General features: G+C 41.9%; 8 protein-coding genes and 1 non-coding gene across 17 annotated transcripts; 3 read left to right on the forward strand and 6 right to left on the reverse strand.

Moving 5' to 3' along the window:
- Window positions 1-1,835: 1,835 nt before the first annotated feature.
- LOC130207504 (RING finger protein 122-like) lies at window positions 1,836-18,676 on the reverse strand. 5 transcript variants are annotated; one of them, XM_056436152.1, is made up of 7 exons: window positions 9,550-9,989; window positions 9,145-9,466; window positions 6,627-6,783; window positions 5,405-5,447; window positions 5,241-5,282; window positions 4,097-4,179; window positions 1,836-3,544 (listed from the first exon to the last, which is right to left on the reverse strand). In XM_056436152.1, the coding sequence occupies exons 2-7, from the start codon at window positions 9,167-9,169 to the stop codon at window positions 3,424-3,426; spliced, it is 471 nt and encodes a 156-aa protein (XP_056292127.1). In that variant the 5' UTR covers window positions 9,170-9,466; window positions 9,550-9,989; the 3' UTR covers window positions 1,836-3,423. The 5 variants fall into 5 exon arrangements, with proteins under 5 accessions (XP_056292127.1, XP_056292126.1, XP_056292130.1 ...); XM_056436151.1 differs by lacking the exons at window positions 9,145-9,466; window positions 9,550-9,989 and adding an exon at window positions 18,563-18,676; XM_056436155.1 differs by lacking the exon at window positions 9,145-9,466 and having other exon boundaries at window positions 6,627-6,757.
- xpo1b (exportin 1 (CRM1 homolog, yeast) b) lies at window positions 18,303-45,392 on the forward strand. Of its 2 annotated transcripts, none has more exons than XM_056436122.1 (25): window positions 18,303-18,620; window positions 20,252-20,383; window positions 20,665-20,766; window positions 24,496-24,568; window positions 26,190-26,251; window positions 30,817-30,861; window positions 31,200-31,381; window positions 32,106-32,154; window positions 32,273-32,392; window positions 33,562-33,690; window positions 33,781-33,939; window positions 34,062-34,259; window positions 35,744-35,882; window positions 36,001-36,182; window positions 36,778-36,934; window positions 37,035-37,198; window positions 37,407-37,541; window positions 37,631-37,814; window positions 39,154-39,260; window positions 40,196-40,390; window positions 40,737-40,905; window positions 41,094-41,228; window positions 41,868-42,027; window positions 42,115-42,211; window positions 43,980-45,392. In XM_056436122.1, the coding sequence occupies exons 2-25, from the start codon at window positions 20,258-20,260 to the stop codon at window positions 44,124-44,126; spliced, it is 3,216 nt and encodes a 1,071-aa protein (XP_056292097.1). In that variant the 5' UTR covers window positions 18,303-18,620; window positions 20,252-20,257; the 3' UTR covers window positions 44,127-45,392. The 2 variants fall into 2 exon arrangements, with proteins under 2 accessions (XP_056292097.1, XP_056292098.1); XM_056436123.1 differs by having other exon boundaries at window positions 18,337-18,355.
- A 1,143-nt stretch (window positions 45,393-46,535) lies between these two features.
- On the reverse strand, window positions 46,536-58,681 carry sanbr (SANT and BTB domain regulator of CSR). 4 transcript variants are annotated; one of them, XM_056436126.1, is made up of 21 exons: window positions 57,947-58,674; window positions 57,024-57,176; window positions 56,691-56,862; window positions 56,232-56,310; window positions 55,290-55,528; window positions 55,021-55,079; window positions 54,469-54,629; window positions 53,495-53,581; window positions 53,295-53,405; window positions 53,040-53,163; window positions 52,790-52,942; window positions 51,721-51,863; window positions 51,525-51,621; window positions 51,376-51,408; window positions 50,475-50,574; window positions 50,119-50,204; window positions 49,405-49,433; window positions 49,173-49,246; window positions 48,387-48,475; window positions 48,153-48,232; window positions 46,536-46,957 (listed from the first exon to the last, which is right to left on the reverse strand). In XM_056436126.1, the coding sequence occupies exons 2-21, from the start codon at window positions 57,171-57,173 to the stop codon at window positions 46,921-46,923; spliced, it is 2,103 nt and encodes a 700-aa protein (XP_056292101.1). In that variant the 5' UTR covers window positions 57,174-57,176; window positions 57,947-58,674; the 3' UTR covers window positions 46,536-46,920. The 4 variants fall into 4 exon arrangements, with proteins under 4 accessions (XP_056292101.1, XP_056292100.1, XP_056292102.1 ...); XM_056436125.1 differs by having other exon boundaries at window positions 56,232-56,334; XM_056436127.1 differs by lacking the exons at window positions 46,536-46,957; window positions 48,153-48,232 and having other exon boundaries at window positions 48,408-48,494; window positions 56,232-56,334; window positions 57,947-58,678.
- An 829-nt stretch (window positions 58,682-59,510) lies between these two features.
- Window positions 59,511-63,239, reverse strand: pex13 (peroxisomal biogenesis factor 13). Its single transcript, XM_056436138.1, has 4 exons — window positions 63,110-63,239; window positions 61,537-62,276; window positions 60,916-61,038; window positions 59,511-60,491 (listed from the first exon to the last, which is right to left on the reverse strand). Exons 1-4 carry the CDS (start codon window positions 63,181-63,183, stop codon window positions 60,142-60,144), a joined length of 1,287 nt encoding a protein of 428 aa, XP_056292113.1. The 5' UTR covers window positions 63,184-63,239; the 3' UTR covers window positions 59,511-60,141.
- A 6,520-nt stretch (window positions 63,240-69,759) lies between these two features.
- On the reverse strand, window positions 69,760-82,627 carry rel (v-rel avian reticuloendotheliosis viral oncogene homolog). Its single transcript, XM_056436129.1, has 9 exons — window positions 81,126-82,627; window positions 80,858-81,006; window positions 79,565-79,656; window positions 75,051-75,191; window positions 73,008-73,112; window positions 72,591-72,809; window positions 72,390-72,455; window positions 72,199-72,273; window positions 69,760-72,067 (listed from the first exon to the last, which is right to left on the reverse strand). The coding sequence occupies exons 1-9, from the start codon at window positions 81,363-81,365 to the stop codon at window positions 71,157-71,159; spliced, it is 1,998 nt and encodes a 665-aa protein (XP_056292104.1). The 5' UTR covers window positions 81,366-82,627; the 3' UTR covers window positions 69,760-71,156.
- Window positions 82,628-84,268: 1,641 nt separating this feature from the next.
- On the reverse strand, window positions 84,269-102,564 carry papolg (poly(A) polymerase gamma). The gene is made up of 24 exons (XM_056436124.1): window positions 102,230-102,564; window positions 101,347-101,505; window positions 100,876-100,942; window positions 100,674-100,755; window positions 95,766-95,875; window positions 95,153-95,206; window positions 94,586-94,697; window positions 94,358-94,447; window positions 93,652-93,790; window positions 93,455-93,527; window positions 91,940-92,060; window positions 91,682-91,766; window positions 90,539-90,592; window positions 90,324-90,443; window positions 89,662-89,771; window positions 89,021-89,142; window positions 88,747-88,904; window positions 88,470-88,594; window positions 88,031-88,224; window positions 87,854-87,934; window positions 87,701-87,760; window positions 87,013-87,116; window positions 86,817-86,920; window positions 84,269-86,527 (listed from the first exon to the last, which is right to left on the reverse strand). The coding sequence occupies exons 1-24, from the start codon at window positions 102,244-102,246 to the stop codon at window positions 86,352-86,354; spliced, it is 2,517 nt and encodes an 838-aa protein (XP_056292099.1). The 5' UTR covers window positions 102,247-102,564; the 3' UTR covers window positions 84,269-86,351.
- Window positions 102,565-104,598: 2,034 nt separating this feature from the next.
- haao (3-hydroxyanthranilate 3,4-dioxygenase) lies at window positions 104,599-108,430 on the forward strand. The gene is made up of 10 exons (XM_056436149.1): window positions 104,599-104,770; window positions 104,931-105,009; window positions 105,397-105,480; window positions 105,621-105,727; window positions 106,400-106,489; window positions 106,572-106,615; window positions 106,717-106,862; window positions 107,886-107,954; window positions 108,049-108,131; window positions 108,233-108,430. The coding sequence occupies exons 1-10, from the start codon at window positions 104,685-104,687 to the stop codon at window positions 108,303-108,305; spliced, it is 861 nt and encodes a 286-aa protein (XP_056292124.1). The 5' UTR covers window positions 104,599-104,684; the 3' UTR covers window positions 108,306-108,430.
- Window positions 108,431-112,010: 3,580 nt separating this feature from the next.
- LOC130207506 (transmembrane protein 229B-like) lies at window positions 112,011-115,171 on the reverse strand. Its single transcript, XM_056436157.1, has 2 exons — window positions 114,013-115,171; window positions 112,011-112,612 (listed from the first exon to the last, which is right to left on the reverse strand). Exons 1-2 carry the CDS (start codon window positions 114,062-114,064, stop codon window positions 112,143-112,145), a joined length of 522 nt encoding a protein of 173 aa, XP_056292132.1. The 5' UTR covers window positions 114,065-115,171; the 3' UTR covers window positions 112,011-112,142.
- Window positions 115,172-120,978: 5,807 nt separating this feature from the next.
- Window positions 120,979-121,072, forward strand: trnai-uau (transfer RNA isoleucine (anticodon UAU)). Its single transcript has 2 exons — window positions 120,979-121,016; window positions 121,037-121,072. It is a non-coding gene; the product is annotated as a tRNA-Ile (tRNA).
- Window positions 121,073-142,933: the final 21,861 nt, after the last annotated feature.

Below are 142,933 nucleotides of genomic sequence, written 5' to 3' on the forward strand. Positions count from 1 at the left end.
AAAGAAAATGTATCAAAGCATTTCCATCTGTTAGCATTCAACACAGCCATAATAATGTGGACAACACTTTTTTCTAAATAAAATGTAATGTATATATATATATATATATATATATATATATATATATACATACATACATAGGCCTATATATATTTCTAACAAGTTTTGAACAACCAAAAAAAGTAATCCAACCAAATATAAGGATTTTGAATTTCAGCGCTAAACCCTCTTTCTTTCTGTGGTAACAATACAGGAAGAGTCCAGTGAATATGGTGTTAAATGTTGCAGTGACATGCCCACCAGAGTAAGGACATCCCCTACCCCAGCGACATGTCTAAGCAGCACAGACATTCCTTTCAGACACAATTTACATCCTGTTGCTTATGTGAGATGGGGAAACCCACCACCATCTCTGGCTTTATTGCAGATTTTATGCTTCAGCTTCTGAAATCTATCCTCCTTGTTATAGCACGTCATAGAGTCCAAAAAGTACAGTTGCTGCTGCGTTTATTGGGCATGGAAACTGCAGTTTGTCATGGCTGCAATAAAATATGTGTGTTATACTGCAAGTGCTTTGAGTTGATATGGCTGAGCTGGCCTATTGTTTTAAGACACTGACAGTATATCCTTCATGTTTAAGGGTAATTTTTTTCCTCCATTTACATCTGATAGATGGATAGTGTTTTCATTTTAAACAGACTTACGCCCTAATATTAGTCGTGTGAAACCACCTCCACCTAATGTGTTTGAATGCATTGTGATGGAGAGGCAGGAATAATAGAGACTCTTCAAATGACAACTTTACAAACTATTTTTATTTTATTGTGAACCCCCCAGGTGGCTAATGTGTAATTTGTGACATTGGGCTACGTAAATCAAATCTACTCAACGTGCAATTCTGAGAGGTTTGGTGATAGTTGTTTGCAGTGATGGTTCAGTTTATGTGCAGTAATGCTCACTTATATCTTGGAATCCTTGTGGTTAAATATTTACTTTTCAAGAGATTTCTTATAGCAAGGTCTTTGTGCGGACTGCTTTCTATTTGCCAACGAATGTCTGTGGGAATAGAGAAGTCCCCACCTTTATAGTGTTGTGTGTTGGGCATAGTGAACCGAGTTTCCACATCTTAATTGTCTCGGCAAGTCTTGAAGTTAGTCAATCTCAATAATGGAAGATCAGCACCTTCAACAAACCTTTCATGCCTTTGCAAATACCCCCCCATGTCCTGGATGAGGATTGGCAGGGGATTTCCAGACATCTACTCCCCACATAATAGCTTTGTGTCGTGTGTGTGTGGTGTATATTTTCTGCAATCATGTGCATCTCTGTACCTGCATGTTAACTTTGTGATTACTTCTTGTGGTGACAACATGAAGAACTCCACAGTAGATTGACTAAACTAAACGTTCTCCGCACTACATTTTGTTGTTCTTTTGCACATGGAACTTTGGGGAAACCCCTTTGAGAATTAAGTTGAATAAATTGAGAATTAACTACTGGTTTAAATTAAGTGGCGAAGACACTCCGCGGTTGATCGTCTTGTATGGGATTACTGGGAATTTACAAGAAAGGGAGAATAAATCCACCTCATGAAACATGTCATGTGGTGATCTCTGGTCTTTGACGAGATGACTTGGTTGCGGAGTCTCAAGTATTCTTCTGCTTTCCCTCAGAACCTCTCCTAAATATATCATCAGGAATAATTTATTGTCACAAATTGGTCCAGGGATCCAGTCTATGGTAAAAAATTATTTATACTTCCGTCATATATACACACACAGGAAGTAATATCAACCAAAACCAACTAAAACAAAGGTAGGGTACCAACAGCAAAATAGCATGACCTTTAAATGTATATATTATAACAACAGCTTACAAATAAACATCATTAAGTGTTGACATATAGCAAAACTAGTAAAAAAGACTTGGATCCAAATGACCATATCAAAACACTGGTTACATATACATATACATATATATATTTTCTAACTTCAGAAATTGAAAAGCATTTTACAATTTACACAGTACTCATAAAAGTATATTACACGTTACATACAGAGAGGAATGGTGTGTATGGTGCACCTCACTCGGACAGAAAACCAGCTCAAACATACTCTTCATATCAGTGTGTCTACTATATCACTACAGTACAGAGTTCACCTGTCCCACTGGCAACAATGACATCCAGCTATTTGATAAATGACGGTCAAAGTGGTTTAGCATCACTGACACACTATACCGTTTTTACTGAGAGCAAGGTATGATAGAAAACAGTTCCTCAGAAATAACTTTAAAATCATGTATGTAGTACATATTTACTTGAGGGTAGTTTTTACCAGATACCATTTGACGCGACTGTCTTGCCATTTAGGGCTTTGGTACAATCCATCGGCATGGCAATGGAGCTGAGTGTTTGGGAGACAATGACAGACTACAATCAAAATACACTCGGCACCAATTCTTGTTAGTTTATAATTTTCCTATCTTGTTAAAAGTAAAATCTCTTCAGTGGGGTTACAGCAGTGACACTTCACATGCCGAGGGGTCCAGCGCCAAAGCTGTTCTGTCCGACCCCACAGGCCCTCAAATCAGGAATGTGATGCCACAATGTTGATGTGAAACCCTCAAGACGCTGTTGTCTTGATTGCACATATGGTGCTGTAATTTTTCGAACGAAATCAAACTTCAATGGGTGAAGTTAGCCACAGTTGAGAAGTGTAGGATATACGTCTCACTGTTGGCAGTTAAATGTAAAGCTAGTGTTCTTTTTTTGTGTTATTTGTTAACATTCTCATTGCACCCCAACAGCAATCTGTAAATCAAATGCTCTGACAAAGTATTATGAGTATAAGGACTACCCAAGTGTTTTTATGGCTAACACTGTTGGCAACACTGGGCTGGACTTTTCGGTTGGATCTTTTTTTGATGAAATCTAGCTTACTCGTGCTCGTTCCTGCAATGATAACTATCCACGCATTAAGTGGAGCCACACACTTCAGGGCTATAAGCCACAATTCTTCTGTCATTAGTTCCTACATAACAGATTTATATTGAGGAGTAAACTGGTATTACATGCACGCATGAATCCCCCATCATTATGTGCCAATGCTAACAGGTGTAATCTGTCATCTATCAGCAGCTCTAAGGCACTTAGCTTTAGCATCCGGCTCTGTGCTGAAAATAGCAGTATCTAGGCTGGCTAGTTTGCCATAATCTACCGACCCCCTATTTAATTGACCAGGTATCGGCTCATTGGCTCTGCACTTACGGTTTAACTCAGACAATCATATAATTTCTACTTCTAGAGTAGCCCTGTCTGAATGAATATCTGCATTACTAAAACTACAAACTGTTGAGGTGAGACAGAGTCTATATTGGCAGGTGTCCACTGACAGTTGAGCAGAAGGTATTGCTGTTCCCATCTCAGACCTCCAGGAGACTCTGAGGCTGCTCAGATGCTGGAGGCGGGTCAGGCTGGAGGCGGCAAATGGACTTGTTACACATGGGGCAGACGCTGCGGATCTCCAACCATTTCAGCAGACACCTGAGAAACGTGGATGGATGAGAGAGACATTACCACGTGTTGTCATTTCAAAGTAGGGCAAAGTCCGTAAAGTTACACAGGGATTCCTGGAATCTTCAGCGGTCAAGATGAGAAAAAGGAGTTTAAACGGCTTAATTGAGAGCCGTAAAACAGGACTGGCCAGACTTGACAGATTTGATGTTAAAATAATAGTTCATGCTGTCTTATTATGTTCCTTTGGATGTGTTCTACACCACAACCTAAGAGATACTTGTCTGAAAATGCAGTTGTGTTTTTTGTAACGTGAGGACGATATGGAGCATGGACATTTGTAGACACAACGACTGCTCCGAAAGTGCTATTCCACTCATTGTTTCAATGTCGTTTGTCTTCCGTCTTGAGCAAAATGTATCAGTAAATACTTTTTGCTGCACGGGTTTATGTACAGCCAACAACAAATGCTTCAAGTATTGTCTTATTTATTTGACTGTAACTTTGCACAATCACAAATATAGTCAGCTTTTCCACTCTCATTGAAATTTGATAATCACCAAGCACGGTTGTAGGACTTACTTCTTGTGAAAAGCATGGGAGCACGAGCACACACCGAGCTCATCCCTGCTGCGAAACTCCTCTAAGCACACCGCACATGTTTGCTGAACAGGGGGGGGAAAAAAATTTAACAATTTAAAAATTGACGCGTGAACCATGTTCAGTTTATACAGAGTATCCTGATTATAAAGCATTCTGCAGCTAATAATGTGAATGTTTTTACCTAAATAATCACGACTGCACTGGTATAATATTATTTATCCTATAACCCTTTATTCATTTTAATATTGAACAGTATGTACTACAAAATAAAGTTTTTGGCTTTGGCATGCAAGATCTAACACACTAAACACCAAACTAGCCTTCGAGCTTACAATTCCCAGCTTGCTCCGAGCTGTGAAGAGCACTTATTTATTTTGTGTGAATTTGTCTGACGACACCACCCTCTAATATTAGGGTAATATGCTATAGATTTAAAAACCTGACAACATAATCATTTTGATTTGGGCCGTTTTCTTTTTCCTGTTCAAATCATTATTAGCACAGGATGCTAACAGGAAGTAAACTTGGACTGTAGCTGTTGCCCTGGGAACAAAATGGAAATGAAAATGGCCACGTTTTACACAGGACTGCAACATTAGCAGACAATGTAGCTCAAAACAGCAATAAATGTGTTGCTAAATAAAAGCATGTTTTACACATTCATTCCATCCTATTATTATTATTATTATTAGTATGCCACTAAACAGTTGGCATTGAGCTCAATGACTCCCACATTCTCTGTATTCATTTTACGTCAACAGGCAATGGAAAAGGTCTACGCCCAGATTTCTCACTTTTACAAAAACCTGGCCACCGTTATTATGTAGTATGTAATTGGGACATATCTTAGTAAACATCCAGAAGAATTGTCAGGTGATTGCAACAGTGTACAATGGATTAGTTAGCGACTGGCCAAACAAACAGAACCTCCTTTAAAAATAGCCTGAATTAAGATTTTCCAGCTAATTACAGACAATATCGCTCATTACAGCAGTACGTTTGTTGCTGAAAATTGCAGCAGTAGCTTAATTTAGCTACATTTTAAACCCTTTGGTTTTCCACATTCATTCCGTTCCATTAGCATTGAGCTCATGGACTCCTAATTATTCTGTATTCAACTTACGCCAATTAGACTCAGCTTCTTCCCCGTTCCTTTCAAAACAACCTGTTGGGGAGAATTGAGTTGTTATTGAGTTGTTCACCAGAGAGAAAAAAAGCTGATGAAAATACTTTGAATTCCAATTTGACACTAGTAAAACTGGATACACAGCATTCAGAATATATTACCTCGTTGTAACCGTACTGTTCTCTTGCAACTTGTCGCCTGAGTCTGTGAAGCAGAAAAAGAAAATAACTTCTACAAATTGTATCATGTTTCTGGTGGTCCATATCTATCTTAGTCAAGACATGTCTTATCATGCCATACGAATCAGTTGAGATACTGCTTCAAGCAACCCTGGAATTCAGACAATGACAAATTCAAGTCACAGCCTGTGCACCTCGAACATTTCTCTTTATAGAGGAATTCTGATGGGAAATGATGTTTTATTAAAGTGATCATACGTTTTTGAAAGCACAAATGTGTCACCATTATTTTAGACTCAGCAAACAATTAAAAAAATGCATTTGAGATGTCCACCATTTTCATGTTTGAAACCTTATTGTAAGTGACTGATTTTACAGGTGGCTTCTGGCTTTGCCAATAATCAAATAAATTACACCCACTTATCACAACCGTCTTTGAAATGTTTTTTGTCATATCTCTCTGACAACCACAATAATCTTTAAAGCCTAACCTCCTTAGCAAAAGTAAATATTTTAGCAGGTTGTTCTAGAAATCCTGGACAGCATCACACTGACCGACATAATTCCAACCTGTCTGTAATTGCCTTAAGCAGTTTTCTCTTGAACCTTCGTCATTGCCAAATAACAGACAACCAGCCATGTAACACAATGAGAGGCCTCTGCATTCAAGTATTGAAACCCAGTCTATAACAAGTATAAAAATACAGGATGTCACTAATTGAAGTAGTTGAGGCACCAAATAATAGTGAATGCGTAGTTTTCAAATCTGAGTTTAAAACGTTTAAACTTAAACTCAGTGCATGGGCTTTGTAAAAAGCTAAAACAGGCAGACATTGCAAAATTGTGCTTTCTGTTCATTGCCTATATGCTCCGACTTAAAAGATTACATTGCCTAAATGTATGATAGAAATCTATAAGTCTTATATTAAGATGGAACAAACAGAACAGACAGACATGCTAAAACATTTGTTTTTCGAGGTTAGTTTCGAGGTTAAAACCAAGATAATTGTGTAGAATGTTGTCATAATCTAGTGTGTATACTAGAATGTGCAATATACATGCAATTGTATTAGAAATATGCGAAAGCCACATTCTACATTTCTGCTCGTTTGACAGACTGTTGACTGTTAATCCAGAATGACGACTGTGACTGTGTGAATTCTGTTCCGGTAGCTCTAACCCAGCCACGTCTGTTATATCGTACCTGAACATGTAGCAGCAGAAGATGAGGGTGAGCATGAGGATGAAGAGGCCGATGCCCAGGATGATGATGTAGATGTTGAGCGGCAGGTGGAAGAGCTCCTCAGATGTCATCTTGCAGTAGCGGTCGGAGTTCTGCAATCCAAGGTCACAAAGACACCCTAAGAGGACGGGACAGGCGAAGAAATGGATGGAAACAGAAGAATATTAACTTGTATTAACACATATGCGTTAGGGTTACACCAGCACCAGTACAGTAGCACAGCATTCAAAGAGGATTTTCATAATGACAAAATGCAATATTTCCTCAGATTTGTAGTCTCGTTAGGGTGAAACTCCTCTCGAAGTGTACTTCAAAGTGAGCATTCTGAACTATCCACTGAATATATACCATTCCAGTTGAAATAGTTATGCATACTTGAAGCACCCCTTCCTTGTAAAGTCTTAGAAATTTCGACAATAAATAAAATTACTTATCAAACTGCATCATATCCATATTATCAACATAAAATATTGGGTTGGCATGAATGAGAGTCCAAACCAACTCAACACAAAGAACAAGGCACTCACTCACAAACGTGTTGATCATAATGCAAATACACATTCATGTTTTCAGATGCATTTTGACCTAACCACTGACCCACATTCGCCCACACGTGGCATTCAAAGACTGGCTGTTCATCACTTTGAATTATTTTTGCATAAATGGCATGGAGTATTTTTTGACAACTTTTGGTTTTCAAGGGGCCCAGCCCTGAAAGCCCACTCTGTTTGTGGGGAACAACTTACTGCACAAACCAACAAGGTGGTCGTCTACAACTTTGACGCTTCATATTGGCCTTTCAACTAAATTTATAAGGTTAGAATTAAGTTTAGGTGTTGCTCTGATCAGTGGAGTGGGGTAGTTTTGACGTTTATGTTTAAAAGCCATAACTGTTCGCTGACCTTGCAGCTAAACTAGCTACCGTATATCTCACATCTGCATATTTTATAAAAAATTAAAAAATAATTTAATTTAATTTGTAATAGTTTATTTATAGATGTTTAAGAATAAGCAGCATATAATCATGCCACATGTTGCTACTGACTTTTTTACCCCGACAAAAACATAACTGATATGGGTTTGTCTGTTTCAGAGTCTATATAGTAAATGGAAACTCAATAGTTTCTTTGAATACTGGTGTAATTCTGAAATGCGATATTAGTCAGATGTTAGTAGCCTTTTGTAGCACCATAGCCAGACAAGAGGCGGATGTAGTTGTTGTGACATATCTCATTGGTTGGAGGACTTTTGGCAGTTGCCATCCTATATTTAAAATGTTGGTTGGTTGTACATGTACAGTGGGGGGATTTTAGGGGGCGTTCAACAGGAGATCTGGGGGAAGAAGGAAGCAGCGGAAACACCTTGCAGTTACTAGGTCTACATATTTAGTAACAACGAATCTCCACGAAATAAGTCGTAGTTACCTGCATATAACTCAAGTTACATTTACCTCCAGCTAGCGGTAGCTAGTGACACAGCCTGAGTGTCACCCACCTAACAGTTACCAGGGGTTGGTTCTCCCATCTGTTTCAGAAACAACTTGCAACTAAGCCAGCAGTGAATACCAACCAATATATATTACATTGATTGTCAACAAGGTAACCAAGTCACATTAGGAAATGCTAGCAGGTAGTGTAGCTAGAGCTAGCCAGCTAGTCTAGCTTGTTACGTAGCCTGGGCTGAACGAGTCTCGCACAGAAGTGTTGGGTGTGTCGTCGAAGAGGCAGTAGGAACAAAGGTCCTTCCTCACAGACGAGCTGGTCATCTTCCTCGTGGTACTAGTACCAGGGCTAATTAGTCGCCGATGACATACTCCCCCGCTTCTTGAAAAGTGGAGGAAGCGAGCAGGCTGAAATAGTAACAAGATAAATACTTTGCTTAGAGCGGGGCTCTCAAGTGTCACGCATTGAGCGTGAGACTCACGCATTTCGGTCTTAAGTCACGCACTCCCGCCACACATCGTATTTCTCACGCTGAAAAAAGGGGAGCCACTTATCAGCCAATCAAAAAAAAGAAATGGGCTACACAATAGCCAATCAGAAAAAAACCCGTATCTGGATAAGATTTAATCCAGCAACCAATGAAAATAAAGCATCCTGGAATTGCGCGCGACTGATGAAAATATTCGAAAATTTCGTTCTGCGGGGGGGGGGGGGGGGGGGGTGCTGATGGAAATGTCATTCTTGCCTGTCTTCAAAACTTGAGAGAGCCCTGTTAGAGTGACATCGTAGCCAGAGGGTGACACTCGTTTTCACAGAGTGCTGTGTTTGTCCTCAAGGTGGCTGAGTGAAAAAGAGAGCACATCGACAGGTGTGGAGGTTTTTTATATGGCTTATATGCTACCCCCTGATCAGGCAATGAGTGCAAAGATGTCTCCGGAGCCTTGATGGGGTGAACTAACAGCAACGCCTGTTAGCTTAAACTAGTTACCACTAAGCTAAGTTTGAGTTTACGGGGAAAAAAACTCCAGTACACTTACCGTTACACCATTGGACAGGATGCATCAAATATGCAAATTTTCGGTTGACAGACCCAGGACATCTTTGGGGTCTTGACTTCTCCGTTATCACAAAGTCTGGGCTCCATAAAAGCTCAAGCTATGACCTGTGTGTCCATTACGTTAATAGGTCCAGACTAACAAAATCCTGATGTTAAGAGCAGATGTGCAGTGAGTTAAATCCTTTTGGTCTGGACTAAGCAGATCTGAGAAGACATTACCAAGATAACCAGCGGCTCATTCCAACCGCAGTCCAGTGGTGATTTGCCGCTAAAGGACAAAGACTAAAGCCTTGGAAATGTGTCTTTTGAGAGAGAAAACACACATCAATGTCACTGGCAGTATGGAAATACACTCCAACTACCATCTAGTGCTCTGGATATGTACCTTTAGCCGAACGCAGTCCCTGCTTTTCTTGTTTTGACTCTCCTTCAAAACATTGTCACGAGGCTTTCCCTCCCTTCTTTTCTCCCCTCCTTTCCTTTCCTCTCTGTCATCTCCTTTTTAGAGCTCCACGTCGCTTCCCCTCTTCTCCTGCTGTGAAAACCTGCCGCGGACAATTATTGAGAGACAAAAGGAAAAGACATGAATGGGTTTTTCCCGGCAGCACGGCCAGCCAACCAGGCAGACGGCCTCAGTGTCCCTGTGGAAAGCAACGTCTCATCTCGTCCACTGCCTCCGTGCTCTGAACAAAGAACACTGGTAGGTATATGACACAGGAAGACACTGCTGCTAATGTGAATTCAGATATTCTCCTCTCCTGTGTTCTCTTCTTCTCACATTCACTCCCCTCCTTTCTACTTCCTCGTCTCCCTTCACCACTTCTCGTCTACAGTTTGTAAACAGATCCCTGCTCATGTGATTCGCTGTCTGCATCATAGCTCTGCTTTCACCGCCCCCGTGCTTCCTTCCACCAGACAACCCCCTCCCCTTCCCAGCCCTCTATTTCCTTTGCAGCTGCATGCTATTATTGAAGTAGCTTCCGAGCAGATGGCAGACAGGCAGATGTGGAAACAGGCCGTGGTGAGTGGCTGCGATATGATAGTCATAATGTAGCTGGATTGATTACAGAAACATAATCAGATTTTTTTTTAATTGGCTCATGCCAACTCCAGTTCATACAAACACACCTGAACGGATTTGGATGGGGAACTATACACTTCCATCAAGGCAGTACCATAACCTGGGAAAAGTACCCCTGGGCCCCAGACAAGTACTTCCAACTACGGTATCTGTAGTGATGTCCAGAATGTCAATTACCATGACATGGACTCAGAGGTTTGACTTTACTGAGTTTTGAATTGGGCGCGACAAATGGTCTAGTAGTAATCAACCAATTAATAGCTTTAGGTCATAGCTGCCAGTGTCCAGATTAAAGAGAGACATCATCGTGACAGCAACCATTGAAAACACAAACTGAGTATGGGTATCCTCGAAAAAGCCTTCAAATTTATTTTTCATACATTTGATGTTTATTGTCTACAACAACCAATTACTTGAGACACTACCATAGACTGTATATAAGAAGTGGACGTAGTCATCACGACAGCCTTTGTAAAGCATCGGATTTGAATTAAAGTAATTTCACAAAATGTGTCATCATTTATATTGTCACCCCACATTCAACCTCTCTTTACATGTGTTGTTTTGCAATATTGCTTTGCTGACAATAGAATCAAACCTCATTTTAAAAATATGTACTTCCCTTGGACCTAAATACTGTATTTACCCCAGCATACAAGAGGCGCACAATTTGTATTTAATTTTGTTTACTACATATACATTCACAGTAATTTGTGGTCTCCATAAAAAGCAAACTGTTTTGTTTATCTGTCTCTCACAAGTCTCCTAACCTGGTGCGAGTCCAATATTAAATCAATGCAGTGCCCTTCTTTAACTGGGTGAATAAATAATATTCTCTTTCAGGTGATTTGGAAGTAATGCAATCTGAAACATGCCATGATTTCAGTCAAACCTTACTTGGCTATAGGCATTCAGTCAGTAATGTGAAGATAAATAAGTCAAAAACAGATGAAATGGCTAGTAAATAAAGTAGGTAAACAAGAGAGTAACATGACACGGGTAGCCAGCGATGGATGTATCGTGGCTGTGAATAAAGGAATCATTAGTCTGGTGAGAAATGAAAGGAAAACATGGACAAAACAAGAAGCGCTCAGCTGATTTCCTGTAGATTGTTTCCTTTGTTCCCGCCCTTATAATGAGCAGTTCCTGGAGAGGAGAGTCGAGTCTTACATTTTCTGTTGTCTCACTGTGTTTGTTATTTGCTGCCTCCTTATTTTAAATGCTCTCACCTGACAGAATAAGCTGTGCCGAAGGCGTAAACACTCCAGAGTTCAAATAAGGCACGACACACACACACACACATGCACACACGTGTTGTGAACGTGACCTGAGATCATCGGCCAAGTGGGGTTAACCGTTAATGCAACTAGTGAGTTTTTGTTTTTAAATATTTGTAGAACTAAAACTATAACCTGGTACATTTTCGCTAAAGATAATGAAGTGCACAAAGAAACCCAAAAAGGAAAACATTTTAAAAGCTCTGAAAAATAATAAAAGCATAAAAGGAAGTTTTAGGAGCTAAATCGCTTTCCTGTCACATTACGTTCTTAACTATGTGATGTGAAATAAAAATGGAAACGTGGTAGCAGGGAAAGCTGCTCAGACGAAAAGTGAATTGACTTCCATTCAACTGGAAGTTAGCAAGAACAGAAAAGTGAGACCCCAGAATGAAGTCCCAACCAACTGTGTATGGTTGCAAAGCAATGTAATGAGTGCATAAGGTGAAGCTTACTTCAGAGTGAACAAAGGTCCATCTAGTGGCTGGTGTACTGTTATGCAGCACATGGCGGACTGAAGCACCAGGAAGTGGTGTTTTGTTTCCCACAATCCTTCTTATTGGACCAGAAAATTGAAACTCACTAACTCCACTTACACAAAATAATTCAATGTGTTTTACAGAAACAAGATTGTGCATCATGAGAAAGTCAATTACTGCTATATTTAATACTTAATCCATGACAACCAAGAGTTTAGATCAGGAACCGGGAGCAGAGTTGTAGTCTTACACCCTTCTCTGCTCTTCCATTGGAGCAGTTACCCACCAACAACTCAAGAGTAGAGACTGTGTCCATGGCCACTTTAATTAAATAAATCCAAAGTAAACAGAAGAAGAGTCATACAAAATAACCTCATACAGATTAACACCACTATTTCAGCAGTGCAACACAACAGGAACATTAAATGTTGACTCCTAAATATTAGAGCTCTGTTATCTAAAGCTGTATTAGTAAATGATTTAATATCAGACAATCGCATTGATTTATTTTGTCTTACTGAAACTCGGCTGAGTCATAAAGAATGTCAGCCTAAATGAATCAACTCCTCCAAGTCATCTTTCAGACCACGACCTCATAACTTTTGAGTTTATACTACTATAAACAATATATATATGTTTTTATTTTTTATACAATATATATACAATTATATGCGTATATGATTATTTTTATTTTGAATTGTGCGGATATAAATAAATAAATAAATAATATATATTTATATACACACAAACCCTGAAAAAGTAGGGCTGTCATATTTTGTTTGACTGTAAAAAATAATTTACAGTGAATAATTGGAGTAAACTCATGAGCAAGAACAGCTGATGTGGTGACGTCATCAAATTAGCTGCTGTTCCAATCGCAGAAAGACCGTCCTCCGGTTCTTCGGAATCTGGACTCCGAAGACCAGACTCCAAAAGAACACAAGTCTGTCTGTACTCGGTGTACTTTGAATTGAGAAACGGCTATTGTCACTGTATATAACCCCTTAGAAGGTTTATTGTTTTGTGTTGATTGCCTTCTTTTGTATCTGCTTTATTGGTTTTGTTGTATGCCTTTTTATATTGTATTGTTTTAATGATGTTGTATATGTTTTAATCTAATTCCTCTTAGAGCTAAATCGGACTTTTATTTTGAAATGTTAAAAGGAAGCGCACCTTTATTTTATGTTAAAATTCAAATTTGACGGTACGGCTAACTATTACGGACGGATGCGCATTTCATATAAAGTTGTAATAGTTTTAATGGTCCCGTATGAGGCTAATGCTATTACGGTGGTGACAAGGAGGTATTGATGAAAGATTTTTGGTTCAATTGTATTCGCTGAAAGAAAGAAAATAAAGAAGTTCACCAGCTGTAGGCCTAAGTCTCACGCCGATTCATAAACGTGAAGTCACATGGACTCTGGGGAGGAAGCAGAGTTAATAATGTGCAATCGAGAGATGAAAATGTATCCATAAGTAAAGAAGAGGATACAGGTGCTTAGTGCATCCTAAAACGTCCCCCAGTAGCCTATAAACCGATAGCAGCATACCTAGAGGCTGGACCAGGCAAACCTGATTTAGCCCTAACTATAAGCACTATTAAAAAGGAAAGTCTTCAGTCTACTCTTAAATGAGTTGACTGTGTCTGCCTCGCGGACTGAAAAGTAGAAGCTGGTTCCATGAAAGAGGAGCTTGATAACTGAATGTGTATTAATATTAGTTTCCGCTGTTGTTGATGCAGGTGCAGCTGACACTTTACCCCCTCCCATCAGTGTATGAATGGGTGTGAATGGGTGACTGATGTAATGTAGTGCCATTTCATTTACAACCAGATTAACAGCCTACATTAGCTTCTTTTGTTGTGGTTAATATGTGTGCAGTTCCTTACGAAGTAAAACCAGATACAATAAGTTATTTTCACCAAAGTGGGAGATATTGTTGGTGTCAGAAATTCCTGAATTATCACACCAGATCCCCACCCTGATGCTGAATTGTTTGCAATTACATGTGTAATATAACTATATATACATATATATATATGTATATATACACACATATATATACACAAATATATATGTATGTATATAACATATATATATATATATATCTAATCTAAATAATTATAACTAGAGTGTACAGCGTTAGTCAAAAGTTTCTACACTAGGTGTCTAACTGACAATGTTGTAGCTGAATTTATAGAAGCGATTCCTCATGCATTTGATTCAATACCACGTCTCAATATAACAGAGGACTCCTGGTCTAACTTTAGTCCGTCCCAGATTGATCATCTTGTTGACAGTGCCACAGGCTCACTGAGAATGACACTGGACTCGATAGCCCCTCTGAAGAAGAAGACAGTGAGGCAGAGGAGGTTTGCTCCCTGGTATAACCCTCAGACCCGCAAACTAAAGCAAACATCACAACAGTTGAAAGCATATGGCGTTCAACTAATCTGGAATCCCGCTTAGTTTGGCGAGATAGTCTTAAAACATAAGAAGGCCCTCCATAATGAATAATGTATGTCATATGCATTGCATTTGTTGAATGTATGTTCATTATGTACAGACCACATCTATTACTTCTGTCCATCTGGGGAGAGGGATCCTCCTCTGTTGCTCTCCTGAAGGTTTTTTCACTTTTGTTCTCCCATTTAAAAGTTTTTTGTGGAGTTTTTCCTGATCCGATGTGATGTCTTGGGACAGGGATGTCGTATGTGCACAGATTGTAGAGCCGTCTGAGGTATTTTGTAATTTGTGATTTTAGGCTATACAAAATAAATGTCATTGAACTGAGCTCTGTATCTGAATAACTACAAGGCCACTCAGAGGACACAGACCTTCGCCAATGTCAAATATCATAATAGGTTCACGCATGTATTTTGTGTTTCTTCAAGAACATCTATTCATGCTGTAATTTTCAATTCACAGTAAGTTTACAAAAACAACTTTATTTTTCTCTGACTTTCTGTGTAAACACCTATATACCAGTCTGAAACAAACAAAAAAGGTGAACGATAGTGCACCGTTTTATAGTTTACAGTAAATCATTCAGCAGACCGCTGTAGTTATTCCTATTAAATATAGTTTTAAAGGGATTGGAGAGCTAGCACCTGTGTTTACCTGTTCAACTGTATTTTTTAATAAATATGACAATAAACATGAACGTGATCTGAACTGACCCCCTTGAGACAGCACTAAAACACGTAACAGTCCATGTTTGCTACACAGGTGACTCAGATGTGAGAATGAAGGAAGAAACAAGTAGCAAGGTCAAACAGATTACAGGATTTAAAAACACAAATTTAATACACTTTTGTCGATCCCTGTCAGGAAATTCTTCTCAGCATTTGACCCATCCTTCGTTATTAAGGAGCAGTGGGCTGCAGTGAAGCGCCGGGGGAGCAACTGGGGTTCAGTGTCTCAAGGACATTTCAACAAGCAACTATGGGGAGAGCGGGGATCGAACCGGGTACATTGTGGTTACAGGACGACCACTCATAAGCTACACACAGTATTATATAACTCCAGAGTTTATTGGTGAAATATTGAATTCAAACCCTGAAATACAATCTAGGTCCAGCTTTTTGTGGACCAGATTTAGCAACATATCCAATAGAAGCCCTCAAACTATGTGCCTAAATTTGGTGAAGAAGGCTCACTTTATAATAGATCTAAATAAATGTTTATCAATGTATTCACTCATTTGATTCTATTTAAGGAGAACAATATGATCGCTGTTTTAATCATTTACTAATTAATTCTAGATTGTTAATTTACAAAGTGCATAACTGCGATTAGTTTTTAATTCTAAAATGAAGTTCTTTGATTTGCCTTGCGCACATTTCTCCAGCAGAGGGCGCTGTAGGATCACATGTCAAGTGTGTGTAAAATAAAACACAACAGAAGATGGCGCTGTTATCTGCTTATATGTCCTGAATGCAAGCACGGACTGGGGTAGCAGCCGTATCATTCTTCGTATATTCTTTTCTTAAATTTACAGAAACGATATCCTGCACTGGATACCATCAAGCAGTAGCTCGGCAGGTTTAGGAGACCTCAAACACAACTGACGTGTTCACTCTTGTCCAATCCTCTGCACAAGTTTCCTGATAGTTTTTCTTCATTTTTCGTGTCTCCTACTCTACTGTCGAAATGTGCAAAGGGGTTGAACGTTGGGGCTCCTGGGGGTAAGTTAGCCGGCACAACAAATGACAACGTTTTCATTTTATTTTGTATTTTGCAGCCCATTGCTACATGGGCGGTCAACCCTCCTAGTGCGGTGCGACGATATGTAAATAAGGCCTGCCGTGCCTTGCTTAGCCAGACAGAACAAGATTTAACCAGCCTGCGCCCGACTCCGCTTCGTCCTACCTCCAAACCTCACACGTGTGTGTGGAACAATTAATTCCAGCAGCGCGCCAAGGGAGCAGCTCTGGTGTGTTGACCGAGAGGGCGCTAGAGGGCCGACCGACTCACGCTGGATCTCTGAATGAAATCATGTTGGATTGTCATAGTTGCTCCAACTATTTTTTATCGGATGTGAACATTATGGAGCACGGTCTACTTAAAAAAAAAAAAAAAAAAAATACTACAACTACCACTCTAAAAACAGAGCTGGCGTTTTTTTTTGGTGGTCCTATGAAACAAAACTGTGACTTTATCTCACAGGGCTTGGAAGTTGAAATCATGACACTGACCAACTCTGCACTCCCTAAAAAAAGGTGGGATGACTCGTTTGTGTCTCAACAGCTACTGAACTTTCCCTCCTGTCAAGGGTATGAAGGGTGAATGTCACACACAGATAATATAGGCTTTGAAATATTGTTTATTAATAACAAATTAAAAGGGGCTTCAGATGTAGGCCACGTGTCTGTGTAGTGCAAGACGACCCTCGACAGGGTGCTATAAGATAGGTGAGATAACGGATCACTTTTTCTTCAATAAAAACATATAATATAAAGATTGTAGGTGATGTTTGTCTCACAAGGCCACGATGATGCATCACCACCATCATCATCATCCACTTTTCTTTAAGGGCGTGCATTGAGGGCATAATATGATAATGCACTTGTTATAATGATAAATGGGCAACTGTGAAGCAAAGCCGATAAAAGGTTATATTACATTCGCGCACATCCACGAAACGAATGCATTTAAAACATTAATGAAAATAAAAAGAGCTAAATTAAATTCCCCCCCAAATTCAAACGTGCACTTCAAAACGAGATGACTTAGCACAAACTGCACTAACTGCAAAGCACCATCGCTACTTTCATAAACGTAAATGGTGTGCGCCTGTTTCCGTGGGTTCGCAGAGACATAAAGACACGATAGGTATACAGTGTTGCTGGGTAAAGACTCAAACGCCCTTCGGAAAAAAAGAAAAGCCTCCCCTGAATGACTTTACAGGCTTGTGTACTGTCTCCACTACACACCAAATCCAGTATTTTTCCATCAAGTAGCGCGCTGGACCACGTGACTATAAAGGAGAGGGGAAAAAATGCTGTCATGTTCGCATCCTACATTTGACGGCGGCGCGCGCCGTATATGGTTCTCAATTAGCGACATTTATCCGGCGCCAGTACACTTCTCCTCCTCTGCTTTACTGACAACGTTGATTTATCAAGTCCACCGCTGCACTTTAGTATCGTTGCCCAGTCGGGAAACACATTTCTCCACGGGGTCGCTTTTTCTAACCCAGTGCGTTCATGATAGTGTAACCACGCCCACTCGTGGCTGGTGGAAAATTACCAGCTTACAAGCAACAGGCAAATGAATGGTACTTGCGGTTTTTTGTCACAGCTTTCAACCTAACAGTGTACCTGCACAAGACCCATTCGCTTTCGACATATGTTACATTTAAAAGTGGTCGAGCCTTCACAGAGTCCTAAGTTAATTGTTGTTAAAGATTCATGAAATGGCAATAAATGGCAACTCGTACGTATAGTAATGCTATGTGGCGTTTTACTTGAATGGAGGTAATGATAATAAACAGCGGCCGCTGTTATTCTCATAAACGCAGTCATGTACAAGTCCATTCTGCATCGGAGTCTGCCCTCTTTTTCTTTTCGGGCGGAGTAGTCGCGTGGGCGCTTAAGCGAATTGAAATAAACTGGCAGGTCCGTCGCCCAATGGGACGCCGACTAGGAAGTCTCGGCCAATGCAGCAGCCAATCACAGCGCGGTGTGGGCGTCACCCCAGTCCAAACTTTACGCGGCGCCATCGGCTGAAAACTAAACCGAGATGGAATCTCCCAGTCTGAACCGGTTTCAACCGGTTGCGAGTTAGTTGCTTGAGACAGAAGAGGAGGCGCAGGCACAAATCTCTACACCGCCTCGCTGGAAAATTATTAAGAGTAACGAATTCATTCGTGAATCAAGGTTTACTTTGTTTCGTAACATGTTTCGGAGTAACATATTGCTGGGTTCGCCGCGATAGTAGTTTTGGAAACCACACCAGTGGTCCTTACCAGCCAGACATCACTAACTGCTGAAGCTGGAGATAGTCAACGCTGCAGAAATAGGAATTATTTTCTTATCAACAGTGATACTGAAGTACTCACTAGATCTTGTAGCTTCGTTGGTAAACGCCACACTTTCAGTCAGAGCCTTGGACCTTAGGTAGGTAACTGGGGTGAAGTGGAAAAAACCTGCCATGCCGTGATTAACCGTCTTGGCTTTTGCCTGTACAATGAATAAAATGCGTTTTGTTTTTCGTATGAAGTTATGCTGTATTATAGTTTAACGTAGTAGGTCATAATATGCTCCCGAGGAGACGTGCTAATTCAGAATGTAATAAGCATCAGCGGGGATAGCCGAATAGCCACCGACTGCCCCGCTAGCTAGCATTCTACGTTACGACTTCATAAGGATTAGCTAACGTCGGCTGCACGGAAAGTGGCGTAACTTAACCCAACCGAAGGCACAACGAGCCGAGGCTGCCTCTCTTTACGTTACGCCCGACACCGCAGATGTAACGCCGTACGATTTAAGACTGCCTCTCCCACCACAGCAGCACCACTGATGTGAGCGGATGTCAAGTCGATGTCTTTAGGTTGTTGGCACTTAGCACTAGCCGGTGTTAACTTTGGCTCTGCGTGATGTAAAGCGTCCGAAAAACGGAACTGTCGGGACAAACCGCTGCCAGGTCCTCCCGGAGTGTAGCCGCGACACGAAGCGCCAACCTTCCTTGGCCGTGTTGTTGCATGTGGCCGGGTGGTAACATTAACGTATGGACGCCCTCCGTCTCTGGCACCCTTGGTGGGAGTGGTTGTAAGTCAGCGGCGAATGGACCACATGTTAACTGTTTTGTGCGACACACTGCTAGCGGCTAGCTCGAGATATAGCGTAAATGCTAACGCTAGCGATCCGTGTGGAGTGCGCCAGTGCGTTGTTTACGTCGTGGCTGCGGCATGGACAAATGCTCGTAACAGTGAACATAGTTTCGAGCAGCATTTGTCATTTATTATTGGTGGCCACATGATCTGCTGCTTGTGTTTTGGAGGAGTGAACTCCCGTCACTTACAGATGTAAACAACGTGACGTCGCCCCAGTATATCCGGCACGTGGCTCGGTTAACCTTCTTCATATGGTCGGAAAAAGAGGCGCATGATTGCCTGCGTTTCAGTCGGTTATTAATCTGTTTGTTAAACCTTGTCCTAAGAATTTCAGTGCCCAGTCTGACCCTGTGTCATTCTGTGCATCTGACAATAAAAGACTTGTAACTAAACCAACGTGGACATGTAATTGACTTGGGCTTTTAAGCATGGTTTGATCAATCGATTGTAAATCAATATTACCCATTTTTTTGCCAACCGATGTGCTGTCCGTCTCATCAAACCCCCTCCCATCACTAGCGTTAATTAAATTAAGTTTACCTGTTGTTTACATTCATATGGTAACAGATTATTTATTACCAGTCACTGGATGAAATTATTATGTTGTCTTATCTGTCCGAGTCCCTACTTTGTCCATAAGTCTATACTCTGTGGGTAGACCAGAGCACTATATCCCAAAGATGTTTGCAAAATTGCAGCTTTTTGAAACTCAGTTAACAGACTGACTGACAACAATGTTCTTCCCTTTGCATACTATTGAGCAGTGACAGACTTGCCATACCGCAATCATAACTTCTTAACTGGAAAGCCCCAGGAGGTCCAGGGGGATGTTTTTATATGCACAGTTCATGACTTTGCCTGTTGAATGTTTTCTGTGTGTATTCATGACCCCTCCCTCTGCTGTCCTTGTTGCAGAGCTCTATGCCAGCAATTATGACAATGTTAGCGGACCATGCAGCACAGCAGCTGCTGGACTTCAACCAGAAACTGGATATCAACCTGCTGGATAATGTGGTGAACTGTCTATATCACGGGGTGGGACCACAGGTATGTAGTAAAGCATTTTCAAGTGCTTTATAATCCATCTGATACAAAATCTACTGCTTTGTCTCAAATGTAGAATCATGCCTGGAATAAAAAAATAAGTGTTTGATTAAAAAAAAATAAAAAGCAGCGGCTATTCAGTGATGCTTCAACTTTAAACACATGGCATGTTACATGTTCCTCTCCTGTTCTCTTCTCATGATGGCTGCAGCACAGACAAGTCTAGAAACTACTGTTGCCCATTTGTGTTGCATCTTAAGTTTTGTTCAACATTTGTATTGCAGCAAAGAATGGCACAAGAAGTGTTGACACACTTAAAAGAGCACCCCGATGCCTGGACGAGAGTGGACACCATCCTCGAGTTTTCCCAGAACATGAACACCAAAGTAAGCAAACTACAGTAAAGAAAGCATTGGTGGACAAACACTTACCTGTGCTTTGAGGAAGTGTAGGCTATCACAAATACATTTTGTAATATAAGTCAAACAAAAACATTAAAACACTAGGTCACAGTGGTTTGCTGACATGCTTTTGAATTATATAAAAATCTGCTTTTTAAAGCAGTTTTATGCGCCGCGAGTGCACATAAGTGCACATGCCTGCAGCAGAGGTCAAAAAAGTATTCCTGGCTCTGTTGGCACCGTGCCCTAGCTCTTGAGCCATGCAGGACCTCTTGTCCTTCTGATAAACGGAATGCTGTTCTGAACCTACTAGATGATCAATTGACTTTCCCATCAACTCCTGGTAATAAAACAATACAAAATAAGCCTTTTAATATTCTGCCCAATAGAATAGGAATGAGACCCATCGTTTTCAATCATACCATCTATTCCAATCAACGATGTTTATTTGAGTACCAGTTGAGTTTGTTAAAATGGTGCAGGAGTAATGCCTGGTCTGTATTTCATTGCCCCATCAAGGAATACAAATACAGAAGTAAAATTCTTGATTATTCGTCAAGAAACGTTGCAAAAAACAGACTTGCATGCATTCAAAAATACTTTTGTAAAATTTGTATGGCACATGGTTTGCATGAAACTAAATTCAGAACAAGTCCAACCCATTTCTTAAACGGCTGGAGCTTCCAAATGTTACTCTAAAATAGGAAATGAGCCCGCTTACTAGCTAGATATAAGGGCACATCTGCATGAACAGGGGGTCTTCTGTTTGTGCATGCTGTTACTGTAACGCCTCAGATCAGGTTTATCAGTTCGAACTACATCTGCATGCTATAACATTTAGTTTGAGTGAACTCTTACTTCCAGCACGTCACCAAGATCAGCGACACCCTTTTTACTCCCACAGTACAACAAAAAAACTGGTGCTGTGCCCACACAGCATGGGCTCTGTTCAGCTGTGGCGATCCCAATACATAGTATGTCAAATCTAATATCCCAACAAAAGAATACCAGGATGTCCAACTGCATCCGGCCTATTTACACGCTATGCAAATCAACACGCTTTCCTGGCTATTCCAATCTTTTGTACAGCGGATATATGAGCAAGAGGTTCAAAGTTCAAAGGTGCAATTTATGTCCCTTGAGTGCACACTGCATGCAACGGTACGTAATGAAAGCAAAAAGTATGTGATATGGAATGCAGCCCACATGTCTTGCTGCTTAAAACGTTCACACAGATATAAACCAGATCCAGTGTTGTCAGTTCATATATTCACTTTAATAAAAGAAAAAAGTAATGATATCAAATAGATTAACACCCCTGGCTCCTCATCTGTTATTTGAAGAACTCCGATTCATTTTGTTCCTCACAATGTGTCTACAAATAAGTGCACACTCCCATGCACGGATACAGCTGATCAAGCAAACTGCCTGTGAATAGTGAACCCAGTGATTCAATACTTCAGGGATTCACAATTGTATTTACAAAAAATAATTTGACTATTCTATTGAAAACAATTACGGCCAATCCATAAATGTAATGTTCATGATGGGAAATTAATCAATGCACAGATTGAAGTGCAATGCATCTGCAGCTTCCTCAAAGTACACATCGTGACATTTGCTTCTCTTTTTTTTCTTAATTTTTTGCTTGCCTGTCAGAGTGCTTTTAACACTTGATGTTCATTTCTAATGTCTAATTAAATGTGTCATTTACCTAGAAATTGGGGCATTAGAAGAAAAGAGGAAACAAGATAAACACCTCTTGAATTCTTCATTTATTTTGTTTCTTTAGTTTTTTTTAAAGTGCTTAATTTTGAAGCACATTTGAATATCTGCCTTTTCTTAGTGCAGTAGTAGTGACAATATTTTCGCAAATTCTTTGTAATACTTTTCCTGAATTCAAGCTGTGACTATTTGATATTAATCCCAATGTTCCATTATGTTTATGGCTTGTAATAGGAAGAAAAGGGGTGTGTCATCCTGTGCGTCATGACACAGCTAGGCTTTGACGGCAGGCCTCCACAAGGTCTACCCTTTTTTGAATTCCCTTTGACTGAATTCTGTTCATCCGTTTCTATTGCATCTGTTTCATTGGACAGAGGGAGGGTGCAGGCTGCAGTCAATAGGCTCCATTGTAGAGAGAGACACACACATATCTGTTGACTGCTTAATTTCACCTGTAGGGATCACGGCTCTGTTGCTGCCCCACCCTTTTGCGCATATTTACAGTGCATCCTCTTCCTCTTCAACCCCTCTGTTCAGCCGAGACTCTTTTGACTAAATGTGCTTTCGCTCGTCTTTAAAAGAAAAAGAAATGGTCGCAAAAGCTTTCAGTGCAGTTCGCTGTTGGTAATTTGTCCCTTGCATCTTGTGGTGGTGTTGTGCTAAGTGTGGCAGTTAAAGATGAAACAACTGTCAACGGTGCACAGTCACAGCGCTTGTAAGGAGATTTCACCTTTAATCTTCCAGCATCCATTCGTCTTTAGCACGTTGTGTTTATCCCGCTTTAAAACATCCTGTTCTATATACCATTTATTCTTTTTTAATTTGGGAATCATTGTGACTGTTGAAATGATGATCCCTACAGTTGAAACAGTCAGTTGAAGTAACACTAGTTCAAAAACGTGTAAATAAAATGTATTTTATTTTTTTCCTCATGCTTTACAGTTTACAATTAAGTAGAAATGAATACAGGGCACACATAACCTGTGGTTGGTCTTGCTTTATGACACACCAGTTAAAGGGATCTGATTTAGGCATGCCTTAGACTTTAACCATAATCTATATTTTATTGTTGGGAAAATTGACTTGCTCGTGTGGTTTAGGGTTGGGTATCGACGAGATTTTCTTGGTTCGGATTCTGTTTGTCAATTCCAAGTGTTCGTTTTTGGTAACCAAGTAACGAAATTGTGAAGGGAAAAAAAGGCTACAATAGAAAATGTAATCTGTCATAAAAAACAGGGTATTTTGATTTTAAAAATGTAGGAAGAAAAAATTTGATGAATAGTTCGATAATATTATCCAAGTTGTATTGTTGGATTTATGAAATACTTTTATTTAGGCTATAATCAAAGGTAAATTGTCATAAACAAAGTGGAATTTTTTATTTTTAAAAATACTTTAAAAAAGCATTTCAGGAATCAGCAATGTGATGAATATTTGTATAATGTAATTTCTGTTTGATACTTTATTTGATTGTATTTGTCCACAGAAGTGTTAGTTAACTGGGGAGTTACTACAAATGGAGACGTTGAAAATGCTGCGTTTTAAGTGGGCGTTCATACCAACTTCTTTGTATAAAACAAATAACTAATCTGCAAGGAATGTGTGCTTCAAAGTGGCAATTGTTGATTCCCAACCCTACGTAGGGTCTGTATCGTCGGTAAAAGAGCACTTAAAACAGACCATGTCATGTCTCCCAGACCGAAAGACCTTGGAGCAATCAAAGCCCAAGCTGGTTAACGGATTGTTGCATTTTTTTCTGCTGTCTGGTGATGCTGGGAGAAACAGCAGGACTTCTGCACTTTTCCAGCTTAATGCTGCTTGTAGACCTAAAACAAAAGTGGAAATCGGCATGAAAAATGTGGTTTGGCACAGTTAAATTTAGAGTGCAAGTTATTACAGGCTGGTCCACTTCATACTGTTATAATGTAATAATAATGTCTTGTCATAATAGAGTTATCCTAATCCTTCTCCTCTCTTTGAATGTTCCAGTACTATGCGCTTCAGATTCTGGAAACTGTTATCAAAACAAGATGGAAGATTCTCCCCAGGAATCAGTGTGAAGGTAAGTGTGTGCGGTACAATTCACAAAATATCTTCAACTTCGTCGGTGCCTTTTGTACTTCTGTGACGTGTGGTTGCCAAGTTGAGGAGTGTTCCCCCGCTAAGCATGCTGGGTTTTTTCTGCTCGACTGGCCCTGCACCGGCCGCCAAGAGCCAGGTTGGATTCTGCACCATAGCAGTTGCTTTAGAGGGGAACCGATGACAAAAAGAAAAGAAAAAACACTGGGCTTTAAAGCTTTGTGAAATGTGAAGGGCCATCTTTAAAGACTTAGTTGAAGATATGGCTTTGCTTGCTTACGTGGCTTTAAAAATATCTTTTATGTCTTTGAAATTACTCTGATTGTTTATCTCTAGAAAGATAAGACATTCCCAGTGTTTTTATATTTTTATCAGCACATTCTTTTTATTATTCCTTTTAGAGAAAGAGGGACCGCTTTTAATGGACACAGATTAATCCCTTCCACAATGTCTTTTATTTAAACTACTCCTAGGGGCTACTAATGTCAGGAATTAAATCTGAAGTCTTTGGAAACATTCTAGATTTTCATTCAGATTTATCGTGAACGGGAAGTAGTTTACCAGATGAACTCTACTTTTAAGAAATGTTCAGACTTTAAAGGCAGGGTTGACCATCTTTAGATTGTATTAGCTAGATTTCTAATAATACGAGAAAAAAACAGCCCAGTGTTGCCAACCCTTTTCCAATCAAAGTAGCTAGCAGCACTAGCTCCAAAACAAGGCTAATTGTCGCAAGAAAGTCTCAGGAACACTGACAGACAGTCCCCTTAAGGCCTCTCTCTCTCTGAAGCCATTCTCCCAAAATTATCATCATGAAGGTAAATGACAAACATGGCTATTGCTAGCACTTGCAGCTGTGAAGCCAGCAGCTTGTGGAAGACTCCGGTGACGAGTAATCAGCCCATCCAATCAATATATTCGGAAATGATTGGACAGGCTACCAAAAAAGAAAATTTGCAAACAGTGGGATGAAAATTGTCTTTTTTAAATTTTTGGTTGGAGCAAAAAGCAATGACTATGCTGCAATTTTATTAAATTATTTGTAAATCAGTTGATTCTGCCTCCCGCCATTCTTCTATAATTTTGCTCAAAATTATTCTTATTTTTCTATTGACCTAAGACTTCCCTACTTCTGACCATAGATGCCTGAATTTTGTTCAAGTGGCAAACCAAGTGCAGGGGCGACCGGCAAGTATGTCTTTCCCCCCCACCCTTGTGTCCGAGTATTGCCTTGTTTTTCGGCTCTGCCAACCACACAGCACAACATTTCTTTGGAGGCAAAGACAAAGTCTAGTAAGAAATGCAGGGGAGCTGAAAACTTCTTTTTTAAAGATGCTCTGCTTACGTTGACAATCTTGACTGTCTAAGATGCCGTGGGACATCTGAACTTCTGCTGAACTGACCAACACGTTTGCCCTCTCGCAGTTCAGTGGCAGTTGCAGCCCATAGCCTTTGTCTTTACCAAGAATGTACACGGGGGGGCCGCACCTATAATATTGGCCAGATTCAGTGTGTTGAGGAACGTGCTGCAGGCAGCCCATCATGTCAGGCTGTGTTACATATTTAACCGGCGCATGCTCCTAATATCTCTATGTGTTTGTCAGGTATAAAAAAATACGTTGTCGGCCTCATTATCAAGACTTCATCAGATGCATCAAATGTGGAGGTGAGTGAACTTATTGTATTCTTATTTTATGCATTCAAATGACATTGTTGTTTAGGTTGATTGTACGTGTGTGTAGGGGCTCGACTTATTTTCATGTGGTTTGACAAAAACAGCAACAAGTAAAGAATAAATAAAATAGAATGAGCTATTATTCTGATTACATATTGGGTTTTCTTCCAAAGAAGCATACATGTATGTTTGGACACATCATTCTGGCTATCGTCATTCTGTTGGCATTTGACATTGACAGCTATTTGAGAGGGGCTCTCATTTTGTTTGTGTCGACGTTACATCAGAGCAGCCATGAGTAATGCTGGCAAAGCGCTGTGTCATCCAGACCGACGCTGGTGAACCCGGTTGCTTTTCAACGTGTTTTCAGACCGACTCGACGGCAAACAACCAGAAGGTCGACTCGTGACGGCCAGGTTTCACCTGCACTGATAGCGATTTAGTCTTCCAAATATCGCAGCGTTTGGCTATCTGTAAACAAATCACATGGTTTGGAATCAATCAACTTCCTTTTTTTCTCCTCTTTTTTAAAAAACCTGTGTGTTTCACTTTGGCTGGCTCACTCTGCTGTCTGACCCAACTGTAGGATCATGAGATGGGTTGTTTACATCTATACTCATCCATTCAGGACCTACCATTAGCAGTACTTTTGCTGAATACTATCAAAGATAAACAACTAATATTTATTTGCCGTTTGTGTCAGAAAAAGAAAAGTGAAATCGAAGAAAAAGGAAACTGAAGAAAACTGAGCTCAGAAAGGAGCAGGCCAGTGGGGAGACGCATGTTTGCGAGTATCAAGAGTTCAGCTGCTGATCAGGGTCAGGGCTGATAAATCCAAGAAATAAAAATATCTATCTCTCACCGCGACCACCACTTGGCTTTTAGTATTCAATGCCGACTGTACTCTGAGAAACTGCAACAGCAGCTCTCAGCAAACGACTCTGCTTCTGTCTGAGGGCTCAGGCAGATCACCAACTAGCCCAAATCACCCCACTCCATGAACAATGTGCTTCTGGCAGAAGCTAAATGAGTTCTACTGCTCCTGGTCACAGGACTCCTCTGTGGTCATGAAGTCCTTCTGCAGGCGATGCAGTCAACATGGCCCTTCACTACATCCTCCAGCATCTGGACTCCCCCCAGCTGGGATCACAGACTTCCTGACCGACAGGAAGCGTCTCAGGCTCCCGGACCACCAGCACGGGTTCCCCAAGGCTGTGTTCTCCCTCTGCTGTTCTCCTGTACACCAACAGCTGCACCTCCAGTCACCAGTCCGTCAAGCTCCTAAAGTTCGCGGATGACACCACCCTCATTGGACTCATCTCTGGCGGGGCGAGACCGCCTACAGGTGGGAGACTGACCACCTGGTGACCTGGTGCAGCCAGAACAACCTGGAGCTCAACGCTCTGAAGACAGTGGAGATGAATGCAGGATGTTCTTCCTGAGGCAGCTGAGGAAATTCAACCTGCCAGGGAAGATGATGGTACAGTTCTGCCATCGTTGAGTCCATCATCTGCTCCTCCATCACCTGCAGCCTGCAGAGCATCATCCTCATGTCCAAATGTTGCAAAAAAATTCCTCGTTTGTTTGTGAAAACATTCATTCTTTGGCAATAAACCATTCTGATTCTGATTCTGATTTGCTGTGTCATGACCGACGCTGGTGAACCCAGTTGCTTTTCAACGTGTTTTCAGACCGACTCAGGTTTCACCTGCACTTTAGTCTTCCAAATATCGCAGCGTTTGGCTATCTGTAAACAAATCACATGGTTTGGAATCAATCAACTTCTTTTTCTCCTCTTTTAAAAACCTGTGTGTTTCACTTTGGCTGGCTCACTCTGCTGTCTGACCCAACTGTAGGATCATGAGATGGGTTGTTTACATCTATACTCATCCATTCAGGATTTGCTGAATACTATCAAAGATAAACAACTAATATTTATTTGCCGTTTGTGTCAGAAAAGAAAAGTGAAATCGAAGAAAAACTGAGAAAACTGAGCACAGAAAGGAGCAGGCCAGTGGGGAGACGATCTGTATCAAGAGTTCAGCTGCTGATCAGGTCAGGGCTAATAACAAGAACATAAGATTATGATCTACTTTGGTCCTTTTAAAACATCAAGTGTTTAACTTTCATGATGAGTAACATAACAAACATCTTAATTGTTTCAGTGTTTAATTTGTGACCTTTAACCCTGTTTTGTTCAACATGACATTTTTGCTGCAGCGAGATGACATGTTATGAAACTGTATAAAGGTGTACATCGGGAAGCTGAACATGATCCTTGTTCAGGTAACAAAACCTAAAAAATACAAATAAATCAATATTTTCTCTACAACCATTATTGTAAATCATCATCGTGAAATGCGTGAGTATCATAACTGATTAATGGAAACAATTCCAGTTGCTTTTTTGTTGAGGGAACCAGTGTTTTTCCGTCAGCACTATTATTTACCTGTACTCACTTAGTTATTACATCTTGGTGAAAAAACATGGTGTTATTCTCCAAAATGCCCAGCCCTCGTTGATCAACATAACACCAGTCCACACCTTCATCAGCGACATCGTCGCCTTTGTCAGAACAACATGATCATTCTCAAGCTGCTCAGCGAGGAGGTCTTGATTTCTCGAGATGACCCAGGTCAAGGCCCTGGTAGCTCAAAAGTGGTCATGGTGGAACGTGTTGAAGAGTTCTTTTGATAGCACTGGTGGAAAAAGCTTCAGTTCAATGTGTCTCAGCGTACAACCGAAATATGATAATTCATAGAGTTTTGCCAGATTTGAAATATAATCTCAGGCTGTTGGCACTTGAAAATATCGCGGCAGGCAATTAATCCAACGACATATTGCTGTGATCTGTAACAGACTTGCAGACACTGCCTTTGCTGTGGAGTAGATCTTTGCCTCTTTGACACTTTCTTGTCCACTACATTCAGTCAATGCCCGAATTGCAAGCGGTTGTGCTCTCTATTGTGCACAGACACTATGAATCATTTAACTGGTCCACGTGGCTGCAATGTGACAACTGTGATATAGACTGAGGCAGCAATTGATGATTATTTTAACTATCTATTATTTTGGCAATTAATTGTTTAAATGTATGTACAAAAGATATTTAGTTTAATATATAATAAAATAGAGAAAAGCAGGATATCTCCACATTTGAGAGGTTGAAGCAGCATTTCCTGCTTTCCAAAAAATTAATATGTCAGATTTAGCTCAGCAGATGACCAAATCCAATCCCATTGTAGCGTTTCTACATAAAAAATTAGTGAAGTTAAATTAAATGCAGGAAGATGTCATCATAAAAAGTTTCACACTATGTTCCATGATGTAACTTCTTTTTCTTCAGCATGTGCAATGAATTCTCCCAGATATTAATCCCCATCTCTATTCCTCTATCTTTGAAACCAAACTGATCAGCACATTGGTGTATAAGGTGCGTAGATGCATGCATCATGAGCCACGATGTGTTTTGTCTGCAAAACGAACCCATCGAATTGTTAACCCTTGTGTTGCCTTAGGGTCAATTTGACCCGAATCAATATTACACCCTCGTGTCACCTTAGGATTAATTTGACGCCATTCAATGTTAGTGTATGATTTGTCGACATCTTATTTTGATAAACGGATGTTGTTTCACGTGGTTCTTTCCGCTAACTTTGCAAAACCGGATGTTGTCACTTAAATCCTTCCGCTAACGTTATCAAAACCCTCGCGCGCTCCAGATCGAATGCGTTTACCGTCAACATCAGTCTCTAGGGGCTCAGACATGTGAGAGTCGGCTGAGTTGACCCAGAGATTCAACTCGGGGGACGGGGACGCCGTTCGGTGGTGAGGATCCCCTCTGACCTCTCACTCTGCGGCCCTCCGCTGCGGTGCGCCTCTTTTCACACATTAGCCCCCCGCTCTCACACACAGGCCAGCCTTCTTCTTCTTCGGTTTTCGTCTCCTTTCTTCTTCTTCTGGAGTTAATGTCGGTTAGCAAACCAGTCATTCAGGCATTACCGCTAACTATAGTGGGCTGAAGTGTAGAACAAGTTTGTAAACAACAATATTTAATAACAAAAAAGAAATCTGCTAATTTACTGGTCGCGCATGCGCGAGTTGATGAAAAATTTACTCGCACTGTGTCTAATTTTAGGCGCAAAATGCGACCATTTGGTCGCAGTCTGGAGCCCTGCAATTGGTCCTAGGTTATTTATTATTGAAGCCACCAAGCTGACCAGTTTCTGTCTAAATGGTCCGTTATCCAACACAGCACATCATTTGCTGCAGCGTAATAGACATTCTTATAATATATTATTATTAAAAGCTAATAACAAAACATAAGATTATGGATCTACTTTGGTCCTTTTAAAACATGAAGTGTTTAACTTTTCATGACGTTGTGGTCCCTCTGCAGTAACACCATCCTTAATTGTTTCAGTGTTTAATTTGTGACCTTTAACCCTTTGTTTTGTTCATACATGACATTTGTAATGCTGGGCTGAGATGACAGAAGGCTTGTGTTATGAAACTGTATGACTAACATTCACGTCATTATTTATTTGTACTTTTAGAAAGAAAAGGTGTACATCGGGAAGCTGAACATGATCCTTGTTCAGGTAAGCCTTCAAAACTAACTACAAGCTTCCCCCCCCTAAAAAAATACAAATAAATCAATATTTTCTCTACAACCATTATTGTAAATCATCATCGTGAAATGCGTGAGTATCATAACTGATTAATGGAAACAATTCCAGTTGCTTTTTTGTTGAGGGAACCAGTGTGACGCTAACTTGTTTTCCCGTCAGCACTATTATTTACCTGTACTCACTTAGTTATTACATCTCGGCATAACGTGGTATTTGATGAAAAAACATGGTGTTATTCTCCAAAATGCCCAGCCCTGCGTTGATCAACATAACACCAGTCCATGTCTGTTCCCATGTGTCCCCTGTAGATCCTAAAGCAGGAGTGGCCCAAGCACTGGCCCACCTTCATCAGCGACATCGTCGGGGCAAGTCGCACCAGCGAGAGCCTTTGTCAGAACAACATGATCATTCTCAAGCTGCTCAGCGAGGAGGTCTTCGATTTCTCGAGTGGCCAGATGACCCAGGTCAAGGCCAAGCACCTTAAGGACAGGTCAGCATGCTTCACAGACCCCTGGAAGCTCAATTGTGTTCATGGTGGAACGTGTTGAAGAGTTCTTTTGATAGCACTGGTGGAAAAAGCTTCAGTTCAATGTGTCTCAGCGTACAACCGAAATATGATAATTCATAGAGTTTTGCCAGATTTGAAATATAATCTCAGGCTGTTGGCACTTGAAAATATCGCGGCAGGCAATTAATCCAACGACATATTGCTGTGATCTGTAACAGACTTGCAGACACTGCCTTTGCTGTGGAGTAGATCTTTGCCTCTTTGACACTTTCTTGTCCACTACATTCAGTCAATGCCCGAATTGCAAGCGGTTGTGCTCTCTATTGTGCACAGACACTATGAATCATTTAACTGGTCCATGTGGCTGCAATGTGACAACTGTGATATAGACTGAGGCAGCAATTGATGATTATTTTAACTATCACTGTGGCAATTAATTGTTTAAATGTATGTACAAAACCCAAAGATATTTAGTTTAATATATAATACAATAGAGAAAAGCAGGATATCTCCACATTTGAGAGGTTGAAGCAGCATTTCCTGCCTTCCAAAAATTAATATGTCAGATTTAGCTCAGCAGATGACCAAATCCAATCCCATTGTAGCGTTTCTACATAAAAAATTAGTGAAGTTAAATTAAATGCAGGAAGATGTCGTCATAAAAAGTTTCACACTATGTTCCATGATGTAACTTCTTTTTCTTCAGCATGTGCAATGAATTCTCCCAGATATTCCAGCTCTGCCAGTTTGTCATGGTATGTAAATCCCCATCTCTATTTTTTTTTGACATCGTTGTTTTCCAACCATTGATCGCCGCTTGCGCAACAGGGTTTGTCCTTCAGCTGTTTGTCGTCTCATTTGGTCGCACCGTAGGAAAGCTCCCAGAACGCCCCCCTTGTCCACGCCACTCTGGAGACCCTCCTACGTTTTCTCAACTGGATTCCTCTGGGGTACATCTTTGAAACCAAACTGATCAGCACATTGGTGTATAAGGTGCGTACACAGATGCATGCATCGCGGTATTGGTGGATGAGCCACGATGTGTTTTGTCTGCGAAACGAACCCATCGAATTGTTAAGCAAGCTTTAAAAACACAACAAACTAGAATGGGAACTCTGTAGAGCGCATACCTTCGCATATCACAAGATTGGGCATTGAATTATGAACATGTTGGCATTAGTTGCATGCCAATTGAATAAAAATTGACCGCGCTATGGTAAAAAGATTTTGACCTTTTCATGACCTTGACCTTTGACCCGATCAATCCCAAAATCTAATCAAATGGTCCCCGGATAATAACCAATCATCCCACCAAATTTCATGCGATTCGGTTTACAACTTTTTTTGTTACGCGAATAACACGCATACAAATAAATAAATAAATACACGGCGATCAAAACATTACCTTCCGCATTTTCAATGCGAAGGTAATAATTACTAGTTACACACACACACAAACACATACACACACGGTCTGAACGTGAAACTAAATGTTTGTTAACGACGTCGAGAGCAGTGCTTCTTAACCTGGGTTCGATCGAACCCCAGGGGTTCGGCGGCGTCAAGACACACACAGGACACCCCGGTTCACACAAGTAATGTCTGGCCACTTTTGTCGGTCGTCAAAAAATTGTCTGCCAACATTTTGGCAACACACCAGTTTTCTTCGCTGTGTAATGCTGCGTTCACACCAAACCGTTGCGAAGTCAATGTGCAGACGTGAATGGAACGAATACATTGAAGCGAAAAAATCAGTGTTGAGACGCTCTGCTGTTGCTGAGTCTAACTGGCTGCTGCTACTCTAGTAGCGCTGGAAGCGGCAGTCATTCAGACACACAAAAGACACATTGATTTGCAGTAAATATTCATTGAGTTATGTTTTTGTGTGAAATTCATGTTTTGTTGGTTTTGGTCTTTGAACACAGTGATTTTGTGTAGAACTGATGCATGGTTCATTTTGTGCACTAATAAAATATACCTATGTTTTGAAGAAATCACATTTTATTTTTCCAATTACGAAGGGTTCGGCTAATGCACTGATGAAGCTCGCAGTGTTCATTACCTCCAATAAGGTTAAGAACCACTGGTCTAATGGCTTTTAAGGAAGCATCGAATAGTTTCTGTTCAGTTCTCAATTAAACATCCGCTTCAACTGTTTTCAGTTCTTGAACGTGCCCATGTTTCGCAATGTGACACTGAAGTGTCTCACCGAGATCGCCGGCGTGAGCGTCAGCCAGTACGAGGAGCAGTTCGTCACGCTCTTCACCCTGACCATGTGTCAACTCAAGCAGGTGGGTTAGGCTTTGATTAGTCAATTCCCGTTCGTCGTCGTCGTTGTACGGATACTAACCAAGATCTCCATGTTCCCCGCACCTGCACAGATGTTACCCCTGAACACCAACATCCGCCTGGCCTACGCCAACGGGAAGGACGACGAGCAGAACTTCATCCAGAACCTCAGTCTGTTCCTCTGCACTTTCCTCAAAGAGCACGGGCAGCTCATCGAGAAGCGGCTTAACCTCAGAGAAACATTAATGGAGGTACGAGAGGATGCCGTCAGTCAGCGATGTGGCGGGAAGGAAGGAAACGAATGTGTCCGTCCATCAAAAAAAGGGAGTCCCATTTTGACAATGTTCTCATTTTGCCTTGCTCCTTCCCTCAGGCGCTTCACTACATGCTGCTGGTTTCCGAGGTGGAGGAGACAGAGATCTTCAAAATTTGTCTGGAGTATTGGAACCACTTGGCTGCTGAGCTCTACAGAGAAAGTCCCTTCTCTACGTCCACGTCCCCACTGCTCTCCGGCAACCAGCACTTCGATGTTCCACCACGCAGACAGCTCTACCTGCCCGTACTCTCCAAGGTAACACACACACACACACGCACAAACACAGAAGGGTTTCAATGGAGCCTTAGGGCTCGATCACACCAGACGCGCCTCTCAAAAACGTGTAGCCCGCAAAACCATTGATTCCCTATGGTACGGCGCGACTTTCAGACGCGCCTTTTAAATGCCACGCGGCGCGGGTTTCTTGCGTTTTTCAGGCGCGCTTAAAAGTTGAAATATTCTCAACTTTAAGCGCGAGGCGCGGAGGCGCACAGCTCATCAATGTCACACTCGGCCAATGCAACCAATCGAATCAAGCAGGAGGCTTTCCTTCCTGTTTTCCCGAGGAGAACCTCATATTATATATTATATTAGCGGTATTTAATTGCGAAGATCTTTATAATTCTGAATCTAAACACGACTCAAACTGACTCCTGCTCGGTCAGAAGTGCAACTGAAAGCCTCGCCATCGAGACACAACTCATGGAATACATGGTGGTATTCGCCGTACTCTTTCCTTTCTTTTTTAAAATATCTTGAACCTAAAATTAACGGTTGGTTGCGCACGTAGGTCCGTTCCACAGGCGCACCGCGCTTTTTTGCCCGGCAGGTTTTTGACAAGGCGTCTTTGGTGCGGCTGCGTTTTTTAGAGTCGCGTCTGGTGTGATTGTGCCCTTAGCTTGTAGTTGGCACTGGTCAAGCAACAGGTGCCCGTCTAACTGCTGCCAAAAAATCTGCCAGTTACAACGATACTGAAAATCAGCAACCAGTAGCAAAAATAGCAACCAACTTTTTTCTCTGACAAATATTTTCCATTCCATCACAGTGTTTAGTACTGTATATATATATATATATATTAGAGCTGACCAATATACTGATATTGTTATATAAGATCAGTTAGAATTTTGGATAGTGGAAAGTGTTATACCAAGTGGTATAAATTCTCTTTTCACTATTTTTTTAACTTTCCAGCCTTTTATAGTTGTTCTATAGAGTGCTGCAGTAAGGAGTCCTAAAACCCGGACGTGAGGCAGCAGTTTTATACTTCGGTTTCCCTCATATTCAAGTTATTTAAATGGGTTTTGGGTAAATGCCTGGAATTAAGTCTGGTCAACACAATTAGATTTTTAACATTTTGTTCTAAGACATAAATTAGGCCAGTAAAGACCCCTCTAGGGTTGGGAACCAGTGTAATGCTAACTTCCTGATTAACAAACAAAAATACGTCACGAGTGTAACAGTATTATTTGCCTTTAACTACTTTGTCATTACATCCACATTACTAATGGATATTTATACAAATTCTCATTGTGTAAATATATTTATGTAAGCCCCAATGGTCAACCAAACAATATCTGTCTTTAGTCCAAAAATCCCTTAGCCCTGGAGTATAAAACCATCAGCCTCACTGTATATGATCCTTTCTCATTCATGCCCACTGATGCGTGTGAGCGCGCGAGAGCAGTGAGGCTGTTCTCCGATGTGTGCATATGCTGACAGGTGTTTATCTCTTGCGACAGGTGCGTCTGCTCATGGTGAGTCGGATGGCCAAGCCAGAGGAGGTGCTAGTGGTGGAGAATGACCAGGGAGAGGTGGTCAGGGAGTTCATGAAGGACACCGATTCCATAAACCTCTACAAGAACATGAGGGAAACCCTCGGTACGAGTTTGACTCCACTGTCAGAGATCAATAAGAGATTTGCGTTTGGCTTTAAGTCTACCATACATTGTACACACACTTACAGCACAAATCTCCTTTGTCCTCCGCCACCCTGCAGTATACCTGACTCACCTGGACTACGCAGACACGGAACGAATAATGACGGAAAAGCTTCACAACCAGGTTAACGGCGTCGAGTGGTCCTGGAAGAACCTCAACACGTTGTGCTGGGCCATCGGCTCCATCAGCGGGGCCATGCACGAGGAGGATGAGAAGAGGTTCCTGGTCACTGTCATCAAGGTATTCAAAAAAGAAGAAGAACTTGTTGTATAAAGAGGACCAACGTGCAATTTGTTGCACAAGTTACGCTCGTAAAAAAGATAACTGGGCATCAGCTTTTAGTTGCCGAAGCGGAAAATATGATTTTTAGTCACCTGGTACTTTGAGTAATTAAGATGAAGAAAATGGGACATGCATACATGTCATGTGCATACGGTACCTGATTTGCATGATACATTTTCCATTTAACTAAAAAAAGCCTGGGAGACCTTGCCTTCAACCAACGGCCACGGATGAATTGCCAGTTCCTTAAAATGGTTGCCACTGGCAATGTGGGCAACCCTTACGGTTGAGCCACATTTCTTTCATTAAAATTCCTGAATTGGATATTGCTGAAAAGTGATCATTTAAATTATAAGTCAACATTCTGCTCTGTTTCAATAATGGATTGCCGTTCATTATTCCTTTCCTGGTCAGGTCTTTTGATTTTCGATGCCACTTTTCACAGCATTTTATAGAACACTAAATATGAATCTCCCGCCTTCCCAGGTTTTGTGTCTTATAATGGAAAAAATGTGTGTGTGTGTGTGTGTGTGTGTGTGTGTGTGTCTGTCAGGATCTGCTGGGTCTGTGCGAGCAGAAGAGAGGGAAGGACAACAAGGCCATCATAGCCTCCAACATCATGTACATTGTTGGCCAGTATCCACGCTTTCTCAGAGCCCACTGGAAGTTCCTCAAAACCGTCGTTAACAAACTCTTTGAGTTCATGCACGGTGAGAGGCGTGTAATGCATTTGGTTTTGACTTGTTGGACCTATACATATCATATTTTCTCAATTTCGATGCATCGCGTCTTAATATTGTCCTTCATCAGAAACCCACGACGGTGTTCAGGACATGGCCTGTGACACGTTCATCAAGATTGCCCAGAAGTGCCGCCGCCACTTCATCCAAGTGCAGGTGGGCGAGGTGATGCCCTTCATCGACGAGATCCTCAACAACATCAACACCATCATCTGTGACCTCCAACCTCAGCAGGTCAGCTCATACATTTCCATCATCACACTTGTGCAGATTGAGAGAGAGATATATATACACACACACGTATATGTATCTATATGTATATGTGTGTGTGTATATATATATATGTGTATATATGTATGTATATATATATATATTTATAAATAGATTGGCGCAATTCAGTTTTTTTAATGATTTCTCTAATTTGTCCTGTGTGTGTGTCCAGGTTCACACGTTCTATGAGGCGGTAGGTTATATGATTGGTGCCCAGACAGACCAGACTGTTCAAGAGCACCTTATAGAAAAATACATGCTGCTGCCCAACCAAGTGTGGGACAGCATCATCCAACAGGCTACCAAAGTAAGAGACTGATATGCTACCACGGACCAATTTACTAGTCTATATGTCTGCGTGTGTTAATCCTTTACCGCTGTGCCCCCCCCCCCCAGAACGTGGACATCTTGAAGGATCCGGAGACGGTGAAACAGCTGGGCAGCATCCTGAAGACCAACGTCAGAGCCTGCAAGGCCGTTGGACACCCCTTTGTCATCCAGCTGGGGCGGATTTACCTTGACATGTTGAACGTCTACAAATGCCTCAGCGAGAACATCTCTGCTGCCATTCAGACAAATGGTAAGGGAGGTGTGTGTTTGTCACCAATGCCAATAACACGTCTGCAGGCTCATCTTGTTTTGGATCCTTTGTTGTGTGTTCTTACAGTGTTGTCTCATGTAGCCGACATGAACAATCTGGTTTATTAACAAAGTTGGAATAGAATAAATGAAAGAAGAATATAAGAAAGGAATTGTCACAGACTACAAAGCTACTAAACTCTCTCTTTTCAGTTTCAAACGTGCTCAATTAAATACGCTATTACGCAAACGTGTAATAAATGTCTCATATCCCTTTATATGCAGATTATAATCTGATCATAAGAATATGCAGTCAATAGTTTATGAAACACCGTATTCACATGATCTGTGTTTGTCGATCCTTTGTTCTCGTGAACGGCTTTAAATGTTGCCGCCGGAATTATCTCCTTTCATTTCAAAAAGGAAGGTCCAGTGGTTCCTATGCTAAAGGAGATAATTCAGGAATCATTGAAGCTCTTTGAATTTAGAGATTTTGAACAATAAATGCTTTCTTTAATGTGTCTTAAGTTATTTATGTAGCATTTTAGTATTTTGGCATTCAGTGGTGGCATTTTGGTTTGTAGGTCGAAAATGCTGCAACCTCTTTTTCTTCTTCTTTTCTCTCTTTGCATGCGCTTGTTTTGGTGACTCATCTCTGAGTCTTCATTTGCTTAAATGGGAGTAGAGTCGCCGTAAGAGGTCTGTTGGCGATGATCAAGGATCTCTGCGCTTTGCATCGGTCGTCGATTCAGAGCCGAGTGGAAACGGCGATCTGCAAAGAAGGAGCTTCTGTTGTGGAAAATAAATTTGAGAAACAAGTTGGCGATAGAGTAACAAGATACAAGTTTAATAGAGAGACGATCTAGTGAATTATATACTAATGACTAATCTAAAAAATATTTACATTGATGCAAAGATTCTTCAAAACTTGTATTTATTTTTATTGTGAAATTGATTCTTATCTTTACATATTTCATCTGTTCTGTCATGAGTACTTACACACGGAACATAAAAATGCACACAAAAAGTTGCATTATTCCTAACTTTTGTGTGTGTGGTGGGTGGGCCTTAATATTGCCATGAATCAGTCTTGCTCAATGGTTTCTAACATTGCCAACAACAGCCTCCATGTTGTCATGGATTGGCACACACAACCACAGATACAGTGCCTTGGTAGCTATCATCACCAGAACACCGTGACACACAAACCTGCTCCTGCGGACCCTGCACTGCTCCACCAGAGTCGGCGATTATCTGAGCGCCACAAAGCATTTGCAGACCTGTGCCTCCCCCTTCCTCATGTAAACCCTTTCAATACGTGTCTCCTCTTTGCATTGCAGGTGAGATGGTGACAAAGCAGCCTCTGATCCGGAGTATGAGAACGGTGAAACGCGAGACACTAAAACTGATCTCGGGCTGGGTCAGCCGATCAAACGACCCACAGATGGTGAGAGCTCACCTCCGCAGTGTGGAGGCTATTTTGATAAGCAAGTCACAAAAAGAAATCCAAATGTTATAAACATACACTACCGTTCAAAAGTTTGGGGTCATCCAGACAATTTTGTGTCTTCCATGAAAACTCACTTTTATTTATCAAATGAATTGAAAATTGAAGAGAAAATATAGTCAAGACATTGACAAGGTTAGAAATAATGATTAATATTTGAAGTATTAATTTTGTCCTTCAAACTTCAAGCTCAAAGGAAGGCCAGTTGTATAGCTTATATCACCAGCATAACTGTTTTCAGCTGTGCTAACATAATTGCACAAGGGTTTTCTAATCACATTAGTCTTCTAAGGCGATTAGCAAACACAATGTACCATTAGAACACTGGAGTGATCGTTGATGGAAATGGGCCTCTATACACCTCTAGAGATATTTCATTACAAACCAGACGTTTCCACCTAGAATAGTCATTTACCACATTAACAATGTAGTGTGTATTTTTGATTAATGTTATCTTTATTGAAAAAACAGTGCTTTTCTTTGAAAAATAAAGACATTTCTAAGTAACCCCAAACTTTTGAACGGTAGTGTACTTTAATGGAAAAGTTAACGTCTTCGAGAGTTGCTTTACACTGCAATCAAGGTTGATTGTGGGTTAACAGTGAAACTAATCTAATTGGTATTTTTGGATCAAAGGCAAATATTCCCTTTCCTTGTGGCAGACTTGGACATTTGTGCACTGGATCACAATTAGCATTGGTCATGCTTTTTGCAATATACCTGTCAAAAGTGAGATCATAAACTCATGTTTACTGTGAAGTAGGGTAGTTTTATCACAATCACGAATGCTGACTCATTCCCGGGTTCACGGTCTCATTCCTGCAGCCCTCTATATTTCCGTTGTTGCCCTCCTGATCTCTCCTGTTGTTTCTCAGGTCGGGGAGAACTTTGTCCCGCCGCTGCTGGACGCTGTCCTCATCGACTATCAACGCAACGTCCCTGCTGCCCGCGAGCCGGAGGTCCTCAGCACCATGGCGACCATAGTCAACAAACTGGGGGGACACATCACCAGCGAGATACCCCAGATCTTTGATGCCGTCTTCGAGTGCACCCTAAACATGATCAACAAGGTGAGGCCTAGGGATCAACTGTTTGACTGAAATTTATGTTTTTTAAAGTATTTTTGTTTCTGATAATCTGCTAGTTTGTTTATGCTCATTTTGCCGCCAACATTAAAAAGCTTGTGAAATAAAATCAATTTTGAATTGGATAATAATTTTAAATAAAATTCTTATATAATTCTATGTTGAAAACCAACTGGTATTCAAGGATTAACATTCTTGAAGTGAATAAATAGTTAATTCAACATCAAGATCATTGTTGTTTGAACAAATCTAACCATGCAAGTGTGAAAGAAATATTAAGATGTAATTTTAGTGCAGTTATTTAATGTAATTTAATGTTTATTTCTGCTAGAACTTTGAGGAGTTCCCAGAGCACAGGACACACTTCTTCTACTTATTGCAAGCAGTGAACTCTCACTGCTTCCCCGCATTCCTCGCCATCCCCCCTGCCCAGTTCAAACTGGTGCTGGACTCCATCATCTGGGCCTTCAAACACACCATGAGGAATGTGGCTGATACTGGTAGGGACACACACACTGACACACTGACACAGGAAGTGCACTGGGATTCACCGCGTGAATAATGATCAGAATCACCCCCCACCACCACCACACACTTTGCAATAATGTACATGTATTATGCTCCTCTTCTGAGGACAAAATGTGGGGAGGTTCAAGCCGAGGTTGTACTTGTGTTTCTCCGTGTCCAGGTCTGCAGATTCTGTACACGCTGCTGCAGAATGTGGCCCAGGAGGAAGCAGCCACGCAGAGTTTCTACCAGACATACTTTTGCGATATACTACAACACATCTTCTCTGTGGTCACCGACACATCGCATACTGCTGGTGAGTTTTTACACACACACACACGAGCTGTGGAGACCCCCCAATGCTCCGATATCTACCTCTTTTAGGGATTTAACTTTATTGAGAGAATCCCATTGAGATTTTGATTTAAAAGACTGCAGCGTAAAACAATTCCTCACATGCACGTCTTAAAAACATAACCGACAGAAACAAAAGTTCAAAAACAACAAAGACATTTCACATGAAGGAATAATTATAATTGTGTCTGCATTTGCAGCCTACTCCGAGATATAAACATCCGCAAAGAACAGACAAACGGTGGCAATTCATGTAAAAGTGCTCCACACGGAAAAGTTTACCAGCGTTCCATTCTGCGGTTGAGGAGGACAAACCAAACTAATGTGATGTACTCTGCATGAAAAATGGGAATCTTTCATGCATCGATAAAATATCACCATAATCAATCGCTGACAAGAGACGTGGCTTGAATATTTTATTTCCGTGCAGCAAAAGAAAAAGTTTGTTTAGAAACTATTGTGTCGATAGTAGAAGCATAACTTCATGTATTTGATGTTAAAATGATAGATTGTCTTCCAGGGGAAACACTTCATTGTTGTCTTTTGTAAGTTGAGAGACACATTTACAAGCTGTGTGTGTGTGTGTCCGTCCATCCTGCAGGCCTGACGATGCATGCGTCCATCCTGGCTTACATGTTCAACCTGGTGGAGGAGGGGAAGATCACCACGGTGCTGAATCCCTCCAACTCCACCAACAACCAGGCCTTCATCCAGGAGTACGTGGCCAACCTGCTAAAGACCGCTTTCCCTCACCTCCAAGAGTGAGTACACTAACTCGCACACACGATATCTGCTGTCGTGAAACATTTTCTTATTTTTTTATTAACATCACTGTGTGAATGTGTCAGTGCTCAGGTGAACGTGTTTGTGACCGGGCTGTTCAGCTTAAACCAGGATATTCCTGCCTTCAAGGAGCACCTTCGGGACTTCCTCGTCCAGATAAAGGTGAGCGGCACGTCAACGCGTGCAAGTCATACGACTTCCGCTGCACTCGATCTGACCTCATGAATGAATCCCCCGTGAAGACGAAAATAAAATAGCAGGTCATATTACATTTAAGAATTTAAATAATAAAGAAAAAAGAAGTGTATACAGTGTAAGTGACAGTGGTGCAAAGTTTATTAATTCTATTTGAGGAGGATCTGGCCAAAGGTGATTTATTGTAGTCTTCCTGCAGTGGGCAGGAATGTTCTCCTGTATCAGGAATGTTCTCCTGTATCTGTCGTTGTGAAGCGCAGCTGAAGCAGTCTGTTTGGAGACGTGCTCCGCTGTCCCTACTGTCGGTGGTGGAGAGGGTGGTCCGGGTTATCCAATATGAACAATAGTTTCTTCAGTGTCCTCCGCTCCACCTCCTGATCCTGATAGTCCTGTTTGCAGCTCATGATGGAGCCGGTTCCGATGCTGCTCCCCCAGCAGACTGCGGAGAAATTCAATTCAGTTTCTTTGTATAGCCCATTCTCACAAATTACAAATTTGCCTCAGAGTGCTTTACAATCTGTACACATAGACATCCCTGCCCCAAAACCTCACATCGGATCAGGAAAAACTCCCAAATAACCCTTCAGGGGGAAAAATGGAAGAAACCTTCAGGAGAGCAACAGAGGAGGATCCCTCTCCAGGATGGACAGATGCAATAGATGTCATGTGTACAGAAGGAATCATTACACACTAATTAAAACACAGTAACAACACAATCAATGAATATGACAGAGTGTATGAATAGTTGGTAGTAGGCATGAACCACGATCCAGACCTCCATGATCCATCAGGCAGATGGAGGTAGAGAGGAGGAGTGGGCGGAGCATCAACTGGGCCATGGCATAGTTGGTGGTAGGCATGGACCACGATCCAGACCTCCATGAGTACAGAGCACTGGTCCAACAGACTGGTAGAACATCTCCAAGTTTCCTCAAGAAAGAGTCTCCTCATCCCCTTCCTGTACAGAGCGTTGATGTTCCACCTCAGTCCGTTGTCGATGGAGACACCCAGGAACGTGTTCTCCTGCACCGTCTCCACATTCTCTCCTCGAACTCTCAGGGGTTGTGGAGCCGTCGTCTTCCTCCTGAAGTCCACCAGCATCTCTCTGGTCTTGTCCACATTCAGAAGCAGACGATTTCTACCGGCCCACTCCACAAAGTCATCCACTACTGCCCTGTACTCCAATTCCTGTCCATCCTAAAAACACCCGACCACTACAGAGTCATCAGAGAACTTCGAGCAGATGGCATGACCCCGAAGTCACGGATATACATACATACCTGGACACCACTGGAAGTCAGTGGTGTCCAGGGGGAACAGGAAGGGAGACGGAACAGTTCCCTGTGGGGCAAAAGAGTCGGTTAGTTAATCGTTTGAGGAGAGGTGCACCGATAGTCCGATACTGACTCAATAGCTCGATTGGGTTTTGGTGTTATCTAATACCATTATTTTTTATTGATGACAAGTCGGTGAATTAATTTTTATTCGTACTAATTTGCTACATTTAGTTTTTTAGCCTCATTTCCCAGCAATGTCTAACCGGATCAAATTAAGACATTTTAGTCAGACGTGGCTGTAAACTGTATTATTTAAACTAAAAGAGAATAATCAGTTAATTGTGGCGTGAGTTTATTCTGAAAGTTGCATTAGATCCGCCTCCAAGATCATCGGCTGGAGAGGGTTGGAAGTGTCGTCTAGCTTTCTCACGGCGTGTTCTCTGCTGCTGCCGTTTCAGGAGTTTGCCGGCGAGGACACCTCCGACCTGTTTCTGGAGGAGAGGGAGGCGTCGCTTCGACAGGCCCAGGAAGAGAAACACAAGATCCAGATGTCCGTCCCGGGCATCCTCAACCCGCACGAGATCCCCGAGGAGATGTGTGACTGAGCACCAGCTCTGGCAGACTGTACAGTAGTCCAAACAAACAAATCCACCCGAACCACAGCAAACACAACGAAACCCAAGAGAGGCACTTGAGTGTGGCAAGAGGCTGCCCCCCCCCCCCCCCCCCACACACAGAGCGGGTCGTCCCACCGGACGTTTGTTGACCAAAACAATGCCAACAACGTGTAAATGATTACCGCGTCGCCCTGTGGCCCTTTTTACATAACCTGCGTTTTATATGGAGACTGTTTTTTTTATTTGATGTAATAACTTTCCAGAACTGTTAATCGAAGCTTACATTTTGTTGGTCTTTGGTCCATCCCAAGACCCGCATGATGATATTGTTACGATTAGACGACATAACCATCTTGTTTTTGTTCTGTTCACTCCAAGTCCCATGTTATCAATTATTTTATTTTTTCTTCACCCAAACTCTTCCCTTTATCCCATGTGTATGTATATACATGTGTGTGTGTGTGTGTATATATATATATACACACACTCTCACACACACATACATACCCGCAGTCTGAGCAGGTTTCTATACCCGTGGTATGATGGACAGGAAGTGGTCTTTCAGCGGTGGACGCACTGCTCGTAGGGTGCCCCACGGCATTGTGGGAGAATGTGAATCTAACAGATTAATGAATGAAGGCGGTGTTTTTTCTTTTTAGGGAAAGCAAAACCGAATATGTGCATATCATCCCAATTGTATAGCATCTTTAATACCATGGGAACATTTTTGTTCTTCTTTTTTCTATTGTTTCTTTTTTGTTGTGGGTGTGTGCGCCTGTGTGCTGTCGCCTCGTCGACATCAGCGTTTTGTTTTCCTCTAAGAGGATTGTTGCTCATTTGTGAGCCTTCATCAACGGGATGTTTTAAGGAAGCGGCGGAGGTATTTATGGGTTCTTAGTTGGTTGCATCTTTCTAACAACTCCTGTTTAACTCAGATGGCTTTTGAGATTTTTTGAGTTGTACTAATTTAGATGGTTTACTACGTGGTAGTGCTTCAAGACGCTACTTTTAGAGCAAAATGAAAAACGATAAAACTGGGTTTACATTTAATTTAGTATTTTTGCTTTTTTTCCCAGTTATAACTTGTTTAAGTTCAGTCCGAATAAGAGGAAATTAATTGCCAATGAGTTTAATTAGGAAAAGAATGTATAAATCCAAATAAGCACCCAATCTAATGGCAAATTCCCCTTCTCAAGGCGTTACATTTGTTGTGAACTTTTTGAACTTATTAAAGCTGAGAATTTTATAACCCTGCCTTTGCTCAGATTTTGTTATTTTTATAGAACGTTATTTAGCATTCTACTTCTATTCCAACATTTGTTGTTGACCATGGAAGTGAACTTGTGTGTTTGACTAGTTCTTTCTCTCTTTTTTGGAAAGAAAAGGTTGGACCAGGTGAACTGATGTCGGCAGGGGGCTTAACTGGCATTCTCGTCGGAGACATGACTCTTAATATCTTGGGCATTAGTATTGTTTGGTGCGTCTGACAGAAATCTGTAAAGATCCGAGTCGACACGTCTTAATCCCGACCTCATCCTCTTCCTCACAAACTAATACGTCCTAAAGGGAGAGGAGGATGGATGGTTGGATGGTGGATGTGTCACCTGTCATCCAGCGCAGTTGTTCCTGGAACATTTCTGCTTGGAAAGCATCTTTGGCAGAGAGCTGCGTGAACCGACCCCGCCACCAATCCCCCGTTCACATGCCGGGGTCACGTTAAAGGTCGTGATGACGCCCGTCACCGAGATGTCGAAGAGCCCGTCGGATGCAACCAGAGGAGCTGCTGCATTCCCCCCGTGAGGTATTGAATGTATGCAAGAACTTGGTTTTGTTTGCTGTGGGGGTCTTCTTGTGTTTTTTTAGGGTCAAAAACCTGAACAGTTGTCATGGCAGCAGATTCTTGTCTTGGAAGCCTTTCACCCACATGAGGGACACGACTGTTCCCGCATGGTTTCATAGTCACCATCTCTTCCTGCTGGTCTTTCCTCGCTCACTAGTTTGCATTGATGCTTCCATATCTCAACCCCCGAGGACCATAACTCAGTCCGGCTGTAACTGGACACACACTTCCTGACCCAGATCCTATCGAGGAGAACAGGGGACAGCTGGGTAGCGCAGCCCCCCCCCCCTCCACCACTCAATAATGTTGTCCACCTCCTCCTGCCCGCTTCGCTGTGGGCGGGCTGGGTTATTAATAAACCTGCGAGTAAGTCGGACAGGAAGAGCCAAGTGAACACACCCACTGGTCAGCGGCTGACCCTCCGACACAGAGGTACATACCAGCCCCTTCTGCTCAGGACTTTCACACTATTTCCACCAAACGAACGGTACGCAAGTCATTCAGGGAAGTCGTAATAAGGCCCGCTAAAGTTCAAAACAACAACAACAACACAGTGAAAGGAGTATAATTAGCTTTTTTTTATTTTGTATTCCACCCTGGTTGAATTCTTCGACATCCAAGTTGGAGAAGGGGTCGGCTTACAGTTTGCAGTCACAAGGTGAAACACTGCCACCCAGTGGAACATACGCGTAAGCGCTGAAGCTTTATTGGTCCCTGTGTATGGACGGTGCAGTCACGCGCCTATACAGAGGGGAACTGGACCTACAGATCTACCAGAACCAACCAAAACCGCAGCATCCACAGAAGACCATCGATGCTATTGTGTTGCACTGAGCCCTGGCGAAAGGATCTCGCCTCTTCCTCTTCCTCGTCTTCGTGAGCTCTGTCACGTTTCATGCCCGTCTCTGAGACAGCTCGGCAGCCTTTCCCCCATCGGGTCCTTTAAGTTGTCCGGATCTGAGCGAAGCGTATTTTAGATCTACAAAGAAAGAAGAGTGAGTGTGTGTGTGTGTGTGTGTGAAGAGTACCTGGGTGTGTGTGAAGGGTACCTGGGTGTGTGTGTGAAGAGTACCTGGGTGTGTGTGTGTGTGTGTGAGAAGGGTACCTGGGTGTGTGTGTGTGAGAAGAGTACCTGGGTGTGTGTGTGTGTGAGAAGGGTACCTGGGTGTGTGTGTGTGTGTGAAGGGTACCTGGGTGTGTGTGTGTGAGTGAGAAGAGTACCTGGGTGTGTGTGTGTGAGAAGAGTACCTGGGTGTGTGTGTGTGTGTGAAGAGTACCTGGGTGTGTGTGTGTGTGTGAGAAGAGTACCTGGGTGTGTGTGTGTGTGTGTGTGAAGAGTACCTGGGTGTGTGTGTGTGTGTGTGAGAAGAGTACCTGGGTGTGTGTGTGTGTGAAGAGTACCTGGGTGTGTGTGTGTGTGTGTGAAGAGTACCTGGGTGTGTGTGTGTGTGAGAAGAGTACCTGGGTGTGTGTGTGTGTGTGTGTGTGTGAGAAGAGTACCTGGGTGTGTGTGTGTGTGTGTGAAGAGTACCTGGGTGTGTGTGTGTGTGTGAAGAGTACCTGGGTGTGTGTGTGTGTGTGAAGAGTACCTGGGTGTGTGTGTGTGTGTGAGAAGAGTACCTGGGTGTGTGTGTGAGAAGAGTACCTGTGTGTGTGTGTGTGAGAAGAGTACCTGGGTGTGTGTGTGTGTGTGTGTGAAGAGTACCTGGGTGTGTGTGTGTGAGAAGAGTACCTGGGTGTGTGTGTGTGTGTGAAGAGTACCTGGGTGTGTGTGTGTGTGAGAAGAGTAACTGGGTGTGTGTGTGTGTGAAGAGTACCTGGGTGTGTGTGTGTGTGAAGAGTACCTGGGTGTGTGTGTGTGTGTGTGTGTGTGTGTGTGTGAAGAGTACGTGTGTGTGTGTGTGTGTGAAGAGTACCTGGGTGTGTGTGTGTGTGAAGAGTACCTGGGTGTGTGTGTGTGTGAGAAGAGTACCTGGGTGTGTGTGTGTGTGAGAAGAGTACCTGGGTGTGTGTGTGTGTGTGTGTGAGAAGAGTACCTGTGTGTGTGTGTGTGTGAGAAGAGTACCTGGTGTGTGTGTGTGTGTGTGTGTGAAGAGTACCTGGGTGTGTGTGTGTGTGTGTGTGTGTGTGAGAAGAGTACCTGGGTGTGTGTGTGTGTGTGTAGTGTAGTGTACCTGGGTGTCTTCTCTGAACTCTGTCTGGCTTGAGCGCTACTCTTAAATTGCGCTTCCAGTCTGGAGTAGATACCCCCCGTCTGCAGCAAAAACACACAAAATCCGACATCAGGCAGCTGCATAAACTCGGCCAGAACCCAAATCCTGACCACATGATGTGAAAGGAGGTCAGACAGCCCGGTGAAAGCTACTTTTTCCAAATGATATTGTGCGTGTCCGTGAACGGACGCTTGCCTCTTTAGTGTCCTTTGATTTGCTCTGCTCCTGCTCTCCAAACCTCATCTTCGTCAGGTAGCCGATGATCTCCACCATACGACGCTGGTCTGGTTCAGAGGGACACAACTTGATGTCAACATAGTGGGAAAGAATGGAAGCCCAGAGCAGGCTTTATTAAAATAATGATGTAATTCCCCAATAGAGTAATCTTTTGCCACCTGAGTTATTTCAGTAAATGTGAAAAAAGAAGTGCAAAAATCCAATCTGCATTTTCATTAATTAACTCTTATGATCATATTAAAATTCAACTTTGATATCTCCTCTGTACATCGGACAATATTCAAATGTAAATAAAAAATTGAAATATTTAAACAGGTTTTCTTTTATTGCGAGCGTTTTTGGAGTCGCAATTCAAATTTCTAACAATTTCCTAATGAAAACGGCATTTGATATTTTATTTTTCAAAGACTACACCATTTAAATGCAATAAGCTAAACACCGCCCACAGTCTATTGCAGTTACATTTAAATGTCACCACACTTTTTGTGTCAAAATGAAAATGCCATCTGTAAGTCGGGTCGTCTTCATTGGTCGGCGACCGACCGGCATCCTGTTTTATAACAAGTAGCATTGTTGGTTTCAATTTCACGTTAACATTCAATTAAAGTCCACTCTTGGCTTTTATAAAGATGTAAGATTACATGAGTGAAGTAAAAGCTGTCAAAAGACTCGGCCCGATTTGAATAGGTGGCGAATACTTGATGTGTCAAGAAATCAAAAAGTATTAGTCATAATTATTTTTACCTTCTTCCCTCTGAGCATCCTGGTTGTATCGCATGGAGCGAGAACTGTCCCACTTATTTCTCTGGACACTCACTCTGCAAAACACACCGACCAGCATTATGAGGCAGCTAGGTTTAAAACATTTAAGTCAAATCAAGTATATATAAGAATAAACATCCTCATCTGATACTGTGGATGCAGAAGTGTGTGAGCAGGAGTATGGAGGTATTCTAAATGGCCGTGTGTGACTCACGTGAAAGGTGTGTTGTCCCTGGACAGTGTCTGAGGGAAGGGAAACAGATTTAGAAAACAGTTTTACGGTTTTAGTTGGCCACTGGGGTGTAAATATGTACTGTGCTGTATTATTTGGGTCTACAGTTACCAGCAAATGTACGAGCAAATGTACTACTAACACGATTTTATTAAATCTAATGAAATAATTAGGGTTAAAAACAAAAAGTAAAATGCAGAGTTGATCAACAAACAGCGTAGTGTAGAGTGCTTCTGGTTGAATTAACATAAATTACTAATAATAATAAATACAAATATGAAATACATAAATAGGCAGGGTGTTTGAATTATGCATTGATAAACATTGATTAGAGTAAACTACGTACAAATTCCACAAAGCTGAATTATAATAAAAAGAAGTACCCAAGGCACTTGCATGGTTAAAAATAAAAAATGCACAGAAACAAATTAATAACAACTTGTAGTGTGTATAGAGTTCCACATTAAATCAAAGTCAAGATATTTTCAAAGCATTATTCCCACATCCGTTTGATTATTCCAGCTTTAAATAATACCCCCTGCATACATGTTGTACATAATACATATACAACGTATATTATGCTGCAGCTTCCCAATGTGTGTGTACCATAAGACCGAAACAAAGTATTTTCAATGTTTGAGACGCATTCTGCAGTATTGTGCTCCACTGAGGAAAGGAACGAGGTCACTGACTCACTTTCTCTGCTTTGTCTTTGCGCTGGAAGTTTGGAGTGGACATTTGTTTTCTCAGAGGTCTGTGGGCCTTCTTGGCCTTCTTAGCAGCTGGAAACACACCAAAAGAAAACATGATGAAAATACTGTGTGCTCACGACGCCATCTGCTGGCCAAAGAACGCAACTGTTTTATTTCCCACCCTTGTGATAAAGGGCTGAAAGTAACAACAGTGATGTCATAAAGGTAGATGTGATGGAAACGAGCGCAATGAGGCACTAAATACAGAGAAATGTTTCATTGTGTCCTCATTTTACTTTTATCATTTGAAGCATCACACACTCACACTCACACACACAGAGTGCTACAAAGCTTCCCCACCTTGTTTCTTGGACAGCTCCTCTTCGTCCCCTACCTCATCCTCAGTGACCTCTGACCCCGTGGTGTACTCCTCATCCTCTGACAGGAGAGTCTGCTGCCTCTGGAAGGGTAAAGGTCACACATTCTAGATGTTACCTCTCAGCTGCTCGACGACACACCCATCTTGACAGAAAAAAACTGAAACGTAGACATTTTTGCAAATTTTTTTTTTTTTAAACTGAAATATCACATGGTCAGAAGTATTCAGACCCTTTCTGTCAAGATTGCGTGCTGAGTTACATTAATGAAAAATAAAATGAACTTTTTTGATATTAGCAAATGGCTGCAATGAAACAAAGACACATTTAAAGGGGTCTGAATACTTTCCGTACCTACTGTATATGTCATTACTTAATATGCTTGTTTCCATATTATGATTTGCACAACTTGTTTCATGAATATTGATTTTGTTTGGATTTACACCCTAAAAAAGACGTGTAGTGGTAGATGTTTCTGTACTCTGCTCAAAGATTTAAGTTTAAACGGACAAAGTGTTAGTTTATGAAGATTATTATTTTCCAAGTGGGATTATTTGCCTCTCGGCTGTGTGCAGCCAGCGAGGCATGTTATTTATGTTCATGTTTCGTCGCGCATATTTGCGTGCATACAGTTTTTGTGTAAGCTTATTTTGTGAATGTTGAAATGTATTTGAATAGTTGGATGTTGGATCAATGAGGTAAGACAAACAAACCCATCAGAACAACTATGGTGTTGTGTATTTCCTGGAGGGAGTGATGCCGACTTTATAGTCTCCTTCACCTGACTTTTCTCAACGGAAGATCTCGGATCTGGGTGCGTTTGTGATCGTGAAGACGGCTGGCTGAACGAAATGTGATGAAGGGAATGAGGGTAAAGTTCCTACCAGTTGCAGACTCCAGTTTTTGAGGAGGGAAAACTGGTTGAAAAGAAAAAGAAAGAAGTCAGAACCAGAAAAATGTACACGCTGGTGGAAGATAAGTACGAAACGGAGAGAAAAGCTGAGAATCAGTGAGAGAGAGAGAGAGGACTCACGGTGCTGCCGTCTCCTCTCGGGGGTCCCACCAGTGTTGGCTCCAAGAGGACCTCGCAGTCCTGAACCTTTTCTGCACTGGATGGACTGTCGTCAGAACTAACACACATAAAACAAAATATTTTTTCATCAGAATCTATCATAATGAGTAGCACTATAAACACACACACACAAGCACACACTGATGATGACGCTAACCCCTCTGCCGGCGGCGTGTGTGACAAACACACTGCGTCTCTGTGCAGCAGCAGGTCATTGAGGACTCCGGTCTGGACTGAGGTCGCCTCGTCGCAGGTCTCATCATCGGAGACGTTCACGATGTGGTCGCGCATCTTACAGCCCTGAACACGCAAACACAATGTATACACTTTTTAAAGTGAGGCGCTTATTGTGTGAGCGCCTCACACAATCTGCGGTTTTCTCAGGAAAGCAGTTAGTCACTTTAATCATCTGATTTAAGTGCATGACCGACGGTAGATGGCGGTTGGCACGCCTCCAGTTTGGGGAAAGATGACATTATGCTGTGGACGGGCAGCAGCGGACTTGAGTTTATGGTCTCAATCTGTAGTTTCAAGTCTTCTTCACTACAGGATGACGTTCATTTCGTAAATGATGGCCATTTAGAGTGAAACGGACCATAAAGCAGGGTAGGCGTTAGGGCGCGTCTACCTTGTGATTGACAGGTTACTACATTCCGTTGTTCTAGTACTTGTACTCTGTGCAATGGCAATAAAGTTGAATCTGAAATAAAGGGTTAGAATAGCCTTTCCCCTTTTCTGTTGTGCTGTCTTTATTTGTACTCCTGTCTGGGGGAAACTGTAGTCAAAAAAAAAAGCTGTATTCTGTAATAAACACAAAAATGTCAAATCGCTATGAAAGAGCATGTGATCCCATGATGCCCTATTTTAAAAGCGGTTCCACAAGTCCACCTGTTTGTGCAGACGTTTCTCTCCCGCTGACCTCGGCATCATCTGGGAGCTGCATTGATTCACAACAGGGGCCGTCCCAGCATGCAGTGCTTGTTTACTTGACAAGCCAAGTAGAGCATTTAGAAACACAATGTTCCATTATGCATTGATACGGGCAGCATGCCCTTCATCCAGCTGCTGTACTAACCAAACTCAAGATGACGAAAACACATTTATGCAAGAGCTAAATATTAAATAAATATTAAGTTAACGTTGAATCAACTGGATTCCATTAAAAAAAAATGTTTTATGTAATATCAGTACAGACATAGCGTGTGTTCATCTGTTAGAGTCCATACCTTGGGCATACCGGACGGGTCAAATCGGAGAACCCTCTGGTTGCAGCAAGGGTGAATTCCTGCACCATGCCAGCCTTTCTCAGTACCCATGCCAGAGTACAGCACACTGTCTGGGTGGTACTTGCAATGGGTCAGCTCTGCACACACAAACAGCTACACACACACACACACACACACACACACAGTCAATAAGTGTTTAATGTTAACTCTGCACATAACCTTTTCTGCCGTGGCGTAGACAAACACAAACCTGCTGGCATCGGGAGCAGGTCAGGTAGTTGATGGTACCCCAGATTCTCCAGTAGACCAGGACCCAGGACTTGAGCTCCTCATACAGGCCGGGGATGTATTCGTGAACATCCCAGCTCTTCTGTCTGCAAACGTGCACACACACACACACACACACACACACACACATTGTCCACAAATTATTGCTGCCAGCTGAACAAACACAGGAACTATGAGCACATGCATCTCGTCCAAGCATAGGACACTGCTGGTATACTTAGTGTGCGAATACACGATCTCTCCACGAGCATCGATGTTGATTTTCCCTGGAACGCAAGAGATCTTCCTCTCCGTGTCTTTGGTCAGCAGCTTGAGGCACAGACCACACCTGGGATCAAACACACGAATGGTGAGGCCGACACCAATGGGAGAATAATGAACAAATCGCTAGTTATTAACGCTGCTGCCGCCGCTCACCTGTAGAGGGTCGAGGCGTTTCCCGGTGAATCTCTGCCCTGGTAGTCGGGATCGAAGAGACGCTCAATTTTCTTCTGAAACAATTTGCTTTGGGAAAGGAAACGATTTTATGTTGTCAAAAATAGCAAGTGTCTTTCATGAAAATGAACCCAGTGACTGAATGTGTGAGGATGATCGATTGTAATTGACTTCCCTCCTCACATCACATTCATCTAGGAGGCATCGATTATTATTAAAATTCCAACAGGTCAAAAGTAGATCTAGCAACTCATTGGCCGATCGGGCAAATGGTAAACAAAAGGATTGCCCGGAAATCAATATAGTTTCCTGTCGTGTTTTTTTGTATCGATCTCGATTGTTTTGGTGGGAGTTGTGTAGTTTGGCCGATATCGCCCGTTGAGATGTCTGCCTTCTTCTCTCCAATGCAGTAGATTTCCAGAACTCATGACTCGGTGACCCAAGATGATCCACAGACCTTGTCGTTAACAGTTTCATGAAGGAACTATTTTCTTTCAATCATAGTTCCAGATCGGTCATGATTTCCAGTCTGAGCTTTTTAAACTCTGCAACTCACATCCAAACCATCTACATTGCTAGATAGCAATACATGTTGGAAGAAAATTATATGTGTTAGATTTTGGGGTGAACTGTCCTTTTTTTTTTTTTTCCAGAGATGGATGTAGCTAAGAAGCCACCGGGCTTCCTTCTCATCTCTATTGAGAGTTGCACATGCACCTATACTATATACCTACACCCTAGTACCGGGCACTCGTAAGAAAATGGCAGAACGCAAAGGGAAAGTTTCTGAGTTTCTGAGCATTTCAACTATTGTGGTGACAGAATGGGGACACACTCTCGATTAATTTATCTAAATAAAGATTAAACATAATAGTTGTTATGAGTTTGAGTTGTTTCTATGATAAAGAGGAAAGTAGATTTCTGACCCACAGTAAAAACGAAAAACTCAACATTACCTCTTGAACTTGTCTTTTTTGTCCCTGATGTCGTCGGCCTCGTTGTGGCTAAAGAGCTCAGCAATGCGCGTTGCCAAGTTGCTGTTGATGCAGTTCATGTTGCAGGGTGTGGCCACGATGGCGCTCATGTGTTTGTGGCAGTACTGGATGCACTCCTCCACCTGAACGTGCACAAACACAAACCGCTCTTATGAGACCGTTCACGGCAACAGTAAACTGAATTTGTAATGATCCTACAAAAATGCTCCTGAAACACCACTGTGGAAATGCTACTGTGACGTTAGCTCTCCTTACAGAGGAGTGGTCCAAGTGACTCTTTATGATGAGCGTCTACACTCTTAACATCCATGCAACATCAACTTAACAAAGCTCTATGTATGGGGCCTCTGGTTTTTCCTGGACTGGGATACATAAACAATTATCAGTTGTAAAAACATGAAGACATTTGCAAGCTGCTGGTGAATATTCTTGGGAATACGTTACAGATTAATTTTTTATATGAAAGGCAAAAGGCCCGAAGTATGTCACCACACCCAGCGTCACAACACTTACTAACGTATCCATCTTCAAGAACTCGGAGGAGATGAGGATTGAGATCACATTGCTGGGCTCTGTAACCGACAAACACCACGTGACCGACCAAGCGAAACCCCACAACAGACACACGACACAGAACACACAGCCGGTGGCCCACCGAACACACACCACGTTTAGTGACCAGTAGGTCGAACGCCGTCTGAGGGTTTAAACAAACAGGTCGGCGCTCCCGTGTGTAAGAATGTGATATTTGCTGTTGTTTTACAGTTTGTCCGGGCATTTACCGAGGCGGGGTTTGTCTTTGTTCCCCTCCCCTGCGGAGTTCCTCCTGACGTAGTTCATGAGCCAGTCAAAGATCTGCACGTCACAGTGGACGGAGATGTCCACCTCCTCCCACCTCTGGAGGTCCACAGACAAGTACTCTGCAAAGTAACGCATCTCTTTGACCAGGAGATGTCTGGGACAAGTGAAGTCCTGCTTCAGGTTCTTAGTCTCGTCGCACACATGGATGACCATGTTGGGACTGTGAGGAGAAAGTCAAAATCCACCATTTAAAGAGATATACCTAAACTGGTAGACAACACAACAACACACAACTTTAAACTTTTTCCAGGGCATGAGTCATACTGAATACACTTTTTATACACAAGGCGGAGTATCATTTAAAGGTGCTATGTACAAGAGTGGGAACCTTTATATTGCTTTCCAAAGGCTCTCCACATGAACAGTGCAAATGACGCTATAAATGCTAACAGTGCAAACAATTCTAACAGTGCAAACAACGCCCATAAAAGTTCCAATATGCTAAACTTTTCTACGCCACAGCACAGATTAGCACCGCTTGTCAATGTCAAAATTGACGAGGGAGTCAAATCAAGCACTTTTTTTTAATTACCTATTTTTTTTAGAACTATAACATTTTCCCCTCCTCCTTATTCAACAGCAAGAGCTCAATGTCTGCATTGAATAATTCCCCACCGCCTGGTGGGGCACGCTCACATGCACTGACATTACATAACATTATGTAATTAAGCAAGGAGAAGCTCTAATAACAACACACAGGAGCGACTTCATACTCCAGTATATCTGAACATAATTAATAGTTGTCTGCTGCTATATTAATGCTCTGAATCCCATATATTGGACCTTTAACGATAGAGCATTTTTTGTTAACGTGGGTTCACAGACGTCTTCGTAAAGACTGAGGGTGAGCTCTCAATACTCACTCTCGAAGCTTCTGAGGTTTGTCATCCTCGTCTGCTGCTGAAACTCTTCTCTCTTTCTTCTCCACAGCACCAACCCTTCCTGTGGGCGCCGATTTGGAGCCCGCTGATGCAAGCATAATTTTTTTAAATGTAAATATACTCTGAATAAAGTAGTCTGTGTCTTCTACTGTTATGAGAACATTTCTCTTGACAAAGTTAGCTGTGCCTGAACTGTTTTATCTCGTAAAGTCAAAATGTTCAATTAACTTTACCGTTGAAATTAAAACTAACTGCATTTTAGAAAAGATAGAACTTAAATGTTTCATGTGAGAGGAAAAAGCTGAAACACCAAAAAGAGAGATGAGATGACACACTTAGAACAGTTCAGTTAAATGTAAGCCCTTTTTAATACACCTATGCAATAACATACCTGTTACACAATCGTATCGGCCAAAGTATGATGGAAGAATGTTATCTGACCTGTAACCTGACTGCTGCTATGGCTGCCTCCTGTCTCCACCACCTCCCCAGTGTCCAGCAGCGCGGCCAGGCCGTCCGTAGGCAAGGTGGTCTCTTCTGTCACGGCGTTACATTGGTTGTCCACATGAGGAAAACCCACGGCGCTCTTCAGCTTCTCAAATCGACGGGCACACTGTGAAATCATATCAGTGCCACAGTATTATTTCTCATCAAAAACCCAGGCCTCATGTCTCTAAACCACTGGAATGATTGATGGATGGGATCGTTGGACAGACGGAGGGGCAGATGGATGGCAGGATGGAAGCACTCATAGTTACCCAGCGCTCCAGTTACCTCCTTGGGAGTGAATCCGGGAACTAGCTTGGCTATGTTGTCCCAGTTTATGGGCTGGGGCACACCCCACAGAGAGCCAAGCACCATGTCCAGTACAAGGACGTTATTGTCATTGGGAAAGTTGTTGTTGTCCGAGCAGAAGTGGCTCATTTTCTACAGAGAGGCAGAGAAACGGGAAACCAAAAGCAGTAAGTCAGGAATGAATCTGCCTGGTCGTTATATCCAGATCAGAGCTATTTTATTGCTGGTTGATGAACAAAAAAATGAATTGCCAACTGTTTAAACAAGTCTCATTTACATTGTTTTATGACATATTAAGGGGTATATATTTTTTATTTGTATTACCATTGTATTGCCCGAGCAATGAGATACTACATTAACAATAACAAATAATAGCCAGTGGCAGTCCTAATCAAAATCATGAATGAGGGTGAAAGAGGGAGTATTATATTATCATATGTGAGGTATCAATACTGATTAACGCTTTTCGTGGTGTCACAACTAAGAATAAAGCCATAGATAATAATCATCACTCTCAGTTTAGCCACTTATTTGAGGGTCAGCCATATTTCTACATTAACATTAACCCTTTTTGTGACTGGTGACTGTGCAATGCGTTGTAAGATATTTAAATTAATGTGATTTTATTTTTGTATAAGCTCTGCAGAGCTTTACTCTGATTTAATTTTAAGCAGCAGCCAAAGGTCGAGTATCTACGCATTTTACATAAATTGGTTGATACGATATGAATCCATGGCAAGTTATACAATGGAGAAACTTAATAGTGACGCCAGCGCAGGCCCCTCTGTCCTCCTCCTGCTGCTGCGTCAACATCAGATGCGTTCATGGTCAAATTAAATCTGCAGCTTTTCTACACGCAGGTTTATTCAAACAGCAAGAAGGATAAGCTGTCGTTGACATACTTATCTGGTGTTGGAGATGTTCTTCCCCGTCGTCTCGTACATTAAACTAAGCTGGTGCCCGTTTATGTCACGGTGTACGGGTGGTGCTGATGCTGCGGGTTGACTCCGACCGGCAACTGCAGCTAATGCTAGCCAGCTAATTTTGAGGGACAGGATGTGGTGCCTTCATGTATTCCTCGTAAACTCTTAAATCCAAACTACGCGTCACAACCAATAAGACCACAATTGCCCTCGCGATGCAGTCAGTTGTTGATGGGTGCTGCTGTTTTTTCATCCAAAAAAATTGTAAAATACACACCTCCAGAAACAATTCGGCTCAGGTTTTGTGGGAAAGTCTTGCCAAGTCTTCGAAGTAAGTAACGTCCAATTCTAAAAGGTAGTTTCGGAAAAAAAGTGGACCATGAAGTTATGAAGCTTGAGTCAAAGTAGCGTTATTATATCCAAGGTCAAATATTCACCCATTAGCACAGCTACATTCATAATTACAGTTTTTTGGAATAGTCCATGAAGGCAGCACTAGCTTTAATCAGCTACTGCTAGGTTAGCTAGCAAATGAGGTAGCAAAGTAACGTTAAGTGGCTACTTATCACAGTCGTTAGTAAATGTGTATTCCAGGTAGCACGGGTACATTTTAACGACAGGCTGTCCGTTGAAAGTAAACTAAGCTGTCAAGTTCTCAACTAATATAGAGAAATAAACGCTATTTGCTTAGTTCCGTCGGTATCTGCGGAATCGTCCCTGTTGTCGCACTGCAGCAGGTTAGGCGTCCTGTCGCTTAGAGACAGCGGCCGTAAAAACAGCCTCTGCGCTGGTTATTCCCCATATATACAGGACTGTCTCAGAAAATTAGAATATTGTGATAAAGTTCTTTATTTTCTGTAATGCAATTCAAAAAACGAAAATGTCATGCATTCTGGATTCATTACAAATCAACTGAAATATTGCAAGCCTTTTATTCTTTTAATATTGCTGATTATGGCTTACAGCTTAAGAAAACTCTAAAATCCTATCTCATAAAATTTTAATATTTCCTCAGACCAAGTAAAAAAAAAGATTTATAACAGCTGAGTGTCAAGGCTCAGGAAACCCTTGCAGGTGTTTCGTGTTAATTAGACAATTCAAGTGATTTGTTTAATACCCTACTAGTATACTTTTTCATGATATTCTAATATTTAGAGATAGGATATTTGAGTTTTCTTAAGCTGTAAGCCATAATCAGCAATATTAAAAGAATAAAAGGCTTGCAATATTTCAGTTGATTTGTAATGAATCCAGAATGCATGACATTTTTGTTTTTTGAATTGCATTACAGAAAATAAAGAACTTCATCACAATATTCTAATTTTCTGAGACAGTCCTGTATATGACAACTAATGTTTGAATACTAAATATTGTATCAATACCATAACACATACAACTAAAGAAAATAACCTGTTTTGTTCTCAAGGGTGGATCTTAACTTTAAAATGTTATGTCAAATGTGACACTTTTGCTAATTTAACCTGTTTAAACTTTTCTCTGGATAAAGTGAAACACAAAAGTGAACAAAAAAGTCTCAAAAACCTGATTTTTAAAATATTTATTTTCAAAATAATTATATTAAATATTTACAAAATTACAATCTGTGACTAACAAACATCTGAACATGTGCAAAGTGAGCAATTAAGAATCCAATCCCATTTGCCACACAAAGAAGATAATGCAGGGGACCAAGTGGGGCAAAAGAACATGAAACTGTCAGTATACAGATAATGTAGCAGTGCATCTCAACTTCAACATTAAGCTAATTATTGTTATTGAACAATATTAAGATATTACATCTTAAATCAGACATGATGTTAAGAACGGCAGAGTATCGTATTTAGAGAACACACTAAACTTTCTTTCTTGTACAAGAAATGGAAGGATAACCTCCCAATTTGAGACACATTTGTTCTAAACAGGAAAACTGTATGAAAACCCCTTTTGACCTTTAATCTTATCACAAAGTCCAGGTGGTGTTCGATGATTTAAATAAGCAGCCATGGAACTACTTTGAGAAATTCTCAATGGAGGTCTACAGTGTTTACCTGAATCTCCAGTCAGCTAATAGAGTAAATCTTCAGAGATAAACGCTGCAAACAAATACAGACGTAGTCAAACCAATGTTGTAAACACGCACATTACTTGCATACAGAGAAAGGCACGCACAAACATCACAGGTCAGTCTTCTCTGGGATGTTCAGCACCGTGCTGGGGAGCACGCTGGAGCCGGGTGTTCCCGGACTGAAGGGGGCTGGCGTTTCTCTGTACGCCGCCTCCAGCAGGACCTCCGTGGAGACCAGGGCGGAGGCTGGACCGAGGCCCGGGGTGGTGAAGCCTGGGGCGGGGTTGGACTGTGGGTGTGCTGCAGTGTTCCCTTGCTGCACCTCAGCGAGCCTCTCTATCTCCGCGTGCTTGAGGCCCCTCCTCTTGCCCAGGACCTTGACGTAGTTGGCAGGGACGAGTCCCACAGCCTGGCCGCCCACGCTGGCCAGCAGCCAGCCGCGCACCTTGGGCTGGTGCTCTGCACACGGGGGGAGAATCAAAAGGTCACAATCTGAGCTCATCAAGATATCCAAGTTATTTTTTTCCCCACAGCATGCTTTCCATTCTTGACAAATAGTTTTTTCCTTAAAAGACAAACGTTTACATGCTTTTTGACTATCGTCTCATGCACATGGACAGGAAAACAAAACCTGGAGCCCCCACATCTTCCTGATATGGATAATAACCTCCATGACTGGATGAATGCAATTTAAGTGTTGGAACATTGATATACATCTTGAAATAATACTTCAACTCAGAAGAAAAAAGAACCCGGTGAGAAACTAAATCAAGCAAATTCATGACATTAAAATTCAGTTTTGCTACTGAACACGGCAACATCGACCATAACGTTCCAGTGCACCCCGGAGTGTTAAACCAGCAGTCGCTCAAAGAGCCCTCACCTTTGGGGGCGAGGTTGAGCATGTCTCCGGCCCGCACAGAGATCTCCCCCTCGGACGCAGCTAAAAAGTCATACTCGGCTCGGGCCACCACGTGGTCGTCCTCCCCGTTGGCCCAGTTAGTGGCTGCATAAAGAAACACAAAAGGCATCACCACTTGTTAGAATAAGAGTAATAGTAGTGAGCTTCAAAGAGGTCAGTTAAGTCTTACAGATACTATTTAGAGCAGTGGATTGCAGCTGCTTGCTGCTTTCAATCATTGATATTCAAATCATTGTTGCTGATTTACCATTTCTAGTAGTTTGCTTGTTTTTGTTCCCTTTTTTCAGAACCCAAGGAAGAGGAGTTTGCACCTTGGTAGTAACTAATGTGTGAATTCCGGGTAAATAACATTAAAACATGAACATTTACTGAAGCGAGATAAATTCAGCCCCTGCCAGTAATAATTGGGATTTTCAGCAACAGCTTGGGACTGGATGGCACAAAGTGAAAGCTGCTGATCTAAAGTGCAGAGAGCCCCAGGGGAAAAGGGGGATGGCTCCTGAACTTATAAAGTTATGTGTACAACAATGTGGAAGTGCACCATCTCATCTGCAAGTGCAACATTTTGAACGTTAGTCTCACCCTTTTCTTCTGAGCCAGGACCTGAGCTCAGCAGTTTCCAGATCAGGTAGGGTCCCCCCAAGACTACGGCAAAAAACAGAAAGATCGGCCAGGACTTCACGGGCCGACCCTCAATCCCTGTCCCATCCCTGCCGGACACGCTCGTCGCCAGGGCATCATTGGCACCACAATCGGACCACAATTCGTCGACCTCGGTGTCCGACCTTCGCCCCAGCAGCCTCTGTAACCTCCGGTAGAAGTAGCGCAAGGTGCGTACCAGAGCAAATGCCGACAAAACCCTGGTGAGGTGTGAGCGCAGCCGCGTTAGATGGTTGGCCACGTCCAGCACAGCGCGGAAACTGTTGTACACCGCTGAGAAGGTGGCATCCAGCATCATGCTGACTGAGGCAAAGGCCTGGACGATGCTCTCGATGGACTGGAAGGCTCCGCGACTGCTCTCCTCCGCCTGCTGCACGAAGCGGCTGGGGGCAACGTCTTCCGTTTGGGAGAGGCGGCTGTACCCTCCGAGGCCGTGGCCGTAGCCTCCGCCATAGCCTCCGCCGTAGCCTCCGCCAGCGCCGTAGGGGCTGTAGCCCCCATACATGGAGCTCCCGTATTGGCTGTAGGAGGGGGTGAATGAGCTGTAAGACGGCCGGTACGCCTGTTGGACGGGACGAGGGGGCACCTGGGGCACCATCCGGGTCAGGACAGGAGGGCCTGCAGAGTGGGAGGGGCCTGCAGCTGGTCCGAAGTTTGCAGATCTGTTTGGTGGTAAAGGTCAAGACAAGACACGGAGATCAAGACATCTGCATTTGAGTTACCTTCGCATTGTGAGAATGCGGACGGTTACGTTTTGATCGCTGTGTATTTATTTATATATTTGTATGCGTGTTATTCGCATAACTCAAAAAGTATTAAACCGAATCGCATGAAATTTGGTGGGATGATTGGTTATTATCCGGGGACCATTTGATTAGATTTTGGGATCGATCGGGTCAAAGTCATGAAAAGGTACCAGAGAAGTGGCTGCGGCGAAGGTATGCGCTCTACCGAGTGCCCGTTCTAGTTTTAATGTGTTTTATGTATAAAGACGAGCATGGGAAAGGTGCCAAGGACCTGAAGCTGATCCAAAAACACAGACGGCATGAGCTAGGTTAATGACTACATGTGCTTGAACTACCTTAAACAATGACAAAGACGGCGAGCAGAAGACGACTGGATGTAGTGAGGGACCATTCAAAACAAATGCAAAGGTTTAAGTTATTGTTTCGTGGGACGTTTACGTGATCGTGACGTGATGCTACATGTAGTAACCTGAGCCTGTTCCGTGCCTCAGAAGAAGGCACATGGCAGGGCCTCGTTGGACCGAGCTAGTTAACGTTAGACGGTCAGCTAGTAGTGGAGACGCTGCGTTGTTTAAATGGCTGTCGTCGGTCATACAGCCCGACTTGTTCGGTCGGTTTCACATCGCGTGTGCGACCACCTCGGCGTAAGCTAGCTAACGTAGCAACAACAGCTAGCTAGCTAGGTTAGGTTCACACAAACCGGTCTCACGATACCGAGCTGGCTGACGAGGCTATTATAGTTCGTATACCTGTAATTAATAGGCGCACTCATTGCCCCTGGAATAAGCCTTTCCCATGGCTTCTGTGGAGGCTGCGGATCCATCGCTACACGTATATCCACAAAGTGTGACCAGTAATGGCACTTCTCTTCCGGATGTGTAATATCGCTTTCCGGACATCGTCCCAGCTTCTCCAGATGCGTTCATGGTCTTCTCGTAATTTCCTAACTCTCTATGTTGGGAGAGATTTTGTAATAACAACACTAATACTGATAGTAATAGTAATAATAATACTAATACTACTACTACTAATACTAATACTAATAATAATATAGAGATATATAATCATAAATACAACAATATAATACGAATTGAAGTAGCAGGCTGATCAAAATGCAGATTATTCTCGTCCCATGTTACATGTATTGTTTCCTTAACTTTCTACCATCTATGTATTGTTATATTTTGGATATTAAATTGTTTAGTTGTTACATTACAACCATACGGAAATCCTAACGACTCGTTTAAAAGAGTCTGAATATGGGCTGTGTGTTTTTCTCTATGTTCCTTTACTTTCACCCTAGAAGCTGCATGCTTTAAAAAAAAGACATAACAATGTCTCACTTTTATGGGACCTTAACACAAATTGAAATATAACTTGTGTATGCGCCTCGTGATTAATATATACTCTTATGTAAAGAACCTTCCAATAAATGTCATCACAATTAGGACAGTAGTTTATTTCGGCCATAACCTCTGAAGCAGAATAATGATCACCGAGACCAGACATCTAAATTAAAAAAAATGTAAATCCTTTGGCTTCATGGTGCTGGGTATTCTTCCGGATTTATTTTTAGTTATTTAAATGAATGTAATGACAGACAATTCCATTTCATGTAAAGTCTCTACGCTGCTATTCCCAACCCAGGCCGCTAGAGGGCGCATTACGCGTGTTGATTGAATAATTCAATTCAGTTTATTTGTATAGCCCAGCCAGCTCATGTTTGCGCGCTGCGGCACATTAAAACATTAAATAGCCGAGAGTTTTTTTTCAGTGTGAGAAATACGATGTGTGGCGGGAGTGCGTGACTTAAGACCGAAATGCGTGAGTCTCACGCTCAATGCGTGACACTTGAGAGCCCTGGTAGTTTCATTTTGTAACAGGTCTCACTCCGCTACCCGTGGGTTTCCCCCACCAGCACCAAGGATCAGCCAGGCACCAAGAGGTTTCGTTCAATGACATGTTTATTTGTCGGCACACAACACTCAGCAGACCGCAAACCTGCGCCTCTGCTCACTCCTCTTGCTCCACTCTCAACTGGGAGCTTTTATGAGGGCGGCCTCGGCTGCTGACTGATTGCCAATCACCAGCAGCCAGGCCAGATTGGAGACAGCTGCCACACATTTACAGCAAGAAAGTGGATCCTAATTTTCAGAACCTACGGAATATAACTATTCTTTTAAAGGGGCTAAGGCAAACTACAAAAACAAAAGCCCCAGGTCAAAATACTTTATGGCCAATAGTTTGTGATATTGATAGAAATGAAGTTGAGGCATGGAAATTACAGAATTTAGCAGTATAAACTCCTCATGCAATTGTTCTCGGATTGTCTGATGACTTGCTGTTGGATGGTCACAACATTACCAAGATAACACTGGAGGAAATTGCACCGGTTTTCTCTCTAAGGGCTTTCTTGACACTTTTAAGAGGAAATGGGGCCAAATATTGCAGACACATTTCACAGAGATTGAAATTAACATTTTCTGGGGCAGCCTCAAACTTACCCTGTAGCTATATTCCTGTGTTTCTACAGCCACAAGAGGTGTTAATCATGGTAGAATCCCTAAGCTTTCCTTTACACCCATATCTGCCTTTCTGTTTGTGCGTACAGATATTTAATCGACTGGACTAACCAGACCTTTGACTTCACTCTTCCTAACACAGCATTCCTCTACTCACTCTGAAATTCCAGTGTTCCTGACTGGTTGATTAGTTGAATAGTGTATTTTTCCTGAGCAGTATGCTGGATTGGCCTGAAAAGGATGTGGGTACTTTTCGCAAAATGCCGGTTCCTCGTCGCACCATGTGTCAGTATATATGTTCTCTTTGTGCTCCAAACATGTGCATACTTTGTGCAACAGACGGGAAGTGGAACTGTCAAATGAAAAATGTTGGCAGAACAAACAGAACTCCGCTTTCGGCCTGTGGGCGCCACACAGTATGTTGACATGGTTGTGACAAGGTGTGGCTGTTTAACGAAAAAAGAGAAATACAGTGACTGAAGGGACAATACTGTAGTTTCTATGAAAGCAAACCTAGAGGCAACGCTGTCAAGTTCTGTTATCTGAGGTGTAAACATAACAGTGTCTCCAGAAACTGTTGCGAAAAATTAGAAGAAAGGGTACAAGTTTGAAGGCTACTTATCCAAAGTGTATATATACGCTGTAAATCAGTAATCTTATTAAGGATGATAATATTAGTAGGCTATGATATCAGATACTGTATGCTACTACGAAGCCTATGTTTGGAAAATATCGGGGGCATTTAAGCTATTTAGAGATAGCTTAGCTTGGGTAGTTAGCTTGTACTTTGATCACAGGTACACATATGTGTGTAGAATACTATCTTACTACGATTTTGGGACATCATACATTTTTCAATTATAGGAAACTTCAAAGGAAAAAGTAATTGAGTTAGCTTACGCTCTTGCAAGCTGTGATTTCACTTCACTCCAGCGTGTTAAAGCTAATTTGTTTCCTTTCTCCTTTGTGCAACCTTTACTTGCTTTTTGGACCCCCTAAATTATTAATGTATATGGCATGATAATTTAAAATGGAAAACAGAACCAAATATGTAGATATAGTATGTCTACTGCGTCGGCTACGTCAGTGCTGAATAAAGGACAGCTTCTTCCTATCCACTCACAACATTGGCATACATACACTCAGAGAATGGTTCCTCCCTTGAGTCACCCATCTGATTAAGTATCAGACCTCAAAACAATGACATAAACCTGCTCAACACCCTGGAACACACAGGTATTCACTGCTCTTGTCAAACATTCACAGTAAATGCTTTGTGGGATTTCCCCCCTTGCTCTGAAACATGAGTTAGGTCTTGCACGAGGAGCCTCTCAAGCGACACATAAAGTACAACAGTTATAATTAAAATGTGCTGCAAGAAGTTTGCAAATTGTAGGATCAGGGGAATTGCTCTCAGAGAATGGAATTAATAACTGCTCTCCAGATTTCACAGACGGCTTGGCTCAGTGATCTTATAGGTGGAAAAGAGTACTATGTGTTTATGATATCGTTTGGGCATCTTTCCACGAGTTAATGCAGAGGAAGGCCTCTTTTGAACCTTAAAAAGGTTAATTGCTCTATTCAATTCAATTCATTTATTTTGTACAGCCCAGAATCACAAATGATAAATGTGCCTCTGCCAGACTGTAATCCGACGAAGTCAACACATTTAATTTCTTCACTGAATCGTTTATCAACTGTTGCTCTCCTGAAGGTTTCTTCCCTTTTTTCCCCCCTGAAGGGTTATTTGGGAATTTTTCCTGATCCGATGCGAGGTTCTGGGGCAGGGATGTCTATGTGTACAGATTGTAAAGCACTCCGAGACAAATTTGTAATTTGTGAAATTGGGCTATACAAATAAACTGAATTGAATTGAATTTAACTTTCATGAGGCAGATATTCTGCTTGAAAAAAAATCTAAAATAATCATGTTTACCTGCATATCTTTGGTTACATGGAGTAATATGAAACCCCACATAGTTGTTGATAGTTGCTTTCAACTTAACTAACATACAATGAGCATCAAACTCAATATATGAGGAATAGATAGAGGAAGTGGATAAATACCAATACAATTCTTACTTTCTATTATCAATGCTGCAGGCATACACCTCTGTGTCTGCAGTTTTGTTGTACGAATGCACCTGGTAATCCTGATTTGGTGAGATAATGGTGCGTTCATTCAGGTAGAGTGTGACCGGATATGACGTCAGCAACTATCTGCAGTGAGTGAGGGTTTATGAGCTTCACAGGAAGAAGGGAAGTGGTGGGGGTGGGGGGAGCTGAGGGGAGGGGGAGGAGACAGAGCAGCAGAGGAGGGGCATTACTGGAACTAGGTGGCTAAACAGGTCTGCCTTGCCTTTTCCAGGACATGGTTAGAAAATACTGAAAGAGCCACACTGCACTAGCACACACTCTGGCTATGTGTGCACAGAAAGACAAACATGGCTGCACACACAGACGTGACATACAATGAATTCACGTGGCCTGTGTGAATTCATGCTGGACTAACTGTTCAGCTCCTTGATAAAGTGAAATATCCTGACTGAATTACTTCAGCATGGTCTGTGTGTCAATGAGAACACTTAGTCGTCCTAATATTTACCAATGCACTGGATTTGATGTTGCAATACTTTATTTCATTACACAGCCCTGTACCAGCTGCATATATCAGCAGTGAATGAGTAAGCGCTGTGTTAAGAACTGAAACGTAAACATTGGAGCCCAGGGTAAATATCTAGATCTAGAATCTAGATGAGTCACAAAATATCCTTAGTCTGCAACAGGCTTTCATTAGCCCTGAGCTAAATAGGGGCATGCACAGCTCAAAAATAATTATAATGTAACTTTGTGCTTTGCATTAAATTAAGTTTTCTCTGGACTAAACAACCCTCTGCAGTGAAGTCTACGGTAAACTCGAGTCAACATCATGAAATAACTTACGCCAGCCCAGCTCAGATGTCAAAACATCAATGTTCTGTCAAAAGGTCAATGTTGTAACCCACGTTACAGGAACACACTATTCACATCATGTTATGTAACCTATAATAAAACCTTTTACTCACCAGCATGTGTATAGGCCTACTGGTATTTTAAAAAGCTCAACCATTGTTTGCCATCTTTCACAAGCCACTTAAATTACTTTGAAACTGGAGTTTCCTTAACCCTTGTGTTGCCTTAGGGTCATTTTGACCTGAATCAATATTACACCCTCCCCCCGCTTTAGGATTAATTTGACCCCATTCAATGTTTAATGTCGGTGTTCTTTCGGTAGTCAACAAACAAACATAAAGTGCCTCACACTTAAACTTGGAAAACAATATTAATTCTAATAATTTTCTGGAGGTTTTAATTGCTGGCGTCAAATTGAACCCAAAGGGTAAAATATGTTAGTAAATATAAAGGTAACAGGAGGGTGAAACATTGAATCGGGTCAAAATGACCCAAAGGCGGGGGGAGGGTGTAATATTGATTCGGGTCAAAATGACCCTAAGGCAACACAAGGGTTAAATCAATCTTCCTTTAAGGAGATTTTTTTAAAAATCTGCACTAATTCATATTTTTAGGTTGTATAGATTTGTGTAATATGAAAGGTGGTGCCCATAGTGTCAAATCCACAAAGTATTATCGTGATCACTTTTCACTTCATTGGTTTGGCTTCATGGCGTGCCCCTTTACTTCATGGTTCAATCTCAGCGTTGTCATCAAAGTGTTTCCAACAACAGGCGCTGATGAACCCACTGCGCAGCCTGCCCGCTTTAACGGCGACCGACCAAGTTAGCGACCGTAGCTGTTGAACACAGTGAAGCATTTAGCAGCTCGCAGTCCAAAATGGAAAGAAAAGGAGAGTGAATAGGACTTAAAAGGTGACTAAAAATGGACTTCAAATGAGGGCCAAGGTTGCTCTACATGTCAAAATAAAAGTGAAACTGTGCAACAAATTCACAGAGGGATTAGTCAAAATGAGTCGAAGCTAAGTATGCCAAGGCCGTGACCATTGATTTACTTATCTTTGGACAGATTTGGTTTGCTCCAGATATGAGCCTTGCTAGCGTTTCCCTCTGATCCCAGCCTTTATTCTAAGCTAAGTTATCAATCTTCTAGTGCAGTGGTTCTTAACCTTATTGGAAGTACTGAACCCTGCGAGCTACATCAGTGCATTAGCCGAACCCGTCATAATTGTAAAAATAAAATATGATTACTGCAAAACATTGGTATATTTTTAAGCCCAATATCACAAATATGCCTCAGAGGGCTTTACAATCCGTACACATACGACATCCCTGTCCCAGGACCTCACATCGGATCTGGAAAAACTCGCAAGAACTATAAAAAAAAAACTTTCACGGGGAAAAAATGGAAGAAACCTTCAGGAGAGCAACGGAGGAGGATCCCTCTCCCCGGATGGACAGAAGCAATAGATGTCGTAGGTACAGAATGAAGAGAACTTCAAAACATAACTGATGCATTAGTGGGTTTCCTGTTAATTCTAACTAAAGTGATAGAGGTTGACATACCTCAAACTCGTATTTTTTCTTTCTTCTCACTTGATTTATTCCCTCAGTAAACATTGTAAACGTGAGTTTATGGTCTCAATCGCTAGTTTCAAGTCTTCTTCAATACATGTTAATTTAATCAACTATGGTGCATATAGAGTGAAAATAAACAATAAAGCAGGGTGTGATTTGGCTACCATGCGATTGACAGGTCTCTACAACAGTGTGTACTGGTCTGGGTGCTGTCCATGTTTTTTTCTTAAATCTTAAACAGTGATTTCAGTTCCTGAAAGTTATGAGACATTTTGATGATCATAAAATGATATTTTCTCCAACCTCTCTTGTCACCTCTGGTTGCAAAAAAATTCAACAAAGAATATGTATAATAAGACAGACTGTTTATTAATAACTGATCTTGTCAAAAAATAGAAAAATCATACAAAGTAGTCATCAACAATATTTACTTCATTTTACAGCAAAAAAGATTCTGGAAGGCATACAAGTACAACAACAACATGCTAGAATGAGCTAAACTACAGTTGACCGTTTGTTTATCATCTGCCATGTGTCCTCTGCAAAGCTATCAATAAGCTTGGCTGAATGAGAGAAACATATATGAAACACAAAATTGACATTTTTATCTAAAAACATCTGGTAGAAATGCTCTCAGAACTCTGGATAACACATGTGATCACTGTTATGACATAGTCATTACAAAGGAAAGACAACACAATGCGTTTCATCCCACTTCCTCAAAGGAAATTTCAGTACCTTGCCAGTTCTTGAGCATTACAGCACAGGCATTGCTTTCAATCTCAACTATGGCTTACATATATGTACAGAGTGCATTTAACAGCAAATACTCTGCTAAGAAATCAATAAAACAGTACAATACACAAAAATATTTCACAAAGCAATACAAAGTGCAAAGACATTATAATAAGCCATATTGTCTGCTGTCATTTCAAATCCTAAACATACATTTGCATTTGTTTCTTTTTCAAGATCAAACACTCCACTCTACTATACAGTATGTTTACAGTGAATCCAACTTCACCTGAGAAAGACAAAGAAAGTATTACATTCACTTCTGCGGAATTCTATCTTTGGCTTGGAATCAGGCATCAGGTTGTTGGTTATCTTTTCAACCTTGTGTTTTATCCCCATACTCGCCATGCAGATGCCAGTTGAACTCAAAATAACTCTAGTTTGATTGACTAGTCCGTAGAATATCCACAAAGCAGCTGGAAACCAATAAATTAATTAGTGGGAATAATTTTAACGACAGTGCAAATTGACGCCTCTTGAAACACCCCAACAGTTGGGATGTGTTAGGGTGGAACCTGAACAGGCGTCTTTAATACAAATGCAAAAAGGTTCTGAAATTGCATGGTTCTTATCTAAAATGGATCAAGAAATCAAATTTGATGAATCATTTTTAGGAGAATGGTGTCTTTACATATTAATATTGTGAAGAAAAGACCAATGACTGCTTACCAAGCGCCAAGGCTGGCCAATCAAGTGTAGGAGCAATCCCTTGGTAAAGTCTTTGCTAAAGAAGGAACTAGTTCATAATTAATTGCATCTCCAAGGAACAATGCCTTTGTCTGGTTGTAGATTCCAAATGGCTGACAATATTTGTATGTAATTTGCCCACTGAGCCCTACTTGGCCGGAATGAAGAAACATTTCTCTTTGCAAGGCGAAACAAGACGACGGTATTCGTCTGAGCTGCCTCTGTCTATTTATTGATACCAACAATTGATATTGATATTCCTTCTAGTTGCTTTGCCGAGTTGCTTTGATCCAATCAGCCAAAGTTAGGAAGTGGCCTTCGGATGCCTTGCCGTTGATTAAAGATGTATTTTCCGTATTTTTAGAAGGATGGATGTTGCCACAAGCATCTTGCGCCATTGGATTCATGTTAGTGCCATTGCTCATAGTACGAGGAAGCAAGTTGGTGTAAGTATTTTCTTGGCTGTCCCTCGGGGATTGCATGATAGAAGCTTGGGTCTCTTGTCTGATCTGGGGCTCCTGCTTCAGCTGCAAGCCAACTTGAGGCCCTCCTCCCACCAGGTCCTTCAGAAAATCATCCCCTTCCATTCCCCCTAGGAAGGAGAATGAGCCCTGCCCCTGTGACCCACCTCCACCTCCAGGTACTGACCCATTGAAGGTGTTCTGGACTGGATTAAGGGGAGTGAAATTGGACCACGCAGTATGGAGACCCTGGTTCTGGTTGCCGAGATGGTTTTGGGCCCGGGTCTCAGACGCGAGCTCCTCCCTTTGGTGCTGCAGCTGGAAGAGTGTCTGGGACTCTAACTGGTTCATCACAGGCGCTTGGGGGGCTGCGTCCAAGCACTGCAAGTCCCTCATGGAGAGCTGAGGGAGGGTGTTATTCTCAAAGCCGCTGTGCTCCACTCTGTGGGGGTAACCTGAGCTACGGGCTGGATGCTGTTGCCTGCTGCTATTAGGAAGTGGAAGATTGCTCATGGCACTAGACTGGTTTATGGTGACTGTATCCATTGAGAGTGCTGGGTTGGGATTTGCCCATGAATGGCTGACTGGCACATTGGCAGCTTGTGATGTCATCATAACGTTCGGAGCGCCCGGTTGGAAGGTCTGGTTGAATACAGGATTTCGTTGCTGCATCGAAGGTGTGGGCTGTGGCCTCAGGTACATGTTGCTGAGGTCTGGAAAACATGCATTGACATTTAGTGTGATAGGAGGGCAGTATTATCCTGATCTTGATGGAAGTGCTATATATTTTTGGGCTTAACATCTAGCCGTTGCAATATGAGGGAAACAAAGTTAAACCAGTTACCTTTTCGCATGTGACTCATGGTACTCTGTGGCACCGCTTTTGGTCGGTTCATAGTCGGACCAGCGAAAGGAACACCTAAAGAAAGGCCAGAAACCTTTGTTACAATGCACACATGAATACTGAAACTCATACATGCACTTGTGGGCATATCCGATGGGATTGCACTGTATAAACAGAATCTTAACTCGTACCTGACAATCCCGATATCCTCATCAAGTGCTCTCTTCTACGCTTTTTCTCGTTGTAGCCGTAAGGATCTAAAGCAAACGCAAAATGTTCACATGTATCACTTGAATCCACCCGAGACTGCCCAGTTCCTGAAAACCAGCAGCGTACACCAACAAATAGCGAGAGTTTGAGTTAATAACAGAAAGAAGGAGTTCTCTGCTTACCTTTGTCGTCGGGCAGGTATCTAAAATCCATCGGTTCACTGACTTCTTGATCAGAAGGCCGGCGCAACTGCATCTTCACGGTGACAGACTCCGTTAGGGAGGTGTTATAATAGGAAGGAGTCTTAAAGACGATGGCCACTTGGCGATGTACGTCGGCCTGAGAGAAGGAGCCTTTGGCCTCCCAGCCGTCGTCGGAGAAGTACCGCACCTCAATGTCGTCTGGAGGAAAGGGGAATGGTGGGAAGGCGGCAATGGAAAACTGAATGAGCATGCAAAATGATAGCCACTATGGCTATGAGAAGCAAAGCGGACGGAAAACAATGTATAGAAAATGGATGCAGGATATGAAAAATCAGTAAAACAATAAAGTGCAGATTAGCTGATTTCAAAGGTCCACAGAACATTGATAGTTTGTACCTTTTTGTACTTTGTCACACAGTAAGAAGATCTCATCCCCTCCCTTGACGCTGCCATTGTTCCTGTTGACCCGACAAATCCTCAGCTCCGCTGTGTTTGGGGCCCCTGACAATGCAGAAACAGGTTGTAACCATCCAACCCAACAGAGGCAACACATCTCAGTCAAACTGCATTCTAAAAGCGATATTTCCAACAGTAATAATTTCAGAATCTGCCTTCACTTGATCTAGTCGTGAACAAACAAAACAGCTTTCGTAGCTCAGTGTAACTTGTAGAATATTTGCCTCAGTTTAAAAAAAGACCACTTAGTTTACAGTCGAGGCCTCAGCAGGTTGAGTCACATGTCCGCAGTCAGAAGAGGAAGTGGTCCATGGCAACAGGGTTGTTTAAGGCTTACGGTGTATAAAGAGCTTCCCCTTTCTCAATTTTTGTGAGGAACATTGAACTAGTTCACTAAGTGCAACACTCAAAACATTATTTTAGACCGTTATTATTTGGTTACTATACACTAATGGCCAGGAAGAAAAAAACATGCTACAGTTAAATCACTATTTTAATATTTACATCTACTGTCGCAAAGCGATCATCTGAACATTTCATTCTTCTTTCGTTCATTCAAAGAGGAGATTTCATTATATATTTGTTCACCAATAAAAGAGGTTCACGAGGAACTAGTCAACTAATTATTCGACAAAAGGACGTAAGCATTTGCAAAAAAAGAAGCTGGCACTGTGCTGTATAATAGCAGGGGAAACCCTTGAAATTAGGAATTAGTAGAGAACCTGAGATGCAGATGGCCGAGAAGAGTACCTTGTGAGAAGTATCGCACGTGAAAGAGTCATGGTGGGCCAAAGCGGAAAATGTAGAAGTGCGTAACGATGAGTTTGAGCACCGCTTGCGTCCAAAGCTACATACATACTGTATGGGAAAGTTACAATGAGCCCCAGTGCACATCAGTTACGAAGCATACACACGCAGCTATAGTTTAAAAGTTTTAATAATTTGTAGAATAAGAATAATCATTTGGTTACCGCTCAGCGCCGCCGCTCCCATAACGCGGACTACGCGCTGTGCGTAGGGCACCAAGTCCTGAGGGGGCTCCACAAAATAGGCAACTAAAAAAATCCTCAGTTCTAATAATTATAATGCCGATATTATTTCAGTCTTGAAATATTAGGCACCTTTTAGGCATGTACACTACTGTTAAAAAGTTTGGGGTCATTTAGAAATGTCTTTATTTTTCAAAGAAAAGCACTGTTTTTTCAATAAAGATAACATTAAATTAATCAAAAATACACTCTATACATTGTTAATGAGGTAAATGACTATTCTAGGTGGAAGTGTCTGGTTTCTAATGAAATATCTCCATAGGTGTATAGAGGCCCATTTCCATCAACTATCACTCCAGTGTTCTAATGGTACATTGTGTTTGCTAATCGCCTTAGAAGACTAATATCTGATTAGAAAACCCTTGTGCAATTATGTTAGCACAGCTGAAAACAGTTATGCTGGTGATATAAGCTATACAACTGGCCTTCCTTTGAGCTGGAAGTTTGTAGAACAAAATTAATACTTCAAATATTAATCATTATTTCTAACCTTGTCAATGTCTTGACTATATGTTCTATGAAATGTTCAATTCATTTGATAAATAAAAGTGAGTTTTCATGGAAGACACAAAATTGTCTGGGTGACCCCAAACGTTTGAACGGTAGTGTATACATTATTATTATTTCTAAGGTGGCTCACTGCATCCCTTGTAGAGTGACCTTAGAGGCATGTTGGAGTGTCTGCCCCAATCCCAAGCAATCATTTGACAATTATTATAATATTAAGTGAATTCTAGATAAGGGTATGTAATGGCCAAATGTTTGCAGCTTTAAATTCATGTTATGTCATCATCAGCTCTTGAAAATCATATGAACCCAGAGGTGGACACGCCGAACCTCAGGCAGCCTGCGTTCCTGGTTAGACGCTCTCATCGCATGCAGTCGCCTGACATTCAGCATGAACACACACTGTGACGCAGACCGGTCAACTCACTGTTGTCGTAGATGGGGTTGGTGACGATGGGGTTGAGCGGTCGGGTGTAGTGGCCGTTCTCGTCCTGCAGGAAGACCTGGATGCACAGGCGCACCACGTTCAGGTCATACTCCTCTGTCTGCAGCAGCTGCTCACGTGGCACTGAGAACACGAACAGGATGCATTATTAGGACAATGCACTTGAAGCAGAATTATAGTATTTCCAATGTAATAAATAAGAGCCTTTTTAAACAGTTGATTATCAGACTATTATTGATGCATTAATGTGTAAGAAGCATTTTACAGTTGTAATTGGATGAGGGGGAGCTTATTCTATCTATTTTTTATATGCAGCCAAGTAGTTTAATCTATGACAATGCATCATATCTTATAAACTCCCCATAAGTTTTTATGGAGAAAAAAAGAAGATTAGTAAAGAAACAAAAGCTATCAAAATAGATTTAGCCTGGTAAAATGTACAATAGAGTATATGTAAAAGAGTTTACTTGGGTAAAATTATTGAGAAAAAATATTTGAGAATAACTTTAAAGAGGGTTTTTTACAGAAACAATGTTCTGGTTACTCTGGAACTACTTTCTACTGAAAAAATAGTATCTGTAGTATCAGTAGGCTGTCCTCGAAACACGTCACAGTTCACAGATAATTTTTTCTTTTTTTTTCTTCAAGCATCCACAGCCCACACTTTCATTTCCACACGCGCGTCACATACACCACCATTAGAGGCGACACACACCTTGAAGGGAGAGCTTTATAACAGACACACACACAGCTTTCACAATTTGTATCTATCACGCTCATGCCGAGGCCACCTCCCGCCTACAACTTGTGGTGACGCGACTTCACCCTCTTGGTGGAAAGAAGTGCCTGTGTGTGTGTGTGTGTGTGTGTGTGTGTGCGCGCGCATGCGTTTGAGGGGGAAATCAGCAGGAGGAAGAGATGAGACGCCCTGCATGAGTGACCATGAGGGCTCCTGACGTGTGTGAAAGTGGTGTGACTGAAGTCAGAAGCTGAACTCGGTTTGAATCCTTGATTATGTGAAACACCTTAGTGTACAACAACAACAACAACAGCAGCAGCAGAATGTGAGATGGAGGGAAACTCCTTGTCCTAACTCACTCTTTCACTGGACGGTGTGTGTAGCTAGCAAGTCCTTTGTCGCTCTGTACAGGTCTTTTAGTTACACGAGAAGATCAACATCAACCTGGTTGGTTTAATTATGAATTAACGATATGACACCAGAAGATGAGTAGTTTAGCATTAAGATTGGAAATAAAGGGAAACTGATATCACTTACACTTCTATATACAGATTTAAAAACATTATATTTGGCACATTACTCATTTCAATAAATTGATATCATGCAGGTTGAAGCTCCTTCTTGTGACACAAGAAAACTACATTTGATCAATACAGCATTATTGCACACCAAATGAGCTCCAAATTGTTATGGCAGGACACAGGCGCTCAGTTTCTTCTTCTTTTCTTTTTAAACACCAGAGTTATTTCGATTAACTTTTGGCAACATTGCCTTGTACTTAATGGGACGTCCTCAGGTTCGAGTGTTGTGGCTGGAAGAGACGGGCATCCAGCAGTAAAACACGAAGGGCAAAATGAAGACCGCTGGGCTGGGGGTAAAAGCAGCGGCGATTGTGGAGGTCTCCATCGTGGAATATGCCTACTACCAACTATTCATACACTCTGTCATATTCATTGAATGTATTTTAACTCTAAATCTGTCCTTCTGTACACATTACATCTATTGCACCTGTCCATCCTGGAGAGGGATCCTCCTCTGTTGCTCTCCTGAAGGTTTCTTCCCTTTTTCCCCCCTGAAGGGTTATTTGGGAGTTTTTCCTGTGAGGTTTTGGGGCAGGGATGTCTATGTGTACAGATTGTAAAGCACTCCGAGACAAATTTGTAATTTGTGAAATTGGGCTATACAAATAAACTGAAATGAATTGAATTGAATTGAGTGAATGTGTGTGTGTGTGTCTGTGGAGGAGAGACCACTGGAAAGAGCTGCAAAGACAGACAAGGTAATCTGCTGACAGTGATGGTGGGCAGTGGAGGAGCGGTTAGGTGTGAATGTGAAAGTGAGCAAGAAGGGGAGGCAGGTGCCAAAGCCTCACCACAAACAGCAGCCCCACTGCATGACTCACAATTTCACGAGCTTAACACACACGTCGCCCCGGTTTGCGTTTGTCTTTTCTGAGGCAACTAAAAACTACAATGTTGTTGCTTTGCAGCACATAGAAGGCCAATCCGATGGAACAATGTCCTCTTCAGCTGAGCTGAAACGGAGGAAGGACACTTCCTCTCTGGGACCGATACCATTCATGTTTATGGATATTTGGAAACCAAACTTATGCTAATATTACTCAACATCGCTCTGCCCAAGGATCCCATTTGTCAACGCTGCTCAGAAACAAAAGAACCAAAACCAATTCATCCATTGTTACTGCTGAAGCAGAGCGTTTGGGGTTGTGAAATTATGTTTGCTCATCTTTTCACTTTTGTGCAGAAAAAAAAACTGGAACTCGTAATCCTGGAGGAAATTGAAGAATATTGAACTGAAATATATTACAAATATATCACGGGAGCGCATCTGTGACAAGAAAACACCATCCCCCATGAAAAACATTAACCAGAGCCACTCCGATGCGAACTGAGAACACGTAGTAATACGGAAACATAATACGTCACACACGCACAGGATTCATATGTGTCACCGATAGCACAGCCGAGGCAAGCTTTCTACTAAATGGACCAGCATTCGTCTCCACTTGACTATCCATCCCAATGTAGCCCGCCCGACAGCATTTTGCTTCAGGTGGTTGTGGTTGTGTGTGGGGGGGGGGTGCAGGAGGCAGCTGAGTTTCACAGCAGAAGTGAACTGAAAGAAGAAGAAGAAAAAGACTGCCATCCCAGCTGCCCATCGTACGGCCTGGGTCTGTGGTCTCTGACCGGTAACACCAATTACATTTTTTAATGAAAGTTGAAAGAATAGTTAATGTGGTCAAGTATGGTGAAGCTCAGTAGTTGTCACTAAAAGTTGTCAGCTGGGTTTAATTTCCCACTTTAGTTGTCTGTATCGCTGTGTTATACTTGGTCAAATTTGGTGGTAAAATCAAAAACATGTAGTGCTATTTATCTATCTAGATTGTTGCCAAGTTTTGGAGGTATCAGCAATCATGACCCAGGTTGCTGAAGATAATCCGCAGTCCTTTAGCGAGCAGTTTTCTTACTACCATAGTTCCTGTTCATTTCCAAGAGAATGCCGACCTATCTAGGGCTGGTCTCTCCAAAACAAGGCAACTCAAAATAGAGGCAAGTTTAAAAAAATGTTTTGGGGGGGGTGGGGGGGGGACGACGACGACGACGACGGATTGTCACTTGCTTCACAAGCCTATGAAACTGTATCTGAAGTGAAAGTGAAGTATCGGGTACAAACTCTTTGCAAACATTGAAAGTAGGAACTCAGAGCAAATAAGCAATGTGTGGTGAGCAGATATCTGGTGAACTCAAGCGGTTTCAGTCACCACTTGTTGCCACTCCCAAAAGAAACATGTGAACAACAAAGCCCCCGAAATGTCTTAATCAAACGTGCTCGTAAACCCTTCATACTTTTACAGACCCGTAAAGCACCATAAACCTACTGTGATCGTCATCTCTGAGAGCTGGGGGAACCCCCCTTTTAATTAATCCTGCATTCCCAGCCCTCACGTGGCACCGCGCTGAATTGAGCAACTGTGACTAAGAATGGGGGAAGTAAGCCCCAACGCCTGTTTGTACACGAGCAGTGCTGCCTGTCTGCGCCGGAGGACCGCAGAATGAAAGCGCATTTGAGGAAATGGCCCGGCTGCATGCAAGAGAGACCATTTCTGACTCCAGGAAAAATCCTCTCCGCTGCTTGAGAACTGGGTCAATCAGCATTTGCAAAAATAAAAAACAATTCTTTTGAACTGTTTTGAACCTGTTTAACAGTAACAGAAATGGGGGTGGGGGGAGCAACAGCAGCATCTGCAGTAACCTGTAACCAACAGCAATGAGAACTGCAGCTATACCACCAACAGCAGCAGCAGAACACCAATATACACTATTGACCTTGTGCACTGCTAATATGAGCCTGAAATATATATTAATTTACTAGTATCATTAATGGATACTGGCTTATTGGGGATGTATCCGATTACAGATCAATTTGATGTATATTCATTTTTATAGGGTGATGGAAATGTCACTCTTGCCTGTCTTCAAAACTTGAGAGCCCTGCTGTAGCTTTTATCAAATGAAATATAGCAGAGTAAATAAATACTGCATTTGTTGGGGACTATCTTCAGCTGAGGATTAATACACATTGGGTGCTCTAGTAAAGTAAACCACAGAAGTTATGTTGATAATAAAGGAGCGTCTGGCTCACTGATGTGAAGTTAACAGTATCAGTCAGGTTCTAAAGCAAACCTGTTACGACACAAGTGGGTTGAAAAGGACAGACAGAGAGCAGGTGGACTCACCATTGAAGGGGTTGATCCCTCGGGTCATCCTCTGGACGATCGCCTCTTTCACTTCCCTCCTTCTCACACACTGGATGCCCAGGTTCTGGAAACTGGGTGAATGACAACACAACAACACAAGGGCGTGAGTAAAGGAATCTTACAGTGTTGCAATAAGCTAAAAGGAATGAATACACAAAACGTGTGGGCCCACACCTTAAAGTATAACGTAAACATGTTTTTAATTATTTAAATTAAAATGCGGTTGCACGTGAAGGTGAGGGTCAAAGTGATCGTGCACTCGCCCCAACACATCTGACTTTAATACAACCCGATGATTTTATGCTGAATGTTTGACTCCAAATCTGCGAGAGCAATTCTATTGATCTGAATAGAAGGGCTGAGATTAATCGGAATTTACGACACAAGTTGCAGTTTTGAAGTAACGCAAGTTAATGACTCATTCAAACTCTCAAAACACATGAACGAGTCCCGCCCAACTAAATCACAGCAAATATGGGTGATGTCACACAGGGAAATCTATATTGCCACCTGCATCACAGGCTTGGTTTGTCAAAGATGCTTTGTGTGTGTATCTGTATCCGAGAGGAAACACAAAATACTCTTAATAGAGAACAAAGTGATTATGACGTAGTGAGTGAGTGAGTGCGTGTGTGTGTGTGTGTGTGTGTGCGCAAACAACAGGTATTTGAATGGTGATTAAGACTGAAACTGTAGTTATCAAGCTCCTCTTTCATGGAACCAGCTTCCACCTTCAGTCCGGGAGGCAGACACAGTCAACTCATTTAAGAGTAGACTGAAGACTTTCCTTTTTGACAGTCTTATAGTTAGGGCTGAATCAGGTTCACCTGGTCCAGCCCCTTGATATGCTGCTATAGGCTTATAGGCTGCTGGGGGGAGTTTTAGGATGCACTGAGCACCTATCTCCTCTTTTCTCTCTACCTATGGACGAATTTCCATCTCTCCATCACACATTACTAACTCTACTTCCTCCCCGGAGTCTTTGTGACGTCACGTCTCTCAGGGTCCATTTGACCTGGTTGTATCTGATGCCTCCTGCCTGGCCGGCCCCCTTCATGGCCGTGCTGTTTTTTTCTATTCCTTGGGAGTTTTTCCTGATCCGATGTGAGGTCCGGGGACAGGGATGTCGTATGCGTACAGATTGTAAAGCCCGCTGAGTTAAATTCGTAATTTGTGATATTGGGCGATATAAAATAAACTGAATTGAATTGTAGCAACGCCGATGTCGACAGCGGCACAGACTGCTGTTGTGAGCGTGGGTGGGACACTCACGCGATTACCCTGCGGTCTGGGCCGAACTCGGCCTCGTAGAATCCGTCTTTGCAGTCCTTTCCCACCAGGTCGTGCGGGTGCGGCCGGTACGGCTCGTTCTTCGTCACCAAGTGGACGCGCACCTTGCCTTTGCCGCAGTAATTCAGGATCTGTGTGACGGGAGAGGGAGGAGGAGTAGGAGGACCACCATTTATTTAAAGGAGAGATAGGAATGTGCAGTTTATGTACAAAACACAGCGGGTGGGTCCTTAAGGCACTAGCGACCGACCTGCAGACTCGGGTAGGACCTGTTGTTGTCGGAGCTCTTTTCGCCGGGGATGCTCCCGGCAGAGCGACCCTCGCACTTGTACCTAAAGCGCATCCCTCTCTGCTTGGGCTGCTCGTAGATCTGGACGGCCGGCTCGGCCACTACAGAGAGCGCAGATGATGGGGTGGTGAAAAAAAAGAGAGTCAATGACAGGGTGTGGAGAGGAGCGCATGAAGATAGATTGAGTTCAACCAAAACCATGAATACTTTCCCCTCTGGTTATTTATTTTGAATAAACATGGCTGCTTAAATCGATTTGTCAATTTTGCTTTTTTTTGTTCTTCTCTTTAAATATAGGATCAAACAAACAATACTTTGTTATTGAACGTGTTTCTGACATTTAATTCGAATTAAATATGAAGTCAAAACTGAGCAATATTGACTTCAAAATGTCTTCTGTAAACAAATAATTTGGTTTTATAAAATGTCACAAAATTGTGTCAAATGAACAGCACAAGATCCTGAGCCTGTGTTTGAGTGGTTCTCTCTGTGCATTGTGGAGGTATGCCTAAAGGTTTGTAGAAAAGTGATTTAAAAAAGGAGCAATTAAATAACATACATTTTTACCCTTAATCTCAAAAGGTTATAATTGACAAACACTGAGCTAGTTTACAATATATTTAGCTGAAGCTGATAGTGAGAACCATAAAGTGCATCTTTAGATAGACGGAAAAAACAACACCTGATGGAAATATTTCAGCACATAAAGTATTCACAAACAGTTGATAGGTTGCATATCACCTTAATCCATGGTTATTGGATTATTGAACCAATCCAATAAACGTGGATTTAGGTAATTTAGCAGTTAGACAGCACATGGTCGGTTAGAATTGGGGAAGCCTTTGGTTGGAAAGGAAACCATTTCAGACAAGTTGCCAACATACGTTGACACAGCGTCCTGCTTAAAAATATGTCAGCATCAAATGTAGCCCGAGGAGTCTTTTAAATCGCAAAGCATTCAATAAGATTTGCTAAAAAAAATTGTGAAATGTCTGTCCCACTTTGACCCTTTTGCATTTCAGAAAAACCTGTCACCACAAGATAAGAGGGGAACTAAGACTTTTCGGGGAAGAGTCAATCGTACAACGATCTCACAACACTAAAGTGTTTTTTTGTGGACATGACAGCCGATCGACAGGACCTGCACACGGCTGTTTCGTAGGGCGGCGTGAAACGAGTCCTGTGACATTTCTGATTTATTGAGAAATATGCGAGGGCCTGCCTTCCTCATTTTTTGTAGCCGCTTTGGCCGAGGATGTGTCGAATGGCAGAATCGAGAGGCGATGGTGCTCAGGGGCACAGAAATGTTGTAACATAATTAACTTTTATATTGATGAGGATTAGAGGAACCTTACATATACTCACACTGCCAAGCCTAAAAAAAAGAAGCAACGCTCACCAATAAAGCGAAATGAGGAAGTGAGAGGCCATTCTGTGCATTCAGAGATTGTTTGTCCCTTGTAAGCGTTATTTGGGGGTATTAAAATGCACTTACTCAGGTGTGGATCGCCCCCTAGCACGGAGGACATGAGGGCTGTGTGAGCAGGGGGGGGGGGACATGTAGAAAGATAATTAGCAAGCAAGACCACACTGAATTTGGTGATAACATGACAGATGAATAACAAGTCACAACAAAACTGGTTTGTTGTGTTTAATAGTTCATTCAGTCCTGCTGAGCTGCACTCACACTTATTTCATTGTCAATTATTACAACAATTGTTACGTTTGACTGTATTGTAGAACGCACTTATGATAGGGTAACATATTTCATGAAAAAAACATTGATGTTGATATCGTACATTCAGGTTCAATCTATTAATATACATCAAACTTATGTCACATGATTATCCAGGTTATTCCAAGTTGTTGCTACTCACCATCCATAATGCACAACGCTGTCGTATCACGGGTTAGCGTCTCTCGGATAACACCGAGCTTAATGACGGACAGTGGACAGGAAAAGTTACGGTCGTTACAGGAGACAAGCGAGGGGGGGGGGGGAATTCCCCTTCCGTCACTGCCCCCTCCATGTGAACTGTCCAATGAGAGGGCCGCATGACTCACGGCAGCGAGAGAGCGCGCGCAATGGGAGGAGTCACTAATCTTCACACACTGCCCTCTTGTGCCTCAAAGTGCGGCGCGTAGAGGGCTACACTCAGAGAAGAGACCGGATCATTTAACAAATAGCCCCATACTTTATCAAGCATATACTCAGATTAATGGGTGCTGTTGAAAAATATTAGACTTTTAAATTGTTTTCAATTACTGGTGTAATTGTTGCGAGTCAACCCTCCATTTATTTTCTATAAATGGTTCAATTTGATGCACACAATGGCCATAATTTATAACCATCGTAAAGGCACCAATTCATGCATCTAGTATAACATAAAACATTTAACCTTTAGGAATACCATTTCTCTCCATAGTAAAAATCAAACAAATCGATTTTAAACATCCAGCTATAAATTAAAATAGAACACCAATACCTGAAACATATCTTTATAAACTATAAATGCAGCCATTATATACAGTACAAAAAAATCCAACTTTGCTAATATGGCAGTACGAGTGTCAATGGAACCGAAGGAGCCGCTCTAGTAAACTACTTACATTAGAAATAGAAGTAACATTTCAAATACTTTATCAAAAGGCTTTATAAAAGGTCACATATAGGCTATACAAAATAAATAATGCTGTGAAAAAAAATGAATAAGTGTGCATTAGAATGAGGGTTTACTGCACACGGCTGTTACATAAAATAGTATTAAACTGCAATTATAATTATGCACTTTGAACCAAACAAATAAAGCATACCAAATTGCCCCAGTGTACAAAATGTGCTAAATAATTAAAATGGTTATTTCTATACTGTAAATGATAATTACTTTTGAATTTGGGCTGCGGTTTGATTTATGCTAGTCAGTGATTTGCACATGATTGGTCATACCCAGAATGTGTGTGTTCGCATTTTTAAGGTAATTTCCGTACAAACCCAAATAATTCACATTTAACGGAACTCCACCTGTCATGGTGCTCTGTCTATTTCCACCCCTACATCTGACAACACTTGTAAAAATGTGTGCAACAAAAAAAGGACACAGACATAGTTTTTAGGGGTTTAATGGGTGTACGGACTCATTTAAAGGAAGTGATAAACACATACAAAAATACCCTTTCAATACATTTTTAGAAACAAACATCTAAATGACCTGCTTTGTTAAATGTTTCCAAACAGCAAAACACAAGTCGTTCTGAAACAGAGTGGTGCAGATTTCATTAAAAAGAGACCTACCTGCTATGAATGCTATTTAAAAAAAAGAAAAAGAAAAAAAGAAACACATGGTACAAATATGCAAATATAAATAAAGTGATAAGAAACCCCCCGAAAATGAAGAATATGCCTTTTGGGGGAGAAAACAAAAAGAAAACGGTTCTCTGTACATTTATTTGGGGCAACTGATGCTGAAAAAAGAGCCTGTGTCCCTGCGCCCCTCTGCCTGCTCCGAAGGAGACGGCACCTCCTCAGCATCACTTTACACTTTGCTGTATACATATTTTCTTCTGCGCTGAAAATCAAAAACAAACTGTCGCCGAGTTTCAGACCTTAAAGATGGAAGGTTGGATAAAGCGTTGTCTCCTGACTACCCTCACCACCACCGGGAGATGCTTTTTAAGAACCTCCACAGGAGGCGCGGAGGGTCAACACCCTAAAACTAAGGGAATTCCATCTCTCTCTCTTTCTCGCACATGAACACAACCAATCTATGGGCGCACGCTCCCTCTCAGACACGCGTTCAACAACATACGTATGAACACACACGCATGAACCAGCACAATTCGTCAAAAAGCTTCAAACCATTTTGCGTTTTTACACAAAAGCACCGCAAACTCAACCAGGACTTCGCTTTAACAGACCAGAGGGGGGAGTGGGGGTCAAACGGTATTTAGCACAAATGCTTTTTTGTTGTCGTTTGTTTTTGCCCTCCAAATGAACCACAAAATCCACTTCAGGCGTCGCACAATCACAGGTACGTACACAAAATCGATATTCAAACATTTTTCTTGCCGCCTAAACTGTCCGGCGCTCGCTCACCATCTGGACATCTAGGGCCTCGAACACACCAGGAAAAGCAAGCAGCAAAATGTAACCTTTTCTTTTAATCCAAGACATAGTAGGTGTGACACTTGTGACCCCAAAGCCACACTGAACAAGAGGGATTAGTGTGGGCATGACAGATATGGTCCCCTTTGTTCTCCGTGCCAACCACAGGAGCGACTGAAAAGCGTCAGCGTTACCGTAAAGGATTACTTTTTCTTCTTTTTTTGCACTTACCGGCACCTGAGAAGCACTGATGTCACCGGGCGTCTGATCACCTGGGCACCACCAGGTCCGATACCAACCTGGAGCTCTTGGGTGGTCCAAAGAGTCATAGCTGTGGTTTCCGTCGTATCCGAGTGAACCCCTCAATAAAGCCTCCCTGCAAACTGTATCCAAACCTATACAGTGTTTTACAAAAAATATCCCGGGCTGGAAACTTTTTTGGGGGGTGGACAAGAAATAGAGAAAAGAAAAATTACAATGTTTTTTTCCCACTTTTTTCCTTTTTCGATAAAACTACGATAGAACGGTCAAAAGACTTAGTGATCCTTTGCTTCTTTTTTTAAAGACAAAAAAAGGTATGTACATCAACATTTACTGTACAGGTTTCTGTTTGGGAGAAAAGAAAAGAAACAGAAAACAACATACAAACAGAAGTATGTCTAACAAGCGGGTCGATAAATGTTCCGAGCTGTTTTAAAACATGTTAACTGGGGCGTGGGACGGGGGAGAAACGAAACAGCACCTTTTCCATCTGCACTGTATACAACGTTTAAACACTCAGGGTGAAGAGTAAAAAAACAAAAAAACACAAAGAAAACAGATTAGTTCTGGTGTCGGATATCTCCGTGACAGTTGTGTTCAAGACATCCGGCCTCACAACAACCGGTTTGACCAAATCACCTATCCACTGGCAAAACTGTACTCTAAAGATTTAAGGGCGAGGTATCCATCCTGCTGCTTCACACTTGACAGACCTGAAACACACTCTTCTCCTCCCCCACCAACCCCAAAGTCTCAGGTGTATCGACTTAACTATGAAGCCCCCAACTCTACGTATGTATAAATCAGAGTCTGTATTTGTGTGTTCAAACTATGTGAATTCTGGCCTTTTCTGTTTCTTTCAGCCTCTTGGCTTGCTCCTCCAGAGAGGGGGAGTGGGATCTCTTGGCGGTCGCTCCGTTCAGCGGGTCGGCTCCTCGGCTCACCAACGTGGGGATGGAGCTGCCGACAGGGGGCACCACTTGCTTGGGCGTCACGTGCTCTAAGGAAAGAAAAAGGGACAAAAAAAATCTGGTTAATTTTGATGCTTGATTCAGGTTTAGTCTTTTGATGGGGATGCACCGATAGCGATGGTTAGCAGCGACTTTATAGTATTGTGCTGTACATTTAATTTGTACCAGGAAAATCTGATGAATAACATATTTTCAAAGTAATTCTTAGAATTGTACCATCAACATTATTAGGGGGGCAAAATTAACTGGGGACCAAGCAAATTATTGATGAATTAGCTGAACTTTTTGATGAAAAGAAAAAGACGATTCTGCACGTACTTGAGCCAATGACGGGAATGGACATGCCCTTTTCTTCACTGGCAGGAGGAGGAGCGTCGGTGACAAGGGTGCTCTCAAACACTGGGGGCTTGGGAGGTGTGATGCTACATAAGCAGAGAAACACAAAATTAAAAAGTTGAAAAATAAAATAAAGACACTAACCGTTTCAATCTCAGGGAAAAAACTTGAAGCTCACTTGGGGCGGTTGAGGGCCAGTTTAATGGAATTTTTCACGACGCGGCAGCTTGTACTGGCTGGGAGAGGCGATGAGGCGTCTGGCAGCTCCATGCTGGGAAGTCTCTGAGAGCGGAAAAAGCGGCATTATAAATCAATTTGGGATATCCATGGATCTGTGTGCCACGCAAGCTGTGGAACAATAGAACGATTTGAAAGTATTTTAAAGCGGCAATCAGTTTAGATGGTGTGCATATGACCCAGATATTGTACTTAAAAGATTAGCGGCAAGGTTTAAGGTCTCCATAAATACTTGTTTTAATGTGCAGAAAAAGGTCTCTACAACCAACAAATGTAACTCATTGCATGTAAAACAAAAATGGGAGGGAAGGAAACCAGGTATAAGAGTGGAAGAATGAATCTGAGCTACAATAGTTCAGCTACAGGGAGTATTATTGGAAAAAGCTGCTATTAACATATATTCCGATACCAGAATTCCTAGGTTCATCAAATTTAGCTAAATGTATCATTGGAATCTGTACATTTTCTATTTGTAATATTTACACTTTTGTATGACTATTTTTATTGGTCCTTATTTGGTTTGTATTCTGTAGATTAAATTCTTCTACAACTGTGAACAAAATAAAATAATTTTAAATGTTTTAAATTAGTTTCCCCCTGTTTTAACAGAACCCAAGCCTGGACGTTACCTGTGTTCTTGAGGTATCGATGGTTGGAATTGGCTTAGCCTTCGAACCAGAAAGGGGGGTCTAATGGTGAAGAGGCAAAATGTTATAATGGTTATTTTTACGTTGTCTGTCTGTATACGATCCCCAACAGCAGCTAGAGTAAATAACACCTACAATATTGGGTCCTTCTCCATGTGTGCAGGACTCAGAAGACGGTGGATATGGCTCTTTAAATGCAGAGTCATCATTTGACACCTGCAGCAAAAAAGAAAAGTCTCAATTTAAATCTGCCAAACACCAAATATACTGTATATTCACACACACACAAACTGCAGCTCCTGTTCTCCTCACCTCGGCCTCTTTGTGCCTCTTGGCCAGGTCCTCTTGCGGGGGCGAGAGCGGTCTCTTGGCAGGAGCGCCGTTGACCGGGTCCTCCAGGCCGTTGGGCTCCTCTCTGGGGCTGCTTGCAGCGTTGGGCTGCACGTCTGCGATGGCGCTGCTGCTGGCCGGCGGGGGGGAGTCGGGTTTCGCTTTGACCGCAGAGTCTTCGGAATCAGAGAGCCAAACAAGGTGAAATCGGGGATAAATAAATTGTGATAAGTCTTCCGACATCCATTTAATGGACATGCCTTCATCTAGACATTCTGTTGCTTAATGTTCTCTAGATTTTAAATGTTTGTAATGTAACGTCTTATACGGCAAGAAGGTCATATGACTCTTTATGCAAATATTCTGATATTTAACAGCCTATACCAGAGTGTGTAATAGAGCCTGGAAAAGTTCAACTCACCAGATCCAATAACCGTGATGGATATGCCTTGGTCTGCAGCAGCTGTAGCAGCAGCAGCAGATGTTGTTGTTGTTGCTGCTGATGATGGGGAGCCTTCTATGAAAAGTTGCTTTGGAGGACTGACGCTACAAAATACACAAGACATAAATACTCGCTTAGAACCATATTGTGGATCTGAGCCCCTTGGAAATAGTAATAATATCTGGCAGAACTGCAATTGACAGTAACAAAATGTAAATGCATTTGGTGAGAAATACAGCGTAGAGGTGCATCACACCTGTCCTCTGTGTCGGACGTGGGCTTCGAGGGTTTGCTGGGTGGGGAGTTAAAGGGAGTCCCTGAATCTGTGTCTCTGGAGCTGTCCAGGTGACTGTTGTCCAGAGAGATCCGCTTGGAGCTCCCCCCGTTGGAGCTACGGTTCAACTCCGCTATGCTCTGCGGGGAAAAAGAAACAAAGTGAGATACAATAGACAGAGAGAAAACACATTCAGTCAGCAACCATCAAAGTGTATGAAGACTTTGGTCCCAAGATGCGCGAGAAGACTCCTCACCCTCTTCTTCTTCTGCACTAGTTCAGGAGGAAGGTACTGATGGAGCTGTTTCTTCTTCACGTGCGTCGCCTCGATCTTCATCCCGTCCTTCAGCATGTTGATGTTGTTGGCTTGTCTGTACACTGCAGGGAGCGACATGTGTTCGGGATCATTGAGGACAAGCAGGAATGTAGAAAAATTGGTTTGAGTTTCTTCTCGGAAGAGACTTTGAATTTTTTTATATTTTAGTTTCCCAAATTACCTCTCGAGTCTTGCAGCAACCGCTGACGGTTGGGCAATGTTTTGGTAATATGGTATACTAAAAATACTGTCTTTCTGAAAGTTAATTCTGCTACAGGGCCTTGAATCTTATGTGTTAAGGCTATTTCATGGCTTAGGTCCCTGCAGGTTGCCCCTCACATTTATACCAACTAGGAGTAGATTTACATATGATAAATGATCCAGGTTATTAATAATAATAAAAAACGTGGACATTAGAAAACAATGTTGTATCATTTAGTGATGGCCAACATCAGAATCTAGCCATTTCATATAGTTGTAGTGTATGGTATAATAGTAAATGTCCTGAAGTCTGCATTATCGTAAATATTTTTGACTAGGCTGTCCCACGATCGCCAACAGAGTGATGTGACAGCACCTACCAGTGTCTGTGAAGGACTGGATGTCATAGGTCAGGTCAATGTTCACACTCTCCGCGTTCTCCACTTTCTTGAAGATGATCCCAATGAACCACATGGACACAAAGTCGTTCCTGTTCCAGAAACACAAGGAGCAACGTAAAAACAGTGAAGTTTTGGTTATTTTCTCCACCAGGATATTATGCATTCGTTTGTGTGTGTGAATGCACCATGAATTTGGCTTTGGCAGCTGTAGTGCATATCACTATTACTTAGGAAACTAATTTGGTCGGCTCATGGGGAGAGTGGTCGTCCCGTAACCACAAGTTACCCGGTTCAATCCCCACTATCCCCATAGGTGCATGTTCAAGTGTCCTTGAGCAAGACACTGAACCCTCAGTTGCTCCCCAGGCGCTTCACTGCAGCCCACTGCTCCTTAATAACCACATTTTGTAATTTTGGGGAAAATAAGTCTCATGATGGTTGGAGGGAGAGCTAGAGTTAGCAGTCGGTGGGAGACATACGCCAATGATGACTTCATGACTCACTGATCTGCACTAGCAGTATTCACACAGGTTTATATGTTCCAATTATTCCAGGGCAAAGAACAAGAAATTATTCATTAATGATTAGCAGGAGTTGCCCTGTCTCACCAAGCTGTTTGTATGAATAAAAACTGAACTCACTCGTTGCGGTTCTCTTTGGATCCGGGGAAGGACTGGGGGTTGACATGAGCCAAGGTGATGTACTCATTCCTCTCCAGGTTTCCCACCAGAACACGGATTTTTGACTCCACCAGGCCGATCCTGAGGTGGAAAAAAACAAACACATCAGGAGGTGTTGTACAGAGGCAATTCAAGCCATATATTGCAGTAAAGTTCCATTTTTTACAGACACTTACCATTCCAAGTGGTTTTCTTCTGTGGAAGCGCTTGCGGTCAGAACAATGTAATGCCTGCAGCACAGAGCAGAACAAAAAATATTAAATATGAAGATATTGGGCAGCCTTTTGATCATCAACACTCTTAGAAAACAATGTCTACAGCGGAACATCATCTTCAATCATTCACACAGGTGCCGGTAGTGTAACTCCAACAATGATGCAGCAGCACCAACAGTACAACCTGTATTTCCTTAGGCGACTGAGGAAATTCAACATGGCCCCCCGCATCCTCAGAACATTCTACACCAGTACCATCGAGAGTGTTCTGACAGGGGTTGCATCACCGGTGGTGCACAACCAACCGCGCCCGCGTGGAGGGGCACGGGGTGAGGTGGTGCGGTCGGCATCAGTACATCGTGAGCTTCCCTCCTCCCTCCTGATATACACACGCAAGCGGTGCGGCCAGGGCCAAACGGATGATGAAAGACAATAACCACCCGCCACAAACTGTTTCTACTTACCGTCAGGCAGGGCGCGAGTATCCAGTAAAAAGACAAACAGACTGTCAGACAGCTTCTTCCAGTCAGGCCATCAGGCTGCTGAACAAGAACTGAGACCCCACAAACACTACACACAGAACATATTCTGTGAATATCTATGGCCATGGTGTATATTTTATTACATTGTTATATATATATATTTATATATATTGCCATGATGTATATTCTATTACATTGTTATTCTCATTCTTATTCTTTTTTTAGTGCTACTGCTGTCGGGTTTTTTTTGCACATAATTTCACGAATTATTATTTATACTTGTATAAAAGGGGATGTGACAATAAAAACTTGAAACTTAAACTTAAAACTTACACAAGTCAGTTGTGGCGCTTGTGTGGGAGGAACTTTCCTAAACAACAGTTGACCAAACTCTACTGACAGTAAGGAGAAGTCAAATGCCTCCAACAATGAAAACAATTAGCTGGTGGGAAACCTGCATCATCCGGGTTTAGTTTCAACTGAATACATGTAATCTATGGCCCAAAAAATGGTCAAACAAACAACGCATGTCGACAGAACCGAACATGATACGGAGTGACTTTTGAAGACACGGAACAAAATGAACGAACAAAAATAATCCTGACCGGCGGTCAAAACTTACTTGTACTTTTGGAAAAAGTTGGGCGGCTCAAAGAGTTTGGACCACTCTGCCTTTCCCTGAAGAATCTCATCTGTGACGCTGAGGCCTGTTCATGCCAGACAGTGGGACAAAGACATTATCAGTTTAAAGAATTAGACTTTCATTTTGAGACTTAATAAAAAATAATGCTAGTTGCATTACCATTAAACTTTGAAAAAACTAGGCATGATTCAGACGCATGTGAACAGATATTGAATTTAATGCAGCGTCGTTATTTACCGTATTTGAACTCTTCGCTCATGATGGTGCGCGTTGACGAGGAGACGTTGTACGTAGAGTTCTGCTGGGGGTAGGCGGGGGTGATTATGGGCATCAGGTGGTATCTGTCGGATGGGTTGACCTAAAAAGAATATATATATATATATTTAAAACAACACGGCACAGGGACGATGGCAGAAATCAGAGCCTTCCCCAGCAAACTCAACCCGCCAAACTGATTGTGTCTGGCAACTTCACGACCACGTTCTGAAAGGCAACATAAACCAAAGGGCACACAACACACACAATACATCCCAGCCCACTACCTCTCATCTTTTTTCTTCTTCAAGTAATGCGAAGGAGAATTGAAGGAACCATATTGTGAAATGAGACGTGCTCCTCTAAATCTTCATGTGAAGGGGTTTGCAGTTACTGATGGAGGCTGCACAGCAGGATCACCCGTCTGTGGGCGATACTGAATTGCATGATCTGTAAGCACCAATCATTTTTAGATATTACAGTTCGACATGCTCGAATTGTAACATGTGTACATTGAGCTAGATATCAGCTCTGTCTCATAAAGAACATAAATGCTATAAAGTATCTTAAGCTGTACTCTAGGCCCAATGCACGGTGATTATTGGCCGTGCTGTGACCGAACGAAAACAACACCAGTAGATAATTTAAATGCGTTTATTGCTGAAGGGACACAAAACACATGACAGCAGATACAGCAGCTAGAATGTTTTTTTCACTTCAGGCTATAGACCAATTAGTTTGGAATAAATCAATTTATGGTATTATTATTTTAACCCTTGTGTTGCCTTAGGGTCATTTTGACCCGAATCAATATTACACCCTCCCTCCGCCTTTGGGTCATTTTGACCCGATTCAATGTTTCACCCTCCTGTTACCTTTATATTTACTAACATATTTTACCCTTTGGGTTCAATTTGATGCCAGCAATTAAAACCTCCAGAAAATTATTAGAATTAATATTGTTTTCCAAGTTTAAGTGTGAGGCACTTTATGTTTGTTTGTTGACTACCGAAAGAACACCGACATTAAACATTGAATGGGGTCAAATTAATCCTAAGGCGGGGGGAGGGTGTAATATTGATTCGGGTCAAAATGACCCTAAGGCAACACAAGGGTTAAAAAACTTCTTTGGCTAAAGAAATAATATTCATAGGAAGACTGTGTGAAGGTGACCTCAAATGCACTTTTATGAAAGGGTCAAGTCTGTCTGATAAAAAAAGAAAGAATAGAAAAAGACATCCATGTGGGAAGTCTTCCTTGCTCCAAGCTGCTTTGGGGAAGCCTCCTCCGAGCAGAGGTAAGAGCATTGGAACTCAAGATGGGTGAAACATTTTCCGGGTCAGAGGAGACATGAAATAGGAGAAAAACAAATGTACCTAAAACTCTGATGCGTTTAGCTTAATTTCAAATACCAATACCCACAAAAAGAAATTCGCAACTGTTCAGATGGCACTTCCTGTGTCGACACAGGACGCCATTAACATGTGTCATACTCACTCTGGGATCCCACACAGGTAAATTCAGATTACTGTCCTCGGGCTGTTTCAACAGCACAGGATTCGGCCACTCCCTGTAGGATGTAAGTGACAAAGAAACCGCACTAAAATGTAGGAACAGGTGGGGAAATGCTGCCATCATATGGAAAAGGAAACATATTATGTAGATGGAATTGCAGGAGCTAAACTAATGCCCACCATTTGGAAAACACCAGGAAGAACTTGTGGACCAGCGTGGCAGCCACAGCGTTAGGGTAGAGCTGGCAGGTCCTGGCCACCAGCATGGCCCAAGACACTCCACCAAGAAAGCCCAGCATGTTGGAGTAGATCCCACGGCCTGCACAAAGAGGGCATGTTGCAATGAGAGGTAAAAACGAGTGCAGCTTTGAATGCACTGAACTCAGAGGGCACCCACCTGCAGGAGGTAAATAATCCATTCATATCATTTGTTACATTTTAAAGATTGTGAAACTTTTTGGATTGCTGCTCTAGAAATACCTTGCATTTACATACAAGAATAATGTTGAAGCACTGTTGAATCTTTACTTAATTGTCCAATTTTCCCAAAAGAAAATAATCAATATCGATAAGAATATTGGCATCGCTAATATCCTAACGATACCCATGCCTAGTTTTGATGCATTCTGTGTGTGAGACATGAAGCTCAGGATAGACAGACGCGGACAAAACAAGTATCTCCTCTCTTTTCAACAGTGACATCACCAGCGCTTTTCTGAACGGTTCACTGGTTTTCAACTGGAACCGCAAAAGAAGGTGTAGTCCTCAAAAATTAAATACATAAATAAGACATGATGCAGCGTTTTTCCCTCTCCTTATTAGAAACAATGTGGACACAGGCCCTTAAAGTGCGCCCAAAGTTACAAAAACATTTGAATCCACTTACGTTTTGCCCACAGTTTGATGGCTCTCAATGTCAGTCTGAAATTCTCTTTGTTTGGCACCAGGTACAGAATTTCGTCAGTCACACGACAACCTGAGACAAAACATCAGAAATCTAAAACACTGCGAGAAAAGCATTTCACTCTTACGGTTAAGGCCATTATCCACCAGTAGCAGAGGGTTTAAGATTAAACTGGTTCTCATACAAGCGGGTAAAGGCCATGCAGCGTACCGTTAAGACTGCGGATACACCGAATGTCCAGGTTTCTCAGGATGGAGTCTCCCCTCAGGTCCAAGTTGTCTGGAATGGACTGTAAGGCCAGTCTGGCAAAAAGCAGGTCAATCTGCTCAGACAGACACAGAAAAACAAGGCACGGACCGATGAAATCGAGTTCAAGTGACCCGTCTGGGAATGACGAAGCAATATGACTCACTAGAATGAGTTTTTTAATGACTTTGAAATGGTAAACAAGGAATGACAGCTACAAGTACAGAAGTTTTTCATTTAGACAGACACACAGTAGTTATGACTGTGCTCTTGTACATCTTCCCTGCTCTTTAGTAGACCCATTTATGGACCTGAATTACCGTAATAATTAAAAATGACAATGATATGTTAATACAGATTTACGACAAAATGCAAATATTGACTGTTAAAGATTAATTTGACAAACTGCTTCTTTTTTTTAAAAATTACTGCAACATCGTGATTCATCATTTTGGCCACGATAATTGTGTGATGCGAAATCTGATATTGTGATGATTCTTTCTTCATCACTTGTATCTCAAGGTTACTTACCTCTATTCCATCAAATTTGAATTTGATCACTGGGACAAAGGCATCCTCCACAGCCTTGAAAAAGCACCAAGAGACAATATCAGCAACACATTCAAGACGAGGCTACTTTCTGCTTCAATCTGTATATGTTGGTGTTTATATTAAACATGTGTTTTTAGAGTAATGCTGGATAAAATAGGAACACATAAGATTTATATACCAACAAAAGTGTACACTTCAACAAATAGCAGCTACTTTGATAATATATAAATAAAATGTAGCGTGCCAACACAAATTAAAAAGGGTGTACACTTTTTCCAGCATGTAAATTAATAAGTAAATAATTATATATATAATATAATTAATAAAGACACACCCTGGGAAATTAACATTAACAGCAGACCTAACAATAAATAACAGGCTTTGCTCACGAGTATTTCTCTCCGCTGAGAGTTACTTCATTATAACTCTTCCATCTATTCAGCAAAAAAACAGTCAACTCATCTCGCCTAAACAACAGAGTTCTCACTTTGGAGCAGTGGCGTATGTATTCTGTTACTTCATCTTTTTGGACTGAAAAACATTTGGTTGGAGACTTATTTTTTTAACGGCGCCTTCCTTTACTTCCACTTACCCTCAGGTCTTTGATTTCTTCGTGCTGTTTGAATTTCTCAAAGAAAGACTGGAAAAAGTCACTTCTCTCTACATGGCGTGGGGCCACACATAGGGCATCAATATCAGCTCCTGGAAGAAACAGTTTCACTTTTAGCAGTGCGTTCTGTGTTGCCCAGTCAGTTAAATGATCAACAACTACAAAGAACAATCTGATAAGTTGCTGCATTCAAGGCTAAAGAGAGTTCATGGGATGAAACATCATGGACAATTAACAAGGAGAGACGGTACTTTTGATACGTTTTTGGTAACTGTCCAATTGATAATACCTGGCCCCACTTTGTAGTCACAGCCTATAAAATGTTTAGATAGTCGTTTCTTCTAAATACTGACGAACTCTAGAGAACCCTTGGAAAAAAGGCAGTCCCCGTCTCAATGAAAGAGCATAAAGCTGCAAAGTAGTGTGGATGCCAACCGATTACCAAAAGTAGTTGCAAATTCAAAATCAGATAATGGACCTGTACTTGGAGAGCGCTTTTCTAGTCTTCCGACCACTCAAAGCACTTTAACACAAAATGACATCAATCACTCATTCAAACCTATTCATACACTGATGGGAGGGGCTACGGTTCCACCTGCACATCAGCAGTACCGGTAACTAACATTCACACACTGTAGGCAGAGCTACAGTGTGCATTTTGCGGTAAAGTGTCTTATCCAAGGAAAAATCGACATGAGTTAGCGAAGCCGAGGATCGAACAGCCGATTCTCTGATTGGACGACCCTGCTCACCACTGACCCACAGGTGCCCAGATTTAGATGGTGGTATCCCAGTATTTACTATAAAGGATATTAATATTCTATAAAAAAACAAGACATGCTAAACAAATGTTTATCCGTACACAATTAGGCAAAGGGCTTAATTCCTTTTACACACTAACTTTTCACTTCTTTAATGTGTTACTTCAGAAAAATTAACACATATCTGTATTATGAAGCGTGAATTAGAATTAAAATGACCAGGAAAGCCAAATAAATGTATACGATGATCTGTTTGTGACAGGGATGTTTGGACAGGCTCTTCATCTCCAGCACAAACACAATACAGAGATGGAAAAAGTTTTCAACCAACACCAAACCATTTACCACCTGTGAAAATGACCTTGTTTAGCCTTTCTTTCTTTTTTTAAACTCAAAATGACTCGGCTCACTATGCTGGCAGGAACTTGCGTCAAATTGATTTAATGGGGCATAATGTGTCAGTTTCAACATTTGATTTAGCGTAACAGGGTTGTTCCACACAAAGCACTGAAAAAAGATTCTGTGACTTACAGCTGATGCCAATCAATGAATACATAATTCAACATCAGCACTATTATCAATTTTACAGGTTATTTTGGAACATCCTTATTAAATCAGAATCGTGTAAAAACTGAATGACATTTTTTTGTTCTTCTATTAGTTGTACAACAAAATAAAATGCAAGTATAAAGAAAAAAAGAATCTATGTATTTTTCTGCGATGCATGTATTGTAGAGATGCACCGATCAGGTTTTTGGTGCCGATCACCGAAATCAGTATCTGCCAATCCGAAAATACCGATCACGGTGTCGATTGAAGCATTCTATTTATCAGGCATGAAAACGGGTCAGGGTGAAAAAGGTGAGAAGGATAGGCGCGCGGGGGGGGGGGGGGGGGACTTCCACGAACATCGATGTTGGACGTTGTATGATAATCTATAGTACCTCCATTCTGACACCAAGTCAGTGATCGGGCCCTATAATAATAGTAATATTGTATATAATATGGTCGTTCATGAACCAACTTCCTTTTTGTTGTTGTTGGCGTGAACAAGTCTTCAAGTCTTGTGCTCTGCTGAGCCACGAGTCTGTTCCTCGAGTCTGTTCCTCGAGTCTGTTCTGCCTCTACCTGGTTGTCACGATCTTCTAATCTATGCCATACCTGCCATAAATATCATGATACTGATACAATACCATAAAACAGCATACCATAAATACGATACTGGTATATTTATCTATAATAGTAATAAATAAAATATCTGTACGGTTCACTTTTTACCAACTTTTTCAACACTTAACAAATGGCAGTAATATTATTATTAGCCTACAAGATATTAATGAAACTACATGGAGCCATCATAGCATTGATTATACACGATGAAGCCGTTAGTCTGTATCTGACCGGATGATTGAGTTCATCAGGATGAGCAGCTGGAGAGTTACACAACTTTACAGACTGAACTTAAACATTTCACTTCTGGCATTTTTTATTTTTAAAGCCGAAAATTCCGCCACTTAACGCCCCTCTCTGTGCGCGCTGTGCTGCGCGTGCAGACAGCTCGACACGGAGCAGCGCGTGCGCTCTGATCCCGCGCTCTCTTAATGAAGTATCGATACTAAAAATATGCTAAATCACATCGCTCTTAACGTACGGGTACTTTGTTAGCATCGCTACACCGTGCAGCGTGACAGCAGCAGATGTAGCGGGCTAACATTCAAGCTAACCTAAACCACCAAACGATGACATCTTGACACTGATTGGCCGAGACGCGACACGTCCCATCAAAGATGTTTTATTGCACAGAGCACCACTCCACATTTTCTCCGTGTCCCACTCCAATCTCATAAACGCCGGCCGGCCAATTGACCCCCCCCCCCTCCCTACCCCAAAACAAAAACTCTTTGGATCTACACGATTGACGTAAGTCACCTATTTTGGTTTCAAAACGGCTTATTTTGCCGAAAGGTGAGGGATTCTCATGCCTGATTTATTGTGTAGCATTATTGCCTAGGACTATGAGGAAAAACATATATAAAGCACCTCAAACATTAAAGAAATTACCAATTTCTTTAAACATTTAGGACTTTTACTTTGAAAAATGTCCTAATTGAAACATTAAAATTGTTTGTTTGCCAGTGTAGGGGATTTCAGATATGTATGGAACACATCTGCATTATTCATTTCCTGGAACTCTTGAGGAAATCTATTTACAGGACTTTTTTTAACATACAAAAGTCTGACTTATTTTTATAAACTCTTCCTTGGTTCAGTAAAAATGTTAGCATAATTTAAGCTAAATCTCAGAAAAGATCTATAAAGATACAAAATCAGTTAATTGTTTACTTTTATATGTTAGTGTTTGATTTGTCGACATCTTATTTTGATAAACGGATGTTGTTTCACGTGGTTCTTTCCGCTAACTTTGCAAAACCGGATGTTGTCACTTAAATCCTTCCGCGAACGTTATCAAAACCCTTGCGCGCTCCCGATTGAATGCGTTGACCGTGAGCATCAGTCTATAGGGGCTCAGAGCCTCAGACATGTGAGAGTCGGCTGAGTCGACCCAGAGATTCAACTCGGGGGACGGGGACGCCGCTCGGTGCGTGAGGATCCCCTCGTGGACCTCTCACTCTGCGGCCCTCGCCGGGCGCATCGTCTCCGTTGCGATGCGCTGCGATTGAAACGTCTAATAGTTCTCGCAGTTGTTACGTCATCTGATCGGCCGTTTTGAGAACGCCGATCAAAACCGATAATGGGAATATCGGCCGATATGGATCGGCGCATCCCTAATGTATTGCATTGGCTTAACTTTTTTATATATCATTTTTATATCCTCAACTTGTTGCGTTTTTTGTTGAAAGCAACAAGGTTCTCCAAATGCATTAACACCTTATACCGCCAGTCTATAGCATGCTAATGTTTACACAGCTTTCAGACTTTTCAAAAACACTCTCAAAAGCAGGGGACTGTGACAATACCAGCCTTGTGCTTTAGTGTTGTCAGGCTGAACTGTGTTTTCAAAAACAACGAGATAGGCCCGCTTAGACAAGGTTGAGTGCTGGGTAGGGATGGGTATCGTTTGGGTTTTTTCCGATACCGGTGCTAAACCGGTACTTTTAAAACGATACCGGTGCCTAAACGGTGCCTGAACCGATATTTTTTTTTTTAAACGCACAATAAGGACATTAAAAACCTCTTTGGCCATATTCCCTGTAGAAGCCGTTATCATGGAGCACTGACAAACAACAGATATCAGACTGTTAACATACACAATATATGTTCTCCATTATATGATGTGATTTGTATTGTCATGTGCAGACTTTATAGGGTTAACCTGTCACTGTGTTGATGGGCAAAGAGAACAACCAATCAGAGGGACTGAAGATGACACGTGACAAATAAAGTTTTGCTTCTGACAGCGAGAGTTACACTGAAACAAAGTGACGCCCCACGGTCTTTATTCCTCCGTCATTATATTCCCGGTAACACCGGTATACAGCCGACCGCTGGACATCAACAGATCTGCTAGCAGACTGTCACGCTCGGAGCTAGCGCTAGCTACGAGCTAGCTTAAACATGGTTATAATGGATAATTTATTCTTTCTTGGGCTACTTTTATGAATGCAAGACTTGCAATCAACGTTACGGTACTAATCTGAGTTAAGGCTGCTCGTCATAATCGGTCTCCACGTGTTCAGGGGGACCGATGGTGACGGTCTCCCCATCGCGCCCAGCCTGACGCTGGTGTGCTCGACACGGGCTCACGTAGTCACACACGTCGCATGCCTCCGCTGTCAGAGTTAAATGAGAGGCTATCGTAACCTGCTGACAGGGCGGAGTCACCAGAGAAGTTCACAATAGTTTTTTTCAATTTCAATCGGCTCAGGCACCGGAAAGAAGCACCGAAATGTGCGTTGCGTTTCGGTCCGGGTAATACCGGTTGTATTGGAACCGGTACCACATTGGCACCGGTTTCCGGAACCCAACCCTAGTGCTGGGTTGCAGTAACGTCCAGATACATCCCCCCTCTCCCTGTCCCTTTTGAATGCCAATATAAGCCCAGCACACAGTACATGGGATGTCATCTACATTTAAAGTGATTTGATGTCACTGCAATGACTAGACGTACCTTTTGTGTGCACTCCAAGTCTGTACGAACCAAATGTAAATATCTTGCCCCCGACGCAGCTTATAGCTGATGGTGGGAGGTTCTGTAGGGGAGACAGGTATATACAGTGAAAATCAGTATGTTGTTTAACCGTATGGCATAACAGATACCTTTTGTGATGAGATAACCACCATTTATGTAAAACGGAGTCTACAAAACCAACCTTCAATTCACTAATCTCTGAGATCCATTCTTTCACAAAGTTATTCAACTTCCCGAGAACTGCAAGTCTGAAATGGAGAAAAAAAATTTAGTGGGCATTTCAATCACAATCTGGCTCCCTCAATGAATCACAGAGAGAATGGAAATGATAAACGCACTGCATTTACAAACTCAGTTGATTGTTACATTTAAGCATTAGGGCATTTGGGCATTAGGGCATTACTACACATTGTAGTAATATGAAAAAATAAAATGCATTACAAAAGCTATACAATAAATGCTACCTTCTGTTAAGCCGTTACGTTTATATTTAGTTGAAAGATAAGTTCTGGTGCATTGTGTTACAAGAGTTCATGTGTTTTGTGTGCACACCTTATAACTATAAATGTGATCGCTGCAATGGAATTCATTGCAGTCAAAGACGCCCCACAGTGGCTATGGTTAATAGAAAATTACACTTTCTGTTCCTCACCTATGGTTCAATTCCTCTTCGTCTTCAAACACCCCAAAAGGCTTCATAGCGTCACAGAGCTTCTTGGTGTACTGGTTGTCTATTTCTCGTGGGGGTGCCAGGCTAATGGCAGAGGTGATGCCGTAGTGTTTCTGAGGCTGCTGCCCGCCAGGCATGGTGCTGCGAGGGAACAATACAAGCAATGACGGACAACGTTACTACGATATGTTTTTAATGGTTTTCTCCAATTCGTGGTTTCTCAAACGTCGTCTGCATTAGTTAAAGTGAATGTATTAACCTGCCACGGCCGCAATTCGTTAAAAGTGTTTTGCTAGTTTCTGCTCCGCTTCGCATTAATGCCGCGAGCCCATGTGTAAACACGCTACACGCAGCTGACAGCAATGTGCGTCGTGGACTTTACTTGAACAAAGAGCGCGTTCGTGACTTTACGGTTGTGTGCAATTGCAAACCCGAACGGTGACTTTAATATAATCGCGGAAACGTGTTCGAAAACGAGCTCGGTTATCGACGGACGTTAGCCGAGAGGCTACACACAGGTTCGAGGCGCTAACAAATGGGCTAATTTAGCAAGTTAGCTAACGCTAAACGTTAGCTCGTTGCTACGGAAAAATAAAATTGGACAACGACCCGCTTGCCAATCAGACCAGTTTAGCGGTTGTTATTTTCTCAAAAAGAAGCAAGTCGTATCAGTTAATTTAGTTAGGCGCATTCACGCAATAGTTACCCAACAACAAACAAGCGGGCTAACCAGCAAACAGTGGCTGCAGGCCTTGTTTGGTTGTTGTGACAGTTGGCTAACGTTAGCTTTTAGCCTATTCTTCAGGACTCTTATACACGAACAAAAACGGACATCAATGAATAATGCGCCACGTGCACGACTTACCTGGACATTTCTTTCATGACACTCTGAAAAGATTGCGCTGTTTTCTTGCTGTAAACCCGTAAAAAAACTAAGAAACTCAGCAAGTAGAAATGATAACAGCTTCGACCTGATTACAACAATGGTCACTTTCCAGAGAGCAGTTCAAACCTTCCCACTGAACCGGAATCACTTCTTATAAGATAACGTATCAGCGCGCAATGCTGAGAAATTATTCATATCTAATTGATTCACAAAGTGCACAGTGTTTATTGGATTCCTGGAACCTGGCACGCGCTTAATCAACTGTTGTAACAGTTTAAAAAATCAAAACTACAAACGTAACGGCATTTTGTAGGAACAATGTCTGCGTGCAGCACGCTGGGCGGCCATCGTCAGAAGGCAGGCACCTCCCTCTCAAAAATCACGTGACCACCGAGGCCCGATTCCGCTGCTGAACCGTGAATTCCCAACTGGCTGCGACATGTTCCACACACCTGTCACACAAAGTGGACTTTAAGTTGTACAATACGAGATACATTTACAAGATCTTTTTGCAATATTTTGGAAATTACCAAATGATAATAATTCCGTCATTACAGGTGGCCATATAAGTACTAAACGTATAGGTTAGTATAACTACATTAAATTCAGTTTATTTTAAATTCAGTTTATTTTATATAAATTTGCCTCAGAGGGCTTTACAATCTGTAGGAAGATCCCTCTCCCCGGATTGACAGAAGCAATAGATGCCATGTATACAGAATATACAGGGGTACAGAGTTACAACACATTCAATGAATATGAAATAAATACACACACAAAAAAGTCCATGGATAAATAAATAATAATATAGTATGAACATTTAGGGCCAGTAATTGCCACAGATCACGATTGGTGCGTTGTAGCTAATACTAAAATGCAATAACAGATACTCTTGCATTGAAGCATATATAAAAATCCAATAATGGCTAACTTTTTAACCAACTTCTTTCCCCTGCTGTGAATAAAAACTTTGGAAATAAAAACTTACTTCACACAATAAATGTCTCTTAAACAGGCATCTTTGCAATTCATATAAATGTTCTTTTGACATTATAAACGCATAGAGAATATAAATATATATATGAATCAGTTCCATCTAGTGGGCAGTTTTTATCACTACACCTGGTGGAAAATGAGCTCAAATAAAGAGTTTTCATTATCTGGAATGACTTCAGCGTGTCAATGATCATCAACTTATTACCAGCCTCAAACCTCTGCAAATGTTCAATATGAAAATGTATCTTTCAAAGGAATCATAACTTGATTATATCATCTGGATACACTGACTCACATTGTCTAAATAACAAGCAAATACCAATGATTTCTGCTTGAGTGAATAAACCAGTGTAGTGAAATCAAACTATTTCCTATATCTGTTTCCCCCTGTATTTGTGTGCATAGTCAGTGCAGAGCTGCAAATATTATATTATATATTTATAATATTTTTTTCTAGCATTTTACTCAAAGCTGCTGGGCTCATTTCACACTAAAGTTGTTATCTAAATAATAAAAGTACTTTACATTTGTAAACAATTAATTTCTTAATTTATTATTTATTGGATTATCAGAACACATGCTACAAGGCAATAATGTAATGATCACAGGTGTCCTCACACTTTTTTTCATCAAGGGGCTATGTTTATTTTCTTCCAATCATTTTATTTTCAGTTTGATGATTTCAGCATGTCTTCACCAATAAAATCCATAACAGGTTTCAAAACACAGAACAAACCCATTCATGTCTCCTTGGAGAAGATGTGTGAGGTTGTCGAACATTGTACAGCCATGGCAATAGATGGTTTGGCACTGTCTAGCTAATGCTGTTAGATTGATAAGCGAGCACAGTACCATCAAAGACTAAAGATTTTCTTATATCTTTTTAATTCAAGTGAGGCAGTGTGTAGTCTCAGTATGTAGGATACATTGGAGAGGATTGAGTTCAATAGGATATTGTATTATGGAAAATATTTGGTTTCCAATTTCAGCTCAAACGTTATGACATGTGTCTCAGCTTTAATGTGACATTTGCTTTGAATTTATTTGGTTTATATACAATATAATAATACTCAATATCAAATCATAATGTAGTTAGAACTTTGTTGTGCTCTATGAATATACACCAAAATGTTTATGGTAGGCTAAGAACAATATATTGTGTTTTAAACCACCAAGACATCGCTATCCTAAAGCCATTTCAAACCTTGTTTCTTTTTTATTGACTTGTTTTGAAGTTCAAATTCCAATCTATCTGCACAGTCAAATCAGTCAAGCGACCTTTCATCTCTTTTGGGGATCCAAACTCCTCCCCCTTTCCACCAAACATTCACTTCTGCATTTTGGACTTTAAGTGTTCTTCACGTTGTTTGATCTGCTTAGACCAGCAGAGTCAGAGAGATTTGACACTGGTGGCACAAAGCACAGTGAGTTTGCAAAAATGAGCGACAGACCTCTTAAGAATGTGAAGAACTGGATTGCAGCGAATGAGAAAGCTTTCCTACCACCAGTGTGCAACAAGCTCATGTGAGTAGTTTTACTTTGGATCTAAGCAACGTTGTTGCTTACTTCTTGGATCGCATGATGACCAATCTGTGTTTCACAACTTTAAAACTCAGATTTGACAATCTCTTCAAATCACAATAACTGTCAGTGTACCAAGTTGTCTTTAATTCTTGTCTCGCAGGCACTTTTCCCAGTTGATCATCATGTTTGTCGGAGGTCCCAATACCAGGAAGGATTACCATATAGAGGAAGGGGAGGAGGTGAGAGAGAAGTTGTTCTGTCGCTGAGGCTCTCATTAACCTGCTTTACATTCACAGATAACCGACCTCACAGTTTAAAGTCCAGACAAATTGGGAAAAGAATTCTTTAAAAAACAAAAAAACATTGAGATCCCCAGTCATATTGTGAATTTATTTAGTTCTTCCATGGTGGATGGCAGAAATGATAACTGTTTCCACGTAGATAAGCCCCACCCCGCGAATGACGTGAATAAACCACAAATAGTCCAGCGAGTAATCTTCTCAACACATTTGTTGTGACCGCAGCATAAGAATGTCTTATTTAGCGTTTGGTTGTACTGCTCCACTCTCTTGCCTAGTTTGGAAAACAACTAAATGGTTCTCATGATATTTGTTCGTCTTTTATAGCTGTTCTACCAAGTGAAGGGGGATATGTGTCTGAAGGTGATCGAAAATGGAAAACACAAGGATGTGCACATCGGGGAGGGACAGGTAAGTTCATAGTATTTTAGGATTTCACATTTACAGTGCTGCAGTACACCTACTTCCGTAAACCGTACATGGTGAACTTTGTCTCATCCACCCTGCTTTGCTCCGACATTTTGCTTTGCATCTTTTGCTGCCTCCTTCAGATGTTCCTGCTGCCGGCTCGGATCCCCCACTCCCCCCAGAGACAGGCCAACACTGTTGGACTGGTGGTGGAGAGGAGACGGCTCCCAACTGAGATCGACTGCCTGAGGTTAGCTATAAACATTCTGGACATAACATGTAATCATCTTTTTTTCCGTTGCAAAACAAAAAATTTAAAATACAATCTGCTTTTCAAATATCTTGTCTGTTACATTAGAGCACAGTCTTTTATCAACAAAAAAAATTAACTCTTCCTGCTCAGGTACAAAACGACTGTGGTAATATTGTAACAGGCCAATTCCATGAACTTAGTAACTGTTACTACCTTCTTGAACACTAAGTTCTTTTCATTTGATCTGATCTGAAATTTTAGGAAAATAAATAGGATTTTCCTTGATTAAAGTCGTACATTATGAGAAACAACGTTTAATATTATCTGAGAATAAAATCCATACAGGAAAAAACAAATTCTGATTAATGTATCACTTTAAGTGTATGTCTTCAAAATCTCAAACAATATTTAATTTTAATTTTATTACTATATAATCTCAGAGAATATTCTGGATTTTTGTTTTATCCTCGATTTCATTCTGAAAAATGCGTTCCTCCTCCTCCCACTCGGTCATTTTGTTTTAATCTTTCAATGGCCATCTTAATCTTTTGATGGCCATAATACATCATTAGATGTACAAATAAACCAGAACATTCATCAAGAAAGTACAGACAAAACAAACATCTATAAAAGAGCATCATTAACATGAGCTTGTGCTGGTGCCTTCAGGTACTATGTGGACAATACCACCAACCCCCTCTATGAGAAGTGGTTTTACTGTCAGAACCTCGGAACCCAGCTGGTGCCATTAATCAAAGAGTAAGACATCTTTCCTTCGTCACACTTACAAACAGTCTCCATCAAATCTGGTAATTAGTTTTAAGGCAGTTTGTCATTGCAGGTTCATGGCATCAAAGCAGGCTAAAACAGGAAAGCCTGATCCAAGTGAGAGATTTTTCTTTAGGATTCCTGTAAAAAAAAGAAGTCAAATCTGAAGATCCCTGTCAGTCTTAAACTGGTGTTATGGCTTGTGTTTGGGTGAGCAGACGAAGTCTTTGGAGAACCCCCGTTCCAGCTGAACACCATGAACGTGATGTCCCCTTTCTCCTTCAAAGACTGGCTGGACCAGCAGAGGCCTTCCATGGCCGGTGGCAGTCCCATCGACATGTTTGGACCTCAGTTTGAGACCGAGGTACCACAAATCACATCCTCACCCGTGGGTTTTCGTTAAGGTTTCACAGTTTCAACTTTTCAAATACTGAGCATCCTGCTCAAAATAAAAATTCTTGTTGACTTATTATTTGATCAGATAGTTGCTGATTTAAATCCTAAATTAATACGTGTGCCTTTTATAGACTTTTTGATTCAGGTAAAGCTGTTGTAGTTTTATCACAATTTCATAATATGTACAACATATGTCGTCCTCGATCCTTACACCATTGATTCAGATGGGAAATACTTTCAAGAGATGCATCATATAATTGTGGCACAACACATGCACAGTGAAATCTGGTCTCATAGACTGTGTATAGGAAGTGGATGTAGTCGTCAAAACGTCCCCCCTTGGCTTGTGGACTGCGGTTTTGAAGGCTCAATATTTGGCATTTTGGCTGTTGCCATCTTGCTTTTTTGCAACCAGGGAATGAAAGTGTCCATAATTGGACTGCGGCAGAGTGACATGATGTTATGGACCCTGTATACCGCTCTGCTAGCGACCGGTTAATTACAAGGTTGCCACGGCCTAAAGCATTCCATGCTTTATTGATTTATTTTAGCAACCGGAGGTGTCGCTGCTGTAACCCTCCAACATGGCAGCTCCAGTAACACTGTGTCCTACCCCATGGATCAAGACCCGGCCTTCATTTTAAACAAGCTTATGAAGGGAGAGACTTCAGGAGAAGAGGAGTCCGTTTTCCAGTAAGGACGGACATGGACTAGATACCATGTGTATAGAATACACAGCAATAATATTAATTGTAACATGGAACATTTACTTTGAAATTTAATATTTCTTTGTTAAAAAAACAAAAAAATAAAAGATGTATATATTTCCAAAGATTACCCCCCCCCCCCCCCCAAAAGGCCATTGGCAGTAGTAGTGGAGATGTGTAGCATAGTGTCATTTTTTATACCATGACCTGTTGACCTAGAAACAAAAAAATAAAAAGTGCTTTGGTGGTCAGTATTGCATTATGGATGCATTGGACCATGACAGGTGATGGTGTTTGGACCCGGGCTGACGGAGACGGCAGTGCGGCAAAGCGATGTGTGGATCTGGCAAATGGTATGTTGCATTAAATGTGCTGTTCCTTTCTGTAGCTTCATACGATCAACCAGTCCTGATCTGCCTGTGTGTCTTCATCCCACTCGTCTTTCAGGAAGGATCCTCAATAGTTACTGTGAAGGAGCGGGTGTTCAGTCTTTTGGCGGGAGACAGTTTACATGTTCCTGAACAGAGCCAGTGAGTCAATTCTGGAACTTGGCTTCCTGTATATTCTGGATGTAGTTTTAAAAGAGCTGATTTGGCATTAATAACCTCACATATGGTTTCTTCTTCTGTAGGTACCAGTGGCAGAGAGAGAAGGGGACTGTTGCCCTGTTTGTGGTCCAAAACCCTGAGCGGAAGAGAGCCTGAACATCACAGATACATAGTGTAGATATTTATTAAGTGAATAATTCAGGTGGTTCTCAGCTATGTCTATGAAAGTGAATGCGCTGTAATTCTTAGATATGAAATAAATTTGTATGCAATTCACTTAATCATGAATCAGGATGTATAAAGGCCGCAAAACCCCGTACAGAGCGACAGAGTGAGTCAAACAAACACGGTCTGTGCACATGCACACATTACATTTCATAGTATTTTGTGTAGGTGTGGAGAAGAGCTCAAACGTAATGAGAGGTACAAAAAGGAATTATAGCTAATTAAAAGCACACATTTTTGTTCAAAGCTTCATTCTTACCTATTTGTACCTATGTCAGTATTGATAAACACGATGAGCTATTGAAACTGAAACAAAATGTATGCAAAAAAGATTTTGAATTGCACTCTGATACATAGTGTAGATATTCATTCAGTGAATAAGTCAGGTGGTTCTCAGCTATGCATATGAAAGTGAATGCGCTGTAATTCTGAGATATGAAATCAATTTGTATGTAATTCACTTAATCATGAACAAGGATGTATAAAGGCCGCAAAACCCTGCGCAGAGCGACAGAGTCAAATAAAAACGGTCTGTCCCCCAGCAGACCCTCGTTCATGCTTCCAAACGAGAAGTCATCTTTGATTTAGTTGTCATGTAACTTCCGTCCATAAGTTGTTACAACCCAAACCGCAATCCTTTCCTTAACCTAAAACCAAAGTACTTAAAACCATTTGTATCTCACGACCTTTTACGAAACTAAGTCGTTTTGTTGCCTGAACCCAGAAAGTTGTTTTCTGTGAGGAAGTTTATTTGGAAAAGACTGAAAATGGTAAATGGACATGTATAGCACTTTTCTAATCTTCTGACCACTCAAAGCTCTTCAACACTACATGACATCATGCATCCATTCACACTCATTCATACACTGGTTCCACCTGCATATCGGCAGTAACTAGCATTCCACTATTGTCCCTGTGCCCAAGAATGCTTCTCCAGCATGTATGAATGACTACCGACCGGTGGCCCTCACCTCGGTGGTCATGAAATGCTTTGAGAGGCTGATAAAGGACTACATCTGCGCCTTCCTCCCTTCCTCCATGGACCCGCTGCAGTTTGCTTATCGCCCAAACAGATCCACGGATGATGCTGTCTCCCAGGTACTGCACACCACACTCTCTCATCTGGACAGCCAGAGGGGGGGCTATGTGAGACTGCTGTTCATTGATTATAGTTCAGCTTTCAACACCATAGTCCCCTCCAGACTGGCCGGCAAGCTGATTGAGCTGGGACTGAACACCCCCCTGTGTGCTTGGATCCTGGACTTCCTGACCGCCAGGCCACAGGTGGTCAGGGTGGGCAGACACACCTCCAGCACCCTCACCCTGAACACAGGATCCCCCCAGGGTTGCGTCCTCAGCCCCCTACTGTACTCCCTGTACACACATGACTGTGTGGCCAGGTTCAGCTCCAACACCATCATCAAGTTTGCGGATGACACAGTGGTGGTGGGCCTGATCTCCGACAACGACGAGAAGGCCTACCTGGAGGAAGTTGCTGATCTGTCACTCTGGTGCCAGGACAACAGCCTCCTCATGAATGTCACCAAAACTAAGGAGCTGATTGTGGACTTTAGGAGGGTACAACAACAGAGGACATACTCACCACTGGGGATTAACGGGACTACTGTGGAGAGGGTGAGCGGGTATAAATACCTGGGAGTCCACATCACCGAGGATCTGACATGGTCAACAAACACAGACACTCTGGTGAGAAAGGCAAGGCAGCGCCTCTACCACCTCAGGCAGCTGAGGAAATTTAAAGTTTCCCAGAGGATCCTTCAGTCCTTCTACTCTGGAGCTGTAGAGAGCGTCCTGACAGGAAGCATCACAGCCTGGTTTGGCAACTGCTCCGCTCAGGACAGGAAGGCTCTGCAGAGAGTAGTGCGTTCGGCTGAACGCACTATTGGAACTACACTCCCCACCCTGCAGGACTTGTACACCAGGAGGTGCAGAACCAGAGCCGGCAGGATCATGAAGGATCCTCACCACCCCAACAACAGACTGTTTCAGCTGCTGCGGTCAGGCAGGCGCCTCCGTAGTCACGCTGCAAGAACAGAGAGACTGAGACGGAGTTTCTTTCCTCAGGCCATCAGGATTGTGAACTCCGACCTCACCAGGACCCCCACATAGACCCACACAACTGCCCCTCTTAGGCACACACACACACACACACACTTACTGTAAATATTGTGTTGTTTTTTATTGTAAATAGTGTGTACTTGTTGCCCTTGCACATTCCTGCTGAGCATTGCCACTTTCATTTCACTGCACACCCTGTGTGTGTATGTGACAAATAAAACATCTTGAATCTTGAATCTTGAATCACACACCATGGGCACAGCTACGGGAGGTATTTTGGGGTTATGTGTAGACCCTGCTCCCCACTGAGCCACCGTATGGGGGTTAAAAAAATTAAAACGTGTTGCACTGGACTTTCGTAAGAAAGCGCACAAAATAAATGAAGAGAAACTTTTTCCATAATATGACTATGATTTTAGTCTGTGAGACGCACTTGAACCGACTTCTAGTATGACATAAGAGTAGGCTTGTTGGAGATACACATCCTACATATGGATCACATATCAAGGCCTTCTTTTCGTGTAATCATGGACTGTATTATCAGTTTGTGAAATTCAAAACTGCATTTATTAGTGCATTAAACTGACTCGAGTCGAGGATTTCAATTCAATTCAGTTTAATTTGTACAGCCCAAAATCACAAATTACAGATTTGCCTTAGAGTACTTTACAATCTGTACACATACGACACCTCTGTCCCAGGACTTCACATCGGATAAGGAAAAACTCCCAAAAAATAGAAAAAAAACTTTCACGGAGAAGAAAGGGAAGAAACCTTCAGGAGAGCCACAGAAGAGGATCCCTCTCCCCGGATGAACAGAAGCAATATATGTCATGTGTACGGAATGAACAGCGTTACAGAGTTACAACACATTTTATGAATATGATGGAAATGTATGAATAATTAGCTGGGGGGGGGGGCGAGGCGCATCAGCAGGGTCACGGAGGCAGGAGGTCGGTCCACCCGGCAGAAGGCATCAGGAGGCACATAGAAAGAAGCATGGTCATTGGGCAGGAGGCCGGGGGCTTGATGCTGGAAGGAGGGGCCCAGGACCAGCTTCAGATTTGCTTCCTGTTTGTTTATTTAAGAAAAGTAACTAATGTTGCAGGTTAAATAAATGTGAGAATAATCAATTATTTTGTGTTGGAGTGTATTCATGATTTAATCGATCACAATTATCATTCTTAGACCACTCACTCAGGAGGTGATTTTCTTAGCATACATACATCACACTGATTCACTCAGTATGCTATGTGTCTTATTAGTTCCCACACAGAAGTGTTAACATTACAATTTGATATCACTTCTTATATACAGTCTATGGTAAAACCACAACTTGTTGTTTTTACTCTTTGTTTTTAACATTCAGATATGCAGATAACGGTGTTCATCTTCATATTTAAAATCTCGCAAAAAAGCAAATGATCGTACTTCCCGAAAGGCCATACTACACTTTTAAAGCTGTCATACAGTCGTTACATTTCGCTACCGAAACAGTTTTCCTATGTGATATTTATTTATTTTCTTTCATCTGCGAGGAAAAAAAGTCCTCACACATTGATTTTTAAAAAGTTATTTACTGGCACAATTTACTGGCACCAACTTTTTACACTTCAACATGTCAAAAATAATCTCCATGAATGCTTTGTAGATACTTTTGGAAGCGCAGTTTTACAGAATGGTATCAGTTCAGTTGTGCAATCTTATCCTCAGAGTGTTCTCGATCACATGCTGCTCAGCTATGAATGCTGCCAAAGTCCAGGGCACTGCATACTCCAGAGTCACCAGTCCTGCCAGGTTGTAGCGGTAACCTGAGTAGTCCCAGGGACAGGCCCCCAACAAACTCAGCCCTGCCCCCCAACTGAACTCCCACAGGTAGATGAACACTGTGTAGGCCACCAGACGCACCGGCAGCGGGTGACGGCGAACCAGCAACCGGGCTCTCAGGACCTCGATGAGGTAGATGGCGATGGCGTACATGGGCAGCGCCCACAGGCTGCTGTGGCCTGTCAGCCTCATGTCCCGGGTGCTGCACCAGTCACACACGGCAGTGAAGGCCACCTCACAGAGGCAGCCATGCAATGCGTACACGTAGAGACGCTCTACGGTAGTGAGAGGACGACTCCGTGCTGCAGGGGCTCTGTCATCAACACCAGTCCCTGTCTCAAAGAAGTTATTATTTACACAACGTTTTGGGCCATTTTGATTTCGGAGATTTCAAAAATATGATTTCCAAAATGTGGCAAAATGAGACATGTGACGGCACGCTAATAAGCTTTTAGATGGTGTGAGAAAAGATTATTTTTGTTTTAAAAAATGATGTGCAAAAGTAAAAGGTATTATGTGCCAGCAATAGCATCTTTGATTGTCTGGCAACTTCCCTAAAATTATACAAGACTTCAAAAAGTTCCCGCTAAAGGAATAGTGTTTGACATCAACCACATATTTTTTCTCTAGTTGGCACGGCCAAAAACGTTTCTTGCTGCTAACTTTGGAGAGAGCCCGTCAGAGCCAATCGAGAGCCGATCTTCTCCTCTCACTCTTTGTGAGAAAACGAACAAGTGCATGTCCCAAAATGTTGAATTTAACTTAACTTAAGTAAACTTCTAAACTTATGACTACACAGGAAATGATACATTTACGATGTAAATTGTCTCAACGACATGTCAGTAAATTCTTAGAAAATATTGATCTCATGGATTATTTAAAAAAAATTCTCAGCAGGTCATAATAACATAGCTCTACTTTACTGTTGTGCTACATTAGCGATGACATCGATTTACACTAACATTAATGACAGATTTGCAGCAGTTTGCGCCTGTTCCTGGTCCCTGTATTTAAAAACGGTCAGTTATTTTTAGGAGTGAGAGCAGCTTGACCTTCTGTGCTTTGAATTTTATTGGCTTGTTTGCATTGTGAGTTGTTCCTCCCACTTTTATTTTACGACAATGACATTGAAGCACGGTGATCAGAACGTGTGCCTAGTAAAACCAAACCCAAATGTAATTAATCACTACAACAATGACAATAAGGAGACATCTTTTCTTGTTCCCCTTTATAAATAAAAGTTGTATTATTGGAACTGTTAATCGTGGAATTCCCCAGTTTAATCAATTAATCTTTCATATTTCTTTTGATTGCTTTTAAATGTCTGGAACTATAGCTCTTATACAACTCTCTCACAGTACTTCCATGATCTAAATATATTTTTTACAAGGATACAATAAAATCTTATTACAAAACAATTTAACGGAAGTACAATTCACTTCTCTTTTATTTTAGATTTTCTTCCACTCAATATAACACCAGACGCTCCAATGCGCATGCAGTCCTGTTCCATCCCATAGTGTACATGCTCTACTTTGGATTAAGAGGCTTATAGCCCATTTTAGCCCAGTGAAATCTTCAACACGGTTTCCCCCTGCACTATAAAAAAGATCCACAAACAAATCAACTGGAATCAAATAATTTCTCGGAAAAAAGATGCCATATTATGGCTCAAAGTGTGGGCTTCCAAAATTGCTTGACATGATAAATTAAACATGGTAATATTTCTCACCTTGGTCATTTCTACCTTGCGTTCCCTTCATATTTAGCTTTCTCGCTTCCATCCCCGGGCAGCATATGGGTCCCTGTGCCTTTGTAATCCCTCTGCTTCCTTATGTCTGTGTGTGTGTGTGTGTATGTGTGTGTGTGTTTGTGTGAATCTTGGGCTAAACATTAAACGGCTCGGTGTTATCTCAGCAATTCCCTGTGTCACAGACTGAGGTTGTGAACCAAAGGATGGACTCTGGAAGCTGGACCCACCTGAGGAACAAAAAACGCCTGTGTGCAGTATTGATCTCACATCGGGAGGATGTGGCTGTGTGAATTGTTTCATCAGAGCAGTACAAAATGTGTGTGACGCGTGAGGGGGCGAACAGTGATAACCAGTGAAGGGTTATCAGTGAACCGCAGCAGCTGGGTGTGTCGTGGAAGCTGCCACAAACACATATTAATAGATGATAGAACTGACTGTAAAACTTTAATTCCGCTATTCTAGATTTTTTTTTAATGTTGGTTCCCAATCTACAAGTCATTGTGATAGATATGTGTTAACAATATTTCATATTAACCTGGATTGTTTGTCAAGTGTAAAATGTAAAAATGTTTTGTCTCTCAAATCTCTTTGGAAAATTAAAACACATTCTAGACTAAACTGTTTCAAAGGTTTCTTAAGTTTATTTCTAAATTGACACCAAACAATAACTAAATATAAGCGAGTGATATGTTCAAGTTGCAAAGTTATTGCAGGTCTGCATGTTGACTGTGTGCATTTGTACAGGTAGAGCCTTCAGTTTTAAATGTCAGGATTGATTTATTAATCAAGATAAATGAAATATTGAATTAATATGAATGAAATATTATTATAATTATATAATAATATTATCTATTTGCTTCATATTGGTTATTGGTCATTGCAAATATTGTTTGTATATTTTGGTTATTTACTTTAAGGAGTTTAACAGTTGAACTCGCAGCAAGGAGATTTACCTTATCAAGATTTTTTATTTGTCATTCATCTGCAATTATAGAAATGAGTAACTACAATTTACTCATAAGCACCAACACGCAAAGCTGCCTGCACACATTTAAAAACACACAAATATGGACGGCGAGCCCTACCGGTACAGTTTCACACATGCACAGTGGAACCATAAAGTGTCTCTAGGAGCAGATGTTAGTCCTGACATGGTGCCACTGCTGCGTTCTGTGTGTTTGTTCTCTCTGTACTCTAATAAAACAGTTGGATCAATGGAGGTTCTTTCGATCAGAGTCCAGTAATTCTAGCAAACACACATTTGAGTTTGGCAAGGGAGACTGCACCGCTGTCTGGGAGTCAATGACCATAAAGTTATCGAGCAGACAAAGGTCAGTTATTTGCACAGTGGTGAGCCGGGATGACTGTGTTGCATTGTTGGATGCTGAATCGCCATCGAAGAATATTTGGTTAGGGAAATTAACATTCTCTCTCCCAGAGAGCACAGAGAGCCTTCCATTGTTGCCCTTTTCAAGTCACTCGTCATCAATCTTGAGTCGGTCTGATGTGGTAAATTGAACGCACATAAATTAGATTGAAATTAATGGAAATTAACAAAGATGAGATTGGATGAGAGTAGATGAAAAGAAACAGGTTGTGATAAGACACGATGAGATCCTAGAAGGTGGGACGATGAGATGGGATGTGAGAAGATGAGAAGATGAGATAAGATGAGATGTGATGAGATGAGATGTGAGAAGATGAGACAACGTAATGAGATGTGAGAAGATGAGATGGTCTAAGGCAGGGGTGCTCACACTTTTTCAGCATGCGAGCTACTTATAATATGTTATATATATATATATTTATTTATATACACACAAACCCTGAAAAAGCAGGGTTGTCATATTTTGTTTGACTGTAAAAAATAATTTACAGTGAATAATTGGAGTAAACTCATGAGCAAGAACAGCTGATGTGGTGACGTCATCAAGTTAGCTGCTTTTCCAATCGCAGAAAGACCGTCCTCCGGTTCTTCGGAATCTGGACTCCGAAGACCAGACTCCAAAAGAACACAAGTCTGTCTGTACTCAGTGTACTTTGAATTGAGAAACGGCTATTGTCACTGTAAATAACCCCTTAAAAGGTGTATTGTTTTGTGTTGATTGCCTTCTTTTGTATCTGCTTTATTGGTTTTGATGTCTGCCTTTTTATATTGTATTGTTTTAATGATTTTGTATATGTTTGAATCTACTTCCTTTTAGAGCTAAATCGGACTTTTATTCTGAAATGTTAAAAGGAAGCGCACCTTTATTTTATGGTAAAATACAAACTTGACGGTACGGCTAAACGTTACGGACGGATGCGCATTTCATATAAAGATGTAAGAGTTGTAATGGTCCCGTATGAGGCTAATGCTATTACGGTGGTGACAAGGAGGTATTTATGAAAGATTTTTGGTTCAAGAAAGAAAGAAAATAAAGAAGTTCACCAGCAGTAGGGAGAGCGGGGTAATGTGAGACACTTTTTACATTTGCTCCCCTCCAGGCGAGCTTACATGATATATCAGTAAAACGTACACATTTCCCATTAATTCAGGATGTTACCTAGCAATGTACGTTATCAGAATGTCTTTTGGACAAAGGGCAGTGAAAATATGATTGTTTCAAAAAAAGTGGTCTTGTGTCTCACTTTACCCCTAAACTGGGGTAAAGTGAGACAGACCTGAGAAATCAAGGGGGTAAAGTGATCCACTTACTTTTTCCATTTTAAAACTACCATAACAACACATGTTGTAATAGTTACAATCCTGACAGCTAGATTGACAACCACACATTCCAAAACTAATATCGGACTAGTAATAGAATCATGGAGATTAAGATCAATTAAGCACATTTATTTAAACACTTGAAAGTAACTCCGAACAAAATCCTATACAACAAAATATAATACAAAATGTTTTAATTAACAATCAAATGACAGATAGAACCAGTTAGATCATAACTCATATGCCAGTTTACGGCAATTAACTGGAGCAAGGCCATGGAACTGGTCAGCTAGTTGTTTCAAGTGTTTGCTCCTCCTCCATCTCATCTGTAAATATTCTCTTTGCCTCAGCTACTGCACGCCAGGATACTGATTTTACTTCCCGTTTCTATTTTTCTTTATAAATCTTTTGAGGGTTGTCTTGTCAATATTTCTATCCCTTCCAGCTTTTCTTAAGGACTTACACTACCGTTCAAAAGCTTGGGGTCACTTAGAAATGTCTTTATTTTTCAAAGCACTGTTTTTTCAATAAAGATAACATAAATCAAAAATACACACTATACATTGTTAATGTGGTAAATGACAATTCTAGGTGGAAACGTCTGGTTTCTAATGAAATATCTCCAGAGGTGTATAGAGGCCCATTTCCATCAACTATCACTCCAGTGTTCTAATGGTACATTGTGTTTGCTAATCGCCTTAGAAGACTAATATCTGATTAGAAAACCCTTGTGCAATTATGTTAGCACAGCTGAAAACAGTTATGCTGGTGATATAAGCTATACAACTGGCCTTCCTTTGAGCTTGAATTTGAAGAACAAAATTAATACTTCAAATATTAATCATTATTTCTAACCTTGTCAATGTCTTGACTATATTTTCTATTCAATTTTCAATTCATGTGTCTCACTTTACCCCACAGCCACTATTTTAGAAAAAACAACATATCTTAGCCATTCAGGCTAATCTTCAGCTAGCATCAATCACATGGTTGTATATGTTCGAGGTTCATCGACATGTATGATATATGGTTTTCTACCTAAATCAATTTGTTTTGACACAAAAGTTGATTTAGTTCACAGCAAGAAAATGTACTTTTACATGCAAAAAACTATTTTTTGTGAAAAAACATACTTAACACAGCACCAGCACCCACTTCTTTTTCATGGCAAGGGGGGAATGGGAGGGGCTTGAAAACATTCAATTCAATTCAGTTTATTTGTATAGCCCAATTTCACAAATTACAAATTTGTCTCGGAGTGCTTTACAATCTGTACACATAGACATCATCCCTGCCAAAACCTCACATCCAGGGAAAAAACCCAAAAATAACTCAGGGGAAAAAAAAAAAAAAAAGGAGGAGCAACAGAGGAGGATCCCTCTCCTAGGATGGACAGATGCAATAGATGTAATGTGTACAGAAGGACATAATGGTCACATGACCACAAATGGGTTCCTTTGCCTAGATACAGGTGGTGTCTCACATTATCCGGTGTCTCACATTACCCCGCTCTCCCTAAGTCTCACGCCGATTCATAAACGGGGATCCGATACAGTCACCGTGGAAACATTGTCACATGACGTGTTCTCTGGTTCTGTGCTGTGACGTCGCAAGTTACATCACGGAGCACCGAACCAGAGTTTATAACTAGAAGTGACTTCCAGCAGGAATTAAGTCTGTGAATCCCCCCACCCAGGGAAGTGGCTGAATTGGAGAAGGGGGTGGGTGGGCTCTGCTGTGAAATCACAAAACGGGTGGGTGGGAAGGTGATTCTCAGAAATGAGAATTGCCAAGGACATAAGATAAAAGAGGAACAAAAAGGGAATTCATTTCTTACAGAAAGAAATTAAAGAAATTTAAAAGATGTTCAAGTGCGTTGTCTTTCAAAAGGACAGAAGGAACATTACATCACGTTTAGCTGACGCTTTTATCCAAAGCGACTTTCAATCATACACAGTAGACAGCTGCCTTGCTCAGGGACACATGGACTCTGGCGGGGATCGAGCCAAAGAAAGACCGTCCTGAATAGTTGGTAGTAGGCATGGACCACGTCACCACAATCCAGACCTCCACAATCCATCAGGCAGATGGAGGTAGAGAGGAGGAGTGGGCGGGGCACATCAGCAGGGCCATGGCATCAGACCCAGCCAGGTCCAATGAACTCTATGAGATTGTTTGCAATTACATGTGTCATATAACTTTATATACATACAAATATATACACACATATATATATACACTAATATATATGTATGTATATAACATTTATATATACACTACCGTTCAAAAGTTTGGGGTCACTTAGAAATGTCTTTATTTTTCAAAGAAAAGAACTGTTTGTTCAATAAAGATAACATTAATCAAAAATACACTCTATACATTGTTAATGTGGTAAATTAATATTCACGGTGGAAGTGTCTGGTTTCTAATGAAATATCTCCATAGGTGTATAGAGGCCCATTTCCATCAACTATCACTCCAGTGTTCTAATGGTACATTGTGTTTGCTAATCGCCTTCGAAGACTAATATCTGATTAGAAAACCCTTGTGCAATTATGTTAGCACAGCTGAAAACAGTTATACTGGTGATATAAGCTATACAACTGGCCTTCCTTTGAGCTTGAAGTTTGTAGAACAAAATTAATACTTCAAATATTAATCATTATTTCTAACCTTGTCAATGTCTTGACTACATTTTATATTCATTTGATAAATAAAAGTGTGATTTTTCATGGAAGACACGAAATTGTCTGGGTGACCCCAAACTTTTGAACGGTAGTGTATATATATATATATATATATATATATTTATATCTAATCTAATAATTATAAACTAGGGGTGCTCACACTTTTTCAGCATGCAAGCTACTTATAAAATGACCAAGTCAAAATGATCTAGGGGGGGGGGAGGGGTTCAAGTGACTTTTTTTTGGTTGCTCCGTCCCGATGCGCGCAGACACGCCGGCATCGGAGTTCTGCGGCTCGCAAGACGGCGAGCCGAGAAGTGTTAACGCGACACATAGAGACAGAAATGACATGCTGTTGTTTGGATACGATCAATAACAGATGGCTGTTTAGTTCAATAAAAGAACAAATACGTGCTCTTTAAGAAAAGGGACCTTACATTACTTCTGCTGTAATCTGGCGCTATAGAGAACATTACAGGGTGGCGGGCGGAGATTTCAGGGGGGCGGGCAAATTTTTTAAAAATGTCATGCGATCTACCAATACTACGTCGCGATCGACTGGTAGATCGCGGCGATCGACGTATTGAGCACCCCTGGTCTAAGGAGATGTGAGAAGATGAGACGACGAAATGAGATGTGAGAAGATGAGATGGCCTAAGGAGATGTGAGAAGATGACGATGAGAGGTGATGAGACTGCATGTCATTTGCAATCTGAGTTGGGATAATCAGACTGAATTGCCATTTTGAAATTGAGGTCCGTTATAGATACTTTATTATGACCTTGGAGGAAATTATTCTACACATTGAGTTGCAGCTGCACATCAGAACAACACCATGTAGGCTACACATTAACAATATTCAAGACAACTAATGTTTGAAATGGACTAGAGAAATTAATTAATAGTAACTCTCATTGGGATTAAAACATATAACACTGCACTATATTTGTCATTGACTGTAATGACTGCAGTGTAGATTCCTAAAAACCCCAAAGTGCATCAAAAAACGCTCATACCGCTGTTTGTAGGAACCTTTTCAATTTTATTATTATTTTGTATTAACTTATGTGTATTGTGATCGTGAACACTTTAGGCAGATGTCTGATGTGTCTTTGAGATTCACTATTTTTTCTGCAAGTGTTTTACTTTGAAAATATTGATGTGAGTGTTTCCTTTGGTCTGGCAGTGGCTACGAGCAAAGATATCATGGAAACGTCTGTCTCTCTTAAAAATTGCTTTAAAACACGCAACCACAGACATGTAATCTTACAGCGGTATGTGTTTAAGAACGGGACCATCACAATGGGGAAGATGCTGGAAGCAAGGAAAAACTGCCGTATCGCCTGCCGTACTTATGTCGTCATCAATTTAAATATTGGACACTTCTCGAAACCCAGCGGACATGTTTCCGTATGATAGCTCAATAATTTCACAGTAACGTTAGCATAAACGTTCGTGGGAAACAGGTGCAACAACATTTGTAACGTAAAAGGTAAACATTATCTCAATAGTTTGTTGTATAAAACACCAACTGTCGTCTGCACACAGTGAGCTCCAGTGGCGCAATCGGTTAGCGCGCGGTACTTATATGACAGTACATTGTAGAGCAATGCCGAGGTTGTGAGTTCGAGCCTCACCTGGAGCAGCGTTTTGATACAGTGTGTCATTGCAAATCTCTAATTTTGGAAACATAATTCACCCAGCATAGTTGTGCTCTCACAAAAGGAAACGTTAAGGACAATAAACTACAGACTTATCCACCTTGAAATATGAAATAAAAAGCCACTCTTCCAAATAATCTGCAAGTCAATACAAGTAGATCTTAAAGTAAGATGCCATGTATAAATATACTTTGAACAATTGATTAATAATTGTCATAATTGTCAGATTTAAACCCACATTTCACCAAATATTACATATTATTTATGTTGATATTCGTTGACTATATCGAAAAGAAAATCCTCTTATAGTACTAACATGGTATTAAAATATGACTCCTGGTAGTCTTCACAGTACAAACTCTGAAGAGGTATTTCAGCTCTACTGAAAACAGGGGGCAGCATCTCTCTGCAAAGATTCAGTCTCTTAAAGTTTGGTGAAAGGAGCCTATGTCACTCAAGTCTTTACAGTATAGCATGTATGCTGACTTGATATTTACATCATATTTACACATTTTCTTTAAATGAGAATTCAAGTTGTGGATCTCAAATCCTACATCTCGTATTATGTGTGATGTGATGTTCATTCACAAACAATCAAAGATGGATGTCAAAACTCATTGCATGCCCCAAAAAAATCTTTGAGAAGAATATTTCTTCAAGTTATATATATTCTATTCAAGATATTTAGTAAATATGACATGCCTAATTTTTTTTCTTGCTTCAAACTATATCCAGTAGACTCACTTTGCCCAGTCTGTGTGAGAGAAAGGTATAAACAATATTCAATACATTGATAACTTGACATGACATTTTGCTTCCAACCACTGAGGGTCATTGTTGTCCACTGTTTAAACGTACTGGTCTTTTTTTTTCTTACTGACGCAGATGTGAGTGCTTGAATGTGACTGGCTGTATCTGCTGTTTGAATGAAAACAGTTGGTCCGCATTTGCTCTTGAGTAAAATGTTGTGTACATCAACCAATCAGTTATCATTATAAGATAACTTCCAATAACACACAGCAACATTGAGCCTACAGTATCAGAGATAATGCAAATATTTATTTATAACATTTATTAACAAAATACATGTGTGGATATTTGTTCTTCTTCTGCATTTAGTGTGCATTCTAAATATTCTAGCACTACAGCTTTATGTGGCTAGAATTCTTCAAAATCAAGTTTTGTCTCAAATCCAGACAACGTCTTGGTGACATTGTTTCCTCGTGTAAAATGTAACAGGGCAGTGCACGGCGTATCAGCAGCAGTCTGCTGGCATGGATACAAAAAGACTTTTTCGGAACAACCCGTGCAGAATTGTCAGATTAGAAGTTTTATTGGTTCTACAGTAAGGTTCCAATCAACCAACGCATTCCACACATGTTGTCTGCCTGTGAAGTATATGGGTCATCACGCCTCTAGCTGCACAATAGCGTTTGGTTTGTTTGAATATATATAGCCTGCTGACCCATTTTATTATAATAGAGAGGAGTAAATGGTTTGTTTGTGTGTGCGTGCGTGAGAATGAATGATAGGATAGCCGAAAGAGAGAAGCTGTGATGGGACAGTGGGAGAGTGTGTGACGATGAAAAAGAACCAAAGGAGAGGCCTGAGAATAAACAGAACCCGACCGGTCTGTAGGCGTTGCCCTCATCTGGCTTGCGGCATTAATCACCTCCTTTGATTATCCAGCCATGTTCACACTTCCATGCACGCACACCCCTGCAAAAGACAGTCAATGTAGTCTTTTACGATTGAAATATCATATTCAACAGCAATGCTTGTTTTTGATAAGATACATGCACTTGTTATAACATAGCTTTCATCATCAAGACTCCTGACTTTCTGCTATTGGCTTAGGACTCCCTTTAAAACTTTGCACGGTTTGCCTCAAGCTCTAATTCAGTATTTAAACAAAAGGCATCCTGCAATAGTATATTAAGATCTTTAGCTCCAAGCCCTCCCCCGTTGCTAACCACACAGCTATGTGTCACAAGCTGTAATTCACGTCTGCCTTTGGTTAGCGCCGAGTGCTCACTCACTATCTAGCTGTCTGACAGCTCCCAGGCCCAGCTGTTATGTATTGCGAGCCCGTAGGCTCATGCTCATTACGTGTGAAGGCATAATTATTATCATTATTGGGTTTTTTCTTCTCCCCCCTTTTCCACTGCTCGCTCGAGCCTGGAGCGACAGCACTGATGAAGCACCTGTCAAGTTGCCGAAACGGAAGTGATGTCATTTTGCCTGGACACACACTAGCAAACTCTCAGGTCAACGGTGTGTGTTGTCAGAAGGGGGAGAAGTGTGTGTGTGTGTGTGTGTGTGTGTTAGATATAGATAGGAAAGGCTGAGCCATGCGATAATGTTTTGTTCCTGTGTGTGTGGGAAATTCTGCAGTTCACCTGGTGAAGAAGTCCCACGTGTGCCATTTACTTTACCTCCACTCTCAAACATGTGAATGTCGATCACACTTCATCGTCATCATGTGTGCAAGCTGCCAGGATAGCAAGCATTGTGTGCATAAAGGGGTTCGTTGCGAATGGGATTTAGTGTTGCGGCCAAATTGAGAGAAGAGGGCCTCGTCCCGACTGGTTGATACACATCTGGTTAACTTCCCCACCTCAGATGAAGAGCAGCACACTGCTTCTCTTTTGGCTCTTGTTGATGAATCGGGGCTGGATTTACCGTTACTTCTGCCTAGATGACTGCGGTTGACACAAGATGATTCATTTTATGGCGCCTATTTGTAGCGTGGAGCTTTGGGGAAACAGCCGTTCGGAGCAAAAAACCCACCCACATCAAACTAGAAGGGCAATCTAAGAGCACAGCTCTCTGCCGAGGCCTCGCCCTCTCTGGCAATGTTTACACAATTGAACAAAGTATTTGCACATCTGCCCCAAGATTTGGATCAGCTCTAAAATGTAACGGGGTCTTCTTTTGGCCCATGCGACACCCCTCTTCCCATTTCTGATAAAAACTCTGCTGAAAAACAACAACAACAACAGAGGCAGAGATAAACGGAATGGTCTTCGTTGGACGAAGGAAATTATGACACCAGGGCGATGTGAGGTTAAACAGTACAACTTTGCTCTTCTCAATTAAATAATCCACCTACAATGTGCTACAAACACGAAGCAAGTCTACAGAAGAGAAGTTGCCAGGTTTTGTGTGTTGACCAGTGTTCTGACGTATGACCATCTTGAGATCATTCTGACAATGCACAGTGAAACATTCCACAAGTTCAATACGGATATATAGAGGATAAAGGTTTTTTCGATATAATTTTTTCTTTGTCAATTTCCAGTAAAAATAAACAAAAGGTCACTGTAGTTACAGTAATGCGTGCTGTGCTTTTCCTTTCCGAAGCAGTAAAAAGTAAACGCAGCAAGCGGCAGGTGGCAGCTAAAAACTCGTAACAGTATCGTGTCCCGAACACTGTGCTGAGCCCAGAGGAGCCAGATGCACTTAAGAAGTGGAGGGTTTCTACAAGTATGTGTGTGTGTGTGTGTGTGTCGAGGACAAGGGTGTGTCGGGCCAGTTGGCTGTCTTCCCCGCTGCACCTCCTTAACCTAATTAAACATCCCTCCCACAGCCTGGTTCCTTTTGCCAATTCCAAACACCCGCACACGCATGCACACACGCACACATGCACACACACACTGACACACGCGCACACACACACACACACAGTGGATTTCAAGGATGTGTGATGCTTCACTCCTAATTTTTACGGACTTTCGTGTCAGAATCAGTGTTTGTGTGAGTGTTCAGGTGAACACAAATGTCCTCATTCCCAAGGAAACTTTGACTAAAAACTTTACAACAAACCATGGCAGCGCCACATAACTTCCAGGAAAGTCGGACACCTTTGTTTCTGCAACTTCCTGTATCAAAGAAACCCCCGCTCCAAAAAAACAAAACAGTACAGATAATATTATATTATCATCCAAACCAGAGATTTAGTTTGCATCCCAGCCTCCGCCCCTCTGTCCTCGCCCGGGGATTCTGGCCTGGTGAACAACCACATCCTCTACAAACGTGCCTGCCCATCCAGATAGATGTCACGATTAATGGAGGGACCACTGGGAGCGTTTGATTTATGTATGCGCAGAGCCCTTCTGGAAGAGGAAGAGTGTGTGACCTGATGGAGGGCCAGGATCTCTAAAAGGGGTCCTTCCTGAGTCTGAGCCAAGCAGCATTTTTGGCTGCACTGGCCGAAACTCATCACAGAAAGAGCGGGGGGACTGTTTTAACTTATATATATGTATGTTGCTTGCACCGATCTGTGTCAAGCCTTTCCAGTTCCCTGTTGCTCTGAATCTTCCCATGAACAGTTTGCGTGTGCAGATAAACACAAGCTCTAAATTTGACCGTTCTTTAAACATCTGCTTCTGCAACAACAGACACTGACATAAACACACACATGCGCTCCCCTCCAGTCAGCATGACTTGTGTGTTTGCTGCTTTGTTGCTTCGACAAACATCATCATTTTCAGTTTGTTGCGACCCAGGTGGGATTCATCAGTCCTCCAAATACCTAATATGGACTCAATAATTTTATAATGCATCCATTGTGTCTGTTTTGCCTGCTCCACCATAATGGCAGAATGAGTCATATGTGGATGGTATAACTAACAGGACGATGACCTTTGATGGAGGAGGTGGACTGTCTGATCCCGTGCCAGTGTGATTGTGCCCTGGCATCCAACACCACTGTAAAGAATCTTGGCGTTATCTTTGATCAGGACTTGTCCTTTAACTCCCACGTAAAGCAAATCTCAAGGACTGCATTCTTTCATCTTAATATTTCAAAAATCAGGCAGCACTTCTCTCAAAAAATGCAAAAAAAAATTGGTTCACGCGTTCACTTCGAGACTGGGATTACTGCACCCTTATTAGCAGCAGCTAATAAATCTCTTCCATCTTCCCTCCCAGGTGATCCAGAATGCTCGCAGCCTGTGTTCTCAAAAGAAAAAAGAGAAAGAATCACTGCACTGCTGCAGCTGCTGCTCTCCAGTAAAATCAAAAAAATCAAGAAAAATTAAAAATTACTTCTTAACCTACAAAAGCCTTGATTGGTCATATCTTAAGGAGTCTTAATACCATTGTCGTACTATAGCTACTCACTCTCAACAAATGCGGACTTATTGTAGTACGGTCTTAAAAAAAGAAATGGGAAAGTAGAATGAGCCTATCAAGCCTTGGTTATTTTACTTTCTTTTTGGAAACAGTCTCCAAATCAGTCCGTCACCTCGCACAAGAGTAGACTTAGACCCTTCCTCTTTGAGAGCTTTATAGTTGTTGGCTGAATCAGGTTTGCCTGGTTGAGCCCTGGTCCAGCCCTTCTGCTTATGCCTTAGGCTTATAGCTGTAGGTTTACGGCTGTCGGGGACCTCTCCTTTCTCTCTCCTTTTTCTCTCTCCTTTTTTTTTTCTTTCTCGTTCTCAATCATCTCCCGGAAGCTCTCTCTCAAAGTCCTCTTGACCTTTGAGTTTGACTCTTCATCCCATATCTGATGGGCTATCTGCCTGATGGATTCCTGCTCATGTGATCGCTGTGGTCGTGTTGAGACTCCTGCCACTCCTCTACCCGCCACTGTCCTGTTGAGACTCTCCCTCCACCCCCCTGCCTGATGGATCGCGGAGGAATATGCCTACTATGAACTATTCATATGAACCTATCATACACTCTGTCATATTCATTTTCATTACATTACTTCTGTACACAATCCTAAACATGTCATACTCCTCATGCTCCCTCCTCCCTCTCTTGAGGATCCTGCTGTTGCCTCTTTTTTTTTTCTCCTTTCCCTGAGTTTTGGGCTGAAGGTTTGTTTGTCTTTTTCCTTTGGGATGTTATGTGGGATGTGTGTGAAATTATGAGACAAAATTAAAAAAGACAATTTGTGAGGAGACAAATTTAATTGAATTGAATTGAACTCTACCTGCCCGGCCAGCTTAACGTCACCGCGGAAATGGGAGGGAGGCATGCCTGATTAGTGTGTTTGTGTATTTAATTTGTTTGTGAGAGATACTAGTGTATCTTGTAGAGTACTAGTGTTTGTGCAAAGATGCTCGGGTGTTTAGCACCTATATCTATGAATGAATGCATTGTGTGTTTTATTTTCCTCAGATGTTTTTATATATTTTCTGCGTGTTGGTTAATTAAAAATCACACCATAACCTATTTTTTTGAGACAGAAGTCATTTCGCAAGAGTGCAATGTCTGAACCAGGATTTTAGAATAATCAGTTCTTCCCGTACCTCTTAGTTACGGTTGCTAGGTCGGAGAAGACTTGAAGAAACATTTCGGGATTGCCTGTAAAAAAGAGAAAGAGTTACAGCGTTTTAGGTGGGACCTTTTTATTCCTATGAGAGTTCAGTTGCGCATGAAGCAAAACAATTATAATTGATTACAAAAATCATATAAAACTGAATTATTATTTGCAAATAACATCAGCGTTTATCTTTTCATGTCATCTTAAAAATAGGTCCAAAACCAACATATCTGTTTTTTCCCCCAAATCTCAGAAATAAGGCAGAAGCAAACTTGGCTGAAGTTGTTGACCAGAGATAATCCTCTTTATGTTGCGTTATAGATACGTTAGCTCGTGTTTTCCTAATATTAGTTAATAACTTAAGAGAATTAAGTTGTATTTTGTAATACACCTCACATGTCCATGAAGATTTTGACACCAATGTAACATGACTTACATGGTCATGTAACCTTTGAACAGAGCATATCAGTGTAGCAGGACAGGGGAAAAGTGATCACGGTTCTGATGGGGTCCAAACTTGAACAACGTTTTTTAGACCACAGAGCCAAAAGGGGCGGTACTTAGGAATGGTCAGTTTGGCGCTGGAGAGTTGTGGATTTGGAATATTTCATGTTTTAATGGAGCATTGCTGCCAAGTTTCTTATGTTAATAGTTTTGCTCTTTGGCCCAACCCCTGTGTATAACTGAATGCATGATAAATGCAAAATGCCTTTTCCCCGTCTCATGTAGACAGACAAGGCCCAACCAAGTGTGCGTGAGTGCATTAGTCCCGGGTGTTGTGTGGATCTGTCGGCGCCCAGCCTATCACTCCCCGTTGGCACATGAAGGCCAGGATGGTGGCTGGGGGCTGGGAGCTGCTGACATGGCCGCCCAGTTCAAAGAGATGGAGCAGGAGATGCAGGCAGAGAGCGAACAGAGAGGCCTTTATATTCACCTTGGCTAAGCCTGGGAAAACTCTGCAGCCCCCCCCATACACACACACTCTCCCGTGTTCGCAGGCAGGGAGGCAAGTGGACTTACAGGTGCTGTATAGTGCTGCTCTGTGATCGGTCAAAGAAAACTCCACAACTTCCCATGTACATATTTCAATGAGACTGATGGATGGCAATGAGTGTAGGGTGTAGAACATGTGAAAATATCACAAGCAGGTGTGTCTAAAAATTAGAAAAATAGATGTTTATATCCACCAGTCAGTATGGATGCTGAGGCTGAACAATTTCTTCTGACCTCTGACCTCCATCCATGCCAATATCTTTGGTGATAGTTCACCAATTTTTATCTTGCACTTACTGCACCTGTCCATCCTGGAGAGGGATCCTCCTCTGTTGCTCTCCTGAAGGTTTCTTCCCTTTTTTCCCCCTGAAGGGTTATTTGGGAGTTTTTCCTGGTCCGATGTGAGGTCCTGGGACAGGGATGTCTATGTGTACAGATTGTAAAGCACTCTGAGACAAATTTGTAATTTGTGAAATTGGGCTATACAAATAAACTGAATTGAATTGAATTGAATTACTGTAATTGTAAAATGAAAAAACTAATGTAACTTACTATTACTATTACTATATACACAGCGAAATGGTTTTAAATCTGCCACAACAACCAGGATTTGTTGTACATGTACTTGTCTTTGCCTGTTGCAATTGAAGGGAGCTACAGTTTATTAAATTACAGGTATAAAATCCCTGTACAATTTCTAGCCTTCATTTGAGGATTCATCTCAAGGATATTTCATCAAATTTTAGTAAGAATTTCAGTTTCAAGTTGGTGTTGAGGAAATTTGCTGTTGATGCAAGCGGGACTTTTTGAATACTTGTCTTGATACATGTATTTCCATCCCCTATATTAGCAAGCTTTATTTAATTGGTGTTATTATTTCAGATGTGGGCACTATTTGAAGACCAACGACTTGTTTTAGGGAAGTGTACAATTTGACCCGAATGTGGTGCTAGAGAAAAAGTCAGATAAATAATTAGGAACCATCTTGTCGAAAATCGACTATTTAAAAATGAATGGATAAATGATTTTATACACCAAGGGCAGTTTTATTTGTATTTTTAGTATTTGAAGGAGGTCGATTTTCTTAGTTTTCCGCATCAACCAATCGAGCTTTGTGATTATAAAAAAACAACACGGATGCTCTGTGCTTCGAACACAACAGCAAACTTGAATGCTAAGACGGCGCATACCAGATCCTGCCTTTCACAGTAAAAGCCCCTCAACATATTAACACGGTGCCATGGCAGTTCATAAAATAGTTACAATATGCTAACTGTGTGTGCTAGCAGTGTGGCCAAGGACATCCATGAGGAGGAAAGGAGTAAAGAGGACTACGAAGAGGAGAACCTCGTAACCTGGACTTTGCCGTGTTAAGTTTTTTATTTAATAAGGAACCACATTCTCCTCCGGGACGCTTTATGTTTATTGATGGACTTTTTTTGTTTTTGATTGAAAGGAATCACCTGAGTTGCCCGTGGCATTTTATAATAAACCTTCCCCTTCATTTTAAACCTGATTGTGCCTATTTTTTCAGCTCTCTTGCACTGCGCCACACTAGCCGGCCCTGGGGAATATGTTTGGGAAAAACTGCTATTGAGCTATATAATGCTAACACATGCTTCTTGCTGCCCTTGTCTTTCTCGTTCCCCTCACTATGGTCTCTCAACGATTTGTTACATTGGCCCTCTATACTGCACCATTCTTCTCTGCAGGCTGGCTACTACCGACGACACTTAGTGTTTATAACCTGCAATACCATACACTCACACCTGTTCCACTTGTTGTGCTGCCATCACGCACCCCAGCTACACAAGTTACCCTCCAGGATCTTTTTGAATGCTTTCTTTTCAATATTTGTTTTACTCTTTACCTATTTTTATGACACCTTCTTTTGGCCCGACTGTGATGAAACGTGTTGCTGGAGCAGGCTTACATGTACATTGGCAGGGCCAGGCAGGTGTCACTCAGCAGACCCTTGCTGTTTTATTAATAATGTTTTATGTTTTGCCGCCGACAGCAATGAATGTAACCATTCAGCGAAGGGTGTAAGGAAGGGTTGGAGAGAAAAGCGTAGGAAGCTGCGTGTTTGGTAAGAACTGGCTTAGGGAAGGCTGGTATATGCGCTGTGTCTGGTTTGTGTGATCGAGGTTGTGTCGTTTGTGTATATGTGTGTTAGAATGGAGGGGAAAGGCTGACATCACTCCTTCCAGCGCCGAGGGGGTTGTTGTTGCCATTCATGGCGTTGAGGAGCCGCCTGACATTTCTATGAAACTTCACATCACAGTCGCTCTGTCATTTCCTAATGTAGACACACACGTGTACACACACAGAAACGCGTACATGCTAAGATACCGTCATACTGACTGGAATACACATTCTCACACATACTTAAGCTTGAAAAAAGACCAACGCACTTTACACAATCACTTGCTTGCACATGTTTCCAAGATTCGGGGCTTTAAGCACATTGGGCTGCATGCAAAGAACATGCTTTCTCAGGAAATGTATGAATCCTGATAGCGCTGTGCGGGCAAAGCAATCATTTTCACTGTCTAAAGTTTAAAGGTGCAATCTGGAATTTATTTGACTATCAACACAAGTTTGACTTTGGGAAATAGCTAATGGGAAATGAGCCTTCTTTAAAACGTTGTTAAGCCACAGTAACTCGATACAAATGTTAGACATATGAATGAACCTTCGATGCACGTTATCACTCCTAATTTGGGCTTGAATGAAAAGAAGTGCATTCAAAGTTGACAAAGAAGCTTGAGTAAAAAAAAACATCCAAGCCTGTTCAACACAATAAATTCAAGCCTTCTACATAAAACATAATGAGGACTACAATGATATTTAACCCTCCTATTACCTTTGGGGTCAATTTGACCCCATTCAATGTCAACGTCTCTAAAAATATGATTGACATAATTTTTTTTGCTTCATATTTCATGACTTTTCCTAATTTATTGGGGACAACTGGGAAAACATAAAAGTCACATGATGATATGTTTTCAATGTCCTGTACCCAACTTGTACGCATCGGTGTTCTTTGGGGTCAATTTGACCCCAGGCTGTTTTTCTCTGTGTAAAACATATAAGGAATATCAACTTTTTAATTTATTTAAAGGGCTATTTAGGTAGTCAACAAACACACATAAAGTACCTGACACTTAAACTTGGGAAACAATATTAATTCTTATCATTTTCTGGAGGTTTTAATTGCTGTGGTCAAAAAGGGTAAAATATGTTGATTTGAAGGTAACAGGAGGGTTAAAGGATGTTTGACTTAAAATAATGCAGTGAGACAACACTTTCACATCAAGTAAAAAGTTATGTTGAAGTCTTTCCTATCCATTCTGACTGTGTGGTATTTGTTGTATAAAATGGAATTAAAACATTTCCTCTTCATTCCCCTTTTTGTTTGGAATTAAAACATGGACTTCACCCCCTTTCCTTCTGTCTGGCTGTCTGTCATACCATGTGTATACTGAGTGGAGATTAGGACTGGTATTAATGGGATGTCCCTTGCTGCATGTCCCCCCTCTGCTCCCTCACATTCCACTGTCCCTAACATACACACTCACATAGACGGCCTTATATGACCCCGCTCCAACCTGCCCTACTTGAACATACACATGTACACAACCACACACATTCCCCCTTTGGCAATGCTTCATTCCCTCCATCCCCCTCCCCTTTTGGACATCAGAGCAGGCCTCCCCAATCCCCCTTTAGCAAGCACCCAGGCCTGTTAAACCAATAGACGGCCAGGTCTATTGTCCCACAGCTTGATCTGGAGTGTGTGTGTTGGTTTGGCCCGGACGGTAGGTTAGTATAAGGTTTGGACAGCATTGGATCCCTTCTAATCCCAGAAAAGCAAACGTAAAGCCGAGTTCAGGACCTCCGGCGCTTTCAGTGATACACCCTTCCTCACCTGGAAACACACACTCTCACACATAGTATGCATACACAATGTTATGACCACAGTGGAACCCGGAAGACCTGTTGTCTTCCGATTAAATAAAAGGCACAGTCACAGCAATAGGTTGCACAGCAATATTCATCTCTATCTCCTCAGTGGCTCTACTAGCTTCAATTGTATTTCCTCTGGCATTTTGTCCTCAGGATTGATAATTCATACTTTCCATCCAACAAAGTTTAAGAGGGGGACACAAATCTGTTGGAGCTGGAAAGATGTCAGCAAGCAAGCTTCCCATTTCGAAAGCTCCTTAGCCGCTTAGTCCTTATAACCGTGCACAGTTTACTCAAAAGATTTATCACTGGACTTCTATTTTTAACTCTTTGCAATTCATTTTGCCTTAGTTGGACAATTTTTACTAAATAAATAAATAAAATATGTGGAGCATCATGGCTAACAATGACAATAAATGATTTCACTGGATGGGGCAAAAAAACAGCGGCATTTCCAGTTTGATACTAAAAGTAAGCACTGTGTTCAGGCTTGTTAAGTAACATTGTTACACTTGTTACATAAGGTTATCTGAGAAAGTTTGCTCAGGGCCGTTATCTACTTGCACTAGTTATATGCTATTGTTATCTTACGTTATTATCCATGTGGTAAGGTGCATTTCTGCAAGCCTGATATAAGGCTGAATAAGGATAATATTTATGAAACTTAGTTTTGATTCGGAAGCATCAACGCTTATGTTTAATGTATCTCGTGGTTTGAAGGACCTGCAGTGCTCAATGCTAATTTCTTTATACTGCAGAATTGGATGGTAAAAACTCACATTAACCCAATACATTTATATTTGTATTATTAACCATAAAGCCAGGCCCAATTCTAAGACATTTTAATCAGTATTGCTTAACTATTTTCAGATGAAGTAAGACTTTCTAACACCAACAAATTAAACTATTCAATTATTCGATATACTGGGTAAACTTACAACCATTTCCACGATATGTAATTCCTTCTGTATCATCATACATTACATTTCCCACACTTTCAATACTGAACGCCTTTCAGGCTTCCCGTTGCCATACATAATACATGGTGCACATTTCAAATGCCTGTACATTAAAAACAAGAAAAATAAGGAACAACCCCCCCTCCAGCCTCTTTTTAACCTCCAGCTTCTGAACACTCCTCAGTGACTGTCAGAGGAAAGAGTTAAGCCTTGGGGTGTAAGTGTAATGCACACTGCCCCTGCGAATTGACTTTAAACGGGGTGAAAGAAAATCAGAACACAGCAAGCGGTTTTGATTTATGGGAGCAGAACCACATTTGATATTCATTTCCGCAGCTGTGGCCAGCTAAAAAAACAGCCCGCAAATAGACCCACACTGACAATGGCTCAGTGTAGCCCTCCAGCGTGTGTGTGTGTCTCGGAGCATGCGTGCGTCAGTCCTATTTTAAAATTGTTTTGGGGCTCCTTCAGTCAAATTTGCTGCAGATGTTTCTGATCCGCCAAACACGTATAATAAGTAATTATTGAAAACACCTTTCGGTTGCCCAGGGTTGTGTGGCGCTTCATTTTGTGCAATCGAAGCTGCGGTTCATTTTAGAGAGGCGCGGGATCCAAGAGTTTACTGAAAGCCAGCAAAATAGCCATGCAGTCAGAATTTCCTGAAAGGAGAAGAGAGAAAAGGGAGCTTAAGGAAATATTCCCCACCTCGCCTCAGTGAAATGAGAGAGAGATGGAGTGATGAAGAGGGAAAGATCAACAGAAATCACAACCAGTCAGGTGGAGAGAGATGAGGAGATTTGGTGGTTAGAGATAGAGGGAGGCTCATCGCAAACTATAGGCCAATAACTGGGCATGTAAACTGATCATTTCTTCTGGCATTAAAAAAGAAACATCTGTGCAAAACACATGTACTTCTTCATACGGATGGAATATGTAAAGTAGGGAAAGCGAACTGAACTGTACTTTGTACTCGTGTGACTGGCTCTGATGGCCTGCAATTATAACAAGGGCGAAATGTATCCTTCCTTTTATGTTGAGTTCAACTTTGACGAACTTTGATGCCATTGACCTAGAAAGTCACAGAGACAAAATCCGAGGACAAAAAGGTTTTTAACTTACAAATAAAAATGTGAAGATGACTATGAGAGTAAACTGATGCCAATTTTGCCATTTTGGCATCAGTTTACTCTCACAGTCATCTCTCCGTACAATCACTGTGGAGCTGCAGCTACTTGTCACTGCGTAAAGTCTCTGCAATTTTAAAGCCATGTTTGGACAAGCGTACGTGTCTACAAATTGGTGTCCGCGATTCTGTGCGGGTGTCTGATTGCTTGTTTTGTATGCGGGTGTTTGTGTTCTGCATGTGTGCATGTCATTTATATATAGAGAGAGGGGTTGAGGAGAGAGAGAAAGAGATTGGAGACAGGATGGGGGATGACAGGCTGGATCTGATTACGGGGTTGGAATGACTGGGAGGGTTTTTGCGGTGCAGAGCTTTCTCAATAGTACATTCCTGTGTGCAAGCTGGGGCAGGATCCACGGCTCCAGGCTCGCCTCTGCCAGAGAGATTGAGCAAAAGGAGGAAAAAAAGAAGTGGACCTCGTCAGAACAAGCAGTTGGGTCAGGACTCACACTTGGTAGGCCCTTGCTCGATAGCATAACAGATGGTGAGTTATTCACACATCTCGCGCCAACCTCCGTGACACTGGTAATGCGGTTTAACAGGCTTTGCATGTTGGAACTGGTGGGGTTCTTGTTTTTGGACACTGGGTGATGTGCTCTCTGAAACTGTCAGCACCAAGCAGAGTGACCTTTACAGAAGGAAACCAGCTATTTTTTATTTTGGGGTGGGGAGAGGTTTCGTGGGGGCCAAGCTTTTTTGTGTGTGCCAGCAGGAAAATGTCTAACAACTGGACAAATCAGCGCTTTTCAAAAGTCAACAGCTGCTTGCCAGCGTGAGCCCACGGTGCTGGAAAAGTCGAAGACTCACCTGCTCTGTTAAATGCTACAAGTTGCTTGAGGTCCTTCTACACAAGCACGCACATGAGTAGAGAACGGATCAAAACCATCAGCTAGTCTATCAGCCCGACTGGCGAAATGCCAAAACGTCTATCTTTCCGCTTAGCTGTCTGTCTCTCGCGCTCGCTGTCTGACTAGCTGTTTGTACTTGCCAGGTAACAGACAGACTGTTTCTCTTCCCGTCTCATAGATTCTGTGCTCGCTCTCGCCTCCTTACTTGCACACGCACACACACATATACTCCCTCAGCGTCAAGTTCAGGCCAAGGTTTGGACACGAGTCGGTGAACAACACAGAGGTTCCCATGCTGAAAGCTGATAAGGAGGCCTTCCTCCCACTGCCAGCTCCTTTCTCCTCCCATGCAGTGCTAGGCAGTGTGTGGACTTCATTTTTGTAATATTATTATTATGTGTGTGTGTGTGTGTGTGTGTGTACGAGGGCAGCTGGGGAAGGTAAGTAGGAGCATGAGGAGGGTGATGCGGGCCTTCACCCAGGCCTTTGTTCCCTCTCTTACTCCTGCCACCATTGCTGCTGACGGTAAACACCTCCAGCAACTCACAAAAGAACCCCCTCCTCGCACTTTAGTTTGATTTACTACACGAAGGAAATAACAATAACTTATCCGTATGCCGCCGCCGCCCCCTCCCACTCTCTCTTTGTTCGCAGGGTTTGTTTACTATTCTCTGTATGGAAAATCCTTCAGGAATGTGGAGGAAGTGGGTGTATCCTCCAGTAGCTTGAGTTTTTAACAGGGGAGGATAGGGGCTGTTCCAATATCCCACAATGCTTCAGGTGGTCATGCAAGCAGGGTGTGTTAGTGTGTGAGTTGGCTTTAGGTTACCCGAGGCAACAGGGCCTACTTTTCGTCAGTCATTGGGTTGCATTCATTGAAGTTCACACCTACGGATAAGTATAAAAGACGGATCCTCCCCCAAAGTGCCAACTTTGTGTCCGTGACCAGCTATCCATTGGATGATCATTATGATTCTGTATCTTGAGAATTTCCTTGTTCCGAATATTGTCTCATTTCCATCCTACCATTTCACACACACCCTTTAAATATGCTAAATTCATTCTTAATTTTTCCTTGAAAAACAGACAATTGAGTTTGAAAGGTTGATAACCGTATAAAAAAAACCCAGTACCATCCAAACAAGGTCCATTTAGTAACTGTTTCCAAGATCAATAATCAACTTTTAATTTTAAGCTAACGTGAAAAGACTTCAAGGTGCTCGAAGGTGCATATCTATTGCCTTCACTTGGCTCTCCAAATGGGTCAGATTGTTAAAGGAATGTAGGGTGGACATTACTCCACCAGATCAATACATAGCAATTAGTTGGTTGCTGCTATATTAATGTTCTGAATATGGAAAGAACTTTGACAAGTTCATGAAAAATATGCACACTTTCTGTTTTGAGGAAGGTCGTGGTACTTGACTGCCCCCTTAATATTTGACAAATTCAGAAAAAAAGGATATTAAAGGTTTTCAAAAACCCGAGACCAACCTTAAAGCTACTATAATCAATATTTTGATATAAACAACTATGTGTAATGTGAAAAGAGTATCTATGGGTGGTATTTATCAGGTGGTCAGAGAACAGGCTTTAAATGAATTTGAATGTTACTTTGTGTCTGTGGATGTGTATGAAGGACGCATTTGCCAGAATATCTTTATTAGGAAATATGGGTGTACATGAATTTTGTGTTCACCACTTGTTTCCAGTGCCCCCAAGTCCAGCCTAATTTGATTCAATTAACAAATCTTTAGTAGACTTTAATGGCTACATGACATTTCCCTTAACTGTCAATTTCAGATGTTGAGAGATTAAGAGGCAATTCTATGGCCCCTTTAAATTATACATTACGGTTTGAATTTTGTTATATACATTTTAATGGCCTTTTAGCTAAACTCTGCTCCTCTAATACCGGAATATCATAAACCTATTCATTTATCAAAACATACATTATATATCTGCTTAGAATTCCTTAAAAACATATTATTAACACGGCAACTCTGGATTAGTTACTTTCGGGCGACAGTTTAGAAAGCGGTTCCATTCCTCTTTAATTGTTATTCTTTACATCAATGATTTGTATGTCATTGAAAGTAGTTTACTGTTGGTGTTGTGTGGCAGTTGCTGTGATGACCTCTGACACCCAACCCCTGCTACCAGTAAAAACCCACCTGTGATGACACACACACACATCTGCGGTAACCTGCAGCCCTCTTCAACGACCTCTGACCTTGAGGGCTTCGGCGGCTGTATTACAAATCTGGACAGCGTATCTTAAGCTGCCACCTTCGAGTGATTATGAGGAAAACATGACGACGGTAGCAGCGAGGGTAATAATGCTATTAAGTCCTGGCACCTATGCTGGAAAGAAATGAACTGTTTGCAAGTAATGGAGGTTACAACCTTTTAGTTAGAAGCAACATTTAGATGAAGCTCTCATGCCCCCTCTCAACCCCTCTTACAAACATGGCCTTCTGAAAAGGGGCTGAATCATCTGCGCTAATGAGGGCCTTTGGTTTCCATGTTGCTCCGATTCTGACCGTGTCTGCGTCTGCCTTGACCACTAAAGAGCCCCAGCTGCCCACAAAAATGCCTACAAGGGGATGCCTGCCTCCTGACTCCATGTGCTCTTGTTTTTGTGTGTGTTTTTGACCGGCATGAAAAAGTACATTGCGCAACTGTGTTTCGTCTTTGCTTGTGTCTCCCAGCTAGCAGCAGCAGATGCGGCGGCCTCCTGGATGGCTACATCAGAAATAAACCTCTCTTGAAAGTATTCGCTGGGAAAGCACGGTCATGAAAGTTTGGATGATTCCCAAAATACAAGTATATCAAAAGTTGCGCAATCCGGTGCGATGTCACCGCTCATCCGTCGCGTCCTGTATCATCCCAGCAGAAGAAAACAGACCCAACAAATGTGTTGCAGGTCTGCTTCGAATCACGGTACCTGTTGTTGCAGCACATCAAGTCTAATCCTTGAGGTGTCTGTGTCCCGTGGACTTTGTGTGTGTGTATAACTACACAAGAGTGGGGGTTTAATCTGCGTGCGTGCATGTCCGTCTGTCTTTGCAGGTGATGATCTGATCTCAGGTGGCAGCTCGAGTGTAATTGTGTTCGAGGAATCCGGCCCCCCATCTTCCAATCTGTCCATCTCTCAGCGCTCTTGTAGAGGAGGATGAGAGTCCCGCCTCTCTGCAGCAGGTGATCACAGGACTCCTTTTTTCTGTTTTATGGAAACGGGCCTGTCACACTGGTATGTGGCCGACCTCTTAAGAATCGGCACATGAGCCCCGCTATTAATACCTGTTTATAGAGCTATAGTCACCACAACCTTTTTTGATATTTAGCAACATAACTTCATATCTAATTTCCCTCGTAATTATCTGATTTTGCAAGTAAACCAGGCATTAACCTACAGGTCTGAAAAGCAAAGCTAATGCAGACATGTTTTAATGGTCAGCAGGGGGCAACTCCTCTGGTTGCAGAACAAAAGACGTTGTAAAACTCTTTAAAATTATTCTACTTCTCAGTTGATTTATTACCTCAGTAAATGTTGAAAAGAAAAAGTTTATAGTTTTGATAGTTCAGTGTTTTTAAAAAGTACATGAAACTTAATTGTGACCTTTTTTGATAGCCTATTTTCAGAGATATGACTTCAGATGGAAGGATTTTAGCAATCAGTCCGGAGTGAAACCAGAGTTTCCCTGCCTTTAGGGACCTCTAACCTACCTCAAATTATTTTGTTCCTCCTTTTTATTAGCCACAGATGGCTCTGGGGATATCAATGTCAGACGGTTTATTCATCTACCAGATGGATTGCTGCAAAATTCATGTTTTCTAGATGATGAAACCAAGTCATTAGGTTTCATCATCTAGAAAACATGAATTTTGCGACTGATGAAACCTAATGACTTTGTTGATCCCGTTACTTTTTCTCCAGCACCATCAAACAGGTTGGGCATTTGGTACGCACTATGTACCCTTGCGTAGTGCGTGAATGTCGACAGGGTAATGTTTTCTCAAAAAGAACACAGCTTTTGTGCATTGACCAGAAATGATGATCACAACAACTTCTTTTTAATGGCAAATTCGTAAGCGTGTCGAGTATTGCCTCCAACATCAGTTTCCAACAGATCTTTTTCCACCGGCTTCTCTACTCAATTGATAATTATATCATATTCAAATTCAAATTAATGCAATTTTTACTTTGACTTTACGCCATGTAGAAAATACCCCACCTCTCCGCCATTTTCACAGGTGTCTCCCCTTTCGCTATGTTGCCAAGATGGCGACCATTAAAGGTGAGAAATATCCAGTGTTCCACACTACATTTTGTGCATTATGAGTATCACATCCAAGTACTCATAGGTCACAGCATTTGCCACATTGTCAGTGTGAGCGCACTTATGCAGTCAAAATAGCAAGTGTGAGTACAGAACTCCAAATGGGTATCTTCTTTAAAATTCTGAATGTTCAAGAACCTTTACGTCGCAGTTCAGATTATTTGGTCACATTAAACCCATTTTCATATAAAGTAAAAATCTGACTGAATTAGGCAATTAGGCTTCACTAGACCATCAAGTTATCGAGATGAAGATTACATTACATGTCATTTAGCAGACGCCTTTATCCAAAGCGACTTACAATAAGTGCATTTCAACCAAGAGTACAAACTAAGAACAACAAGAATACAGGAAGTAACATTTCCTCAACATAGTCGAACTACAAAAGTACCATAAGTAAGAGCTATTTAAGTGCCACATGAAGTGCAAATCTGTGTTTTACTCCAGATATAGTCGGAAAAGGTGTGTTTTCAGTCTCCGACGGAAGATGTAGAGACTTTCTGCTGTCCTGATGTCAGTGGGGAGCTCGTTCCACCACTGAGGAGCAGGACAGCAAACAGTCTGGATGTAGAGTGATTAGCTCGAGGTGGAGGACTCACAAGTCGATTGGCTGTTGCCGAGCGGAGCGAACGTGCCGGGGTGTACGGTGTGACCATATCCCGGATGTAGACGGGGCCGATCAGTTCAGAGCACGGTACGCCAGGACCAGTGTTTTGAAGCGGATGCGGGCAGCCACCGGTAACCAGTGGAGAGAGCGGAGGAGCGGAGTGGTGTGGGTGAACTTCGGGAGGCTGAAGACCAGTCGAGCTGCTGCATTCTGGATGAGCTGCAGAGGTCGGATGGCCTTAGCAGGTAGACCAGCCAGGAGGGAGTTGCAGTAGTCAAGGCGTGAGATGACCAGAGCCTGGACCAGAACCTGTGCCGCCTTCTGAGTAAGAAGAGGCCGTATTCTCCTGATGTTGTGCAGCATGTACCTACAGGAACGCGTCGTCGCAGCGATGTTGGCCGTCAGGGAGAGTTTACTGTCTAGTGTCACCCCGAGGTTCCTGGCAGTCAGGGTAGGGGCCAACACAGAGCTGTTGAAGGTGGTAGTCAGGTCATGGGTGGGGTAGCCTTTCCCTGGAAGGAATAGTAGCTGGGTCTTGTCAGGGTTGATTTTCAGGTGGTGAGCAGACATCCACTGAGAGATGTCGGTCAGACAGGCAGAGATTCGTGCCGCCACCTGTGTTTCGGACGGTGGAAACAAGAAGATCAGTTGGGTGTCGTCAGCATAGCTATGGTAGGAGAAGCCATGCGAATGAATGACAAAGCCGAGAGAGTTTGTGTACAGAGAGAAGAGCAGGGGACCCAGGACGGAGCCTTGAGGAACCCCAGTAGTGAGAGGACAAGGATCAGACACAGATCCACTCCAAGTTACCCGGTAGGTGCGGTCGTTAAGGTAGGAAGAGAAAAGTGCGAGTGCAGTGCCTGAGATCCCCAGGTCCTGAAGAGAAGAGATAAGGATCTGGTGGTTCACGGTGTCAAATGCTGCAGAAAGGTCCAGAAGGATAAGGACAGAGGAGAGAGAGGCTGCTCTAGCAGTGTGAAGCTGCTCAGAGACAGCAAGGAGGGCCGTCTCTGTCGAGTGGCCGGCCTTGAATCCAGACTGGTGAGGGTCAAGAAGGTTGTTACTGTGGAGATAGGAGGACACTTGGCTCAAGATAGCTCGCTCCAGAGTTTTGGAGAGAAAAGGAAGAAGAGAGACCGGTCTGTAGTTGCTGACTTCAGACGGGTCGAGCGTGGGTTTCTTCAGGAGAGGGTTGACTCTCGCCTCCTTCAGAGAGTTAGGGAAACAGCCAGTTGAGAGGGAGCTGTTAATAAGATGGGTGAGGAAGGACAGAAGATCAGGAGCAATAGCCTGGAGAATGGGAGACGGGACGGTGTCAAGGGCGCAGGTGGTCGGTCGAGCTGAGGTCACCAAGCTAAGAACTTGATTGGGAGACAAGGGGGTGAAAGAGGAAAGAGAGGGGGATGAAGAAGTTAATGTTGGTGAAGTGATAGAAGATGGATTAGTAAAGGAGGAGCGTATGTCGTCTATCTTGTTTGTAAAGTAGTCGACAAAGTGGCTCGGCAAAAGGGTGGAAGGAGGAGGGGGACAGGGGGGATCAAGGAGGTTGGAAAAGATAGAGAATTGTTTTTTGGGGTTAGAGAAGGAAGACTGAATTTTGGTCAGGTAGAAAGAGCTTTTGGCTGCAGAGATAGAGGTAGAGAATGAGGAGAGGAGAGATTGATAGAAGAGCAAGTCATCCGCTTCATTCGATTTGCGCCATTTCCTTTCCGCCGCTCGCAGGGTGGCTCTCTCGGCGCGCACTGAGTCTGACAACCACGGAGCCGGAGAGGATTTCCGAACCGGTCGTGTCTTAAAAGGACAAAGAGAATCAAGAGATGAAGACAGGGAAGAGAGGAGAGTGTCTGTGGCAGAGTTAGGATGCATGAGTGAGAAGCAGTCAGTTGAGGGGAGAGCAGATAGGACAGAGGAGGCAAGAGAGGAGGGGCAGAGGGTGCGAATGTTGCGGCGTACAGGTGCAGATTCTGTAGATATGGGTGGGTTGTCAGTACCAGAGAGTGAGAGAGAGTAAGAGATGAAGAAGTGGTCAGAGACATGGAGAGGAGTCACAGTGAGGTTAGAGGTAGAGCAGTTTCTAGTGAAAATATAGTCAAGGTGGTTGCCGGCTTTGTGAGTGGGAGGGGAGGGACTGAGTGAGAGGTTAAAGGAAGACAGTAAGAATAAAAGATCACATGACTTCTCTGTCTGGATGTTGAAGTCACCCAGAAGGATGAGCGGGGGGCCGTGTTCCGAGAAGTTCGATAGGAGGACGTCTAGCTCTTCCAAGAAATCTCCCAAAGAACCAGGGGGACGGTAGAGAACAACAATGTGTAGTTGAACCGGATGAGTAACCGTCACAGCATGAAACTCAAAAGTCAGTGGGATAAAGAGTGGAAGGTAGGGAGAGAAACACCATGTGGGTGAGATGAGTAAACCTGTACCTCCACCCCGACCAGAGGGTCTGGGTGTGTAGCTGAAGGAGTAGGCAGAGGAGAGAGCAGCCGGGGTAGACGTGTTGTCTGCTGTGATCCAGGTCTCAGCAAGAGCCAGGAAGTCAAGCGACTGCTCCATGGCAAAGCCAGAGATGAAATCGGTCTTGCGGTTGGCTGACTGACAGTTCCAGAGGCCTCCTGTGACCAGGTGCTGGGTGTGAGTAGAACGGGTGGGAAGGATAACAGAGGAGGGGTTCC

The sequence above is a fragment of the Pseudoliparis swirei genome, chromosome 17 (genome assembly GCF_029220125.1).
Source record: "Pseudoliparis swirei isolate HS2019 ecotype Mariana Trench chromosome 17, NWPU_hadal_v1, whole genome shotgun sequence".
Lineage (NCBI taxonomy): Eukaryota > Metazoa > Chordata > Actinopteri > Perciformes > Liparidae > Pseudoliparis > Pseudoliparis swirei.

Excerpts from the sequence above, each read along its gene's own strand:
- LOC130207504 (XM_056436151.1), bottom strand. The coding sequence starts at position 18,656 with ATGGCAGGTTTTTTCCACTTCACCCCAGTTACCTACCTAAGGTCCAAG. Across the intron at positions 6,784-18,562 it reads CAACGAAGCTACAAGATCTA|GGTGTCTTTGTGACCTTGGA; the intron begins GTGAGTACTTCA and ends CCGTCCTCTTAG. Across the intron at positions 3,545-4,096 it reads TCCCATGCTTTTCACAAGAA|GTGTCTGCTGAAATGGTTGG; the intron begins GTAAGTCCTACA and ends CACGTTTCTCAG.
- sanbr (XM_056436125.1), bottom strand. The coding sequence starts at position 57,173 with ATGAGCCACTTCTGCTCGGACAACAACAACTTTCCCAATGACAATAAC. Across the intron at positions 49,434-50,118 it reads GCAAAGACAAAGCAGAGAAA|ACACTGTCCAGGGACAACAC; the intron begins GTGAGTCAGTGA and ends CCCTTCCCTCAG. Across the intron at positions 46,958-48,152 it reads AGTTCAGAGAAGACACCCAG|ATCTAAAATACGCTTCGCTC; the intron begins GTACACTACACT and ends CTTTCTTTGTAG.
- pex13 (XM_056436138.1), bottom strand. The coding sequence starts at position 63,183 with ATGGATCCGCAGCCTCCACAGAAGCCATGGGAAAGGCTTATTCCAGGG. Across the intron at positions 62,277-63,109 it reads AGTGCGCCTATTAATTACAG|ATCTGCAAACTTCGGACCAG; the intron begins GTATACGAACTA and ends ACCACCAAACAG. Across the intron at positions 60,492-60,915 it reads GCTCAACCTCGCCCCCAAAG|AGCACCAGCCCAAGGTGCGC; the intron begins GTGAGGGCTCTT and ends CCCCGTGTGCAG.
- papolg (XM_056436124.1), bottom strand. Across the intron at positions 100,943-101,346 it reads GAAGAGGAATTGAACCATAG|ACTTGCAGTTCTCGGGAAGT; the intron begins GTGAGGAACAGA and ends TCTCCATTTCAG. Across the intron at positions 88,225-88,469 it reads CATCACGGTTATTGGATCTG|ACTCTGCGGTCAAAGCGAAA; the intron begins GTGAGTTGAACT and ends CTGATTCCGAAG.
- LOC130207506 (XM_056436157.1), bottom strand. The coding sequence starts at position 114,064 with ATGGAAGCGAGAAAGCTAAATATGAAGGGAACGCAAGGTAGAAATGAC. Across the intron at positions 112,613-114,012 it reads GCAAGGTAGAAATGACCAAG|GGACTGGTGTTGATGACAGA; the intron begins GTGAGAAATATT and ends TCTTTGAGACAG.
- haao (XM_056436149.1), top strand. The coding sequence starts at position 104,685 with ATGAGCGACAGACCTCTTAAGAATGTGAAGAACTGGATTGCAGCGAAT. Across the intron at positions 105,728-106,399 it reads ACTGAGATCGACTGCCTGAG|GTACTATGTGGACAATACCA; the intron begins GTTAGCTATAAA and ends TGGTGCCTTCAG. Across the intron at positions 106,863-107,885 it reads GACCTCAGTTTGAGACCGAG|GTGATGGTGTTTGGACCCGG; the intron begins GTACCACAAATC and ends GGACCATGACAG.
- rel (XM_056436129.1), bottom strand. The coding sequence starts at position 81,365 with ATGGTTTTGGTTGAACTCAATCTATCTTCATGCGCTCCTCTCCACACC. Across the intron at positions 81,007-81,125 it reads GGTCCTACCCGAGTCTGCAG|ATCCTGAATTACTGCGGCAA; the intron begins GTCGGTCGCTAG and ends CCCGTCACACAG. Across the intron at positions 72,810-73,007 it reads GTGTGACAAAGTACAAAAAG|ACGACATTGAGGTGCGGTAC; the intron begins GTACAAACTATC and ends CCTTTCCTCCAG.
- xpo1b (XM_056436122.1), top strand. The coding sequence starts at position 20,258 with ATGCCAGCAATTATGACAATGTTAGCGGACCATGCAGCACAGCAGCTG. Across the intron at positions 33,940-34,061 it reads TCAGAGAAACATTAATGGAG|GCGCTTCACTACATGCTGCT; the intron begins GTACGAGAGGAT and ends TCCTTCCCTCAG. Across the intron at positions 40,906-41,093 it reads GAGGAATGTGGCTGATACTG|GTCTGCAGATTCTGTACACG; the intron begins GTAGGGACACAC and ends CTCCGTGTCCAG.